Raw genomic sequence first — 106,212 nt, forward strand, 5'->3', positions numbered from 1 at the left:
AAATGGTAAGTCAAGGAAGAAATATCATTTAGATTTGCAGCCCATAAGCTTCAGATACTAAGACCAAGAATAGATAGCAAAGTAGTTAACCTGGTGGTGGAAATTTTGGTTGCTCCTTAATATAGTGATCTAGTGTTTTTAATGGTGAACTAACAGGAAAAAATATGAGTAAATCTATTACTTTTAATTGTTAAAAAAATCTGTTGGGATTTAGGCAAGAACCTATGTAGCATGCCGAATTATTTTTTGTTTTTGTTTCTTTAAAAGTGGTGAGCCAAAAAATGTACATTTTGGTGATACATGGAAATGTAAGATGTGACCAGCAGAGAGGGAGAAAGCAAGCATCCATTCTGGAATCCAAAAGTTTAATATTTATTTATTTCAAAAAGAGCTGCTTTTTGACCTAACAATATTAAGGGCTCCATCAGGGCAATGCCGTCTGCATTACAGCATGATGAAATGTCTATAATATATATCCTTATTCATAGTATTATTATGAACAGGGTCTGCGTGGAATATCTCATGTTAAAATGCAAATTGCAATATTCCAAACTGCATATTCAGTTACCTAACCAGCAAGGAACCTGAAGCTCCTTCCATGCTGAATCTGTGCTGCTTCTCTGCTTCAATATGCAGCTAAACCCAAGTAAGTTTGCACATATGTGCACTGCAAAATTCTAATTCCAGTTTCAAGTATTGTAATATGAAGCAAATCCATTTTTGTTTCTAGTATGGATTAAGTAGCCAGCTTTGTGTAGTGATTTGAGCACTGGAGACCAGGTTTTGAATCCCTGCTTTTCCATGGAAACAAACAAACAAACAAACTTGTGCAAGTCACACTCTCTCAGCCTCAGAGGAAGGTGAAGGCAAACCCCTCTGAACAAATCTTGTCAAAACAAACCCTGTGATAGGGTCTCTTTGTTCTGTGTTCATGGACTACATGTAGGGTTATAAATCTGTGTAGATTCAAACAGAATTACCTCTATTCAAAACCGGTTCTCATGGCACACACTGCCTATGCATGAAATGTTATCTCCTTGGATTTCAGTAAAGCCAGCTATTCCTATAAATATTCTTTCACACCAAAGGAACTGTAAATTCTAGATAGGGCAGTAAAGATTATTTGAATATCAAACTGGCAGGTGCTTACTTCTTAATTTGTTCAGTGGAAATGCATTTATATGACTGGGGCAAGGAATAATTCTGCTTTCTTTTCTTTTTAAAAATCGTTTAAACTAAATGTGCAATGACAAGGAGAAACATAAAAGATAAACCATTTCATAACTTCATTGTGGCTTGGTCAGCATATTTCCAAAGAGCATCTGGCATGATGGTGTGACTTGATTAAGAGGAAAGGCAGAGCTTTTTCGTATGTGTTATTTCACAAGTACTTCTTCCCCTGACACTAACAGAGCTTCGGTTACATGGCGGCACATTGCACAGTGTAATACAACATGCCAGAATTTGATCTGATCTCATCCTGGAGAGGAAATGCAGTCTCCCATTCTAAGGGGCAATGTAAGGCCTTTAAATCCTTTTAATCTCACTCAGGTTAAAGTCTTGAAACCTGTCCAGGCTTACAGTTCCATTCCTTGGAAGAAGGTATCCCTTGCGAGAAAAGACAAATTTGAGAACCTCCCCAGGAGTAAGACATTAAGTGTTTCATGTATATAAAATAAATTATTATACATTAAAAATCTTAATATCACAAAGAGACTGTCAAAGAGGGATGTATTTATTTATATTTTTTTAGAGACTTGATCTCCCTCTCATACAAGTGTTGATTTTGAGATGTGGATGTTCAGGAAACTTTAAATGTAAGCATGATCCTACAGATGTTATTCACAACAAAGGTGAGATTATATCACAAACTAGGAATGTATAATCTCATTGTAGCAAAATGATTGTCCCACTCCAAAAAATCAGGTGGAAGGATTTACAATTTTTGTTTACATTTTAAAAATAAACTAATCATTGTTATAGAACCCATTTCTTGCTACATTCTTAAAAAAATGCTTCCCTTGTTCAAGTTATCTTAATACTCCAAAAGTCAGCATGGTAGTAGTTTGAATGCTGCACTATGACTCTGGAGACTAAGATCTGAGTCCCTGCTGGGCCATGGAAACCCTCATGGCGACCCTGGGCAAATCACACTCTCTCAGCCTCAGAGGAAGATGAAGGAAAACTCACTGCGAACAAATATTGACAAGAAAACCCTGTGATAAAGTTGCCTTAGAATCACCATAGGTTGAGAAGGAGAAGCTATAACAACACCCCAGCATAATAGGTTATTTTGACTTGATTCCCTTCATGTGATAAGGGAAAAAAGTCAATTTGTGTTGAAAAATAGTAGGTATTTCAAAACAAGAATGTGGTTCTTGTGGCTCTCCAGATGTAGTTGGATTGCAACTACGATTTCCCTTACTATTCACAATGCTGCCTAAAGCTGATGGGAGTGCAGTCCAACATCTGGAAAGTCAAAAATTTTGCACTTCTACTTTAACAACTCACTATAGTCTTCTGATGGATTCTCAAGCATCTGGAAATCACTAAAGACTATAACTTAAGGAGAACCATTTAAAGAACCTTCTTAACCTCACTGAGAGAACATGGACACTTCTAGTTGCCAGATCAAATACAAAGAGTGTCTGAAGGTCAATGTCAAATGGCCTGTACGAAATTTATCACATGGGAGGAATTTCTCTTAATTTCGAATGAAGAGAAAGTGGGGCCAGAACTCATTCACATGAATTCATTAGTTCAGCGAATTTACGTGAATTCCAATTGTGTTCAAACTGACTTCCCATTGCCCGAAAATAGCTTGCCATTGCCCGAAATTGCGTGTGATCACCTCTCGCTCCATAACGTGAAACCCCATGATTGCATTCAGACTGACTTCTCATTGCCCATAATTGGGGGCGTAGTGTATCATGCAATAACATTAAACCCCATTATTGTGTTTGGATTGCCATTGGATTATATTTCCAATTTCCCTTGTCTGATAAACTCCTACAGCTACATGACAAATTTTCACTATATTTTACAAAGCTGAACTTGCCAAACTCACTTGATTTTCATCAATCAAAGACATACAAATGTATTGGGTTGTCTGAAATCAGCCTTTCTGATTGTTTCTCTCTAACATTTATTATGGTAGCTCTATATGAAATATAACTGTATTATTAGCCTACCCTAGAAATAACCATATTAGTCAATGAACACTGGAAACACGTTTTAAAAAATCAGTTTCGTGTTTTTGAAGATATGGTATTGTATGTACAGCCCTGTGTACATTTACAGCGCTTTATAAATAAAGGTTAATAATAATAATAATAATAATAATAATAATAGTCAGCCAAAAAACCATGACCAAGAAACTAGTATAATATTTCAACACTAGAGGGCTGTTTTGTACAAGCTAACAGAATTCTTTTTGCTATCAGTCATCAGTGAGTATGTGGCTTATATACTTTAATAAGAAAATGACACTCAGAGCTTCTTACAGGTTGAGAAAATATTAAATGTGTTGTATTTTAATATGAGGAGGTGAGATATACAAAATTGTAATTTGGGAGCTTTTTGTGCCATATCCTTTATGTTACACTTGTCCTTTCAAATCAATGGATGCCCTTCATAATCAGTATTTATCCCTAGAAGATATCTTTCTCCTACCAGTCCTTTCCTGGAACACTTGAAATAGCCCTTTATAAACAGATGCTAATGTGTGAATTTGTGATGCTTTTCCTTTCTCCTCCCCAAGGACTGAAATCCCTCCCAACTGATCTTAAACACAGATGGCTTGATATATGATTCATGACTCAAATTGATTCCCAAATTTGGGTATCCTGTATAGCAGGTTGTTACATTATGAAAGCTGTATCATTGGCTTGGTGCCTTATTCTGATTAAATGTCCAGCCCGTAAGACAATCTGGGTATTCCTTTTTCCTAGAAATGCTGTCTTCATTCTAATCAGACATCAAATTGTGTCTTATTTTGTGGCCCAAGGGTTTTTATAACCAGACATTACTTTTAAATTCCAGGTACCAACAGTATATAACAGCTAACAAATAAAAAATCCTGGTTATTTTATGACTCTGGGGTGTATTCTGAATATTCTGCCACTGATGACTCTAATTTCAGTTCTTTTCAGCACTCCTGAAGGAAGAATGATTAGAAATTGGCTCACACCCTAACTCTTTTTGTGCTGCCCATTTGGATGTACTTTAATTCTTTTTCAGTATTAACTACTAATTATCTTTCTGCATCAGGATAGATAAGGATACACCTTATATGTCATAACAACAGCTTCAGCTTTGTAAGATTTTGTCAAACTTGACCAGGACTTAATTGCCATGGCTCAATGCTATGGAATTCTAGGATTTGAAGCTTTGTTACATATTTAGACTTCTCAGTCAGGGAGCTCTGGTGCCACAGCAAACTATAAATCTAAAGACTGTATAGCACAGAGATCTATGGCAATTAAAGCAATGTCAAACTTCCTTATCTCTGCATCGCCGATGCAGCCCAAGTCTCACAACCAAGTTTCCAGAATTTAATTAGAAATCTGTCCAATCTTCCATAGATATCCTAAAGTGGTGTGGGAATCATCCTCCTCTCCAGTTGTTGGACTGCAAGACCCAGCAGTCCTAGCTACCAATGCCAAAGGTGAGGGACACTAATAACTGCAGTCCAATGACACCTAGAAGAATTCACAATTTTATCTCCCATCTCAAATAAAAACGCAGTTGATAAAATTTAAGATCTTGCAAATAACAGGAAACATTCCCTCTGAATCACTTAGCTCCATTTCATTGCTTCTACAGTCAGCCCTTCATATCCATGGATTTTTAATCCACAGATTCAACCATCCACGGCTTTAAAAGTACATAAATTCCAAATAGCAAACCTTGATCTTGCCATTTTATATAAGCTCTAGCATTTTACTGTGCCAATGTATTTAGAATCATAGGCCGGTTATAGACCGGCACTTGGGACGTCCGCAGGACGTCCCATTTTAAAAAAGGGGCGTCTCTTCTAGATGCCCCTGGCTCTAATATGGACTCTGTCCGTACAATATGGTGCCGGCTGTTCCACACGGCCGGCGCCATCTTTACGTATCGGACGCTGTGCATCTGAATGTGTCGCGGCATCTGTGACGTCGTGAATGCGCCCCTGGCACCTCGCGACATCACAGAGGCGCCGCAAGAAGAAGCTCCATTTTGGAGCTTCTTTTTCGGTCCGTGCGGGAGCCACGCAGTGTGGCTGCTGCGGCTCCCGCACCGAGCAAACGGCGGCGGTGGCAGACCGCCTCAAAGTGGCGGTCTATAACCTGCCCCCGAGTATTTAATGGGACTTGAGCATCCACAGGGTCCACTGTACTATTTCCAATTGGAAAAGATGTGTTTGTTTGTTAAAAAAAACTTTTCAAGACAAAACCCCTGTTACTTAAAAGTAAATAGGACAAGTAAACAGTTACCTGAAAAACCTCCTTTTACGGACAATAATTGTATTTTAATGTTAAACCTTTTGTATATTTTGATTATATTGAATCTATTTTAATTTGTAAGCCATTTTTACTCCCAATTTAGGAGGAGAAAGGAGGTCATCCTGAGACTCAAGATCAGCTTCAGAAGCCCGTGTATTTTGACAGATTCTGATGGAAACAGAGGATGCCATTCTAACTTTGATTCATCTTTTTACCTTTGAAGAGATGTTGTATGCAAGAAGGCAGGGTCTTCTTAGTGATGGTAGCATGGTTGCTCTCACCTAGAAAGTTGGCAGGCTCTACCACATCTGGCTTGCAGGCAATCTATGATCCCTTTTTGGTAACATTCAGCCAGATGTTTAATGTCTTTCCCTCCCAGTTTTTGTTTTTTACAGTTTTATGTTCCATGCTGCTTTTGGTGCTTGTTGATAGCTGATAATAATTTTAATATTTATTTTAACATTCCTTTACATACACTGGGAGCATTTTATACCTTTAAAAATATAAAAAAAGAATAGAAATAAAACATGTAAGTTGATGGGTGAGGTTTTCATACTGGCAAATCTTGCCTTACATAATTTATTTTGCAAAACAAAATTCTACTCCAGAAGAGGGTATCCAATCTGAACATTATTTTTCTGAAAACATATCACCTAAGTGAATAATTTTTTCAAACTATATTTCCTGTACATGTATATACTTTCATGTCAGCTGTAACTTTTTAACATCTCACATATTTTTGGCTGTTTGTATTTTCTGTATAATCTTCTTCTTTTTTAAACAACAGCCTCCCATCTTAAATATCTGAGGTCAGGAAGATAAGCAACAGCATTTGATTAGGATTCTTGTTACAAGTGATGGCTGAACACATTTATTTTTGCTACGTACAAATGTGATAGTTTAAAATAGTACTTTATTCAATCGGCTGAAATGACACACAGTCTATGTATAGTTAATGGTTCTGACCTAGCAAGCTACACTGATCTTACAAAAATGCTCCACAGTTTTATTTCTCTGACCAAGTGGCCATGAAAATCCAAACCTGTTTGACATTTCCACAGTACTCTTCAACTCCATTCCATCCCCTAAAGATATCTGAAGATGTGAAATTTTCTTCTTCTTCTGAATTACAGAGTTGCGTGTCATCAATGGATCTACTCAACAAGAGTCAGAGAGAAGGTAATGATTTGTTACCCTGGATTATCATTTGTCTTCTGTGTTGAAATGTGATTAGATCTCATTGAAACAGGTGGTCACTATCCAAAAGAGTTAGAAAAACTCAGTCCCTTTGACTTTTGTGAAACTTAAATGCAATTAATTCTGGCTGACATGCTTTAAAGCAAAACTCTTGCTTTATGAGTTTGACAGCTTTATTAAAAGAGAAAATGCAATTGAAAATTAGTTAAAAGTATATTTTTTCAGACACATTTTGAATAATAAGGCATACAGTTACCACCACTTTCCCACAAAACCATGTTTTAAGGAAAATAAGAATATTGACAGGGACTATATTATAACAAAATTTAGGCTAGGATAGAGGACATTTTAAAAGTTTCTGCATAAAATTAAAACAAGTAGTGGGCATATTATTTTTTCTGAATATAGCATGGATTGAAAACCTAACATTTTTAGAAAACTTATTATAAAAAGTGGCAGGTTCTTCAACAGGGTCAATGGCAAGACTTAATTCAACATAATGCTCTTGCCCTCACAAACATTATCAGGGAGCTGTAATGTTATTAAAAGTACCACTATTATTTATACTATACATTGTCTTACATTTTCTGTCTTACCTTCCCTACTATCTATTGCATATCACCATCCAAAATACTAATATTCTTTTAAAATGACTATATGATGAATAGGATTCTTCTCTCCCTCCACCCAACACACACTCCTTTAATAACTGTAAGAATTTCCATATGCTTTCTCTTCATTTCGGGATGTCTGGAGAAGCTGAGCTGCAGATGCTGCTTGTGCTGCTACTTCTGTTACCAATGGCATTCAGACTGACAGCTCTTCGTGCCAGACCAACAACTGTACTTCATAGCTGGGGAATAAGAGACTGGCAGAAGCAGCAGCAGCTTCCCCCCATCTCCGCAGAGACAACAGCAGGCAGCCGCTCTACTGCTACCCCAGGACCTTCGGGCGTCTCTCCAGGGTCTACCACTCAACTTCAGGGAGTGCAGTTGGAAACCACACCACTTGGAGACACGTGCGTGTCTCCCAGCTTTCTGCCTTTGGGTCCAAAACTTTTTGTTCCCTTCAGTCAGCTTGCAAAGTGATCGGCATGGAAGTCCTTACAAAATCGCCTGCTGAGCAGATCATTATTCAGAAAGGGAATGCTGGAGAAAGCAGCAGCCGAAGGATGAAGCATCTTTCTCAAGAGCCATCAACATCCTCATCCAAGGAATCAAAATATGTGGAGATTTATGATTTCCCAGGAGGGAGGGGTGAGAGTCCTCAGACTGTAAAACTGACTTTGGCAGGGAATGGAAGTAAAGTGGCCTTTATCAGACCTAAAAATGGATCTTGTGGGATCAGTGAGGTTAACAGACTGGCTAACAATATGCTGGCAGACAAATCTGAAAATCAAGAGTCCCAGGATTATAAATCTAAAATGGAAGGCTCTCCTTCTCCCATGGGGATGAAAGCTGATGAGGTGGGGGGAAGCATTACTGGCACCAGCTCAGAAGGGTCTGAGAACACTTTGTCCCCTAGTATCTCCAATATTCAGCTTTACACAAATGGCTGTCCAGAATCATCTTCATCCTCTAGTCCTTCACCAGTCCAAAATACAGGGTGCTTTCCAAAAATGGATGATGTGGGAACAGGGGGGAAAACCTCCTCTTCTTCATTTGGATATGACAGTGATGAAGACGATGATGCAGAGTGTAAAGAAATCTGTCTGAGTAACCAGAGGGGAGAATGCCGGCGTGCTTCACAACTGCTGCAGTCACAACACAGCTATAGCAGTGAAAACAACAGTAATAATGATGAAGCACATTATATTACAACCCATGAAATCCAGCTTAGTGAAGTGGACCATGACATGGATTTTGACTATGGATTAGCCTCCCGGTGGGACTTTGAGGACAACAATGTGATCTATTCCTTTGTGGATTATGCTTCTTTTGGGAGTGAAGAGACTCTTGCAGACACACAGACAGAAGAAGACAATAGTTGTTATCTCAGTACAACCACTAGCGATCCCAATAATCAGACAGACAGTATCGATAATACCAGCAGTACAGAGATAGTCAGCATTAATTCTGAAAACGATACCCCCATCACAGACAAATGCACCAGCTCGGAAGAAAGTCAGTCCAAGAACCTCAGCAACATGAGTGAGAATTCTGCAGGCCAGATACTCCTATCAATCAAACCAACTTCCAGGGCTATAAATGAGCCTAGCAACCAGCCCAAAAAGCAAAACATTATTTATGCTGCCAAGCATGAAGGCGACATGAGTGTCTGTGTCTCTACAGCTCATGAACAAAATTCAAGTTTAAAACAAGATGTGTTTCATGACTATGCAAAAAAATTTATTGCAGTACCTGCACGCTTGCAAACAAAGTGTGGAGCCATAAGAGGAAGAGAATTGGGAGGATATTCAAGTGGTGCTTCCAGCGTGGTAAGTGAGCTGGATGATGCAGATAAAGAAGTAAGAAGCCTAACAGCAAGGGCATTCCGGAGCTTAGCTTATCCCTATTTTGATACTCTGAACTTGAGCTCCAGTGAATCCTCCACATCTCTTTCAGACCATAATTTAGGAATCAACCGGTGGTCAACTTACTTGGATTTAAAGTGTGGCAGCCTTGGGCAGAAAGCAGAGCAGAATCTTTTCAAAAGCAACACTACATCTGCTGGATGGAATAGAAGTACTGGGACTAAAACCTCCACTGACCAGTTCTATATTCACTCTAATAAGTCACAGACTAAAGCATTGGAGTTTGTTGTCAGCAAACTTGATGGGGAAATAACACATGTTGAAACACCACCTTGCTTTGAAAAACGGATCCAGTCAGGATCCCGGGTTGTTACTTTGTTGGAGACTTTGAATTTCAGCAGCAACATTAATGCGGGAGTCCACAGACTTGCTAAACCTTCTGAAAATACTACTGTTGGATCAAGTTGCACAGATGAAGTTACAGACACACTGTCTAAGGAGCTGGGCAATGAAGCCTGCAAACAATCTGAGTCAGCTGCAGAAACCATGGACGGCACACAGAAGAAATCAAAATTTGCATCTAGTCTCCTCAAAAATGTCATCTCAAAGAAAATGCAATTGGAGCATGAATTCAAAATGGAAAGGGGAGAGATCACAGACACCACATATTCTGGTATGTCCAATTCCTTATCTTCTAAAGAGGTAGATGGTAACTCCAAAGAGAAATTAAGGGATACAGGTTTGCAAAGACAGAATTCTAGATATTCAGAAGGCAGCTCTGATTACACTATTGTAACAGGAGATGATCTGGGGGAGTTTTTTGATAGCAAGTCACCTACTTCCAAGGCGTCTACTCCCCGGGAGGGAAATATTAGCCTGGATCGATCCTTTTCTGAAACATTCTTAGAAGAGGCATGCAAAATAAAAGAGAGTGCTTCTGAAACACTCAAGGCAACCTTTCTCCGTAGTCAAAACAGTGCATTTAGAACGTGGAAAGAAAAAGAAGCAGAGAAAAAGGAGGAAAAAACACCTGTGGGAAAACTGAAAATTTCATCCAAAGGTGACTGGAAAGCTGATTTGGGAGAAATCTCAGCCAGCAAATCAACCAAAATGTCTCGTCTCTTTGTCCCAAATATTCAACAAACATCCAAAGAAAAGCAATCCAGCACACAGGTGACAAAATACTCCACAGCAACCAGTGCAGCAGCTCAGACAGCTATTGCCACCACAATGGTAAAGCACAAACCGCCTGAGATCAAGATCAGCTTGGGCAGCGTGCAGCAGAATAAAGATAATCCTTTCAATATTGCCAAGCTTCTCACACCCAAGATCACTGGAAGTGTACCAAACTTTTTAAAGACAGTTGATGATACCAGATGTCAGCAGCAAAAACAATTCAAAGGGGAAACTATGGATAAAGTGCCTCAGTTTCAAGTACGTGATGTCAGAGAAAATAAGGCTAAGGTCCAAGGGCCTATCCATCAGGTAAGAGATGTCAGGAAACTAATCAAAAGTAACTATGGCCATGAGTCAGGGGATAACAGTGATAGGGGCAGCGTCAACTCTGATCAGGGAACCTCTGAACAGAAACCAAAGCAGCTGGTGACAGCAGGCATTCCCAGGTCTCTTTCTCCTATGGTGATAACTTGTCAAGCAGTAAGCAATATCAAGGAGGACAAGAAGGTCAGCAAGACTTCTGACATGGAGGCCAAAGCAAGCAGTGGAGGCAAGATGCTGCCTTCAAACCAAGAGGGGACAATCCTGGTGCACAGAACCTCAGGGAGGCTACCTGTGGCAACTATTGCTCCTAACAAAAGTGACCCTCATCAGCCTGCTGTGCTGAAGATAGTCTCCAAAACCTCTGTGCCTTGGAGGCAGCAAGCACAGCCAGCACCACAGCCTCAACCATCAATACCAGAGAAGAGCAGCAAGGTAGGGCCATTGATGGCTACTGGAGAAGAAGAAACTTCACGAGATGAAGCAACCAAGGCATCTGTCACAGTAAACCACCAAGCACTGGAGAAACTTACGGCAGCAGTTCGGAGTATGGAGGAACTCTACAGCTTCCACAAAAATGAGTGGAAGCGCAAGAGTGATCCACTGCCCATAACTGACAGCCATGTTCTTTCTCTCATCGCAAGTGAGGAACGGAACATGGGAGCCATGCCTTGTGCCAGGGAAGAGTCAATGGCAGGTGCCAAGGCTGACGACCAGATGACAGGTCAGACAACATCCCCCAGCAGCATCACCAACAGCAGAAGTGCCCCAGAGCGCCAACCCAACAGCAGAGCCACCAACCCCACCAAGAACGCAGAGAAGGTCTCAGCCAAGATGGCTGCCTTTGAGAATATGGCACTGTCTCAGGAGCGACCACGTGGCCCCGGCTTCCGTAGGGAGACAATGACCACTGCCACCACAGCAGCTCAGGAGAGAGGCAGAGCCCCAGTGGTCCCCCGAAGCACTTTCACCTTCAATGCTCAGGGCCAGAAGGCCAAACAGCAGCAGCCAAAAGAGCCTTCTCCTTCCCCCCCACCAAGAGGCCTCAAAGGCCAGGGCAGGCCTCGTTCAATCAAACTGTTCGGGGACAGGCAGGGGGGCCTTGTGGAGGCTGAAAAGGGCTCCAAGCTGGCAGCTCCGGACTGTGGGAATTATTTGGCCATCCCTCTCAAGGCATCCTCTGTGGAACAAACAGGAACAGCTTCCTCAGGAGATGGGGGTAGTCACTCAGGCATAGTCTCTGCAACCTCAGCTGCAGCCGCACTATGCAGCCAACAGCCCTACAACTCAGGGAGAAACCAGGCCAGCAGCAACCAGGCTAAGGTGCAACAGCAGCCTGAAGAAAGCACTAGTGGCCTTGCGACAGGTAATCATCAGGCTCCTTCTTTGCAACAGCAGCAACAGCCACTGCCTCAGGCAACAGCTGCTGCACCTCAACTTGAAGTGCCTCCTGCACAATTTTTCCCCCAGGCGTTATCTCTTGCAGCTGCTGCAGCCGCCTTGACAGGGGCAGCCCAGCCAGCACCCCTGCTCTGCTTCTCACCTCCCATGCCCACAGCGTCTGCTGAAACCTCTACTTTTCCACCACCTCAGACGCAGCGCAAAGTACTCCTGGACCTGAGCACAGGCCAGTGTTATGTGGTGGACACACCAGTACAGCCTCCACCACCTCAGAAGCGACGCCTCTTTGACCCAGAAACAGGACAGTATGTGGAAGTGCCCTTGCCTGTCACCCAGCCACCTCCTGCACCAGCAGCCATGGCTCCCATGACCCTCCCCATGACACTCGGCCCAGCAGCAGCAGCAGGAACCTATGGCACTCCAGCGGCTGCCTATATGATCTACCCGGGCTTCCTACCAGCTGTTTTGCCTGCCAGCACCTTGCAGGGACAGCTGGTCCAGCAGTCCAGTGGTGACCTCAGTGCCATTGCCTCATCCAGCCCTGGAGCTGACAGCCCTTACTACATGCCTACGGGCAAAGGTACACAACAGCAGCAGCAGCAGCAGCATCAACAACAAACAGCTCAAGGAGAGGGGAAGGCACCACTCATCAGCATTACCTCGCAACCACTGGGCCCCAGGATCATTGCCCCACCATCTTTCGATGGCACCACTATGCGCTTTGTTGTGGAGCATCGGTGATGGAGAGACAGCTGAGGACTGCTTCTGCGAGTGCTGCTGCCATGGGTGAGTTGGTAGCATGCAGTTCAATAAGCCAATTGCATGTTCATTTTCACAGATATCCATGGGTATGCATGAATATTTTGTTCCAAGAGAGTAAAGAAGGAAGGTGTGCATGTGTGGACACTGTGAACATTGCCATTTGATAAGCTAGTGCAAGTGTCTATTTGGTGTGGTGTATTTATTTGAAGCATCATCAGTCAATGGCAGATGATGCTACACAAGTGACAATGCTAATTTGAGTGTTCTTCACTTATCTATGGAAGTGCATGACTGTTTCTGCCAAATATTTGCATGCCTTTTCATGGTAAATATATGTGGAAAGGCAGGAACCAGTGGTGGAAAACAGGCATGTGTACACTTTCACATGGCAGTGTACTGTATAAACAGCCCACATGTAAAAACAATTGTGCTGCTCCAAACCAAGGACCTCTGTAATCCAGCATTTCCCTCCCGCCACATTGGTCAACAGGCAGGACCTGAGTGCAAAATAAGACTCCCTTGCTCTTGTTCTCCATCAGCTGGAATACTGAGGAAGACACATACCATGTCACACAGAGAGGCAGGCATACAAAGCCATCATAATTAGTAGTCTTTGGGTGCTTTTTCTTGCACAGTTTGATTGTGTACTATGGGAAGAAACATGTATTTCTACACAAAAGTGATCTTCATAAAAATAATGGTCACATGCATGAAGTAGCTCCATGATTAAGAAGGGAGAATCAGTTCCAAGAAGACATTTGAAATAAAGAGTGTATGCAGTAGAAGGTATTATTGGTAGTTCAGATGCACCTGTTCTGTCATCCTTTTCTATAAGTGCAAAACAGAATGCATTCAAGCATATTGTTATGCTCAGGAAGTCGTGTGTGTGTATCAGTATGAGTACTCTGCCATATCACAGAAGTGGTAAGATTTCAAATCAGCACCTGGCTCACACTACACTTCAAAGAAATACCGACAACCACTGAGCTACAGTTTCATCACTCATGTGTGACATATGAGACTATTCATACTGTCACCAGAATTGCCAACTCTTTTCTAGTAGGGCTTCAACAGTTCCTGGACCAGCAAAAAATCCATAAATAGAGCTTTTCCCATGATCTGAAAACATTAAAACTATGGGAGTTGACACACACACACACACGCACCAAAAGTAATAACACCATTCACCAATATCTGGCAAGCTACTATGCTGAACTCATTTTAAAATATTATGTAATTGCAAAGAATAGGGCATATGACAGCTTGAACAGAGGCGGAGAGCCAGCAAGGAAAAAGTTAACTCCATCTTTCCCACAGTATAATCCAAGAGACAATTGTATCATTTTTTTCTAAAGTAAGAAGCATTGCTTGTCCCAAACAGTATTAAAAACAGCTTGGAAAAAAAAAATACTTAGAGGCCATGCTGACTGGGGAATTCTGGGAGCTGTAATAAAAAAAATTCTAAAAACTGACCAAAAAGGTAGTTAGAGTCTAGTTTGGTTCTCAGTCCACTCAAAGGACAAGAGGAAGATAAGCACAGTTGTGGTATTTTTGGCCAAGGTTCAAAAATAGCAAAGGATTTTCCAGGGCTTCGTTGTCCTTTTATTTTCTGTGCTGCTTATTGTATGCTTGAAACATTACAGAAACAACCAATCTTTCTTAAAGATAGAGATACGAGTGTAGGTAAATAGTTGAGAGTAATCCTTCATCATAAAGAAAAGAAAGGTCTATACTTGTGGTTCCACAATTAGCCTTTTTACATGTCTCTATATACTGCATCCTGCAGCTCTGTGAAACACCCAGAGATTTGCAATCAGATCTCCAGCTGTTTCTCTCAAGTTAAAAAAACAACAACACAGCTCTATGAGATCGCAGTGAGGGCTAAAGCAAATTCCAAATTTAAGCTGTCCCTATAAAACTGTTATATATACAGGGCTGGGGAAAGCAGTAGCTCTGAGGAACAAGAAGGAGAGTTCAGCCAGGGAAACTGTGTGGGAAGAAGGGTCAAAAAACCACTTTCCTAGCCCTCTGGCTCAGATCCAATTTAAGAGGTTCCATCAGCTGTACTTTAGAGAGAGAGAGAGATCTAGGATCTCATCCAGTTTGGCCATGGCTTTGTGAACTCAGTGTGAAGTCTGATCTCCAGTGTGCCTTCAACTTGCCTCTTGACTTATGTCAACCCCATGAATTACATAGGGTTTTCTTAGGCAAGGAAAACTCAGAGGTGGTTTTGCCAGATCCTTTCTCCAAAATATATCCCACAGCACGTGGTATTTGTTGGTGGTGTCACATCCAAGTACTATCCAGAGTTGACCTTGCTTAGGTCATCTCCAGTCCATTATGTTTAATACATTTTTTTTTGTTTTTAAAAGATGCCCTAATACGTTGTGACAAGCTCTCTTGTAGTTACACACATCTGAACCTTAATGTCTCCTTTTTCAAAATGGGAACACTGTACTCTGCTTTAAACTAATTTCTTTTATACTAACCTGCATCCCAACCACACCTCAGATGCACATATATAGACTACAGGGTTTCACAACTATTTTTGGAGCCTTAGAGTTTTGGATATAAGTAACTAATCACTTAGAATGTTCAAATGCTTAAATTTTACACAAGGATTTTTAAAAATGAATAGTAACAGATGGCACTTAACATAATGCTAACTGATTTGCTGAGCTATCAAGACAGAACTAGCATGAACTAGCATATGGGTGTTACATGCATCTGAATACAGTGCCAACTTTGGCTGCATGCCCAATTTTCAAGAATGCAGATTCAGTTTAAACTGAGTTTAAAATTCAGAAACATTCAAATAACTCTTTCATTGATCTCACACTATTGATAAGGTTTTTTTTACTACAAACCCGTACAAAACTCTTCCTCAGACAAGAAGAATCTGATTTTCAAATAGATTATCTTTTCTTTTCTGGATATGAACATGAGAACTTGTGAATTCAAATATAACCACAAATGACAGTAAGCACAAACTCTGATTTTGTAGTTCAAATATAGCCACAAACCACAGTAAGCACAAGCTCTATTCCTACTCTGTCAGCCAACACTACAGTGTTCCCTTGGTATCCTTTGAGGCTTGGTTCCAGGACCTCCCCCCCCCCCCCCCCATAGCTATCAAAATCCATAGATGCTCAAGTCCCATTAAATACAGTTTGCTTTTGCAATTTATATTATTTTAAAAATATTTTCAACCTGTGGGTGGTTGAATTCAAGGATAAAAATTCTGTAGATACAGAAAGCCGACTGTACAATTTATAGGCAGGTTCAAATCCAGACTTCAGCAATGCTAAACCATGGACTAGTACTACACAGTTGAACTTGTGCAGACCTGAGCAGTTTTAAAGTCACATGCTCCCCGCTCTTCCACAGGTGGGAAAAAGACTTAACTAGGTTCAGTTTTCATTATTCTTGACTTCAGTTTTCATTATTCTTGACTTCTTGCTATGTACAAACCAGGTGTTGTGGATTTAAACCACCCCAATTAGTCAACTTGGTGTAGTGGTTTGAGTTCTGGACTACAATTCTGGAGCCCAGGGTTCAATTCCTAGCTTGGCCATGAAACCCCCCAGGTAACATTGGGCAAGTCGCCTGCTCTCAGCCTCAGAGGAAGGCCATGGCAAACCTCCACTGAACAAATCTTGCCCAGAAAATTGCATATTAGGGTTGCCTTAGGGTCGCCATAAGTCAGAAATGACTTGAACACACACAACATCAACAACAATTAGTCAAATACATCTAAGGCAGCATTCTGTTAGTAACATGCACAGAGTGGGTACAGAGAGCTATTCTGTCTAGCCCTTTGAACTGCATCCAAAATAGCTGTCAAATCTTGGGAGGGACTGCTTCTATTGCTGTTTACTTATGAGGAGGGGAGGAAAAGGAAAAGGAAAAGGGAGGCAATTCAGATGACAAAGATGAGGCTGCTCCAGGCTTCCCAGGGAAGGCAATGGAGGATGCACTCTTACTTGTGATAACATGCTCATGTTCTGTGACATAGCCTACAAATGATTATTCACAGGACCTTTATGATGCTGTTTTTTGATGTTATGAAGATACATTGTAGCAATTCTTCTGTAATAAGTCAAGAATTTAATGTTTGTGTGTTTTATCTTACAGGCACAAAGAACAAGAATTTATCTCCATTAATCTGAAAACAACTCGTTAATGCTAAAGTGTCATTTAAAAAGCTGCTTCATATGTCATGTGTTTCTCATACATTGCTTTCTACAAAACAAGTGTTGTTCTTTTTTCATGTTTGCATAACATTTGAACTATGTATAAATTTAATTATGCATATTGGAAAGGTTGAATTATATTTTGTATAGAAACATTTTGAATGTAGAAGTCAAATAATCTTTACAGCCTTATAATGCATATGGCCAACCATAAATTACACGCAACAGCATGTAAAGAAGTTCAAAACACATTTTAAAAAAATAAAAAGGGATTTTGTGGGTTCAGAAAGAAATCAAGTGCATAACCATTTCGGTAACCTGTCATTACAGTTAATAATGGATGGTATTGAACAGTTGGTAAGGAAAGGAATTAAGTATCCCTTCCACAACTATTTTTTTTATTTTACAGCATGTTTGTAGGGGCTTTATTCTACGTGTTTAGCTATAACATAGTTTGCTTTAAAGATTATCATGACAGATTCTGTAAAAAAAAAAAACCAAACCTGCCATTATTTTAAATTTAGCTCTGTCTCTCCAAAAGCTTTTCAGAATTTTCAGGGAATTGCCAATGCCTACAGAGTAAATTTTTAAAAACATGTTTCTATTGAAGTCAGTTGTAATCTTGGAATATTCTTCATTAGGAAATTAATTAGGACCTGGTTTACATTATAAATATGCACTTTGAGGAGCTTTGTAAAGAGTATCTAGATCACAGTCTGATTTACACTAATAAGCACCAAATCCTGTTGAAAACACATTCAGTACTACTAACATGTTCTCTTGATTTTTCATGGAATGTGAAGTCTCAACCTATGAATATTTATTTGGATATACATTTTATGAAGTTCAATGGGACTTACTGCCAAATACTTGTGCAATGTATTGCAGCTTTAGTTTTGACTAGCTTTTGTGGGATTTGGGCAATTATCTTAGACAGTATTGTTTTTCTTTTTGTTTTTCAGACCTGAGTGTGGAAACAAATGAGCAATACCTTGGTTGCGTTTTTATCTGAAATATTCTCATTTGTATTCTCTTGTGATATTACAAGCCTAGATCTACTCTTTTTTTTCCTAATAGAAAGCTAGAATAAAAATATTTAGGGTTACTGCCTTTCCTCTGATGGGGCTTGATTTCTAAAAGTTGTGCAACAGACAGAAATTCAGCTGGTGAAACTTCCTCTATCACTTTGTCCCATATAAAAATTGTACACCAATCAATATATTTGTGTTGTACAGCTGTTTCCAAGGGTATTAACTATGTTTCAAGACATTTATTTCAAAGAGGAGGATTTTCCTTCTGTTTAAAAGTATAGTGTTTTGGTTTTGTTTGCAAATGTATGCATTTCATACAATTGTTTTTGGAAAGTATTTTGGGAAAGCTAATATAGGCCTGATTTAAACGGGCCTCTAAGTACGTCCTGGCGACATACTAGGGTTGCCTCGGGGCATCCTTTACAGACGCCCTGCAACCCTAGTACGTCGCCAGGACGTCAAAATTGCGGCGCCTTTTCTACATGGGCATTGCCATTTTGACGTAATGGCTGCACCATGTCCAAATAGCGCAGTGCGGCTGTTATGTCATGGCGCCGCTGTAGGGCGCTTGTGGCGCCCTTTCAGCGACGTTGAAAGGAGCTCCATTTTGGAGCTACTTTGGCCGCACGTATCACTTGTGCGGCCTTTAAACGGCCACACCAGCGATACAGAGAGAAAGGGGCCGAGCGACCCCTTTCTCCCTTTCCCCGCCGCTCTCGGGGTGTCCTTGAGGCATGAAGCCCCAAGGACACCCCTTTCCAGGCCACGGGGAAGCAGAGTTTTCCTGCTTGCCCGCAGCTTGGAAAAGTGGCGGATCGGGGCCTCTGGGGCTGCCGCTGTGGCAGCTGAGGCCCCGATCCGTTGGGGAAAGGGTCGGGTGCAGGCCACCCCAAAGGGGTGGTCTGTATCCCACAATAATTAGCTATTTCTATCAGTGTCCTAAGCCTGAGTAACGTGTATTTGCCATCGAGCTAACGCTTAAAGATTTACCTCAAAGCTCTCTCATGGGAGAAGAGTGAACACTTTATTGAGCTTTTGAAATTGGAGAGGTGTTGTAGGAGGTTTACTTGGTGCAGGAATTGCAACTTTAACTATGCTAAGGACACATCCATGGAGGAGAATCCTGAGCTTCTAGAGGGAACTTAAATGTAAAAGCAACAGGGCAAGAGAAAGAGACCATACTGTATGGGTGCTCCCATATCCTGGTGCTGATCTTAGGATTCTCATCAGATTGTCACATCAACTAGATGTAGGTGTCTTGTGCTTCACAAAATAAGTATATGCTCTGTCAAATAGGTTCATCATGATTCATCATAATCCATCTCCATCCTTCAAACAAACAGCATATCTTTAGCTTACTATAAATTGCACTGAAATCAGTACAGTTTAATACCAAGTCAGTTAGGGCTGAGGTGCTATTTTCCCTCGTGCGATGTGCCATTTGTTTGTCTTGATAAAAGCTAAACTATCATTGGAGTGAATTTTCCTCTCACAGTGAAATATCAAAGGAAGTTGTAGGGAAGCTAAAAGAGTTTCCATAAGGTCCTCAGGGTGATTTCACACATCTATAAGCTATAACTGAATTTTAAAAAAATACGAGGGAATTCTTTAAGGGAAGCCAAAAAAGAATTTCAATAATTTCATACAACATTTCTCAGGGGAGATTTCATGCATCCTTAGATTTTGGTGCAGGTGTTTGTGCATTAATAGCACATTATCCATTAATATGTGTTTCTTTTATTTGTTGTATTTGTTGTGAGGTACACATTGTGCTGCTCTAAGGAAGGTATAGTAGAAATTCAAACTACCAATGTTTAAACTAGCCTATGCAAGGGGAAACTGCTTAAAATATATATTGGACACTGTAAGCAAACTGTTACTGTTTAGCTTATTAGGATACAAGACCTTAAAAGAAGCAATTTTTTATTTAGTAAATCATAATGAAAAGTGGAGTTGCTGTATCAGTCTTAACAAGTGCATGGCCCACGCACTTCAGAACATAGGGCATGATTTATAACCATGCCATGCTCCACTGGTATAACAGCAGCAAGTTCAACTGAAAACACTGCCATGTTACAATACTTGCCTCAGAGGGAAGTCGCTGCGGATGCAGTTTCTGGTTGTAAGTGTAAATGCTTCTGCCAATTATAGCACTTTTTGAGGGTTTTGAATGGAACATGAGCTATGCATGAGCTTTGGGATCCTTGTCTGCAGTTTGCTGTAGTTGGTGGATCATCAACATAGAGCAGCAAGTTAGTAGATCCTGCTTTAAACCAAAACACTTATTCCCATATGTGTATCTGCCAAAGCAAACAAGTTGTGCCAGCTTAAGGATGAGACTCATCTGTTTCTCACACTTTACTGAATCCCTTTAAAATATGTTTTGACGAGCTCAAAGTTACATATTTCCATAGTCACAATCAAGCATGCTCCTGATGGTGGCCTTGTTTGTAAAGCCTGAATTTGAAATTTTGATAACTTTGGGCCACTTGATTTATTATGCTGTAAGAACATTTTCACACATGTTTCCCCCCAGAATATCACCATGTCTGATTTGTTTGTGTGCCCTTTGATGACAACTAAGTAGGTTTCATGCATATCCTTTTAAACTGTGGCAAGAGAGAACATTCCTTCCTATGCTTGCTGTAAAAAGTAATAGTGAATGAAAGACCTGTTCTTTAGTTTTCATGGATGGCATGAAAATATCTTCAAGACAGAAAATGTAATTCACCCTCATTTGGTCTATTCAATCTATTTCAAAACTGAATTCCAGCACAGTTACAGTTGCATTATAGCCATTTACTTGTGCTTACAAACAGCATGAGAGGCTCAGAGATACTTTCTGTGGCATGTGTGAAAAAGCTCTGAGGTCTTATATCCTTATTAAATGCCTTGCCAGTACATTACTTGTTAGGAAGAAATTTAAGATGTGCTGTTTTCATTATCCTTTATTGCTATGTGAAAAGAAGTCACGCTAACTTTTAAGGATTATTAGACATTTCTGTGATATAAAAGTTTTATTTTTCTAGCTTGGGTTTATTTTTCAGTTTAAATGCTTCTGAAAAGAAAATGACTGCATATTTGCTGCTCTTGTTTTTATAAGATATCCCCTGATTCTTCATGTATTCTGTATGATCAAATATATTTAATATATTCAGACTTATATAGGTCTCTAGGTAGCCCAGTCATATTATCAGACATGTAGCAGTAGTGATGTATTCCCCCCATCCAACATGGTGCTCACAGATATTTTCACTCTGTTGTTTACAAGATTCAGGTTTGCACATGCACACAAATATAACACGTTTCAGTAGAGAGTTAGGCACTGTTTCCTTTGTCTTGCATTGTGACCCCAAACTCTCAGTGGCTACTGTTTTGCCCAGTGTATTTTAAAATAAAAATATAGGTTATCAGGATGCAGACCTGCTTCCCAAAATGCTAGCTCTCTGCCACACCTTCCCACACTTCCTCCATAATTATTATTATTATTAACCTTTATTTATGAAGCGCTGTAAATTTACACAGCGCTGTACATGCAATCTTTTTAGTTAGATGGATCCCTGCCCTCGGGCTTACAATCTAAAAAGACATGACACAGAAGGAGAAGGGAGTGGTGGAGGGAAAGGGTAAGAGGTCCAGCAATTCCTCTCTACCATGTTAGTCTGGAAGATCAGTATGCAAAGGGATCTTGTAGCACCTTTGAGACAAACTGTGTAGAAGAAGTTGTAGCATAAGCTTCCATAGACTTACTTCTGCACCTGCATCTATGAAAGCTTATGCTACAGCTTCCTCCATCATATATCATCAGATATATGGGTGACAGTGATGAGGAAAGTGTATCAGAACATCAGATAAATCTTTCTGATAACATGTAGTTTCACCTTTTTAAAAAGATGGTGAAGAACAAGTGTCTTTACATGCCTGTAAATTTTCCCCCGGCCTCAGGGCACATCTCAGTAGGACAACCAAATGCAAAAGAGGACATTGTTCCTGTGTTTGAGTGTTGAGTATACTAGAATTTCAGCAGATGTAGCAAGTTGTAGTGCAAACTATACCAAAAAGTTACTTTATGTACATGTATTAAACATGGAGGAGCTCTGCCCCCTTTTTGCATCTTGTCTCTACTGTCCTCATTTGACGTGTTTCACTTTTGCATATCAGGCTATGCTTAATTTTTTAATATGAAATGCTATAAACACTTTCTGATTATGGAATGATTGTAATTTAATGAGATTGCTGCATGTCTCTTGAATTAATATTCTGAATCCAAGCCAGCAAAGTGGTTACATATATGATTTAACATGAAAGCTAAATGTAGATGTAAATATTCTACTGCAACGGGATCTGAAGTTTTATAGCTGACCTTGCAGGTTTATATCCCAAGTTTAGACAGACATTTTTCTGAAAATGATCAAACTCAAGAGATTAGGAAAATCCAAAAATACAGAGCTCTGCAACTGTCTCAGTACCTTGGGGAGCACTCAAAGTAGAGTAGCAGAGGCTGTGTTCTGTATATATCATGTTTCAGATTCAGTGCAGCTGAAATACTCAGGTGGCAGAGCTGCAAAATCTTGTCTGCTTAAGACCGAGAGAGACCTGCTGTCAGTGATCATAAATAGTACTATACTAAATGGATTGTTGGTCTGATGTAAGTAGCTCCTGATATCTAACAACAGAGGAGTAATCAATCTAGTTAAACACTAAAAAAAAGTCTGAAAATAGTTGCCCATCAGCATATGGAGATCCCATAAATTTCATAGAGTTTTTTTAGTCAAGGAATGCTCAGTGGTGTTTTTGCAATCCCTTCCTCTGAAATATAGCCTACAAATACCTGGTATTTATTGGTGGTCTCCCAAGTAATAACCAGAACTGACTCTTCTTAGCTTCTAAGATCAGATGGGACCTAGCACCATTAGGTTATTTAGACTCATTTAAAATATGTCTGTGTGTATTTGCCTTCACATTAGGGACCTTCAATTATAGTGTGATGCCCAAGTTTTCAGAAAAATCACTGTTGTCTAAAAATAAACCAGTTAGTTGTCCTCATGATTCCAATACTATATAGCCATAAGAGTAGTTTTACAGTTCTCTCTCTGTAGAGTCTTAAACCAAAGGTTTTTGATAATAGAAAAGTTGAAAGCCTTATCTGTTGAAAGCTCTGAAAATGTGTGGATTTTGGAGATGGGAAAGGTGAAGGCATCAAGAGTCAGATTTTCTGAGACCTTTCATGGTTTTCTCTACCAGTTTAATCTCACCTATTCTGCTCCTCCCTGGAATGTCCTCCCCCATTTATTTCTTTAATCACAGTGGTTCAATTCAGGACAGATCATAGCTGCCTTGTTTCAAATGAGTTGTTATGACAATTGTTGATGGCAAGCAGCATTTAAGAAAGTGCATGTCATGAAATAAATTAAGTGTATTAATTCTGCTTTGGATCCAAGGTTCAAGAAAAGAGGACTGTAATCAGGATCAGACTAGTGCTTTTGTGAGAACACCCAAGCATTTATTCTGTGCTATTATAAAAAAGATTCTATAGTTACATATAAATTTAACTTTTATCAAAATTTACTTGCACACCTGTAAGCCACATTGAATATAGTGTTTACTTCTGGATAGATGTGTATGGGATGAGGCTGCAAAATGATTACATCAGATCAGCTATACTTGGTGTATGTTACTGTTACCTGCTCAGAGTATGAAGCTGAATATAAATCTCGAGGTCATAGCAGTTTGTTTTTTTATTTAGAGTGTACTATGATCTCTCTGTATAAGCTACCAGTTTAAATTGCAGGTAGTGTTTTGTTTTCCAAATTCCAACTGTAGCATGTGGCAAATAAAAGAAAGCAAGAAAGCAACAAACTTTAGCATCACTTAAAAGGCTTACACCTGCACCAGAGTCCAGTATATTTAAAGCAGTAGTCCTCTCAGACTCACAGGTTTTGAGTGAGGCCAGTTTCATACCTAAGATGTTATACTTACCGTGCCTACGTGAGAGTGGTTTTTATATTTACTTCAGTTCAATACCGTGTTTGGTAGCTGCGTCAGATAATCATGTCTTCTATTTACAGTGAAACATGTCTTTGCAATATAGTTCATAGTCATGGGGTCATTCCGTTTCCTTTTTTTGTTACAACATGCATCACACTTTTGGTTACTTAATGGCAGCAATTCTAAAAATAACCCTTGTTTTTAAAAAAATCATTGGTAGTATTCATGGTGGTTGTAATGGTTTCCCACCCCCTGTTTCTGTACAGGAGAGCATCAGCCTCAGGGGATTTAAGAGTGGAAATGTAAAGAAGGTGCAATGCTCGTAATGGAGAATGTTGGCTGTGTGTTTGAGATGAATGCGGTTGAGGAAAATGGGAGAGACAGAATGCTTTGATGAAATGGGCTGCTGCTTATGGGAAATCTATAAAGACAATTATCTAGGAAATTTGTACTCTTTCTGCTGCTTTAAAAATATGCTATTTTGGCAAGTCCTTAGTTAATTCTGAAGTGATCCCATTACAGAATGCTGTGAGCTTGGAATTTAAGGACAGCAAATCTGGCAAAAGAAGTCTAAGAATTGTGCTTGAGTATGTTACACATAGTGAAGATTTCATTGTATGAGGATCACGAGAATATGTAATAAACTGTTTAAATCCTTTAAGCCTAAACCTTTGTAAGCATACAGGCAAGCATTTGTATATTTTTTGAATGTTATGACAAATGAAATGTATTTTTCAATAAACTATATTATAAATATGTTACTATACTGTCTGGCTTATTTAAAATGAGATTGAGGATAAATCTTTAAATCTAATAAACTACAGTAGGTCAGAAATTATTAAAACTTGTATTTACATTATTATAAAGGAAAAAATTCTCATTCAGCCAATTTGCATTCATATTCTCATACAGCCAGTTTTGCTTTCATATGGTCTGTGAAAGGCAACAATTTCATCAGAAAAAACTTTAACATCCTCATCTCTTAAATTTATATATTTAATAAGATTTTACATTTTTGCTCGTCCCGTGTTCTGATCTGCTGTTCCTTTAATAAAGATAGCCCTTTATTCTTTAATAAAGAATGCAGTCAGCATTCTAGATGTAATTATTATGTTAGAAAGCAACCTTCAGTCCTCGGATTGATTGACTGACTGATTGATTGACTGATCATAGAAGCAAAGAGCATTAGGAGCTAATTGGATTTTGTGGGAAATTTAGCAAAAGAAGGTACTAGATTTAACTGGGGAGATAGCTGTCGGTAGCGCCCGTAGCAGTCACCTTGCTTTTAAAACAATTTTATGGGCAGTGAGCCTTTTAGTTGGTACTTAGGGCCTATACAGACCAGCACTTTGTGCCCGCCTGTGGGTGGAGTCAGGGTGAAGCATCCTCACACTGGATGCCCTAACTCTGCCCCCAGGGTGCCATTTTGGCATGTGCTGGTCCACACGGTGCATGCCATCATGGTGCGACTTCAGTGCTGCATCCACATGATGCAGCACTGAAGGGGTATCATAAAGCCAAGCCGCGGCGGCTATGGACCCCCTTGTAGGTCACAAAAAGAGGACTGATCGGGGCTGCGGCATGAGGTTGCCACGGCCCTGATCCTGCCAGTAAAGGGACGGTTGCCGATCGCCCCTTTGGGGTGGTCTGTATAGCCCCTTAATTTAGTTAAGTATAATTAAGTATAACTTAACTAAGGCCCCAAACAGACGGCCCTAAAGGAGCGGCATAATGCAGGCCCTTTGAGCATTGGATACCATAGCCCCAATCCAGCTATTTGCCAGCTCAAAAAAGTGGTGGCAAAATGCCACTCCTTTTTAAGCAGCAAAAGGGCATCCTTTCAGCTGCTGCCACAGCTTTGCAACACTCCTGCGGTGTTCCTGCTGCATGCAGTGTATAAACGCTGCGCTGCTGGAGTGTCACAGTGCTGCCTGCCATCTGGTCGGGTGGGCAGCATGATGCTGGCCATACCCCCACACTGCCTCCAAGCCGGGGTTTACTGCCGGTCTGTTTGGGGCCTAAATTAACTAAATAGCTAAATTAACTTAATAGCTGATACAGAATACTGGCCCTTATCTTTAACATCTGACAAAGTAGGTTCACAATAGCTTATTCCACTATAAATTATAAATTTATTAGTCCATAAGAGTAAGGCTCTTTGTTGTTATTCCTGAAACAGATTAACAAGGCAACCCTTCTGGAAATAAATATAGCATGATATTTAAAAGGCTATACAGATCGAGTCTTCCTTATGTAGGATTTTGGAATTTAAAATATTTCAACATCCAGAACTTTTTTTCATGGGTAGCTGAGACAGTGACATCTTTGTTTTCTGTTGGTTCAATGTACCCAAACTTTGTTTCATGCTCAAAATTATTTTTAAAATATTGTATACAATTATATCCAGGCTATGGTATAAGGTATATATGAAATATTAATGAATTTTGTGTTTAGACTTGGGTCCCATTTCCAAGATATTTCATAATGTATGCATCTGTGAATAGTTATACCAAAATCCTCCAAAATCCAAAATCCAAAACATCTCTGGTCCCAAGCATTTCAGATAAGGGAAGCTCAACTTGTATTATTAAACATGGTACAGCACAATATTTGTAGTGCAATTAGGGATTTTAGGGGAGCATTTGAACAAGCAGCCACACCTGCAATCTCTGGGCAAGCTTGTGGCATACAATGTCTCCACAAGCATAATATTGATTCTGAATGCATGATGTCCTGAGCGTTCTACAATTTCATGTATCTTATGCAAGCTTAAAATCACATTTGGCTGTGATCACATTTTTGTTCATTGTAAGGTTTCTATAACAACACGGTCCTTCGTGTAAGTAAACTATTACTGTCTGACAGCCAGCTGTTCAGTGAAAAAGTCTGCCTGGAATCCCCATTATGTCCAGCTGTTGGGGTCAGATATCTTCAGAACCATGTGCCTGGCTAAGATATGAGTAAGAGTCCAGAAGGGCATTTATCACTTCCAAAGCAGCAAAGCTGGCTTTAGAAGCTTCCATTTGCTGACAGATCTGTTTTGATTTAACTGAAAGAAGTAGTGTCAAGAATAAGAGTTGCTGGAGCTGTGAGGCTGACTGAGCAAAGCAGCTGTTTGATTGCAAAGGGTTTGTTTACACTAAGATATACCTTCCTCCATCCTTTCTATCATCATTATCACTGACAAATAATCAGAATAGAATCTGCACTACACTATTGTAGGAGTTCAATTCCATTTTAACAGTCACAGTTCTGTCTTGCAGAGACCTGGGATTTGTAGTTTGGGGAAGTTCTTTTAGAATTTCTTCCGAGCTCTTGTGTGGAATTCAATATAATAGTGAGGATGTAGAAACTGAGGATAATTGTTCCAAAAAGAGCAGCATCCTTTAGTAGAACAAGGTTGGGAAATGTGTGGCCCTCTGGGTGTTGTTGGTATGTAATGGTGTAGGCATCATGACCAGTAGTCAGAGCTGTTCAGAGTTGTAATCCAATGTCTGGAAGGCCACCAGTTACCAATGCTGATACTAGACATTGTCAGAGAAAAAGGAATTAGTAGTATCCATAGAAGGCATGATAATTTGTTTTTAATAACAAGTTATTGGCTGTGGGCCTTTCATTTAGTACAGTAGGAATAACTAAACAAAACTTCCATGTTGAAGTAGAACTGATTATGAGATGATAGAGATTAACAACAGATGACTGTGAACTCCATTCCCTATTTCTGAGTATGCCAAAGGTATCTAGCTGGTGTGTTTGGAATAAGAATGGTGGACTAGATGGGCGTTTAGTGTTAATGTTTGCGTGAGCTACCACAACTAGAACTAGAGATGCTATGTCAGATGTCTGTCATTCAATATATTATTATTATTATTATTATTATTATTATTATTCAAAAACAAAAGGTGACAATCTTCTAATTTCATTTTCTTCATTTTGTTTGATAGATTCTATATGGAAGTTCAGGTTTGCTGTGGTTGACAACAATATACAATATATATAAATAAATATAATCATCCTGCTGAAAAGTTACTTGCTAGACCATCATGGTGAACATATGTGCCATAATTTAACACCTCCTTGAAGGCAAAGGAGTTTCAGCACTTGAATAGAGGCTTCTATTCTGAGTGGGTCTTCCCATTTAGATAGATGCATCTGGATATCTCTGCCTTCCCAATAATAATTAGATGACTTCTGGGAAGTTGTGTATGTGTTGTTACTGTGACTGCCAAATTTATTTGTTATATTTTCTTCCACTATTCCTCCAAAATGCCCAAGGGAACATGTATGGGTCACCTTTTATTTTCCCAAAACCTCTATGAGATATAGGTTATGACTGACCCAAGATGGATATGTTTAGTTTGCAAGAGAGAAAACTGACAGGTGACTTGATAGCCATCTTTAAAGATCTAACAGGATGTCATGTAGAAGATAGAACAAGTTTGTTTTCTGCTCTTCCATGAATCAATGGAGTCAAATTAGAATAAATTAGATTCCACCTAAAACATTAGTAATAACTTTTTTCTTATTGTAAGAGCTGTTTAACAGTGGAATAGACTACCCCAGAGCATAGTGGATCCTCCATCTTTGGAGATTTTAAAACAGAAGGTGGATGGGCATCTTTCAGGGATGCTTTAGTTGTGTCTTCTTATGTGGCAGGGGGTTTGACTGGATGGCCTTTGTGGTCATTTCCCACTCTATGGTTTTAGAACCTTTACATGAGAAAGTTGCATTCTCCAAATAATGGTATTGGACAGGGCTGACCCACCATTAGAAAGGGCAAGGTGAGGGTCTTAGGCAGCAGATGGTGTGGAGCAGGAAGAGCAGCCCCTTGTCCATTCTTGTTTCCCAGCAGACAAAGCTATCTGCAGTCAAAAATCCTCATACTTATACCCAGCTTTTTGACTCTGGATACATCAACTCATCCAAGATGGGAGCTTTATGGGTGTCTCCACAAAGATTGTGTCACTATTTCTTGTGGGAGAGAGGGAAGAGACACACGTATCAACAGTTTCTGAACTTCATAAACTACAGTGGACCTTCCACATTCACTTGGGTTAGGGGCACAGGATCCCTGTGAAAGTGGAAAAACTGCAAATAAAAAAACAATATATAGTGGTCCCTCCACATTTGCTAGATTTAGGGATGAAGGACCCCTGTGAATGTGAAAAAAACACAAATAAAAAACCACTATTCTGTTTTATCTAAGAGAATACCTCTCTAGGAATTTCCAGGTCCTCCAGTACAACTCTGTGGTCAACATCTGCCTGAAGTTGATCACAGAATTATGGTGGAGGACCTACAAATGTCCAGAGAAGTGTTTTCTTTAGGAACTTCTAGCTTCTCCAGCACAAGCTTGTTTTCTGCTGCTCCAGAGAATAGGGCCCAGAAAAAGGATGCAAGCTATAGGAAAAGAAATTCCACCTCAACATTAGGAGGAACTTCCTGGCAGTAAGGGCTGTTCGACAGTGGAACATCCTTCCTTGCAGAGTGGTGGAGTCTCCTTTTTAGGAGTTTTTCAACAGAAGCCGGATGGCCATCTGTCAGAGATGCTTTGATTGTGAGTTTCTGTATAGCAGAGGGTTGGACTGGATGGCTCTTGTGGTCTCTTCCAACGCTGGGGTTCTATGAACTCTATGGTCAACTTCTGGCAGAGTTGCACTGGAAGACTTAGAGATTCTTAGAGAGAACAAAACTACAAATTATAAAATCCGAAGAAGTCAAAGCCACAAATGTGGAGGGCCAACTGTAATTAAGTTGGCTCTTTTCACATATTTTTCAATTGCCTACAGATTTGACATTTTCTTTTTGATTTGATTTTTGGAGGGTGGAAGATAATAACCGGAAAAACAGGCTAAGAAAAATGGAACCCATGACTTTCTTAATATAATACAATGTCAAAATAAGGCAGCTTCATAAGACATTAGGAAAGTGTGGGGAGTATTTTGACCTTGCTGTTTTCGGATATTCTGTGGATCCCTGGTCAAGAGATTTGTGACATGCTAATGCATCCTGACTTTCAGTATATTGCAAGATAAGGCCTTTTAAAACCATAGACCAGAATACAGAATATGTGTTTTTATTGAAGTCACATGTTTCCTTCATCAAATACAATTCACACTTTAAAATAAAGTATAATTTATGAGTGCACCTAAGTTCTTCAGAATAGACAGATGGTTTCTAAATAAACAAACAGAGGGGGATGGGGTGGTGAACCAAAAAGAGCACCAAGGATTAGTCTAAGGCTGAAATCTTTAAAGCACTTACAAGTAGGGCATTGAATATAGTGGGTCTTCTGAGTAATCATGCATGGGGTTATTCTGTAAATTATAAACTACATCTTGCAGACTCACTAGGATAATACATAGAATGATTATTTATGAGCACACATAACATGAAACAATAAAAATAAAGTTTATATCCTAATGTATGTGTTCATGTATTTTCCTAACACTAAGATTTCCCCTTCTCTATTCCAATTAAACAAATCATGCAAAAGCACACATGGAAGAGGCAAACATCCATCAGGAAGATCTATTCACACTCCATTAAAATGAATGGGGTTGTTGAACATGAGTCATTTCTTCCATTCAGCTATATAGGCTTACTTTTGAAAAAAGGGTAAAGAGAAAAAATCTGAGATGCATACAAAGATGCTGTATGCATTGGGTACATGCACAGGCAAAATGGATACATATGAAAAATGTACATAGAATGCATACTAATTTCTGTGCAGAGGAAAAAAACATTCCTACAGAACCAGGACTGAACAGGTTTGACAGTGGAAAAAATGACTCTCAACAAGATCAAGCTTGCCAGATACACTGATTCCTTGCACAGAATACTGTTTTTAAGAACATCTTTTTTTAAAAAAAAACAACCCACTAAAATGATAATCCCTTAACAATGGGTCTGCTTGGAGTAAGGTGAGTGTGGATTGCACAATGATAAATACATCTATAAATAATTGTTATTTTACTGTGTAACTTTCAAAAAAGCAACATAGCTATTCTGGGACAAACTAGATGCAAAAGGATGATTCACATCTGAATCTCCTGCGCTCTATGGTTTTCTATGGTTAAAATAGCTGTTTGTGTGTGATGTTAAGCAAGGACGAATAAAACCTTTCCCTGTGTGCCACTTCTCTGACTTAAATTTCTGCAATTAAATCACTTAAGCTGTTATGACATGGAGAGGAGAAAGGACAGATACAGTACAAATGTCTCTGTTTGCCTTCTGAGACAAGTAGCACCAGAGATTATCACATGGGGGACAGCACATCATTGTCCTGTCCCTGTCCTGTCCTTACAGTGCAATCGCAGGACGGACTTTCATATGATGTCGTGCTTATCTGGACATTGTCCTGTCCAGAAAGTGTGGGTAACAGTGATCGTATGAAAGCCTTTCAAATGACATCATGCTGGTCCTGTCACTATTCTGTCATTGAAGTGCACTGCCCTAGTATTTTGCATTAATGAGAGTTCACCTTAATGCAATGCTGCTTCAATGATAGGATAATGACAGGATCAGCGCTACAATATGAAAGGTTTTCATATGATCCTCCTTGATGGACAGGATAAGGACGGTAGAGTGATCATGTCACTATCCTGTCTGAGTGTGATAACCTTAGAAGAATTTTTAAGTTTTGGGAATGATGGAGATAGAGATAGAAAATAAATGTCCAGCATTGTGGCCTCATTCCAAGGTGCATCTTCCTCTCACTCCAACTATTTTTGAAAAATATCAAAGAAAAACACTTTGTGAAAATTTAGGGTGTGGTACTATGTCACATTTTGCTGGACCATCAATAAGTCCCTTGACTCCTAGAATTGCATCAAGCTGGATTCTTGTTACTGCTTGTTACGCACCCCCAAACCCCTACTTTTTAAATACAAGTAAATATGTAAACAAGTGCACACAAATTTACACACACACACACACACACAAAAGACTTGATTCTGGGCCGTTTGAAGTTGACAGCAACGTTGTCCTAGACATGACCATCACAGATTCAGGCTGTCAACTAGCACAGCAATACATGGAAACCAACATTAGGCATGGTTTTGGTCAGAAGTCTATTAAAACCAACTTTCTGAGGAGTCAGACTGGTCGCTGAAAACTCTTCTGCACATGTGAGAGTTCTCTTGGTGAAGGGGGTATTCAGAACCCTCTAGCAGCTTCACTTTTCCTTTCCGGGAGACATAGTGTTTTCCAGATGGTAGGTTTTCGTATTTGGTTACATATTGCCTATCAAAAACAAACAAACAAACAAACAAAGGAAAATCATTATATGGTGGATCACTTGATAAACCACAGAAAGTATCTTATCCTTTGAGTAATCCTACTTTTAAAAGCACCCAAATACAGAAGTTAATGATAGACATCTTGCCTGTCCAGCATCTTCTGTAGCAAGTGTGGGCTAACTGTGACAAGACTGAGGAATTGCATTCCCAACTGACTGGAAGTAGTGTTTGTTCCTTGCAGCAGCTGGTGAGAATGGAGATGGTGATATCTTCTTCGGTAAATTCTTCCTTCTCGTTCCCACAGGCCAATGAGATTTTCACAGGCGTGCAGAATACATGGGAAGGCTGGCCAAACAGGTAGTGGCTGAAGTGGTGGGGTGAAACTGGCAAGAGACTTGTAGGAGGTTTCCCTCAGGTCTGCTTCTTACTTAGATATCACATGCTCACTTTGCCAATCTGCTGGGAAGATTCATCTCACCCACCTACCCATCTTGGTTTTAGATGTTGCTGTTATTTCTTGCATATTTAGTTGAATTTACTTTATCACAACTCTAAGAGGTTTAAGCATCAGCCTGGATATAGAATTAGTGTCAACAGGGCATGAAAGCCCAATGGAACAGGTCATGGGGGTTCTTTAAGGGGCCTTTGGGGAAAGGTGAATGAGCTCACATCCAACGGAGGCTCCACTCCATTCCCAGGTGACAGAGGTACCACATTGTGGCTTCCACCCAACTAGATACATATTTCTGTTATCCCAGTGCCACCCAGCACACAGGCTGGGATTTGACCTTCATTGATTGGCTGTTGGGTTGAGTAATGTTGGATCTGGACCCCTGCTTTGGCCAAGCTGCCTTAGTTGTAATCATTTCTTGCTCAAGTGAAAGCCTTCCTTACTGCTGAGTTGTTGGAATGTAATTCACATTAGGCCTAAACTGGAAAAATAGATAGTGAGGGATCATGGAAATTGTAGTGCAATAATATTTATAGGCCATACATTCTCCTCCCTGTCTCAGAGCCACCTGTGGTCCTTACCCAAAGTTCACATATCCCTCAAAATAATTTATGAGCCCTTCATAGGGAATTGGTTCAGATCTCTTTCAAGAACAAAAACAAGCGGAAGGTGCAGAAAGTACAACCTAGAGAGAATCAGACTTTTAAAAGGGCGTCTTATTTATTTATTTATTTATTTTTTGGTAAGCATTGGTTTTCAGATTAATCCTCCTCCTTCAAGGACACACTCATGAAAAGACATCTACCCAAAAAATGGTTGTAAGGTGATTTACCCTTTTCACAAGTGTATCTTTGACCAGAGAGATTATCTCTAACAGACATTGGTCTTATCAATAAAATAAAGACTTTAAAAAAGAAGATTGTTTCTCTGGTAAGATCAATATATTTCTTCACCAACCATGAAACAATTGAGGTAGACGTTGCATTGGGCCCTTTGGTTGGTCCTGCCACAATTAGCAATGCCCAGGTAACTGCAGAGGCATATTATATTATCCTCTTCATACCAAAAGGCCATAGGGTGCATCTGAAGGATACAAGCTTCCATTCAGTGGAGAAGCAATTACACTTGTCCCTCCACATTTGCTGGGGTTAGGGGCACAAGCTTGTGGAAAAACCACAAATAACAAAAAAATATGTTTTTACCTGAGAGAACACCTCTCTAGGAATCTTTAGGTCCTCCAGTGCAACTTTGTCATCAACATCTGCCAAACACTGACCACAGAAATGTGCTGGAGGAGCTACAAATGCCTAGTGAAGTGTTCTCTCTAGGAATCTCTAGGTCCTTCAGTGTGACTTTTGGTTAAAGTTGACCACAGAGTTGCACTGGAGGACCTAGATATTCCTAGAGAGAACATATTAATAAAATCCATGAATAATCAAATCTGCAAAAGTCAAAGCCACAAATGTGGAGGGATGAGTGTAATAACCCTGAGACCACTTTCTGCTAGATAGCTACTTGAGGAGATGATGGAAGCATTAAACCATACTTTTTCACTTCCTGCACTACCACATAATAGGTGTTCCCTTCCTACTTTCCTACCTGAATGGATTCTCAGTTCTGTCCATCTGTATGCAAACTAAAAAGGGATACTGTGAAAACTGTACAGTGGTGATCACATCCAGTGTCGCTTCAATTTCAGAACTGGTTTCCATGCCAGCCTTCACAAAAGAGGCATCTACAACAATGTTGCCAATGACTGCCAGAGTTCCCCTGCAAGGAGAGATGGAGAAACAAAGAGAATGTCAGAAATATTGAGCACCTGAAGACTATTCCCCCAACAATCACCCATATTTTTAGTAAAACTGCACTATGTCATGATGCCCAACAAAGCATGCCACTGGCCACACTTCTGTCACCAGATCACTTTCTCCTGGCAGCAGGAAAGCACAGTGTCAGGTTTGCAGGGAAGGATGCCTGTTTTATTATTGCCACTGGCAGTTATTTATCCTGAAATGTACTGTTGCTTTGTTTTTATATTATAAGATACCCTGAGAGGACTGGATCCAAGAAGAGTGCATTTAGGTAACCTAAACACATTTTAAATAAATATGATTTAATTACATTGCAAAACAGATATAGAGTGCACCTGTGCCATACACGGGCACATTATAGGCGGCTTGTACTTGTAAGTAAGCTTAAATAGGACAAGGGAAGAAGTCAACGTACAGCTACAGTTCCAATGCAAGTGCCATTTCTGAATTCTTCTCTATATCTTACTTTGTTAAAACCAAGTCAAACCCCACATATGAGGTGAGAGACTACTGTGGTCAATGTGATCTGAATGTCAAGAACGTGAAATGCTATAAAAAGGGGTTTTCAATAATGACCTCACAACCTCTTTTTGCATATGTATGGCGCGTTACAGAGCGCCCAAGAAGGGTGCTCTGCCGCTGCTGCTGGTTGCTACGTCCGGGAACCGCAGCGGCCAAACCACGCGGCTCCCGGGCACAGCCAGAAAGAAGCGCCGAAATGGTGCTTCTTTCTGGGTCCCGGAAGTGGCGCCACGAGGCGCTGGTCGCACTCATGGCATCACTTCCGCTGCATGACGTCCGGATGCTACGCGTCAGCGACGTCAAAATGTGTGAACGGGTGCCGCCATTTTGTACGGACTCGGTCCGTATTAGGGTTGAGGGGGCATCTGGAAGGGATGCCCCTTCTCAACCCTAACATGCTCCTTTCTAACCCTAGTATGCCCCTTCGGCGCATCTGTAACGCGCCTATGTCAGGAAAGCCTAACTGTGAGTGGATTTCAGAGATAGTATAAGAGACCTCAGTTAGTTAATGTGTATTAAATTTGTACATTAATCTGTATTAAATTTTTATTTCTGATGCAATACACTGCAATGTACACGTGCCTCATACATATGTCACTGAATTATTCAAAGGGGCTTATTTCTAAGTAAGTGTGTACTTGCATTGCTTTCATGGTTTTGGGGGTGGGCTTGGCAAAAAATAATCCTCCCAGATGATATATTCTCGATGCCCAATATTTTTTCATCTAATTATTTTTGTCAAAAAAGGATCTACATTTTGATGACTGTTCAAGATTTCTGTGGTTAAACTGTATTTAAAATTCCCCAATCTGACAAAATCATTCAGTGCATTTTCTTTAATTATATTTACCGGGTTTTAACACTGGTTTTGGATTCTCGATACCAAAGGCTGAATTCCATCCCTCCTGAGACATCAATGGCAATGCCTCCCTGGAATTCAGTGTTGCAAATCAGACCAGATTGTAGCTGAATTACCTATAAGCAGAAAGAAGTGCACAATTAATATCTCTTATTGTCTACATTGCATAGGATATTCCTGTTGTGGCCCTGTGTCTGTAAGTGGAAAGGCAAACATGAAACAACTCTCCTTTCATGTGTTGCTGTCAAGGAATGTACTACAGACATCACTTACTGGAAGAGTATTCCTTCATGGCAAAGTGTTAGACTAGTGGCATGAGGGTGAAAATGTGGCACTGTGGTGTACATATACACACAGCTGAAATGGTCATTGGTGTATGGTGGTGTATGATGCAGGAGCATAATTCTTAGACATGAATATGGGATTTTCAGGGTAGAAAGTCTGGAAGCCCTCTCAACTCCGTTTCCAATAAGCCATGAAGAACATATTCATCTCAGAATTCTTAAATGAAGCAGCACTATCTTACTCATCTTTATTCCAAAATAAATCTAAGTAAGTCTGCACAGAGGTGCACTGTAAAATTATAGTTCCAGTTTAAAGGACAATAAAATGAAGCACACCCATTCTTTGTTTCTAGTATGCATTAGGTAGAGAGCCCACTCTTTTCCTTGACCCATTGCACAGTGGCAGCTGGTGGCTCCCTTGTTCAGGAGAGGTTGTGCATCCACTCAAGTGGCCTCAAGTCCACCTTTGGTTCTCATTTTTAATTGTTTACAGAGAGGTCGAAGGCTTTCATGGCTGGCATCCATAGTTTTTTGTGGGTTTTTCGGGCTATGTGGCCATGTTCTGGCCACATAGCCCGAAAAACCTACAAAAACTATAGTAGAGAGAGGCCTTGCAATCTTTTCAATTGTTGCAATGGAGGTTTCCAGGAACAGCAGCTCACCCTGTTTCTTTTAACCAAAAAAAGGTTGGTCTGAGGATTTTGGAGATGTCGAGGGCCGCAAAGCCATCCTTTAGGGGCCTCATTTTAGGAGTTGCACTCTGCCCACCCCTGCATTAAAGGAACAATCCAGGATGCTACAGCAATTTGGGACACAGCATGCAACATGTTGAATAGCTCTTTCAAAGTTCAGATGGATTGCTCAATTGACATGGAAGCCAACAGTCACCAATTCAAAATCACCAAGAGAAATGCCTGAGATCCCATGCAACAGAAGGGGAATTCTATAGGAAGTTTAAACTGGTAGAATCTTAAGTAATTCAGTTCTTTTCAGAAATACACTAGTTTGCAACAGTGTTATGCATGTATATATGCTTTCATGTTGCCTGCAACTTATAGGAACCCCACAATTTCATAGGGCTTTCTTGGGCAAGAAATAGGCAGAAGTGGTTGTGCCAGTTCCTTCTTCTGTAATATAGCACTTAGTATTCATGGAGGTGTCTCCCATCCAAGGACTGACCTGTCCAAGATCAGGCAAGATCTGTGCCTCTGTGTGTGTATGTGTATGTCTACAAGTTGCCTGATGATTGACAGTGACCCATGAATTTGATAGGGTTTTTTTAGGCAAGGAATACTCAGAGCTAGGGTTGACAGTTCCTTCTTCTGAAATATAGCCTACAGCACCTGGTAGTCTTATAGCACAAGCAAATTTCAAGGGACCATGCTTAGGAGGTGTAGAGCAAGAACAATTTAACAGCAAGAACAATTTAAAAGGATAACTTGATGTCAAGAATGCATCATTTGAGAATGCAAAGGGATCTCACCGAGCCTTTGAGACTGACTGTGTGAAGAGACAGTCTTAAAGGTGCTACAAGATTGATTGCATACTAATATTCCAGACTAACTTGGGCGCAGTACAGACTGCCGAAAAATGGCGGCCTGCCAGCATTTCTTTTTCCTTTGGAGGAAAGCCGCAGCCACCAAGCTGTGTGGCTTACCTCTGGCGGAAAAAGAACCCGCAAAAAGCGGGTTCTTTTAGAGCCGCAGTGATGGCGTAACAAGTGCACCACTGGCGCACTCATTACGTAAGCGACGCACGGCAACATGCAGACACAACATGGCGCTTACGTAACAATGGTAGTGCCCATGTATACATTGTTATGTTGCCATTATGTTCTAGGCCGGTTAGGGACTGTGCAGTTGCCCTTATTGGCAGTATGTACTGGGCCATGGCTATGTTTCTGAATTTTGCCATCATTTGAGAATGTAGCTAACAGTGCAAAAAATATAAGGTATTTAAAACAAACAAACAGACAAAGAAACAACAAACAACAAGCATGCATTTACAGTCAGAGATGGCTCTTTGTTGATTTTCTGGTCCGGACAATGCGAAAAAGAGCCCACACCCATTTGAACATTACACGAAAGAAATGGAACACCATTTAGATTGGGGATCCCTAATTGCCCAGCTCTGTGTATGCACTCCATAGTACCAAAACATTTTTCAAAAGAGGAAAAAAAACTTTCCAATCTTATACCACCTATTGTGAGCATAGCATACTGTAAGAAGTGACAAATGATTTCCCACATAATTCGGCAAGAGACCCAACTTCATGGTCAAGCAGGAGGTGGCTGCTTTCACTAAACTTTATGCCAAGGCTGGAGCTCACAGCTGTCAGAATATTTTACAGCTGGACTGGAACTCCATCTCACAGAGTCAATTTTGGAAGTGATAATAGCCCAGGGTCAGAGCAAGTCATTTCATTTGAATGCTGATAGACAGCCAAGATTTTAAAGTTCACACAGCTTGGAAATCAGATTAATGATATATATAGCCACCCTACAGAATATAAAACAAGGCAAAATATGGCCCCAAAACTGATGCAAATTTATTTAGAAGTAAACCCTACTGAGATCTCTTAAGTCCATTGGGGCTTGTTACGTATATGCCTTCATGTTGTCTGTTGATTTATGGTGACCCCCATGAATTTCACAGCATTTTCTTAGACAAGAAATATTCAGAGGTAGTTTTGCCGGTTCATTCCTCTGAAATATACCCCACAACACCTGGCATTTGTTGGTGGTCTCCCATTCAAGTTTATCCCCCCTCCCCCCCAAAAACCCTTAGATTTTGCTGTTGTTGTTGGGCTTCTGTACATGGCATTATGTCCACCTTGGCTGATTGGGAGGTAGGTCCACAGACTGACATACATATGCATCCTAGAACTACCTATGAATCAGCACAGTAACCTTTCATAATGATCTCTTGCACATCAAACATTAGTCACGACACCACTGCCTGTAACAGCAGAACATGTTGTAGATGCTGTAAAGAATATTGGCTGAAACTGAATACAAAGTTAGGCACACTTAAGCCCACTGCATTTAACAGCTTTAAGCACCCCTATCTCTGCATTGGATTTAGGCCATTATGTACAGTTACTTATTTAGTGCTTACCTGTGAGTAATCTGTCAAGAGGATGAGTCCTTTTACAACATTTATGGGGTCTCCAGTTGCTGAGAACATTTTAGACATTAAGTCACCATACCCTTGGAAAAAGGTGACTGGACGAAGCTGAACATCACACACAATTGCTGACATGCCAGCAAAGGATTCCAAATCTTCTTCACCTTCATCTGCAGATGCAGCTATTATAGATTCCAGGCCCTGAGCTTCAATGACCACCTATAAGAAGATAGTGACACATTGCTTGTTTTATAAAGGCTGCCCAATTACATGCTAGGACAACCTTTCCCCCAAGGCATGGATTACAACCAAACTTGACTAACTTTGGTGTAATCGGCACCGTAGAAATAATGCAGTTTGGCACCACTTTAACTGCCATGGCTCCATCTTATGGAATCCTGGGATTTCTAGTTTGTTGTAGTACCAGAGCTTTCTGGCAGAGAAGGCTAAATATCTCACAAAACTACAATCCCAGAATTCCATAGCATTATGGAATTATGGAATAAAAAAGATCTAAATTCAATCTTCTCTTAAGCAATAGCATTATTGCATCATTCAGAAGGCCTCAGGTTCAGTCCTTTGTATGTCCATTTAAAAGGATCAGATGATGGGAAGGACTTTTGCCTGAGACCCTGGAGAATAGGTGTTAGCCAAAAACAAACCAAAAAAAAACCCAGTTCTGTGCTACATGGACAAACAGATGATCTGTTAGGAAGTTCCTTATGTTCTCAATTTGGGTGTCTTGCCCCTACCAACACCTATACCTCTGACTACCTTTGCCCACCACTCAGGCAGAAGCAGTGTTCTGGCTCTCAGTTTAGCATAACAGTCTTGCCAGATTGCAACTGGCCCAAGTTGAAGGATTAAGCCCTTTTTGAGGAGTTGTTACTCCAGCAGTGCATGAGACTTACCTGGTTGGCATGCAGCTTAGCAAAGTTATTGAAAAGGAAGATATTCATGTTACTTCTTCTTAAGATGCCAGAGCCAGAGTAAAGAATGTCAAGGCTATATGTAGATGTAACATCTTGGACACCTTGATTAAGCAGAGAAACAAATCATAATGACTCTTTTGGGGGGGAAAACCTGAGCATTGAGCATTAAATCTCCTATCTAGTGTGTTAGTCACATACGTGTTAAGTACCCAGAAAAGGCCGAGGAAGAACCCATCTTCGAGAATCGATCATAGTTATGAATTACCATGTCCTTCAGAGCTCTGCGGATCATTTTGCTGAAATACAGATAAGTGTCTTTAATCAGCAGCAAATTACATCAGGCATAACTTGTATTGTATTATTGTTTCAGCATTCATTTTGTAAATGCAACATTCTTGACCATACAAAGTTTTTTAATAAATAAATAAATACATGATCAGATAGATGTATTTTACTTTCAATAATTAAATCAGAATTGTTTTATTCAAATTGTGTTCTGAGTTCTAGTTTGTAGACTGAGTGGGTAACTTCAAGAATGTAGGAACTTTGGTTAGGTACAGAAATTATCTGGATACAGGAACAGTAAAGGAATAACAGATAATAAAGGAAGAGCAGATATTAAATATGGTTTTGAAAGATAATGATGGAAGGAAGAATATATTCCCATGTACATATGTCTACATTTCTTCATATACCACCTTGTCACAAATTACTTGCCCATATCCTTTAATTAGAATGTAGACAAATGTAACAGTAAACATGAATAATGGATTGTTTGTCAGAGGTACAAAACTGGTTTCTCTGTACAATATATACTATCAAATGGGAAACTGGGTCCCCATGATTTATCTCCCCATGATTTATGAGGGTCTCATGCTCCCTTTCAAAATATTTCCAGACCCTTATCTCTTATAAATTCATGTTTTAGCCTAAATCCTAATGTTAGTTCCAATTAGGCAGTACACATTGAAATTATGGAACTTGCATAATTGTTGCCTTGCCAAGTTCCCATAGATTCAATGAATCTGCTTTATTTAGGACTAATAATTGGCTTCAGGCCTTTGTTTTCTTTCTAAATGAAATATTTAATAACTAAAAATAGAAAAAAATGCATCAGACAGAATGAGGAAGAAAATGACATCACAATAGGATTGACAGGTGAAATAAGGAACAGGGCTCCTGTGCCTTTACCAGCTGTACAGACAAGGAATTTTTAACAGGTATTGCTTCTCATATAAGCAGTATCTGCTGGAATTTCTTCTTCTGCACAACCATTAATGGGGTAGGAGTCCTCTCTACAGTTGTCAATTTAGGATCATCCCAGACCCTGAGGTTTCCGGACCAAAACCTGAGATCTAAAGACAGCCTCTGGTGACGTCATTAAGCATTATGCATCAAAAATCTAATATAGCTGCTCACAGCCTGTCATTGAAACACACAGAGAAAGATCACATTTCCATGTTTTCAAATTAAGAGAGAAATTTTAGTTAAAGGGGCTATCCCAAGGCAAGATGAAATGAGGAGATGATGCCTTCTCATTTTCTTGGAAAGACAAGGTAAGAAACACTGGCTTCTACCCAGAAGGTGGATGCAGAGTAGAGTGCAGGTTGAGCTCTGGCCTACAACTGGGAAAGAAGGAAGACGGTAACTTGGCAAATACAGAGACCCTTTGGAGAGTTTTTGCAAATTACAAGAATAAATCCCTTAGGCCTTGACAATTATAGCAAGTTGCTGCTTTAATAGCTGAGCTGATTTCCACACAGCCCTTTGCTCTTGTCTTTTGCTGTGCTCACCAATACTGGAGAATTTGCATTCTTGTCTCCCACCTGGAAATAAACCGTGGAAACTGGAGACTCAGGGCCAGGCCCTGAGATCATGCAGCGCTAGCCCTCTCCCTTATATCACCTGGCAACCCTACATCACAATTGTAAACAAAATAGGGTAGCTCATAAATAGGTTTTAATTGCTAATTGGCAGAAATTCCCTTAACCCTTAGCAGTAAATTCTGGAGCAGAAAAATTATATTTAAGCTACAACCCAGTCTTACACATCTTGGTCTTGTGTGACATTATGTGGAGGCATGCATAGATACATAAATAACAAATGAAATTTGATATACCTGGCAGGCATTTCAAAATGCAGAATGTCCTGGACTAAGGAAAGCATGTACTTATTCATTTCCAGTGGCAGCTCTCCAATAGAGAGCAGGAGATTTTTAACTTCCATGAACGAAGGATTGTTGCTGAAGATAATGGCAGCTGCAGTGGTGCGTACAGTCTTCTCATGAATTTTGCGGTTCTGGTGATAAATCCTGTTCATTGTTTTCTTCACCTAATTGTGATACAATCCAAGTCACTTACATTAGTTGATACAGAATAAGCAGAAGGACAGAAGGACGGTTGCTTTTTTAAAAACTGCTATCACACAGGATCATAAGGTTAGAATGAACTATGTGAAAGATTCTCTAGCACCTGTGGGTTTTTATTTTTATTTTTACCTCATTGGTAATGAAAGAATAATCATATCTCTGCAGAGCAGTAGCAGCAACGTTGCTAACGGGCCCTTCTCCTGACTCCGCATATTTCAGAAGCACTGGAATGGCTTCAGGCAAAAGGGCATTCTTCAGTGCCAGAAGATAGATCTTCACATCATCAGCTTTTTGTGCTCTGTTCAAGCCCCCAAATATCAGTTTTTTGGCCTCCACAACAGCCTAGAAAGAATATATTGTTTTACTGAAAAGTATTTCATCCATGCATGAGTGTCTAGAGAAAAACTGGGGAAAGCTGGCAAAATAGGGGTTTTGAAGAAACCCAGTATTCCAGAAATCTATACCCATACAGAAATACATGCAAACATTCAAAGAGGGCCTCACTGGGTCAGATTAAATTAGTGATATACTCAGTTATGTTATTATGGTTGGATAACTGACTGGGGATTGTAGCCAGAGTCATAAGACGAATGCAAAGCATCAAGTAGTTTCACAATTTAGGGCATCTGTGAACTGTATTTAGATTGAAGAACAAATATTGTTGCTGCTGCTATATTTCAAGATTTATACATAGCACTAACACCATGCTATGGCACTGTTCTGAATATGAAGTGGCATCATCCTCATCCTTGAGGCTTAACAATCTTCAATGGATGGAAAATACTAGATGGTTGGGAAAAAGTAAGGAGTTTATCACACCTGGAAAAAATGAAAGTTTAAAATGGTAAGAACCCATTATTAACTCATAGTTGCACAAATGGTTTTCACATGCAAAGTGCAGAATCTGAGATCAATCTGCACTTGCATGCAAATGCGCGAATGGTTTTCACACGACAGGACCAAATCTGCCTCCATCCCAATAATAAAAGTGTGTGCATCCCGAAAAAGCAATCAAATGTGCATATGATTTTCACACATAAACCACAACAAAGTAAAAAAAGAAGACAGAAGCAGTTGGAGAAAAACATGAGAGGAATGCAATTGCAGGATGATATTTGGGTAGACACACATACATACTCATCTCAATAAAGTTGTGTGAATAAAGCAAGGTGATTGCCAGACAAAAAAATCTTGTATGGAAACATTATTTAAATTGTTCTCAACAACCAGGGTGCTGGTAATAAAAGAAAAAAAATACCTACAGGCAGTTTACAGCCTCCTCTGTCACACAGCTTTTTGACCAGTGCGCCAGTAATTATAACAACCATTTCTCGGATTTCACTGCTCCCAATCTGACTGTTATATATATTCTGTTATATAAATAAAAAGAAAGAAGAGATTGTTAATCTCTACCATTATAACAACCATTTCTCCCTAACTCTCCAAATCCCCTCAATCCTCTTGGCTGTCTTTATACTTGCTTCCATCAGCAATCCATGAGTGCGTGATCACAGAAATGGGAAAGAAGCATATTGTATTTGTATTGCTGTACAAAAATACCCAGTTTGCATCCCTCAAGACTGTGAACAGGACATAATACACCTTGACTCAGAATACGTACCTTGGTGAGGCGTGTGATACACTTCAAAGAATAAATGCACACAAAATTATGCATATGTCTCAAAAAATGTGCACCACTAAAAATACCTCTGTGCACAAACACTAATGCACCTTGGTAAATGCAAAAAGTGTATACATTACTGTGTGTGTTAGAAAAATGAATAAAGATATTTGTGGAAGTGTTTCTGGGTGTATCTGCACACTCAAGTCACCTGTCAATTTATGGCAACACCATTAATTTCATGGAGTTTTCTTAGGTAAGGAATACTCAAAGATATCTCATCAGTGCCTTCCTCTGAAATGCATTTATACTCATAGAAGCATAGAATCATAGAGTTGAAAGAGACCACAAGGGCCATCCAGTCCAACCCCCTGCCATGCAGGAAAATATGCATGCAAAAATATGCACCAGTTACCAAGGTGGGGTCAAAGGTGTGTGGAATTTTTACAATCCAGTTTGAAAATGGGAATGGGATTTTAAAAGTGCTGCAAAACTGAGGCGGGTTACAGACCGCTGAAATGCGACGGTCTCCCGCCGCTGCCGCTTGCAGCGTCCGGGAGCTGCAGCGGCCAAACCACGCAGGTCCCAGATGCTCTGAGGAAGGAGCGCAGAAATCGTGCTCCTTCCTGGCCCCCGGAAAAGACGTCATGAGGCGCTAGTCGCGCACTTGCGGCATCACTTCCGGGGTGTGACGTGCGGACGCACAGCGTCTGCTATGTCAATATGGCGGCGGCCGTGTGGAAAGGCCGCCACCATTTGTTACAGACTCTGTCCGTAATAGGAGTAGGGGCGTCTGGAAGAGATGCCCCTTTTTCAAACTGGGACGTCCTGAGGACGTCTGAAACGGCGGTTTGTAACGCGCCTCAGTAAGAACAATGTGAAATCCAAATGAAGTCTTTCTTCATTCTCTGAAGATGCCAGCCACAAATGCTGGCAAAACGTCAGGAATAAACTCTTCTAGAACATGGCCACATAGCTTGAAAAACCCACAAAAAACTATCAGTAAGAACAAGTTTGAGAGCTTTTTACAGCCCTATTTGTCCCAAAAAAAGGTGATGGAATTACTATTAGAAGAACTGCAACAGATCTGCTAGATCAGAATGGAATAGAAACAAATGGGGTGCCTTCCTATCGGCCACCTAGCCTACTGCTTAGCATGGTACATGAGAACTCTCAGGAGCAAACTACATATAATGTTAATATAATAATAATAATAATAATAATTATTATTATTATTATTATTATTATATTTGTATTTTCCCGCCTCTCCCTGCAGATCGAGGAGGGATTACATCAATAAAATAACACAGTACAGATATAAAATACAATCAATAAAACACTGACATTATTATTAGTTCAATAAAATAGCTATAACATCTAGAACATCTAAAACATCTAGAAAACATACATCATAACTAGAAGTGAAGCATTTTATCTTAAAGATCTCCTATAAGAGATCTGATGGATAAGCCCACCGGAAAAGATCTGTCTTAAGTGCCTTCTTAAAGGCATCTAAGGTGGTGATAAGACGGATCTCTTCTGGTAGGCTGTTCGATATTTTGGAGGATGCAGTGTAAACGATCTATGGGAAGTTGATGTTAACCTGGGCTTGTGGTATTCTAATAAATTCTTCTCAGATGTTCTGAGAATGCGGGGCGGATTGTGTAGGGAGAGATGTTCCCTCAAGTAACTCAGGCCCAAGCCATGAAGGGCTTTAAAGGTAATAACCAACACTTTGTATTGTGCCCGGAAGCTAATCAGCAGCCAGTGAAGAGTTTTTAACACAGGTGTTATATGGGCTGGCCTAGCTGTTCCAGGGACCAATCTGGCTGTTTTGAACCAATTGAAGCTTCCGAAAATGGTACAGGGGTAGCCCCATGTAGAGCACATTACAGAAATCTAGACGAGAGATTACTAGTGCAAGTACTACTGCTTCAAGGTCCTTTTTGTCCAGGTAGGGGTGCAGTTAGCGTATCAACTGAAGTTGGTACCAAGCACTCCTGGCCATCACATCTATTTGATATGACAGCTGTAGAGATGAATCCAGGAGTGCTCCCAAACTGCGAACTTTGTCTTTGGGGGAAGTATGACCCCGTCCAGGATTAACTGACAAAACTCCTTCCCTGGACTTGGAGTGCCTATTGCAAGTACCTCCATTTTCTCTGGATTCAGCTTGAATTTGTTTTCCCTCATCCAGCCCATTACTGACCCAAGGCAGACATCAAGAGGAGAGATGCCATCCTTAGTCACTGCAGCAGTTGGAGACATAGACAAATAAATTTGGGTGTCATCAGCCAAATAACACCGCACCCCATGTCTCCGGATGATCTCTCCCAGTGGCTTCATATAAATGTTAAACAGTATTGGGGACAGAATTGCACCTTGGGGGATGCCCGACTTGAGCTCCCTCTTGGACGAATAATGACCATTATAGTACCAGGTCTGGAGGGACAGGGGCAATAAAACCTTTTCTCTCCAGCCACCATCTCAGTAAAAATAGATAAAAATACAAGAGATTTCCCCCTAATGTTAAATACCCTAAAGGCACCAGATTCTATTTAATCTTGATAGCTAAGCAGAGTCAGCCCTGGCTAGTAGTTGGATGGGGGACTGCCAATGAATTCCAGGAACTGTAGCTTTATTTCAGAGGAAGGAACTGAGTATTCCTTGGCTAAGAAAACCCTATGAAATTCATGGTGTTGCCATAAACCAACAGCACACACACACAGTGCTAAATGCCATGCTGAGGGTGGGCAGGGGAGATAGACAGGGATTGTGGCTGGCAAAAGACAGCTTTGATCTCTCTCTCTCTATAGACTACAATGTTGACCATAGAGCCGATATCCCATCCTCCAACTAGGATATAATTTGTAAACTTTCCACTAAGGGATTGTCAGTCTTGTTGTTAATGTATTGCATAACTATTGTTTTCATTCACAAGTACAAACCCTTGTTATTGTCTTTACTGAAAACAAGGCCCATTGTTGACTTCCTAAAGACTCTTACAACCCAGCCTGAAGTATGCATATCCTATAGCAAGCCCTGCTCTGTTCAAAGGGACTCATTTCCAACAAGTAATTACATAATATTTAAGCTTTATACAGTATTGTCAGAACTACACTTCCATTTCGTTCATACAAAGCATTTTCTCAGCACAATCTTTTTAAATTAGGACTTTACTACATGAGGCTGGAAAGTGGAATTTTAACAGGACAAAAGCATCTTGGGCTGGTAGTTATTATTCACCATAATGTATTTCCCAATGCTGCATTGCATTTCATTTGTAATGCACCTTTTCATTGACAGTTAAAACCAATCAATAGGCTCCTAATCTCATTGCTATTCCATTGCTGCCTTCATGGTATAGGTTCCTTCCAGTGTAGTTCTGCTTCTCAGACAATCAAGTGGTGTGAGTAGGCATGATTTTGCTCCTCTCCTCCTTACAGGGTGACCAGACATCCTAACCACAAAGGAGGACAAGGCACCATAAAATGTAGGACACTGAAGAAAAATGGAGGAGGTGACCAAAGAAAAGCTAAAAACACTCATATAAATGTAAACACGTGCTCTTAGATATGCTCAAAAAGGACATTTTGGAATTCTTCCTGGAGAGAAAATTGAAACGTACGACATGTCACCCTGCTTTCATGCAGTAATCGCACTGCCAACTGCTTAGTGAAGCCAACTGTTGTGTCCACATTCATCCAGCAGCTGGCTTCGGTAGGCAGTTGACAGCTGGGATTGCTTGCCCCTTCCCTTCCTCCTGAAGCATGGGGCTGCTGTGTGAATGTGCACACAGCAGCCCCATGCATTGGGAGGTGGTTAGCAGCCACGATTGCTCACTCCCCCACGTCCTCCCATTAGTAGCGTTTGCAATGTGGAAAACAGATCACACAATCATGGATCACTAAAGCGTTATCATGGAGGAAAGTATGATAAGAAATGATACCAAATCAGTATGCTTCCATTCTTAAACTAGCATGAATATGGTGGGGCAGCAGGCTAGTTTGAAAAAGTCTTTAGAGCAGTGAAATAAAGTGTGTTTCCTTTACTATCATTGGCACTTACAATTAAAGATTTAAGTAGTAACTCATTTGGGTGAGAAGCAAACCCGCAAGCATAGAGGAACCGCTCCTGGAGGACAGATGCATTCTTGTTTTTGAAATCCAGAAAATCCAGCATGGCTTCTAGAGAAGCTGAGGTCTGTGCAGAGGCTATAGCATCAACTAACTGGGGACTGGAAAGCAGAACAAGGCAGCAAAATAAAATTTTAAAAATCATATTTTTAAAAATTGTTTAATCATGTTTTAATTTTTATATCTTGTGGGTTTTATTTATTTTTATAAACACTAAAAACACATAAAATAATGATTATCAGATAACAATTCAAACATTTATACAAGCCGTTGCCATTTTTTTATCATCATTCCTTTTCAGTCAGTGACTGCCTATCTTTTAACTATAATTACCTAAATTCTGTACTTCCTATGATTTATCTGATTTTGTAAGACATTGTTTTTGATTATGTAAGACATTGCAAGTTTAAGATGGATGCGCTAAACTAGGGGAGTTCAGTCATGGAAACCCACTGGGTGACCTTGGGCAAGTCACACTTTCTCAGCCTCAGAGAAGGTAAAGGCAACCCCCTCTGGACAAATCTTGCCAAGAAAACCCTGTAATAGATTTGCCTTAGGGTTGCCATGAGTTGAAAATGACTTAAAAGTAGACAACTACCACCACAACAATGCAGCCCAAGGGCCACACTTTGTCCACCCCTATACTAGTCATTGCAAAAGAAGTTGCCAGTAACTCACAGTACTCCCACATTTCTTTCACTTCGCAGTATCTGGAGGATTTCTTCTTTTGAAGCTTTTCTTAAATTCTGAATAAAAGACAAAAATCCTCTTACAGCATCAGCTTTGGAAAGATTTTCTGGTTCCAACTGTTTTCGGATAGCTTCCCAATGCTGAAAAACCTGTCAGAAAAGGACACAAGGACACAGTAAATCATTTGTACTGGTTTATGGATGCAGTTTGGGGTGTTGTTTTGTTGCCACTGGGCAAAAATATTAACTGCCCATAATTCAACATGAATGGAAAAGAAATATTCAGTTTTAGCATGAACAACTTTATAGCATATCAAGTAAAAACTGACCATCTGATCCCTCCATGGTCTCAGCTTGCAGCTTGTTTCATTTCTTCCTCAGAATTCAAAAGGTGCCAAAGAAAAAGTAAACACATAATACAACCAAGAAACCTGTTGAGGGGAATGTGCTTCTAAATGGGTGCTCAACAAGCAGAAGAAGACATGATTCTTTCTTAGACCTTTTAGTATTATAGTTCCCTGAATCCTGCAGACAGAATAACCCAGTGATGGCGAACCTATAGCACACGTGCCAGAGGTGGCACTCAGAGCCCTCTCTGTGGGCATACATGCTGTCTCTGTAGCACAGAGTTTGCCAGAGTTTCTTACTAGAAAGCCAGAGGGACGTGGCACTTTGCAATAAATAAGTGGGGTCTGGGTTGCAGTTTGGGCACTCGGTCTGTAAAAGGTTCACCATCACTGGCATAACCCATGCCAGCTAGGGCATTTTAGGAGTTATTATTATATTATTATAATCCAAATAAAGATATTTTCTAAGGTCTAATATGCACTTCTTTGAGAAGTCAGGTCTTCTATATTTCCTAAGGTTTTTAGTTTCTGAACTGCTACATATGCCCAGAATAGTACTCTTCATAATACTGCCATTTGTTTTCAATGCTGCGACTTTCGCTTGGTTTGTATGCAATGTTTAATACTTTGTTAAATATGTAATTTATCAAGACGAACAGGATACAAATACATAATAAGTAAAATGGAATGGAATGAAAAAGTCCATGTCCCCATTCCTCAAAATTGCAAGCACTAGAGAGGGACAGAAGCAAGTCTGTCCTAAATGTGTCTTAAAGTACATTTCCCCCTTTATTTTCTAGTATATTAGTGAAATGCATGGTTGCTTATTGGTCATATAGGAAAAAGTACACTAAAGGCACAATTATACGATAGCTAAGGACAACCTGCTCTTCACTGGGGTCTATGTATGCTTTAATTTTCTGTCCTAGCTCTGCTCACCATACACATCATCATAATGCCAGGCATTTGGCTTGCAATTTGCATCTCTCATATCCTGTATTCAACTTCTTTGTAATATCAATATGTGAAAACTGAATGCTATTTTGATAGTAAGTTTGGACAACAGCAAAAATGCATACAGACAATTAGGAATGAGAAGAAGAGGAGGAGGAGAGTTATTTAAGAAGTGTATCACTAAATTAGCAGCAATCAACAATTTTAAAAAAGCAGATGCCATAAACTGGCTAGAGACATGGGTGAACTATTAGATGACAAGAGTGTTAAACTTTTAACAATTTTATGCAAGCATACATCATATGTTCCTCATCTCAGTCGCCTGAGCATGTATTGCTGAGACCAACAACAGTGAGCACTAGCTATAGTCACAACAGATTGACCTACACAGCACTTGCTTTGCAATTTGAGGCCATTTTAATGTGCATCAGATCCTTGGGTATCCATCTGTTGTTAGTGCATCTGGCACTTGCTCTTCCTGGAAGTAGACCAAGTCTACGAAAGCTTACACTACCACTTCTTTCACACAGTTAGTCTCAAGGGTGTTATAAGATCCCTTTGCATACTAATATTCCAGTCTAACATGGCTGTGTCTGAATTCTATGCATATGCAACATAGCCCCAGACTTACTTCTGGATTGACAGATCACAGTAATTTGTACCAGCCTTCCCTCATCTCAAAACTGTTGTCATTACTTTAAAATCCTACACATTTACCAGAGAGTAAATGTTACACCCTTGAAGACAAGGGGTATATATGTCTTCCGAGAAGACATATATAGGATTGGACTGCCACTCTTCAACAATATTTTGACTCTTGCAGTGCAATCTTAGGCATCCTTATTCACAAGTAAACAAAAAAGCTTCCTCCCCGGTTACATTTTATAACATTTCAGCCTTAGGATCTTTAACTCTACTAATTTTCAGAACAATGGATATTCTGTAATGTGGCTTTTGGGTTCCCCAAGAGGAAAACATATGGTTGCCCTTTCAAACAACCTCCCTTAGATAAACTGAGTGAGTATTTCAGCCTGTGCTATCACATGCCTCCACTTCTGTTATCCAGTGTTATCTATAGCATTCATTGGAGAAAGCTCAGCTGTTCTTTCCAGTAATGTTTATTGCAGGCCTCCTAACTGGGAAACCACATCAACGCCAGCTCAGCCTTTGCTAAAATATCCTATCTGCTGCGTAGGGTCAGTGTTATTAACATGATGCTATCCACAAATAGCACCAGGACAGGACAGAGTTCATCTTACCTGAGTTGTAAGTAAATATAATTAGTTAATAATGAGTGAGATGGAGGCTATTTCCTGTGGATCAATGATGTGCAGAGGTGTGTTAATGACCCAGGACACAGATGGAGACACTTAACTTCATCTGGTCATTATTGCATAGTACTATTGACATTCTAACTATAGAGTAGGGGTGTGAATCATGTGGCACAGTCAGTCCTATTGGACTGTAACTCCAAGCAGCCCTAGCCACCATAGCCAACAATAAGGCATACTAAGAGCTGCTGTCCAACCACATCTGGAAGACTTTGCTTGCCAGCCCTCCTACAAAAATTCAGAACAGCTTTCTGTTTATTGTGGAAGGATAAATGGATTCACCGCTGAGCAACGCAACTTTTCATGGTGAGGGATTTTTTTTAAGACAACTGGGGTTGCATAATAGCTAAGTGAATGAGTTAAGTCCCTAGTTCAGATTATAACTTAATCCACAAACTCACTAGATGGGCATGAGCTACCTATCAGTCCCAGATCTTTCCTCCATCTGCAGTATGAGGATACATGGAAGTACAGAAGAAAGGAGATGCTGCCTGAATACACAAGCCCAAGCAAACATAATGGTTATTGAGAATAAAGACTATACTTAGGGATCAATTTGGAATGTGTAAAATATTCACATAGATTTCCTTGTGAAGCTATACAACAAGAATTGGCAAGGTCTATTGAGGGTGGTGTCTTTGCCTTCCTCTGCATGAGAGAGTGTGACTTGCCTAAGGTTGCCCAGTGAGTTTTCATGCCCAAGGGGGATTTGAACCTTGGTCTCCAGAGTCATAAATCCAGTGCTCAAATCTATATATCACACTGGTATATACTGGTTCTCTAGCTTTATGGAACCAGTTTTTTAAAGGGCACTTTTGCTGAGAACCTGAATGTATTTTAGCTGCTGGCTTAGTGTTAATATTTATTATTTTGGTATCTTTTGTTTGGTTAAACTGATTGTATTTCTTATTTTTGTTGTTTAATGTATTTTCAATGTTTTTATATTCTCTTAAAAATGTGTGCCTTATTTTGACATGCCATACATCCACTCATGGAGTGGAGCTAAACCAACCTTCCTAGCTTTCTAAGAACTTGACAGCAATGAAACAAGTGAGATAGAGATGACAACTCAGAGCAAATATGACCGAAAACTACCTACAGTGGGGCAACAAAGATAGCAAAAGAGGCTTTTTTTGGCTGCTGTCATTGCATCATCACATAACCATCACAAACCAGAGCTGTTTCAAATGGTCAAGGATCTGTTACAATCATGCCTAAAGATTGTTTACAAAGATTGTTTATCTGTTACAATCATGCCTCCAGGGGGCCCTCCAGCGCTGGTGGCCCCCCCAGCTTTTTTGCCGGTCTCTGACAGGGCCTAGGGCCCCGTCAGGGGCCAGCAAAGATAGGGAGGCCTCGCCCCCGGAGGGTGGAAGCTCCGCCCCTGGCATGCAGCCCCGCCCCTGGAGGGTGGAAGCTCCACCCCCCGGCACATGGACCCGCCCTGGAGGGTGGAAGCTCCACCCCCAGCAGGTGGCCCCGCCCCGGAGGGTTGAAGCTCCACCCCCGGCTTCGGTCCCCCAGTCGCCTGAGGGACAGCAACCCGGCCCCCGGCTCAAAAAGGTTGCCTATCCCTGTACTAGAGCATGCAGTAGCTTCTCCACTACAGGGGATCCTGGATGAAGTCGATTATCTAGATTCATTTTACTTTCATTTCAGATCAAGTTATGGAACAGAGACAGCTTTGGTCACCTGGGTGGACAAACTACACCAAGAACTGGACAGGGAGAGTGTGTCCCTGTTAGTTCTTCTGGACCTCTTCTGGCTTTTGATACCATTGGCTATAGTATCCTTCGGTGAGCCTTGGTGGGGTAGGGCTTGGAAGTATGGCTCCATTCTTACTTGAAGGGGCATTTTCAGAGGGTAATGTTGGGGGGTTTCTGCTCAACTTCTTGGCCATTGGCCTGCAAAGTCCCTCTGTTTCATTTCCTATGCTATTTAACATATACATGAAACTTCTGGGAGAGTTTGTCTGGAGTTTTGAGGTCTGGTATCACCAGTATGCTGATCATGTCCAGCTCTATTACTTCTTTCCACCTAATTCTAAGGAAGCAGTTTCTGTGCAAAATCAGTGCCTGGCAGCTGTGATGGACTGGATGAGGGCAAACAAACTGAAGCTTAATCCAGACAAAACAGAGGTGCTCCTCATCAGTTAAAAGTCATCATTTCCAAACATGGCATTCAGAAAAAGCAAGCTCAGAGCAACTGAGCCACGCCATGTGATCTTGACACGTTTTGGTCTGATGCCACTACTTTTCAAAAGTGTGTCCATTCAAACATACTTCTTTCTTGGTTGCAGTCAAATGCTTGGCTTGGTCTTTCCCATCACCACACACTCTCCAGGAATTACATCAGCTATCTTAATTCTAATTTCAAAAATCCTAAACAAGCATTTCAAACATCCTAAAGAAACATGAAGTTGAAGGCTTTCATGGCCAGCATCCATAGTTTTTTGTGGGTTTTTCGGGCTATGTGGCCATGTTCTAGAAAGTTTCTTCCTGACGTTTTGCCAGCATCTGTAGCTGGCATCTTTACAACGTTTCTCTGAAGATGCCAGCCACAGATGCTGGTGAAATGTCAGGAAGAAACTCTTCTAGAACATGGCCACATAGCCTGAAAAACCCACAAAAAACTATCCTAAAGAAACACTGAAACATTTTAGCACATGCAACATCACTGTGACTGAAAATTTCTGGTAAAGAATTACTAGGGACCTAGTGCAGGGCAGAAAAATTCAGACAACCTTTCTTATCTACAAATTTACGTGTGAAGGATAGACACACCTTCTTGGAGTGAGTCTACTATTTTCTTAGCATTTAGCCAACTCAGTGAAAACATCCAAACCAAACAGAAATATAAAGAAATTTTAGTTCAGTGTATGGACAATGCTATCTCAATATATTTAGAGAAGCTCTGTTCAGTGAAATGGGCAGACCTACTGTTCCCAAGGCCATCATCTGTCCAGTGAAACTTTGAACAGTCTAGAATTCTGAAATGTAGCTGCATTACTTATTTATATCTGATGTTATAGTTATGCTTCAGTTGTAGCAGAGCAAACTCGAGTTTGCATGGCTACAGTTACAGTAGCATCCAATTACTGGCAAGCAAGGCCGAAGTAGTTGGCATGGCCGCCTGCCGGAGACACACCCTTATGAACTTACTCCTAGAAAAGACAGGCAAGGGAGTTATACTAGTTTTCCTTTGCTTTCAATGGTACTTTAGTTGATGAGAATCACCGTTGGTTATCCCAAGCTGCCAAGGAACAAGAGCTTGCAACTGATGGTTTAAGGGTGACTGCCGTCAAAGAAAAATAATCAAGTGTACCCCATTTAAATGTTCACTTGCAGCTCAATACTTTGTTCTAGCAATCTTAGCTCTGAAGAAACAATTTATCTCTCTCATCTTCTTCTTGCTCCATTCACTTTCTCTTATGTGTTTTTCCTTTCTAATTTGCAAGGTTGCTCAGTTATGAGTTTTTTATAAGACTGAAATCAATAATTGTTTGATAAATAAATGAATAAGGAAAAGCACAAACACTGTTGTGTAGACACAAAAGGTTTTTTAAAAAATGTCTGTGTCCTTATGTAGTTGGTGGAGATGGATGAATCAGTACTTAAACACTAGAACCCCATGCATGTCCAATTTAGAAGCAAGCTCAATTTAATTCAGTTGGAATTAATTTCAAGTAAATGAAATTACTTGAAATTAAGGAAATTAATTGCTGCTAAAACAAAGTCAGAGAGAATGAAATTTCACTATAAACTATTTCGCCTTGAATTACTAGGTCAGTTCCATGAATTATTCATTGAAATCACTGTTTCCCAGCTCTAAATGAGTTCCAAACAAAGTAGGAAACAATGGCATAAAGGAAAGATAGGATTTTAGCAAACACAAAGCCACTGTGTATGCACACAAAGATACTTAAGTGCTATATACTATTATTATCTCTCCAGATACCATGCTCTGTTTATAGCTCTTTTCTTTTCATAGCACTTACAGTAAAATACAGTAACCAGTGAAAAAGCAAGAGTTTATTTACCGAATTCTGTTAGCTTTATCAAGAAAATCCTAGGCCTCCTTCCTTTCCACAGTAGGAAAGTTTAAACAAGGCAAAGCAGCTTTGCCTGGTGTTATCATGGTATCTCTGCAATTAAATTCTCCATTCACATGACTCGTGCAAATATTCAAAGACACCAGTAACCATGCCCATTGTCTCATGCCATTGCAAGCACCTTTTCCTTTGCAAGTTGGGGTGTCATTTGGGGTGTGTGGACTGCAGTGGGTGATACCTTGGGGGGTCACTCGGTGAAATTGTGGGAAAGGACTGCCTTCCAGTGTGTAATAATAATAATAATAATTTGTTTTATTTATATACCGCTATTCCAAAGATCATAGCGGTGAACAGCAAGTAAGCAAATTAGCAAGTAAGCTAATTTGCCCCCAACAGTCTGGGTACTCATTTTAGCGACCTCGGAAGGATGCAAGCCTGAGTCGAGCTTGGGCCCTTTTGCTGGTCTTGAACTCGCAACCTTGTGGTTTTGAGTGAATGGCTGCAGTACAGGCATTTAACCACTGCGCCACCAGGGCTCCAGCGCCACCAGGGCTCCACCAGGTGTACTGCTGCGCCTCTCCATGAGTGGACTGGGACTCCACCCAACCCACCCAAAGGAAGCTGGCTGGCATGTTGGGTGTCCTGGTTCACCTCCCTATCAGCGGCAAGGAAACCGGCCTCTCTTCCTCAGTGCCTTGTGCAACTAGTCATGACAGACTATTGGCCTAGCAGTTCCAAGCAGCAAAGGGGTCAAGTGTCTAAGCTTTTCCCATCAAGGGCTCCAGGAGTCCACCCAGGAATTCCATATTGCTTCCCTCCTGTTTCACGGCTGGACCTTCCACACACACTATTTGGTTACCTACCATCATTTCAGACCCTGACAGGGGGGCAAACGAGAAAGCTCACCTGTGCATATCTCCCCATGAGATGAGTCCCAGACAGCTTCCACTTCAGGGGCTTTCAGTGTACAAATGCTTGGAGGCCGTTCCCTTTGTAAAATGCCACCTTGACCTCCTCCCCTTGGGATGTTGTGGATACACTAGGTAGACCAGAACAGTCCGGGAGATAAATAGTCCCTCCGGGTGCCCCAGTCCACCAGCTTTTGGCAGCAAAGAGGGACAGTGGCCTAACCTACCCCTGAGAGACCATTGTCCTGGCTGGGAGATGTGCCAGACAGCCTGGAGGTGACAACGTGAGTTACTGCACTGGAGTGACGCCACTGTTTGCACAGTAAAAAAGACAATTTAAATTTGTTCCAGCTGGAATCACTTCTTTGTGGCATATGCTTTGTCATCCTGCAACCCCTCACTTCTTTTGCCTTCCTCCTATTTTGCTGAAGTTCTGGTCTCATTTGCAAAGTCCTGTCCAGCCTTATTCCCCTGCCTCATTTTAGCCACATTTTCTAGATAGCTTCTTGTTGGCTGTAGGGCTGATACATCAATAATGGCAAACCATCCGGGTCATCACACAAAATTACTCATACCCCTAAGACAAACAAGTCAAAGAGTATGTGAAAGACAGAGGCCATTATGTCACAGGGCTGAAGAAAACATTTCTGAGACGTAATGTGAATAGGTACATAAATTTAAATATGACAGGGCAGATTAACTTTTTCAAAATCCTGGAAGGTCTGAAACTATGCAAAGTATGTATGCGTGTGTAGATTCTTCCAGTGTTTGCATGCCCTGAATGGGATCTAAATTATTTTTTATTAGATAGAGCAATATAATAGGGAAACTAGGTGGGGCACACTTCATCCATTTTAATTTTTCACCTGCAGGACTTAAAGGCCATAATCAAATGTGAACACATTTGTAAAAAGTGTTGACCTTTTAATTACTTACTGAGGGACAATTTCTGCATTCATCTGGGACAGGCTCTGCCATGAGTGAAATGGCAACATAATTTGAATCCAGAGCTTTGACAATGTTGGCAGCTTGCTTCCCAGGCATCACCCTTGGCCCAGCTTCTGTTGATTTCAGGTCCATTTTCTGCCTGTATGCACACATATTGAAACAAAGACTTAAATCTTGGTCTTAACCAAAGAAATATGTTCCAAATGATAGCAATATCCTTATAATTACAGTTGGCCCTTCACATTTGCAGCTTTGACCTTTGCAGCTTTGATTATTTGCAGTTTGGTTAATATGCTCTCTCTGGGAATCTCTAGATCCTATGGAACAACTCTGCCAGAAGCTGACCATAGAGTTGGGCTGGAGAATAGAAGTTCATAGAAAAAGCACTTCTCTAGGCATTTCTACATCCTCCAGCATGACTGTATGATCAACTTCTGGCAGCTGTTGACCACACAATTGAACTGGAGGACCTGGAGATTCCTAGAGAGGTGTTCTCATAGGTAAAAAGAATAGCATTTTTTTTTAATTTGCAGTTTTTCCACAATCATCCCTAACCCTAGCCAATGTGGAGGGACCACTCTACTGAATACAATACTTCATGCCAGAAGCTTGGATCATATTCTTCATCCCTACTAGAGTTTATTCAATTAAGCGATGGGATTTACCTATGTGTTGACTCAGTAGTCAAGAATTAATTTAATGGATCTACTCTTGTTTGGACTAACTGATAAGCTTCAAACTAATGTTCATAGGTAAGGGCAGTAAGGCCACCACATTTGAAGCTATCTATAATGGAATAGTGGTCATAAGCACAGAGCATCCTGAGAAATTCAAGGCATCAAGAAGAACTCTTTAGCTCTACAGATCACTAACATCTTCAAACCACAACATAGATTCTGGAGCTTATTACACAGCTTTGAAAAGCGACTTACTGCTCCTGAATTGAATTCTAATTTGGGCTTCATCCGAATACTATCTCATGAATTTTAGCCGCCACTGCTGCCAGCCGGGAGCAGCCTGGGTAACTTCCGGCTAGAATCCGGGTTCAGCTGGACAGTTTGCAAAGCTGGAGCTTCCCAGCTTTGCAAATCAGCTGGCTGAACTCAGATTCTAGCTGGAAGTTGGCCGGGCTGCACCCGCCTGGCGGTGGCAGCAAAAATCCATGCGATAGTATCCTGATGCAGCCCGTATTAGAATTCAATTTAAGAGCAGTAAGTTGCTTTTTAAAGCTGTGCAATAAGCTCATCTGATATATAGACTGATCAAAATTAGGAAATACATATAATACCTGATGATGAAAAGCAATAACAAAATCCTATTAAATGGCTCTGTCATTCATACAATACAAAACAGTTTTTGAAGTATTTTCTTTTTGTGCTTTAAATTGTTGCATCTGTATCATCAATAACAGGCAACTGGTTAGCTATAAAAGGGTTATCAACTGGATATAGGAACCAAAGTTCTGCAAGTTAACCAAACAGGTCACCTTACTTTGAAACTACTTTTGCATCAACTGTTCGGTCAATGTGTGCATTTAAAACGTGATTTTCCTCTGCCCGCACAGATTTAATGAAGGTGTCTTCCAGCACATATATTGTAGCTGAAGTGGATTTTTTGCTGACATCTAAGAGCTGAAAAATAATTCACATATTTTTATTATTTATGTAAATACATAAATAAAATGAGATCATAAAAACACACAAAACACACAACAACTTTAATATATGCCTGATATATACTAATATGTAGTTATAATACATGGAATAGATGGTACTTTCAATTGCTTTATCTGTTGCTATAGTTCTCAGGGTTTTTTATTTTTATTTTTTACTAACAGATGACATTTTCTTTGTCATGTCACAAAGCATTCAGTGGCAATTCCAAGCCATGAGCAGCAACATTTATTCCTACTCAGAGGCTGAGAATTTAAAAATTCCAGGATACCTTGCAGAAAAAAAGACAACATGAAAAGGACTGCATGATTATGTAGTTCTGATTTAAAGGCATTCCTCCTCCTTACTGGATGGTAAGATTTTTACTGGTAACAGTAAGATTTTTGGAAAAGTGGCTTGAAGTTGTCTTTTCTGAAGCCACATTGAAACTCCATCAACCACACCGCCGGCTCCCAAGGCAGCTGGAGTGCTCATGTCATGGCCACATGATATGGCTTCAAGCCTGGAAGAAGTGGAAAAACTGCTTCTTTTTGAAACAGCTTTTCTCTGCCTAAGGCGCCTGGAGGTCACTTTCCTGCTGGCTTCAAGGCATGTGTCATCTAAACACCACATATTCAAGTCAACCTGAAAGCACCTCTTTTTGCCTGTCTGTTTAGCCCCTTGTATCTTTTTTTTTTAAAAGAAGCTCTCCAGAGCCAATAGTGAACAAAGGTACAGAAGAGATGTCTGGCAAATTTTGTCTATAGTGTTATGAAATTAGAATGTTTATTGGCCATACTGCACACCCAGCTTCTCTCATCCTTCCTCTCCCATCTCCTGACTGGCAAAGCTATGTAAGGATTCAAAAGCAGCATCAAAAAGTCCCAGCCAGTAATAAACAAGACTTTCTGTTGCAAGAACTCTTTGCCGTAGTCTGTCTTCTCCATTTAACAAGAGGTGAAAGACCTCGGCACTATATGTGGCAATTGCATCAGGTCACTTGATGGACACAGATGTTTAAAGGGGAAGAGACAACAGATGCATTCAAAAAGTCTCACTTTAAGTCTCTGGCATTTCCAGACAAGACTTGGGAAGTTGTAAGCCTGAAATCGTGGAGAACTATTGCCACTCTGTGCAGACAATATTGAGGAAAATGGAACAGTGATATATTTATATGCCATTCACACTTTGTGGTTTCACACTGTAGCACTTGTGTGCACATTCAGCCCACTAGCAGAGTCCATATTTAAAATAAACATATTTCACAATCCCTTGAAGTAAATTTACAACAGCAGCCATAACAAATGAACAATCATTTGCTGCTTTTGTAAGACACTCAAATGCACTTGCTCTTCCCTAACTAATTACTCTGCAACAGGACATCAAATAGCCAGAGAAAACTTCCATATATTAATATGGAGGATATATTAATGGCTATTGGCTCTGATAGCCAAAAAGAGTGCAGCCTCTTTATTCAGTGTTCCTGTTTCATTGTTTGCCAGCTGCTGGAAATGAATGTACACTGCAAACATTCTTTCAGTTTGTGAGGTTCCCAGCTACAGTTAGGTGGCCACTGCAGAAAACAAAGTGATGTCCTATAAGGATCTTTGGTGGGATCCAACAAAACAAGCCTTATGTCAGAATCCTATCATTTGGAAAGATGCATTGTTCTTCTGCATAAGGCATTATTCATTACTTTATTCCAAGTCCTGCATAAGGCATTATTCATTACTCTATTCCAAGTCCCGCTGTAGAGGACTTCCTTGTATGCAATAATTTGACATTATGTTTGTATTATTTGTAGAAGGTGTTAAATATACTATACCCGGTTATGACTGGTAAAACCTGTCCGTTCTAACTTGCAAGACTTTATTTTAGTGACTTGGTTTTGTCGCGTCTGGTAAGTAACATTGCATTTCCCACAGATATCCACCTAGAGAACAGATGACAAAACAATATCATTTTGGAGCATCTAAGACTTTCTGGGCCACAATGTCAAGGCCAGATTAGATGTTATATTTGTTTGGGTAGAAGAGGAAATCTCTCATTAGTACTATAAAGAAACTCCTCTGCATGCAAACTGCACCTTCAGAAGAGTGATTTTCTTTAGGAAAGAAGCAAGGAGGAAAAATAAAGAATTTCACAGCAGCTGCAAGCCTGATCATTATCACATGCCCCAATCTGTTGCTATTTAGATTTGATAAAATTACTTTAAAAATGTTTTTAATGCATTTAACATCACATTTAATTTGACTCTTAGTAAATATAAGAGACTGGGAACCAGTGTGGTGAAGTGCTTTGAACATTGGGCTATGTCTCTAGAGACAAGGGTTCAAATCAAACATGAAAAACCCCTGGATGATCTTGGTGACACGCTCTTCGCCTCAGAGAAAGGCCAATGAAACCACCTGTCTGAACAAATCTTGCTTTGAAATCCCCATGATAGGGTCACCACTCACCTTAGGGTAGCCATAAGTTGGAAATGACTTGAAGGCACACAACAACATCAACAAAATATAGCAGAAAATATAGGAGGCTATGTCAGAAATTTTCAGTCTAAAGCTAAACACTAGGTTTAACTTGTAATGTTATTGTACTGTATGTGCCTGGCCATCTTCTCTCAGTGCTTTTCCTTTCCTCTCCCACTTTCCCCTCCTTCTCCTTCTTACTGATTCAGTCTTGACACTCAGAGCCAGATTAGATGTCATTCCATTCATGTAATTAGCAATCGTGTGAATGGTTTTAGAAAATGTACTGCAGCTGCAGAGGTCCTTTGTCTTCAACATTGCTGTCTTGATCTGGATTTGACCTCCACAACTGCTTTTTGTTGGGGAAGAAAATGCTCTCCCATTTGTTATGTTCCATTTTTAATGTTATGGATAGGAGCTTCCGCTCCAATGCATATAGCAGGTATATACCCTGCAGATCTGAACAGACTCCAAGAATTTATGGCGACCCCAAGAATTTCATAGGGTTTTGTAGGTCAAGGAATATTCAGGGGCGGTTTTGCTAGTTCCTTCCTCTGAAATATAGCCTACATCATCTGGTATTCATTGGTAGTCTCTCATACAAGTATTAACTAGAGCTGACCCTTAGCTTACTTGGTTTCCAAGATCAAATGGGATCTGGTTGCTTTAGGGTATTTAACCTGTAAGATGTGCTATAATCACTGAGTCCCAAAACTCTGGAGTTTATCAGACAAGGGAAATTGGAAGTATAATGCAATGGCAATCTGAACACAATCATGGGATTTAACGTTATTGCGTGATAACCCACTACACGCAAATTTGGGCAATGGTAAATCTGAATGCAATCATGTGGTTTCATGTTATTGCGTGATAGACTGCCACACACAAATTCAGGCAATGGCACGCTATTTTTGGGCAATGGGAAGCCAGTTCGAGCGCAATGCGCATTCACGTAATTGCACTAAACTAGCGACTTTCTTTTCATTCGAATTTAAGAGAAATTCCTCCTGTTTGATAAACTCCATAGAAACTGCCAGAAAATTTCTCTTCCTCTGGAGAAAGTAATTGAAATGGTCCCTCCAATTTCGCTGCCAACAAGAGAATTTCAAGAGGTTGTTTGTATACATAACCCACCAACCTTTGTTCATAAAACACCAAAATTGTTCTTCTACATGCCATGTATTTTTCAACAATGAATGACATTATGGTGAAAGAATATTATGTGGAAAAGCAATGGGAATTTCCACTGTTCAGGTGCATCATATACCCATTTATCCCGTATTTCCAACAGTACTACGAACTGGCTCTTCAACAGAGATTAAATATCTTCATTTTTACTACTGGTGCTTTAGTTATGTATACATTTGAATTTATATATTAATAATCAATGTTTGCTAATTTCATAAACAGCTGGGTCTTTTGTCCTTTTTTGATGATACATTTTCTCTTTTTATGGTGAGCCAAAGTGGCTACCCTTGTGAATTCAAGGGTACTCAGAATATATTTCATGCTAACAATTAACATTCAATATTGCTTAATTTGTATAATTTAGTACAGTACCTCACTGGCAGTCCCAGAATGCATCTGTATCTGAAACAAGCTAGCCAAACCTCTTTTGAGATTTTGAATAACTGCAGGTTCTTTTTCATAGGAGTAGAAGGTTTTAATCTGAGGAACATAGAAAGGGGGGGGGGGGGATAGAGAAAGTGAAGTGTAATATGCATAAGATTTCACTTGAAAATCACATTTCAGAATTCAGACATGTTACAGAAACTAATTATGTAAATATTATTCAGCCAATGTGTACTGTTGATAGTGTGCTGTTGTTATTTTGCATTCCACCATGGCATATACTCCATGTAGCTGAAAGCACAGGAAAAGCAAAACAAGAACATATTAGTCAGTATGACAACAAACTGACTGATACCAATCCATTTCAAAGCAATCCAAATAAGCAACGCTTCAAGACATTTAACATAGTGATATTTAAAAATCACCACAACATAGACAAGACCAACACATTAAATGGTGTTATTTATACATAGTTAAAATACACAAGCCAGAGCCAGAGCCAGATATGATATCATTTTCCTATGTGATCAGACATGAGTAAAGTGTCGCATGCAGGAAAAAGCATTTTAAAAGTTCTGGATGCACAAGGATCTGGGGGATGAAGTCTTTCTTGCAATGGGTATGTAGGCATACATACTTTATGTATATTTATTTATTTCATTTGTACATCATCTGTCTTGCAGAGTGGGATGCAAGGTGGCTCACAGAGAGAATCAATTAAGAAATGTTAACAATAAAAAACTTTTAAAAACAATTTAAAATCACCTTATTCAATAGTATAAAATAATTTACATGCAAAAGTTTTTTTAAAAAAAAAACACCCCACATACTTTCAGAAGAGCATAGGCTCACTCTCCAGTTCAAAAATAAATTCAATAATAGAATTACTTCTCCATGGTCTTATGAGGGAATGTCATTCCATTATTTTATTCACCTTTGAATTAACAGCTGCCAATCAGAGCAGATGGAGAAACAGCCTAACTTTAACCTTGGATAAGACAGCTTCCACTCTCTATGCCTCCAAACCACATTTGGAGACACATCCTTTTTTAATGTAAGGAAATGACACAGAATATACCTGATACTCTCACATTTCATCATAATTCCTGTCTGCACAGCCCAGCAGAAATTTCAAGATAACATATATCTTACACTTTGACCAGGCTATAATTCGGCAAACGCTAGGCTCAAGTAAGACAGCAGCATAGAAACGTGTCAGACACACAGTGGACTTTGAACTTCCAGGTAATAGTTGTACTTAACACAAGACATCTGTACTTAACACAAGACTTTTCACCATTAACTACACACTCAAGGAGCTGCAGCCTGCAAGATTTCCCTCCCCAGAGCCCTTACACATTACAAAATGAGATTGCAAGGAATACGTTCTCTGTTTCAGGCTGTCTGTTGCCACATGTTTGCATCATGGTAATATGTGTCATCAGTGTCCTTGTGGTGATGTAATGAAGCTGTAATCTGTGTGATGCAATTGAGCAAAATCTGTTTTGTTATGCAAAGGAAAAAGCAAAGAAGATTTGTAACTCCTGACAGATGTGATGTGGAAAAGAAGCAAAGTCTCAGGACTCTGAAATAAAGAGAGATGATTTCATTCTTGAATATATCACAAAGTGCTTGGGCCTGGAAATATTTTTATGGCTTTCCTCAGGGGATTACATCTTTAAAATCCTTCCCACAAGTCTTACATTACAAAGTGAGACTGCAAGAAGACTGCAGGGGATTACAAATTTAAAATCAGTATGCAGGGGTTCTAAGAAGAGCATCTCAAAAGCATCTGCCCTTCAATTGATAGCCATTCAAAGATATCAAGGGGTAGGCAGATGGATAAAAGGGGTGGCTGTTTTCTTTTCTGTTTGTTTGTTTGTTTGTTTGGGCGGTTTTTTTTTTTTGGTACATAAGAAAGGTATTACAGGCCATGTCCCATCTAAAAAAAAAAATCAAGCCTTAAAGCCAAACTCACCTGAAATATATTCTTTTTACATTTGCTGAAAGAATAAATAGAAACTTCAAAATAAAGACTTCCCTCTTGGCTTCCTTACCTTTCCTCGAATCCAGTGCAGAACCACAGGCCTTTTCAAAGCAGTCAGATGCTCTTTTTCTATTAGTTCATCTGTCTTTTTCCCTTTAAAAATATTTTTCCCAGCAGGACGCTCATTCACATTTTCAACGGTTACATCTTTAAACTGGAAAAGTAGAAAGGACAATAGGATAAATATGCCTGTTTTGCATTTGCAGAGATTTCTCACTAATATTTTTACTTCTCCCTCAGTTATGCTTTCAATGTACACCTTGTGTTATTGCTGTACAATATCTATAAATTCTGAAGCCACTTTTCAAAACCATCCTATAAATTGTAAAATCTTCAAGCTACTGGATTCAGATCCTATCTGAAAAGACAAAGAGTAGGATGGTGCCTACACATGCCAAACACAGGCAATTGAACCTTACTTCTGTACTAGTGACTGGACTGTATTATCTCTGTGTGTATGTACATATATCCATGAAATCAGGAATTCTGGTAAATTGTATGGACAATTGTGGTCAGGGCAGGGGGCACTTTTCACCCATAATGAAGTGCTCCATCCCATTTTCAGCTGAAAAGTTGTTTTAAAAAGTCTTCCAGAAATGATTGAAAAACTTGATTCCACTTCTAGGTTTTCAATTGATTTTGGGTGGAGCTACAATTTAGGGGCATTTTTCAGACTACATTCAAAAAACCTTTGAGAGCTCAGGATTAGGGAAGGCTTTAAATGAGGGAGATCTGAATGAGACCTATGGGGCACACTTTCCATATCCCTGCACTATGTCCATATCCAATGTGCCCTGTGTACCTTGCCCTTTATGCCAAAACAGCATAAGATGTCATACTCTCCTGATACTGAGATCTGCTCCATGCCCAAGCTTGTCAAAGCAAGGGCTGGGAACAAACCATATCTGAACTGTCATAACAAAAACTGTGTCACACACAGTGCAGTATCAAAGAAGCTGCAGTGAGGAGCTAGATAAAGGAAGCAAGGAGGCAGTTCTTAGGGTTCTTTCTTCCTACCAGTTCTTTAAAAAGTTACTTTTTTGGACCACATTTCCAGAAATCTCCAGCCAGAAGTCCTTATGCAGTTACTGAAAATAATATTGCATGCAATGCAATAGACTATATTTCCAAGTCAGTAAATTTAATACTGAGAACCAGCATAATGTAATGGTTTGAGTGCTAGACTTCAGCTCTACGAGACCAGGGTTCGAATCCCTGGGAGAAGCTGAGAAAATCATACACTCTTAGCCTTAGACGACGGCAGTGCCACTTCTGAACAAATCTTGCCATATGTTGGAATAAACATGAAGGCACATAACAAACCAAAAACTTTAACACTTCAGTCTTGAATATTGAGCCCACCCCTTAGGTTTAAATATATTCACTATTTTTGCATTTAGTGTGTCATTTCATCTAGAAGCAGCAAATTAATTTCATTTCAACTCCTTATCCCATACTTCATAGACATTTCTTACATAAGCCAAAAAAAACCCCAAAAACAATTTGTGTAATATGTTGTTTCACTTTAACTGCTTACCATAATTTTGATCAACTGATCATCATCATTATTGGGGTTTCTCCATACTAAGTTGACATCCACATCAGATGAAATTCGGTAACCCACACTCTCCTGTGGCGAACCTTTCACCCTGTTGATAATTACTTCCGTGGTATAGGTAAATTTATATAACTTGTCATTGTTTATCTGTGGACCAGTATTGTGGCCTGTATAGGGGAAGGAAAAACAGAAATGTAGAAGCATCTTGTCAGTGTGAGGATCATGCATCTGATCATATTCTCTCTCTCTCTCCCTCACACATTGCTTAAAATGAGAAGTTACACAGCTCAAGCCTTTCTGGGAATTATATTCTCCATTAGCCTGAAGATACATTTGCATGAAGCCAGGGTGATGGACACATTTGCTTAGTAATTAAATAATAACACTCTTTACTTGCTCAGAAGCATTTCCTTCTCTATAGTACCCAGTAAGTAGTATTTAACATGTTCCTTTAGGTACATTGTGGTATTGAACCATTGTTTATTGTTGTAATGGACTGGATGAAAGCAAATTGAAATTTAATCCAGACAAGACAGAGGTGCTCCTGATCAGTCAGAAGGCAGGTCAGGCAATAAGGACTTTGCCTGTCCTGGAAGGGGTTACACTTCCCATGAAATCTCAGATTCTTTTGTTTTGTTTTGTTTTTTAAAAAAAAGAGGAAACCCAGGAAGAAAAGTGTGTGTGTGGGGGGGGGGGGTTGTCTTAGAGACTATTTTCCATTGTATGTAAAGTCTGTCTATGTTTTAGTATTTGGTGTCTCCTAATAAAAATTATCAATATTTTTTTTAAAAAATCTCAGATTCAAGCTTAGGTGTTCTCTTAGAGTCTACCCTGAGCCCAGTTTTTAGCAGCAGCTAGGGGTGCATTTGCTAAAACTGGTGTGCCAGATGCACCTGTTCCTTGAGATGTCAGATCTGGCTATTGTGACACATGCCTTGTTTACATCATGTTCAGATTTCTATAACATATTCTATGTGGATCATCTCTTTTTTTCTAGCCAAGTTAATTTTTTTTCATTTCCTGGAGTATCCACATGGCCAAAAGGAGGGGCCTGCCTGCATGAATATCTCTCCAATACCACTTGAACTGAGAACAGCCACATCTTGACAAAATGCAGGCTTGTGACTAACATCGTCATTATTTCCCCTTCTGTATGATTTTTTAAATATCTTTGCCTGATGAAGAAGCCCATGGAAGTTTTGGAAGCTTGCAACATTTATTCTGTGCATTTTGGTTGGCCCCAAAAGTTATAACTGTTTTATGGATTTTTGACATTAGTGTACAGTCTATGTGGGGCTACCTTTGGAAACTGTTTGAAAACTTGAGAGGGTCCAAAATGCGGCAGCCAGAATGTTGACCAGGGCCAGTTACAGGGAGCATATAACTCTCTTGTTAAAAGAGCTTCATTGTTATCAGTTTGGTTTTAGACACAATTCAAAGTCCTGCTCATGACCTATGAAGCCCTATGTGGCTTAGCTTCAGACTATTTGAAAGGCCATATCTCGCCATAAAAACCTGCCAGATTTTTTTTTAAACAAAAACCTACAAAGGAAGCCTTTATCTCTGTCCTGCCACTGTCACAGGTTCACATGGTAAGGACACAAGAGAGAACCTTCTCAGTGGCGACTCTGGAACTCCCTTCCACAGGAGGCTAGGCTGGACTTCTCCCTGTTTTCTTTTTGCCGGCAAGCAAAAACCTCTTTGTTTAAGCAGGGTCTTCATGTGTAAGCAGGGAAGCTTATTATTGTGTGTTGTTGTTTTTAAAACTTTTGTATGTCTTTTAAATGATGTGAGGGTTTAAAATTTTATTGTTCAAGTTTTTAATTTACTTTCTTTTGGAAGCTGCTGTGGGTTCTGGGAGAAATAAGGAAATAAATAAATAAATAAATAAGCAAGCAAGCAAGCTGGCATACTGTAGGAGAGGAACAGAAAAGTGAAGGAGCATGAAAAGGAACAGAAGGCTTCATGACAGTGTACATGGATGACTGGAATCCTGAAACAGGACAGTATGCACTGCAACAGTTTGTTGCAGGCTCCACTGATATCAACTAGCAATACTTCAAGACTGAAATCTGAAATTGCACATAGCTTTTGAGGGATGGCTCCAATATCACAGTAGTTCTGAATCTGTTTCAGGTTTGTCTTAACTAAAGGAGTTATCCAACGTGCTGAACCTATTCTAGGGATAGTGATAGGGATTAAAACCTACAGCAAATTCACTGCTTCATTGACATTGGAAACACTGATACTGGTTTTAAACTGTATCTTGATTGCTTGTTTGTTTAGTTATATTCTACCCTATATGCAAGGATTTTAAGGTAGTGTGTAATAAAATCAATTTGGACAGATTAAAACAATTTAAAAATTAGTCTGAACTTATACTTACCCATTTATAATACTTAAAACAGTACGTTTTAAAAACAGTTAAAAAAATTAAACTGCCCATATGTGCAAATTTGAATGAAATAAATGATATTCTAAAAGCTTTAATAACCAGCCATGTTTTTATTTGGCACTGGCATGACAGCAGCATTGGCACCAATCAGACGTTTAAAGGTAAATATTCTAAGGCATCTGGGGTGCCACAGTAGACAAGGCCCTTTTGAAACTAAGGAGTCTTGCTGGATATTTTTAAATAGATGATGGCTGGCATTATGTATTGCAGTTACAGATTTGTTACCCAGAGTCAGTGACTCATTCAAGTCTTTTACTCCAAGTCTCAAGTATCTGCTTTCAAGTCTTAGGTTGAGTTTCAAGTAATTGCAAGATACTTCAAGTCTCAAGTCTGGGAGTCAACTTTAACAGGAAAAAAGGAGATGGGGCACGTTTCTTGGAGAGAAACAGCTAATGCGTTGGGCAGTGCGCTTGAGGCGTGGGGTGAGGCCTGCTTGACAGCATTTCCCTACTATACATCAGAAGAGACTTTTAAAGCTTTTGAAAAGCTTTAGAAGGATCCTCCTCCCTCAAGCCCATTGCCAAGCACATTTGCTGTTCCTCTCTGAGAAATGTGCCCTGTGCTCTGGGGTCGGGTCTTGCCTGCTAATTGAAATGGATGATGCCAATAAGTTTGTCACTAAAAATATACACATCACGAGTTGAGTCAGTGCATCATTTATTGCCAAGTTGAGTCTGACTTGAGTCTGACTCAATCAACTCAAGACTACATTACTGCCTAGAGTTACAGATTCATAACTGTTCCCTTTTTGCTAACACTATTGTCATGATGACACTATTGCCATGATTATAAATGTCCCCAAGCCCATCTTAACATCCAGCAGCTGCATTGAGTGAAGGATGTCTGTTCAACTGCTGATTAGGGCACAAAGAAGATGGTTTTCCAATCCCCTCTGACTAGCAAACAAGGATGTGATGAGGAATTGCAGCAGGGGACCTGCTTCTGATTGTCACAGCCTTATTCACTGTTGCAAGGGAACTGAAAACATAATCTTCCATGGACCCTGATCAGCTGCTGAGCAGACTTCCTTTTATTTATGTTGCTGAAGGCTTTTAGGGTGGGTTGAGAGAGTTGGGCCAGAAACATCACTTTTAGTTATACAATCATAACTCATTACATATTTGTAACTACTGTATATACTCAACTATAAATCGACCTGATGTATAAGCTGAGGGCAAGTTTTGGGGCCAAAATGGATTTTGATATGACCCATGGATAAGTCAAGGGTAAGATTTAGGGGCATGTATCAAAGGATCTAAAGCAGTGATTCCCAATTTTTGATTCTCCAGGTGTTTTGGACGTCAGTTCCCACTTCAGTGACTGTTGGCCAAGCTCGCTGGGGCTTCTGGGAGTTGAAGTCCAAAACACCTGGAGGACCAAAATTTGGGAATCACTGATCTAAAGGATGAAGCAAAGAAAAACAGTGTCAAAGAACCTACAAAATTCCAGCAGACACAACTATTTGCACACACACTAAAGGCTGAATTCCAGGACAGATTATGCTCTTGCTTTACATAAGAGTTAAAGTACAGTGCTTACATTGACACATTATCCCATGGATAAGTTGATTCCGGTCTTGTGGTTCAATTTTTTAACTAAAATTTCAGAACTTATACATGAATATACTGTATACAGTAAGTAGCTGATGTAGAATATCAGCAATCAACTTTAACACAATGTTTACACTAGCTGCCATCCAGGACTGGTCGCTTATAGTTAGTTGATGATGGAGAGCAGCAAATCTCTCCCCTCCACATTCCAGAAATGACAACAGAGATACTCTTGAGCATACATAAAACCCTATTCTGCACCAAAGATTTCCGCTCAGCCCACTTCAACCTCAGTAAATCTGGTTGAAAACATCTTCTCCACCTGCTACATTGCATTCATTTACTCTTCTGCAATAACCACTCCTACACTGTCTTTGGACTGAAGTGCACGGTGTAAAGAAACTACACATAAGAGCTTCCTTCTACTGAAACTTAAGAATGTTTAATAGAATGTTTAACATCTTCTGATGGTACTTAAAATAGCTGTAACTCAAATACGTTTTGCAATACTTAACTCACTTTCTCAATAAATAGTGAGGAAGGAGATGGTAATGGGGAAGCAGAACACTGCTATGTACACTCAGTACCCATCTCCACTACAGGATATGACTGAAAACAAGAAACACGTGTGTTATCTGTCACAATATCAAAACTGTAGAAAGGTGTCCTCCAAATCTCCCACAAAAGTGCTTCGAGTGAAGAATGTATGTACGTTTTGGACCGTGTGGTGTAGTGGTTTGAGCACTGAGATTTGCTCATTCTTTGCAAGGTGCAAGAGAGGTCCAGATCGGGTATGGGATGCCTGGATTGGGTACAGGATACCTCATGCCTGGACATGGAGGTATGTGATAAAATCTGTGTATTAAATTTACATCCCGCTCCTAGTGTGGGAGGAAAGAAAAGGAAAGGGCAGTGTGATAATCTCCAAACAAATGGGTCCTAGAACAGATCAAGCCTGAACACTCCCTGGAAGTCACAATGATTAAATTGAGGCTATCGTACTTTGGCCATATCATGAAACGGCATGACTGATTAGAAAAGACAATGAAGCTTGGGAAGATAGAAGGAAGCAGAAAGAGAGGAAGGCCGCACACCAGATGGGAAGACTCAGTCAGAGAGGCCACAGGCCTGAATTTACAGGACCCAAAACAGAGCAGTGGAGGATAGTGGGGCCGTGTGGAGATGTCTCATTCACAGGGCTGCCATGAGCTGAGGTTGACTCAAGGGCAGCTAACAACAATAACTGCAGGTCCCATTACTGTGTGGAAGAAAATTAAAAATGAACTATAAGTCATACCTAAGGATCTTTATAGAAGGTTTTCTCTTTGTATTTTTCTTTGTATCTGTTGCTCAGATCATGTGGGACTTTACTGGAGCCAATCTGAAGCAGTGTTTGTACAATTGCAAGCAAGGTCTAAAAGACACTGCAGAAATAACCCAGTCAGATTACTTTAACTGAGTTAAGTAAGTCCTAAAGAATCCTGAGAATTGTAGTTTATGGTGGCAACAGAGCTCTGTCAGGGAAGGCCAAATGTCTCACAAAACTACAGTTCCCAGAATTCCTTAGCACTGAACCAGGGCAGTTAAAGCTGTCTCAAGATGGATTATTTCTGCAGTGTGTTATGGACCCAACTTTATGAACTACTGGGCTCCTGGCCCAGACCAAGCTTAAAGTCCTTCTCTGGAACAGAAAGAGTATGACTGTGTGTAGTTAAAACAGGACTGTAGGAAGCTGAGAGTTGTTCATTCCCCCCCCCCCCCCCACCATCTATTTGACATAGTTTATTATATCAAGAACTTCAAGTTCCAGGTTTGTTCTATATAGACAGGAAACAGCCACAGTTGATTGGAAGGGTAAAACAAAGCACCATAAAACACAGGGAGCAAGAACTGCGTATTCTTCTGGTATGATAGATTAGCCCCCTAGAAATTAGCTTGACATGGATTTAGCTGCCATGGCTCAATGTTAGGGAATCCTGGGATTTGTAGTTTTGTGAAACATTTAGCCTTCTCTGTCAGGGAGCTCTAGTGCCACAACAAACTGCAAATCCCATTATTCCACTGCATTGAGCTATGGCCATTAAGGTTGTGTCAAACTGCATTAATTCTGCAGTGTGGCAGCATCCTGCCTAATTCAGTCATAGTTGCATTGGAAATTTAGACAGTGACCTCTGAGCATTAGAGCACAGATTAAAAGCAAAAACCACACTTTTTCAAATGATGTTCTGTTTGATACCCTGTAACATTTTACAGATGAAACTCATGATGCATGTGTGGCCAAGCAACATCAGAATGTGGTCAAGATGGCAAAAGTTATTATTAAGTTATTATTGTATCATTATTCTCACAAATACATTAGGAGAGACTGTGGCAGTTTGCTTTTGCCCAAGCCTCCTAGGAATGGCAAGATTGTGCCCCTTTCTCTTCTCTCTCTGCTGCTGAGTCAACTGAATGCAAACGACCATTGAACTCAGTTTGCAGCAATTGATGTAAGCCAGGGACAACAGGAGAAAATGTAAGAAAGTGAGAGAAAATGAGACATTGTAAAAGTAGATGAACAAAAGGATTGTTCAGGCCGCTCCTTCTCAAATCAGGACAATTGAAGGATATGTTGTTTTACTTCCAGGAGAGGACTTTTTAAAAAACAAGAAATGAAATAGAAAGCTGATTTCCTGGTTTAAAAAACAACCGGTTGGAGGCCTGGAGGTATGGTGGATGAGTATGGCCCTAAAATGTCCCATGAGGGCTAACGTAACCCTCCAGCCCCTGGCCATTGCTCATCCTTGGACTATTTAGATTAAACAAATGAAAGCATTAACAGAGCAATTTCTTTATTATCCAAGAAAAAGGTTACAAAATAGTTAGCAAAATGGCCAGATTCTCAGTTTGGGTGTTAACATTAAACAAAAGTAGCAAAGGTGGGTGGTTTTCAGGGATGTAGTAACAGTAATTTCAGATAAGGGAATATATGGCAGTAAGGGAACGGGTTACATGTTACAAGTTTGTACTATACTCTGAAAGATAGGAAGCAATTTTCCTCCTTCTGTCTCACAGTACTAGAACCCGCATCATCCAATGAAGCTGAATTGTGACTTCTCTCCTAATTTTATGTAAATAGGGCAGAGACAGAAACATGGCCCATCATGCCTACTTTGGTGCAGCCCATTCCTTCTGGTTGTATCTGAAGGAAAAATAAGCCATCAGTGTCCCATGTATTGGCAGAGCTGCTAAAGTATGATTTAACTCCTTTCATCCTGCAGATAACTGTTATACAGGCTCACTATTTTTATTGAAACCCAGTTGTGTAACAATAAGAAAGATCCATGCCTTCTCATTTTTCTCTTTTCTCCCCATACCTTTTCCCTTTCCTATCACATCTCATAGATTTTAGGACATTATTTTAAAATGCATGTTACTATAGTTGATTTGGTGGCAGCATGACATATTATATTATATACATATTATAAAAGCCAGGATAAACATTCTTTATATACTTTAACAATAGGACTAAAAGAGCAACAGAGACTGTATTAGCAAATTTGGAAAGGGGAAGGATAATCTGCTAGTAACTTTTTAAATTTACTTATTTTGTTTTATCTGGTTTCGCTTCTAAGCTTTGTCAGTGACTCTCCCTTATTGCTCTACTCTACTGTTAATGTTGCAGACTGCTGTGTATATCTTTTAGAATAGGAATATGAGAGGAATAGTACCAAAAAAATTAAGACTGGATGGCCCTTGTGGTCTCTTCCAACTCCATGATTCTATGATTCAAAATATATTTCTAGCCACCACTTCTGATATCCACAAGAATTTCTTTAACATACATTGCTGTCCCCCTCAATTGTATCACTCTTTTCTGATAGTGTTGCAAAACTCTTAGTTCTTCTACTTCCTTAAATAGTACTAGAACTAGTTAATACCTTATTTTAATATATTGACTTAGGGTCAAGAGTGCTTCTGTGATCTAAGTACTGTACAAGGAGGAGTGGGTACATACAGCCTGACTTGCAATCCTAGCGTCTGTCATTGAGGCAGTCTATAATTAAATCATGATACTGTATAATACAGAAAGTTATGCTGCCTGAGCTGAGGCAGCTGTCAGGGTTTGTACCTTTTATTAGTACTCTCGGCATGTACAACATGTGCAGCTCTAACCACTAACTTGCTCCAAGAGTTTACATTTACACTTACTGTTTCTTGCAGTATTAGAAAAAGTGTGTGTGGTTTTTTGGGGGATTTAGGAAAAAAATATAATTGAAATATACTGTTAGTTAATAGTACATATAATTATGTAATCTCATTCCATCAACACAATAATGTTAGAAAAGATTCCTAATTTATACATTTAAATAATGAAATACAGTTTGTTGTCTGACTGAATCAAGTGAGATACATTTTAGCCCAACTATCAGATAACTTGCAGTAGCCATAGATCAGTTATGAATATAGTAATAGACATATTCCATAGACACCATGGACTGCCAAAAAGACAAATAAATGAGTCTGACAGCAAATTAAACCTGAACTTTCACTTGAAGCTAAAATAACTAAAATGATGCTATTGTACTTAGGAAATATCATGATATGTCTCATTGTAAAAGGTGATGCCAGCCTGTTACAGACTGCCAAAATAAAGCTGCTTCGGGTCTCTTTGGAGGTATGCTATTTAAATGATGCATGGGTCCTAAGAGTCCGGAGGTCGCGCCAAAACCACACTCCATTCCTAAGCACTGGAGTGCAGCTTTGGTGCAGCTTCCGGATTCTTAGGATGCATGCATCATTTAAACAGCATACCTCCAAAGAGACCCGAAGCAGCTTTATTTTGGCAGTCTGTAACAGGAATGCTTGCTCTAATGGTAGGCAGTAAGATGGATTTAACAAAGGAAGCTATAGCCCTAAGTCTGCAACACTTAGGACAGTTGATACTAGGGCTTCTGAAGGATTTCCATTCATAGTCACAAGTAGAAGCCCACTTGAAGACACATACCAGCAACAAATAGGCACATTATTTATATTATAAAAATATGTTTATACTAAAAATAGCTACTTCAGCTCACCACATGCTCTTTGCAAACTGGTTAGGATCGAGCTACTCTTTAATTATAAAATGTTACATATCCATCATAACCAGACTTTGTTCAGACAGACTTTAAGAACTGATCCATCCAGACTTTCCAAAAGGACTGCAACAAAAACATTATGCTTACATCATTGACCAAAGAGGATAAAGCTTTCCACAGAGTCACAGCTGACCACATCCATGTAAGCTGGTAAAGTGTGCTCTGAGTTTTACAGATCCTTATCATAACAAATGCTGTCTATTTCTATAGTCTCACTTTAGACAAAAAGACAGAACTGAAGATCTAGTGTCATCCATATGCTGATAACACCAAAGTTAACTCCATGGGTGACCTCATTCAATTTTTTTAATTAAACCTATTAAACAGCATGGAGAATAATAAAGGACCTTGCAAGAGTCCAAAGCACAAATGTTGTAGAGTCAAGGAAAAAATCCCTCAGCACCATCTTCTGAGATGGCTGTCCAGGTGTCAGTGGGACCACTGAAGAACAGTGTTCTGCACAGCAATAGCACACAGTTTCTTCAGAAGGATATTGTAGTAAATGGTACTGAGACCTCATAGAGGACAAGGAACACTAAAAGAGTTATATTTCTTCATCTCTCTTCTGTTAAAGGCCCAAAAGATGATCAAGGCAGTGTCAGTGTGAAAAACCATCCCTACACTGTAACTTAACTGTACATGGCCATTTACATGGACATCATGCCCAGGAAGGGGGTGTTAGCAACTAGTTATTAAGATCTAGGTCCAAAGAATATTTTTCAGGAGCGATCTACCCTCTCCCCAAAATGGTTACCACCTTGGGACCCAGCTAAATATTAAACATAATAATAAGCAGGCAGAATGGTCGAGCACACAAGAGGTTTGACTTGTCTGAATACATCGTCTGCATCCTCAGGCTCTAAAACCTTAATACCATCCAGGATCAGGTGGTGCTCTGGACACTTCAACTGACTAGCCTAAATTAATCATATTCAAATCATGACAAACAGGAGCAGCTTTGCCTTCAAAATGCATCATAGATCAATGTGTTACAGTACTGTTTCACAACCTTTTCTATGCCCCATACTGCTAGGAAATGTTTGATAAATGTTTGCATCTTCTTAAAAAATAGCATCATGTTTGAAGATGAAGAAGTCTAATTTTTAATTTTTGAACTACAAATTGAACCACATACAGTGCTGTGAGTGAGCAAACTGAACTTAAAAAAATAAGCTTTTAACTCAGTGCATAAAACGCAAACTAAATTGAGCAATTAGATTCTAATTTATTCAGAAAAAAATGAGTGATGACTTGTGACAATTTTTTCTGAACAGATTAGACTGTAGTTGCTCAATTTAGTTAGCATTTTATACACTGAGTTAAAAGCTTATTTTTCAAGGACACAAGCCACTCTTGGTCGCACCCCCTGAAATTCCATCTCACACCCCAGGTTGGGAACCCCTGTGTTACAGTATATGATCAAGGATTTCACTACAGACAGTTTGCAAAAGCCCACAAATCACGTAAGAAGCCCCATCCAATGATGTTGTGAGGTTATAACAGCAGTGGAGAAAAATTCCTTCTCTTCTTTTCTATAACAGAATCAGCTCACTAATGAGCTCTTGTGTCCAGGTGAACTTGTTAAAAGAACTTCTGCTTGTATTATAGATGTCTCCTAGCCTATTTCATCAATTAGATGTATACCACAGAGCTATAAAAGCTCTGTTCAGTGGGAGAGGTCACTTGGGAACAAACGTGCCAACCATGCAGGTTGCCAGCCATGCCGACTATTCTCCTACCTCAGCATTCTACAACTCACTTCCTGCCTGGCATCTCTGAGCACTCTGTCTTAGACATGGATGAAAAACAAACCTGGAAAGTAGTCCCGTGAATTGATGATGATGATGATTTTATCTCTTTATATCCCACCTTCCTCCTGGTATAGAGACTCAAGGCAGCTAACAAAATTTAAAACAGTCCCATTTAAAATTCTACAAATATTAAAAGTAAAAAGTTTTTAAAAAACAATTTTAAAAAGTTAAAAACATTATATATTAAAAATTTAAAATTTAAAAACTCTTTATAAAACTCTTATAATTTTCTAAGTATATTTAGAAAGCCAGTGTGGCGGATTGGTTTGAGTTATGGACTATGACTCTGGAGACCAGGGTTTAATTCCAAGCTCAGCCATGAAACCCACTGGATGACTTTGGGCAGCCCACATGCTCTCAGTCTTGGCGGAAGGCTATGGGAAACCTCCTCTGAACAAATCTTGCCAAGAAAACCCCATGATGGCCTTCAGGTAGTCATAAGTCAGAAATGACCTGAAGGCACACAACAGCATCGAGAAGAAGATATATTTCAAGTCATCATTGAAGACTGTCTAGAACTCTTGTAGCTTACTCCCAAAATCTAGGGGATATGATATAGTGTGTATGATAAGCCCTAGAAGTTTGTATCTTGGTCTCTCGCATTTTGTGGCTATTCACACCATACTGTATTTGCATAGCCCTGGCTTCTTTCGGAAACTGCCCTAGTTTCTCATAGGACTATAATCTGCTGCCTTTCCATTTCACTTACAGACTCAATAAATAACCAGATGTTGAAAAAGTAAAGTCTTTTGAATATGTTGAAAACATGATGAGGGGAAGAAGACTAACCCTATTCCCTCCTTGCCTCTTTCCATCATCATAATCTATGACGTTCTTAAGAGAAAAGGTTCATCATAACCAGCCTTTGTTCAGACAAATGTTAAGAACTCTTCCATTTAGCCTTTCGAAAAGGATTACAGCAAAAACATATTTTCACATCACTGACCACAGAGGATATACCGGTCCACAGGGTCACAACAGACCATACTCATGAAAGCTGGTAAAGTGTGCGCTTAAGTTTAGTTTATAGGTCCTTATCATATCAGATGCTGAATATTTCTATTGGCTCACCTTAGACAAAAATAGAGAACTGGAGCTGGTGTCATCCATATGGTGATGCCACCAGACTTAACCTCATGGACTACCTCATTCAGATGTGTGTGTGTTTTTAATTAAGCGTATTAAACAGTACGGAGAATAATAAATCTCTTGGTATGATTTTGCATCCTGGGAAATCAAGAGTCCACTTTCAACTCAGCAGAGAACCTCAGTGGATAAAAAAGGCCCTCCTCTTCAGAAAGTTACTATTCACATATAGAAGGTGGTAGAAATATGACAAGAGCATGGTCTTCCTTCTCATGTGTTTAACATACTTGGAATAAGAATGGCTGATGAAGGCAATCTTCATCCACATTCCTGGGAAGGATTTTATAACTTAGTTGTCACCCTGAGTGAGCTCCCATCAGCTGTATACATGTTGCTGTAGTGCAAGGACATTTCAGTATATTCAGAAACATGGAAGAAATGTAAAAGACAAATTGGATTTACTTAATTGCTAGGGTGGCCACATGTCCTGCTTCACAGAGGATATCAATGGAAATCCCTCTGTTTGGGGGCACCCTATAGTTGAAGGGCTGTCCAGTCCAATCTGGTTGAAAAAATAAAGGATCTTAATAAGAGAGCAGAAGTCTTGAATTTGCTCATCAGCAACATGCAGACAGCAATAGGAATAGGCAATAAGATCACAGTCTTCCTCAATCCCTCAGTTTTTACAAGAAAAAGATGGCTAAATAATGCTTGACTCTGCCTGTATTCCTATTTAAATCAAAACATCTTTTCAAATTTGTCTCTGCCTATGCCCTTTCCCACATCTTTTTTTTTTTTTTTTTTGGCAAAACACCCAATATAGTGCATAACTAGATGGAGAATTTTAATTACTCCATCTTTAAAACTGCTTTGTTCAAATCCCAAAGAATTGGTGCCTCTTCTTCTTCTTTAAATTTAGTCCCATCACAGACAAATAAAACAAACCCACTGAGCACTCCCAAGTTTAATTACCACAAATAATTGAAATCAACATTTTCCAAATCATGAAAAGTGATATCTGAGCTAATGTTAGATGCCAGTTCCCATACATGTGAAGCTTTGCAAAAACAGTAGTTTATCAAGTTTGCTATTAACTTTAACTGCCTTACAGAGGCAGATATGTCAGCTATATATAAACTTTACAGAGCCTTTGGAGGAGAAGGATGAACTGATTTGGTCAAGGCTGTACAGGAAGTCAGTGGCTGACACTGCAATCTTATACAGCATATTTACAAGTAAACTAGGTTCTCTCTGTGGTTTATGTAGCTTACTCTTGGATCATTAGGTATTGCAGCAATAGGAAAAATGCAGCCCTCAGATATTGCTGGACTGCAGCTCCCTGAACATCACAACCAAGGATGAGGGGGAGTGCTGGGAGCTACAGTCCAGCAACATCTGGAAGGCTATATTTTGCTTGTTTCTCTCGTTGAGATGTCAGGCTACATTAGGAAAACAACTTTCCTAAAACTACTTTAATGCAGAATCTGTTAATGATGCCAATTTTGAAACCCAGATCAAAATTCCATCAGTCCCATAATTATCTTTTCAGCTTACTTTTTCAAATTGCAAAAAAACTATACTTAACCTGCCCCAAATTACACGGCGCTCAGAAGCCACAGTTAGTCAACAATATAATGTGAAAACATTAGCAAGTTCAAAATGTTTTAAATTTGATTTAGCCCACGCAATAAAGGTTTTCATTGTACCTCTTTGTCAAAAGAAACATTTGTTTCCATACAGTTTACCAAAGAAAAGGAGGAAAAATTACCCCGATACATAACTTACCTTTCACAGATGCTGAGTAGGTTGAAATGATGCATAGGAAAAACACCGTAAGAAGAATCATGACTCTTTTAAGCTGTAAACTCTAATACTATGAAATACTGTTAGGCGATTCAGAAGTGAACTGCTCAGACTGGAGTCAAGCCTGAAAAAGGGCTTCTCAATCTGACACAATAATGTTTATCTAGATGTAGTATGGGTCAGATTCCAAACTCCACACTTGGGTACTAAGTTCACCGAAGGTCTTTCCGGTTAATTATTAAGGACTGTGTGGCATTCAGAAATTTTATTGTTCTCCTTAGCTTTTAATTAATATATACGAACATTCATGCTAATGCATGCTGGCCTTTACCAACTCCCTGGGTATATAGTAAATATCCTAGGCCACATGTAATGGTGGATAAATACTATTCTGCTAACACTGACTATTCTCTTTTTGCTTCTGTACTGCATAGTGTTATTTATCTAACAAGAAAAAAAGAAGTGAACCAATTGTATCCCTTCAGAATTAATTTCGTCTGTATTTTCTTCCATTCCACACATATCTTTCTGCTGACACTGTGACTAGTGGTAAAAAAAACTTTTACCCATCTTATCTCACTCCTTATAGTCAATAAAAAGAGTCATTTTTAAATATCAGCAGTACTCTTTAAAAGGTGTTTTTAAGGTCAGGTGAAGCTGTGTCCTGCATGTCATACTAATGACATTTAGGCTGGAATCCAGAGCTACTTCAAGCATGCTGGATGGGAATTTATCTTTAAAAAAAATATAAACAAGATAATGTCTCCTGTCGTATGCCATTCACAATGTGATTTAATAAAATAAAAAAGCACAGTGCATGAGCAAGTACAGTATATGTCATAAGGCGCTGCTACTCAAGAAACACAAACTTGCACATCAGAGAGTGTTGCAACAATCCTTTAAGACAGGGCAACATTATTATCCCAGATGTCAATCATGATAATACACAAAACATGTGAAGAAAATAGCATGTTAAACACCGGGGACTTAAATATCTGAGATGTCACGGGTAAGGTTTCTAACCCTATAATTGTATAAGGGATAAAATACAGGAAATTTCTCCAAACTCTTTCTTTTTAAATAGCTTCTGATTTGTTTCCTGTTGCCCACTTATTTCCAATCAACATTTTAAACTAGCAAGTCAAGATATCTGGGTATCAGCTGAAACATAATATGTATCGAAGGCCCCATTCCCACTGGGCTATAAAGCGAATCAAGAATCGGATTATAGGGACATTGTTCCCATTTGAACTCGCGTTCGATCCTTGTTTAAGGAGAATTGTTCCCATTTGAATCCGTGTTCGATCCTACTTTGATCGGTGGATAGCCCGGGTTATCCTGAGACCACATTTCCAGCGGTTCTTTTGCAGCGGTTCTTTATCCCATGTCCAATCCGGGATAAATTAATGGGAACATCAGGTGTCCGATTTGGGTATTTTGGGATGGGAGGGCCAACGTTAAAAGGGCTGGTCTGGGGGTGTCACCCGCTTTGTTCTCTTTCCTGGCATTCCTGGTGCCATTTTCCCATTTGCGTAGCCTTTCCTCGATGGTGCGGGAAGCAATCACGTGTGTAGCAGGCCCATAGCTAGGCTGGGGCAAGGGGCCCCCAAAGAAAGGGAGACAGAGAGACTTAGGCTGTATCTACACTGGAGAAAACACCCAGTTTGGCACCACTTTCACTCTTTTCCTAGATCTAGGCTATGGAATTCTGGGAGTTGGGCCCACAACAAACTCCAACTCCCAGAATGCCATAGCCTTGAGCCAGGATGCTTAAAAGCAGTACCAAATCGGGTGATTTCTCCAGTGTAGATGCAGCCTCAGTCTCTCAGACTCTCTGGCATGCACACGTCTACCTGCTCCCCTGCCTGCCCCTCCTGGGAGTTGGAGTTTGTTGTGAGACTGTTGTGGGACACACACACACACGAGAAGACCTTTGGATCTGAATTGGATCCCCTTTTATTCTTCTTCTTCCTCCTTCCTCCCCTCTTCTTCCTCCTCTTCCACTCTGGGCCCGACTACATACTTCAACTCCCAGAATTCCATAGCCAAGAGCCAGAAAGAATGAAAGAGGTGCCAAGAATGTGGATGCAGCCTCTCTCTCTCTGGTGTGTGTATGCTCCCCTGCCCCGAGTCCTGGCAGTTGGGGTTTGTTGCTGGCCGGCTGGGCCCTTCTTATTTCTTTTACTCCTGCTCCTTCTCCTCTTCTTCCCCCCTTTTTCTTCCTCCCCTTTCTTCTTCCTCCTCCTGCTCTTCTTCCTCCCCTCTTCTATTTCCTCCTCCTCTTCCTCCTCCTTATTTTCTTCCTCCTGTCTTCCTCCTCCTCCCTCCCCTCTTCCTCTTCCTCTTCTTCCTCTCTTCTTCTTCTTCTCTTCTTCTGAACTAGCGAATTCACGTGAATGCATTCTGGCCCCACTTTCTTTTCATTCGAAATTAAGAGAAATTCCTCCCATGTGATAACGTCCATAGTTTCTTCAGGGTGGGGGGGTTGCCTTTACTTTCTCCTGAGAGGCTGAGAGAGTGTATCTTGCCCAAGGTCTCCCAGTGGGTTTGCATGGCCAGTCTGTCTCTCCAATTCTCTAGCTACCAAACCAGCCCCCTCTTCTTCCTCACTTCTTCTTCTTCTTCTATCTCCTCCTCTTCTTCTTCTTCCTCCTCCTCTTCCTTCTCCTCTTCATCCCCTCTTCCAATCACAATGATGCCTAGCCGCCCAAGTGCTCAGCGATCCACTGACAGCTAAAAAAACAAACAGAAAAACAGTTTTGAAAGACGCAAATGGTTATCTCCGCTTTTATTCATATGTGTGATTGAATCTCTAATTGGAAATCTAAGAAACGAGAAAGAAATTAATGGAATCAAAATTAAAAAGAAAGAATTTAAGATCAGGGCATTTGCCGATGACTTAGCTTTAACTCTAGTAGATTTGTTAGAAAATCTGGAAACATTAAATAAGTATTTGTTGGAATTTGAAAATATTTCAGGTCTAAGGATAAATAAAGATAAAATGACAATAATAACTAAAAATATGACAAAAATAGAAGAAAGGAAAATGGCAGAGAGGACGGGCTTCTCTGTTAGTAAAAAAATAAAATATCTGGGGATTACATTAACAGGGAAAAATTTGGACTTATTCAAAAATAATTACGAGAAAATTTGGGGGAAAATCAAAAGGGACCTAATGAAATGGAAGGATTTAAAATTGTCATTAAATGGGAAAATTGCATCTATAACAATGAATGTACTCCCGAAATTTCTATATTTATTTCAAACGATCCCCATAATCTATAGTGAGAAAGTTTTCAATGATTGGCAAAAAGAAATCTCGAGATATATCTGGGCAGGAAGAAAACCAAGAATTAAAATAAAAATATTACAGGATATGAAAGAAAGGGGAGGATTTGGATTACCAAATTTAAAATTATATTATAGAGCAGCATGCTTAGTTTGGATTCAAGACTGGATGAATTTGGAAAATACAAATTTATTAAATTTGGAAGGGGAAGGTTAAGATTCGGATGGCACGCTTATTTATGGTTTGAAAAAGAAAAAGTAAATAGAGATTTTAACAATCATTTTATTAGGAAACCCTTATTAAAGATGTATAAGGAAAGATGTTCACGAAAAACACCAATCTGGATCTCTCCACATGAGGCTATGTATAGTAAAGAAAATTTTATGGAGAATAGAGGGATAAAATTTGGTGATTTAATTAAATATCAGAATGATCAAATTCAAATTCTAACACAAGAAGAATTGGAAGAAAAGGGATTTAAGGGCCATTGGTTATTATTTAGACAATTAAGGGAAACATTAAAAATATAATTTAAAAATGGGATAGAAAGAAATCTAACAGAATTAGAAAAAATCTTAGTTAACAAAAAATATCAAACCCTTTCAAAAATATACAAAATATTATTAAAATGGGAAACAGAGGAAGAATTCATCAAAGAGACCATGATTCAATGGGCAAAAAATATTGGCCATAATAAAGATATAGACAAATGGGAAAAGGTCTGGAAAATCACAAGTAAAACTTCATTGGCGCAAAATATAATAGAAAATATTTTAAAATTATCAAAAATGTATTTAAAAATGAGCTCAAATTGTTGGAAATGCCAGAATGAAATTGGATCCTTTTATCATCAATGGTGGACCTGTAAAAAAGCTAAAAATTTCTGGAAAATAGTACATGCAGAGATTGAAAAAAAATTGAATGTGAAAATAAAAATGACCCCAGAATTATATTTACTAACTATGATAGAGAATGATATAAATACAACAAATCAAAAGAAAGATTGTTATTTTACATAATAATAGCTGTAGGTTAGAATACACTAGAATGTGGAAAAATCCCTCTATTCCAACACTGCAAGACTGGCTAATTAAATTATTGGAATTCCAGACGCGCGCAAAGTACGTACTAGGTACGTACTAGGGTTAGGAAAGGGCATCCTTTCCGGACGCCCTAACCCTAGTACGTACCTAGTACATACAAAATGGCGGCACCCATTCTACATGGGCACTGCCATTGGGACGTCACGATTGCACCACCTCCAAACGGAGTGGCCTGGGGCACCCTTTCCGCGGCGCTGGAAGGAGCTCCGAAATAGAGCTCCTTCCAGCTTTGCGTCGCCAGCAACACAAAGCAGAAAGGGGCCAAGTGGCCCCTTTCTTTCTGTCCCCGCCGCCCCAAGGACACCCCTTTCCAGGCAGCGGGGAAGCAGCCTTTTGCCGCTTCTTCGCAGCCTGGAAAGTGGCAGATCGGGGCCTCAGAGGCTCCCGCTGTGGCAGCTGAGTCCTCGATCCGGCGGAGAAAGGGGCGGGAACAGGCTGCCCCAAAGGGGCAGTCTGTAAACTGCCTATATTAATTGGCAATCAATATTTGATTCAAATAAACGGGATCCCCCAGAGGGATCTCATGGCTGGGAAGGAGACCAGAGAGAGGGAAAGGTCATCCTCAGGGGTCATCCATGGGATCACCCTCACAGGATGGATGCCCCTCCTTCCGGCCCTTACCTTTCCTGCATGCTTCCTTGTCTCCTCAGTGGAGGAGGACGTGCAGAGGGGATGCTGGGAAGAACGGGAGGATTAGGAACTGGGCCAGGGCTGGCAGTTCACTGAAGGCCATCAGGACAGCCCACCAAGAGCCATTGCCCAGGACCTCTCTGCAGGAAACAGAGAAACAGGGGGAAATAGGAATACCCAGAATCTTCTGTGGTTGGATTGCAAATCCCATCATCCCCTGGATATATAACCCAAAGTGTCAGGGAGGCAAAGGTGCCACTGGAGATTGGCTTCCTCTGTGCCCAGAATCGTCTATGACCTTCTTTTCCCACTGTTTGGATATTGAGAGCTGGACGGTTAAGAAAGAAGATAGAAGGAGAGTCAATTCATTTGAGATGTGGTGCTGGAGGAGAGTGCTGAGGATCCCATGGACAGCCAAAAAGACAAACAAATGAGTCCTAGAGCAGATCAAGCCAGAAATCTCCCTGGAAGTCAAGATGACAAAACTGAGGTTTTCATACTTCGGACCCATCATGAGAAAGCATGTCTCACTGGAAAAAACAATCATGCTAAGACAGGTGGAGGGAAGTAGAGGGAGAGGAAGGCCGCATGCTAGATGGACAGGCTCTGTTAAGAAGGCTAGGGGTATGAATTCACAGAAAGTAAGCAAAACAGTGGAGGACAAGGGTCTTGGAGATGTTTCAATCACAGAGTCGCCATGGGTCAAGATCGGTTTGAGTTGATCTCAAGCTCAGTTAACAAAAAACAAATTGTTGTTTAAAAGCTGCATATAGTAATCTCTTTATATTTAAAAAGCTACTCATAACCTGCTGGAACAGACAATCTAGTATAGCACCCTGTCTCCCATAATCACCAGGCAATTGCATATGTCTGGTGCCTTTAGGGTATTTACGCCCTCCTCATTTATACTTCAGATAAAATAATAGGAGTGCTCATCTCAAAATCCCTTGTGGCAGGGCATAGGATTAACAGGCCTATTCTGTTATTCCCCCCCCCCCCACTTCCAAAAGGGTATACAGAAGAAAGCTATCCTCTAAATTTGAGACCACTTTAACTGCCCTGGCTCAGTGCTAGGGAATCCTGGCTTGTGGTTTTATTTTGTCACCAGGGCTCTCTGAAAGAGAAGGCTAAATGTTTCACAAAACTACAGTTCCCAGAATGCCTTGACTTAGCACTGAGCCAGGGCAGTTAAAGAGGTCTCCAACTGGATTATTTCTGCAGTGTGTTTTGAACCCTTGATTCTAAATGGGGCTGCTCTTCGATGTCACATCTTGTTTAGTCTCAAATATTGGGCAACTTCACATAATTCTAATGCATATTGTAATATATAATGCTATATATCTGGAGTGATGCATGCAATGGCTCCAAAAGGGGTTTCCAAAGAAGATTCAGATTCATATTTCAAGGATGAACCTGCTAACGAATTAAGTAAGTGCAATTATTATCTTTGATTGGAAGGAGGGCTCTCTTCCTGTACACTTCAATTAAGCCTTGTTGGCCAGTGTTCTAAGGTTAAAGTACTACTACTGTCATAAATTTCCAGAGTCCAAGCCATAAAAGTCCTACCATTATCACTTAATGAAACTGATTGTGCTTCCTTTGACCAAACTTGAGTCCAATAAAACATCTTTATTCTCTTTCCAGAGTACATCTTTAGTAGGTTAAATGTCACTCCACAAATCTGTCATTTCTTTAAACACTGTTATTCCAAAAATGTTAGTCCAAACAGTTTGTCGGAGTGATGATGCATTGTTTTACAACCAGGCAAAAACAAAGCCTTATTCAGGAGGGGAATTTCCATTTAGGTGTGTATCCCTTGCAGAGTTCTCCATTTGTGGCCACATAAAGGATTTTGAGATGAGCAGTCCTATTATTTTATCTAAAGTACAGTCAGCCCTCCATATTTGCTGCTTTGACTTTTGTGGATTTGATTAACACATTCTCTCTAGGAATCCCTAGGTCCTCCAGAGAAATTCTGCTGGAAATTGACCATAGAGTTGCACTGGAGAGTCTAAATATTACTAGAGAAAACACTTCTCTAGGCATTTGTAGCTCCTCCAGCATGAAAGACCTCTAGTTTCAACATATCAGTTAATTAAAGAAAAAACCATTATTACCTGAAGGCTATTTTCAAAACACTGATTAATTAAAAACCACACACACACACAACATAAATTGTATTTAATCTAAAAGCAGGGCCAGAATGACTTTGAAAAGTACAGCACTCATTTACTTCTTCTACACACATTAATGTTTGGACATCTGGTGCCAGTGCCAAAATAAACTAGTTCCCAGAATTCCATAGCATTGAGTCATGGCAGTTAAAGTGGTGTCAAACTGGGTTATTTGTGCAGTGTGGATGCAGCCTTTGGTACAAAACATGCTGTAGAAATAATCCAGTTTGAGACTGCTTTAACTGCCCTGGCTCAGTGCTAGGGAATCCTGGGAACTGTAGTTTATTTTGTCACCAGAGCTCTCTGACAGAGAAGGCTGAATTCTGGGAACTGTAGTTTTTGTGAGACATTTAGCCTTCTTTGCCAGAAAGCTTTGGTGACAAACAATAAAGAGGTCTCAAACTGGATTATTTCCGCAGTGTGTTTTGGACCAAAGGCTGCATCCACGCTGCAGAAATAACCCACTTTGACACCACTTTAACTGGCACGGCTCAGTGCTAGGGAATTGTGGGATTTGTAATTTGTTGCGGCACCAGAGTTCTCTTGACAGAGGAGGCTAAAATGTCTCACAAAAACTACAGTTCCCAGAATTCTCTCGCATTGAGGCAGCAGGGCAGTTAAAGCTGTCTCAAACTGGATTATTTCCGCAGTGTTGCTTTTGGACCAAAAGGCTGCATCCATGCTGCTGTTTGACCACCACTTTGTTAGGACTCAATGCTTTGTAATTCAAGGGGACTACAATTCCCAGAATGCCAAAGCACTGTGAGCCAGGGCAGTGGTGTCAAAACTGGATTATTTCTCCAGTGTGTGCTTTGGACTTTAGTGCCAGGTTGATGTAGCAGTGCTTTGAGTGTTGGACTCTGTACGACTCTGGAGACCAGGGTTTGACTCCTTCTTGGCTCAAGCATAAACGCCTCCTCTAAGAAACTCTGGCCAAGAAGAGGGCGGGGCGCCAGAAGAAGCCGCAACAGGGAAAGCCCTGCAGACTAGGCGGGGAGGGGGAGGAGCTCTTTTTGCGTCACCATGGCTACGAAGGGCGGTGACGTCATTAGAACGCGCCGCGCTGTGGACGCCATTGGCGCGTGAGGGGAGAGAACTCTGGCGAGGTAGGTCGGGGAGGGAACACGAACAACCCAGTTTGAGGCCGCTTTGACTGCCCTGGCTCGGTGCTAGGGAATTCTGGGAACTGTAGTTTTTGAGAGACACTTAGCCTTCTCTGTCAGAGAACTACAATTCCCAGACTCCCCAGCCTTGAGCCAGGGCACTTAAAGCAGTCTTTAAAGGCTGCATCCACACTGCAGAAATAACCCAGTGTGCCACCGCTCTAACTGACACGGCTCAGTGCTAGGGAATCCTGGGATTTGTAGTTTGTTGTGGCCCCAGAGCGCTCTGACGGAGGAGGCTAAATACCTATCTTTGGGACCAAGGCTTCTGCCTCAGTAGCAAATGAAAGTACAGTATTGATTCCGGTGAACATATTGGACACATGAATACATTTCAAGATGCACCCTTTTTTCCATAGACCCACAGCTGAGAAGATGAGATTATTTTGTGGTATCTTTTTCAGTTTTCATGAAAGGGAGAAGTTACTAATTCTCAAATTACATTCCTTATAATAAGCGTGTATGTATTGTAACAAGGGACAAGGTTTTTAGTCCTCAAATAAGAGGCATACTATATGTGTGTGTGTGTGTATATACACACAGGATATATATACATACACCCACACACTTTGTGTGCCTTCAAGTCTTTTCCAATTTATGGCGACCCTATGAGCTTGTGACTTGCCCAAGTTCCAATGTCTGAGCAGGGAATCGAACCCTGATCTTCACAGTTACAGTCCAACGCTCAAACCACTATGCCACACTGGATCAACCTGTGTGTGTACATATATATACTTCTAACTTGGCATGTTGTAGTTTTTGTGGGTTTTTCCAGCTACGTGCCCATGTTCTAGAAGAGTTTATTCCTGACATATCCCTTACGTCAGGAATAGACTGTTCTAGAACATGGCCACATAGCCTGAAAACCCCACAAAAAACTGGATGCTGGCCATGGAAGCCTTCAACTTCACATTGGCATGTTGTCATTAGTATCTAGACCCAAAGGTGACCCTATTATGGGGTTTTCTGGTGCTGAGAGTGTGCAACTTGTCACTCAGTGGGTTTCACAGCTGTGTAGGGAATCGAATCCTTGTTTCCAGGGTCATAGTCCAATGCTTAAACCACTACATGATGCTGGCTCACCATATATATATATATGTGTGTGTGTGTGTGTGTGTGTAAGGTGGTGTGTTGTTACTAGCATCTGTATTAGCAGGTTTTAGTGTGTGTGTATATATGTATTTATATTAAAAAGGAGCATCTGACAACCCTAATTTTAGAAGAACAAGTTTCTTCTAAAAGTTCTGAGCTAAAATCAAAAAGGTTGGTTGTGTGAGTGAGTTTCAGTGCAAAGCCACAGAACATCTTACAGCATCTTAAGTTGGCCCTGTGAAAGAAAAGGCTGGGTTTCTTTGTAGCAAAGACTGCCTCAGTAGCCATAGGAGTGGTATCCTCTCTTATATGGTCACCCAACCAGAGAGGCCTTATTATAGGACAATTTCATTTGTATACCAGAGTTCACTTCTGTGAAGGAAAAATAAATTGGTTGTCTTTGGTGGGATGTATTAAACCTAATGGACCTTATTGCATTACACTCTTAAAACCTGGCCAGGACTGCCTCCTGTTGCATTCTGGAACTTGTAGTTTAGGCAGGGGCATTTAGGATATTCGGCCAGATTGCTCTCAAGCCCCACTGAACTACAAAGAAGAGAGTCATCAGTCTAAGAAGATTCCATTAAACTCATAATCTGAAAACTAAGAACATTACACTTTTTAAAAATGTTTCTTTAGGTTCTTTTTTCATTTCAATTCTAAATACTTGGAGTCAGATCTAAAGAAAGTATGTTGTGCATCTGTTCCCTTGACACTGACATAACAAATTAGTTTTCGCTAATTTATGTCCCATTAAGTTCAATTAGAATTTATTTTGATTAATTATCTTTGGATTTGGATCACTGAAAAGAGAAAACCGTTTTGCGTTTCAATAGCGTTTCAAGGCTGCATCTAAGGATTTTCAAAGGGAAGTAGGTCCAAAACACACTGCATAAATAATCCAGTTTGAGACCACTTTAACTGCCCTGGCTCAGTGCTAGGGAATCCTAGGAATTGTAGTTTATTGTGGTCCCAGAACTCTCTGACAGAGAAGGCTAAATGTCTCAAAAACTACAGTTCCCACCCTGAGGCCTGCCATTAGCAACAGAACAAGACACATGCAAATCCCTCCTGCCTTCCCAGGTCACACAGTATATATAGCCAAGTCCTTTCCAGGCAAGCATTCTCTGAAGATGCCAGGCACAGATGCTGGCGAAACGTCAGGAAGAAACTCTTCTAGAACATGGCCACATAGCCCAAAAAACCCACAAAAAACTATGGATGCCGGCCATGAAAGCCTTCAACTTCATACAGTTCACAGAATTCCCTAGTATTGTGCCAGGGCAGTTAAAGCAGTCTTAAACTGTATTATTTCAACAGTGTGTTTTGGACTGTAGTCATCAGTGAGGAAGATACTAAGATGTGTGAAGGCATGTGAGAGGACTTGTAATTTGATCTGTTGTAGTGTCTCAGAATTTCTTCCATTATTGTGGGCCCTCAAGTGGTTTCAGACTTATGGCAACTCTAAGGTGAATCTATCACAGGCCTTCTTCTAAACAATATTAAATGTTCTATTTTTTACACAGCTTTGAGAAATTGTGCAGTAATCAAGCCCAGAGTCTGTAAAACCTTCAGGCGAGAAGATAATTAGAAGGCCCATGTCATCAGGAATGCCGCTAGAAACCCTTAGGGAAACCAAGATTACTGATGTGGAAGACAATATTAAATGCAACATGGATAAGACGGAAACCAAGGAGTCAGCACTAGAAAAGATGGAGAATATTGAAGCTATGTCAAAGAGGCAAAGAAAGAAACTAATGAAACAGAAGCAATGGGAAGAACAGAGAGACTTGCGCAAGTATGAGTTCTTACTTGGAGGGTGGGTCCTGTGGGTTGTTAATTTTGGGCAGGTTCAGGTTGTACCCCACACACATTTTTACTAAAGAAGGGGTTCAGAAGTGGACTTCACAGTTGCATGCACTCACTCCTGCTTTCCTGTACCCATCATTAAAGAGAACTCATGTTTATGGAAACATAGAGTTTTTCTGAGCTGAAAAATAGGCTAATGATGAAAAACTGTTCAAAGATACTTCCAAAGATGTATGTCTTTTTGCCATTGTATTGTGCTAAATTAGCAATTTGAACAAATGAAACAATAGATAAATACCTTCTTGGATTACTAGTGAGGTGAGGCCCAGGTTTGAGGAGTGTCTGTTATATCTTATTCATTGTTGTTCATTGTGTTAAATCCTGCTTATCATGCCTCTCTCAGGTGCAGAACGAAAACATGCCTTGACGCTACTTAACCCTGGTGGTTCAATCTCACAATATGATTAACACAGTAGCAATAGACTTCATGAATTTTAAATCACCCTCTCTTTGAATCCTTTGCCTGTCTCCCCTGTATGGCATTACAACCCTTTTGGTGCAAATAAACCTGTGAATGTGCGGCAAGGCTTGTAAGTCCCTATTAAAAATGGCATAGGGCAGCTGCAAAGGTGGTGGCAAGCCCTGTTATCCGCTTCTACCTTGTGAAGGAATTGTGCTGCCTCAGAGTCATCCACGATGGGTTGGATCTGTGGAATGCATTTTTTTTCTATACAGTAGTTTGGGATGGCCTAGAGTTATCTGTAGTTTTTCCACTTGTGTGGAAGTCCTGCACTCCTAACCCCAGCAAATGTGGAGGGCTGACTACAACTTAAACCACACATTTTCATTTCTTTAAAATCATATTTACTAATTACTTCATTGGATCTAATGTCTGACTGTATCTACTTTATCAATAAATAATGCAGTGATATTTGGCTGTTTAAAAATTAAAATCTTTCAGGCAGAAACGTAAAGAAAAACGCTTGAAGAGAAAACTGGAGCGTCAGTCTCAGCTGGATTCAAGCAATGAAGGAAGTGTCAGGAAACGCATGCGTAGGAATGTGGTTCCCAGTACGCTTCGTCTTATTATAGACTGCAGTTTTGACAATTTAATGGAATTAAAGGTAAATGAAAATAATATTAAAATCAATATATTCAGGATACTCTAATTAAGATGTTTTAGTGATAAGTAGATGTAAATTCAGATTAACATTGCTTCATATCCTAATTTGTGTTAAAAGTGTTCATGAAGCAGGGTTTTAGTATCCACTGTTGGTAAGTCTGTTCTGATAATGTATAATATGACTGCAAAATAAAATTAAAAGTGAGATAGAATAATCCCATTTTTGTAAATGTGGGTAACATTTAATACTGATGCTTAGTGAGCACCAGTAATGTCTGATAGGTTTGGGGGTGTTTGTCTCATGTTTTGGTTAACAAATATAGGATTATTCATATAGCTTTTTCTAGGGCTAAACATTTATGTTGTTCTTTCTGTTGTTATTTAATGAGAAATGGGAGTTAAAACATGTGGAAAAGAAATTTATGCCAATGGTAGAAAGAATTGTCACAGTGAACCCGCAGCAGTTTTTGCTGTCCTGCACATAATTGTTCAGAAAATAGTCCCATTCCGATTGAACCTTACCTTCATCATAGACAGGATTACAGCCTAGATATTTTCCCCTAGCTGATTTGTAGATTAGTTTGACGATGTTTGGGTTATGATTTTCAACTTGGTGAACCAGTATTGGATAGGTAACATCTTGCAGTGATGGTGGGGCTGATACTTATGTAATTGTAATCTTTACATAGTTTCTTTATAGTGACTTAATATATCTTTCCCCAAAAGAAATGTTCTATTTTTTTAAACCCTTCATTGGTTAAAAGTTTCCTTTCTCTTTCTTTAGAGTCTCTCTGAATCTCTTGGTTAAAGCATTTTATGGTGCATTCTCTGAAGAACAATATAAAAACAAATTGTGTTATATACAGGATGTCAAGAAACTTCACAAGCAGATTCAGAGATGTTATGCAGAAAATCGCAAAGCACTCCATCCTGTACAGGTATGTCAGTCCAAACTGTTCTTTTACTCTGGCTCTTTTAGTAATACAGGCTGAGTATCCTTTATCCAAAGTTCTGAAATGCTCCAAAATTTGTACATTTTTGAGCACTAACATGACAGGTAGTAGTGGAGGTAGCAAATCTTGGTTGTAAGGCATGCATTGTTCAGGCACTCCCACTTCTGCGGAGTGGAGCGGGAGGGAGATGGTGCAACCAGGTTCACAGCAAGACTTTGCATGAACAATGGCTGTGGTGGCAACAGCTGCTTCTCCACTGCTGCCCCCTCTACTCAAAGTGAAGTCTAGAGTGGGATGGAACAGTAGTGGCTGCCAATGACTGTCTGCAGCCTTGGCCTGGAGGACAGCCCCACGCCAAAAAATCAGCCCACCCCCTGTCCTCTCCCTCCTGCTTCCACCACCAGAGCCCAGTTAGTACCTTTCCTACTCAAGTCTTTTGTTGAAGTGAACGCAGTAATTGCAGCCATCTCTGGTGGAGCGTCCTGCTTCCACCTGTTTGTTTCTAGTATGGATTTTTTGTTTCTAGTATGGATTAGATCGAGAGGCAGCATGGTTTGACTATCTCATTCTCTCAGCCTCCAAGGAGGGCAAAGGCAAACCCCTCTGAACAAATCTTGCCAAGAAAATCCCGTGATAGATAGGGTTGCTATAAGTAGGAAATGGCTTGAAGGCACACTACAAGAAGAACAAATTAGTTATGGAGAATGTGCATTTCCTTTTCTTTTTTGTTTTCCAAAGTTTTATTTGACCAGCCATGGAGGTCAGCTGAAAGACAACATGAACGAAACTGACAAAGGATGGGTGAACTGGAAGGTATGAGTTACTTAAATGTATGCTTTGACTTATTAATGCCATAGAAACATTTTCTTTATTAAGGGTTTGTAATTCTTTTTAAATAAAAGGGAAAATCTGAGCCTTCTTTTTTTTTGGGGGGGGGGGGGAAGACATGTGAGTCATGGAGACTCTTCCATATTGCCAGCTACCTTACTAGATTGCATCCATCCTTTACTTCCTGCTTCTATATCTAAACTGCTAACTGTGTGGTTGAGTAAGAAGATAACTTTTTGTTTGATTGGATTTCTAAATTATAAGTAAAGGTTAACTTCCTTGAAAAAGAGAACTGTATTGTGATGCCAAAGTGGGTACAGTTATTTATAAAATGACCTTGTTGCAGCTTTTGAGATAGAGATTCCCAGATTCACCATCACTGGTTTAGGTCATCTTAGCTAAGAATCAGGATGGGGATGAAATATGCCCTTAAATCAACTGAAAGTTCTTGGCTTTTTTACTTCTTCTGATATTTTTATATGTATTTATGTCTTATAGGATATCCACATTAAATCAGAGCAGTATAGTGAACTGATAAAGAAAGAAGACCTTGTCTATCTTACATCAGACTCGCCTGATGTCCTGAATGAATTAGATGAGTCCAAAGCCTATGTCATTGGAGGGTTAGTGGATCATAATCATCATAAGGTGGGTCACTAATGGTGGCAATTCTGTACATATGTACTAGGGGGGAAATCTCATTGAATTAGATGATGCTGACATAATTTGTTTGCTATTTTGAATTATTATTCCCTCATATAAAGCAGGTTGAAATAGTAGGTCTGTTATTTCTGTGTCACTTTTCTATTGAATGTTTTGAAACTGAGCAGCAGATATTCTGTCAACATACTATTTGATTCTACTTTTTAGGAATAGAGTTCTACTCCTCTTTTAGTAGCCATCCACTTCAGACTACATTAAGAATGCAAATTGCTTGTTGCTAATTATATTCTGCAAAGCAGATAATTCAGAGTAAATTTTAAGCAGATAAGCTTGAGGAAACAGACTCACTCAGTCCTCTAAGTGATGAGGTAAATGAAAGCTTACTTCAGTTGCCAGAGAAATCCCTTTTGAATGTGAGAAAAGAAAGAGAAAATGAGAAATACTGGGAAAGTAGACTAGTATATGGTGAAATAATAACAACAACACGATCAGACCTCGGTAATCAAGCATCCACAGATGGCAAACTACGTTTTCCCCAATGGTGGCTTGTGCATGCAGCTGTACTGCCATTGGGGACAATTGAACCCCTCTCCCTCTCTCTTCCTTCCTTCCTTCTTTCCTTCCCTCCCTCCCTCCTTCCTTCCTTCCTCTCTCCCCCTCCCCTTCCAAGTCTTCTGCCTCAGCTTGGCTTCAGAGGCGGAGGCTGGAGCCTCGTTAGTCAGAGGGAGCCGAGGCTGGGGCCTAAGTCCTGGAGCCCTTCTCACCCAGGCCCAGCACACGTGACAGAACCTCTAGGCTCTGAGTCCCAAGCCCCAGTGCTAGCTATGGCTCCCTCTGGCTGACGGGACACTAGCCTCCACCTCCGCACTGCCCCTGAAGCCACGCTGGAGTCCTGTCGGCCAGAGGGAGCCAAAGCCAGCACTAGGAGTCTCAGAGCCTAGAGTGCTGGGCCTGGTGTGGGCGGACTCCATAAGTCAAGCTCTGGCCTCCTCCAGCTGACAGGGCTCCAGCCTCCACCCCAGGCCAGGGCAAGAGCCTTGGAGGGGGAGGGAGCGGGGAGAAAGGAAGGAGGGAGGGAGGACTTCAGTCCCTTAGTCCCCAATGACAGTGCGGCTGCCTGGCCGTGCTGCTATTAAGGACCATGGGTCTTGAGCATCTGTGGATTTTGGTATCGGGGGGTGGACTCCAGAATGATCCCCCATGGATACCGAGGGGTCCATGTGGAGGAGGAGGTGGTGGTGGTGGTGGTGGTGATGATGGTGTATTTATACTTTATTAAAAATGCTCTCAGAGTGGCTTGTTAATTAGACAGTTCCCTGCCCTCAGGATTACAATCTAAAAAGACATTACATTATACAAAAAGAGAAGGGAATGGTAGTGGGGAAGGGAATCAAGTCCAGTGGTTCTTCTCTCCCTTCAAGGCCAGGGACTTGGCAGATGAATAGAGGGAGGGCTCTTCTTCTGTCTCTGGGCTAGACCTGGTGGACCTGTGCCTGCCTCTTCTCTCCCTTTGAGGCTACAACCATGCCAAACGAATGGATTGCATGTAATAATTACAATTGATACATGATTGTATGTATTACTGTATATACCCATGTATAAGTCTATAAATTTTAGTCGAAAAATCAACCCAAAAAATCTGGATCAACTGTTTCACAAGTCATTGTAATTATTGTACCTTAACCCTTATCAAAATAGGAACCATCCACTTCTCTGAGTAGAGCGGCAAAAGGCAAGAGCTAATATGTCCTAGGAGCACCCTAAAGAAGCACCGACCTCCTCTACCCTCTCTGCTGTGGTGCCACTTCTAGCCTTTCTGAATTCCTTGGTGGAAAAATAGCATTTTGCTTTGCTCTGTCCATTACATCTTTGTTTCATGCCCCTCAACTTATACATGGGTTATATCAAAATCTCTAATTTTGGCCCCAAAATATGCCCTCGATTTATGCATGAGGTTGACTTACAGTTGAGTAGATACGGTAATTATAATATGCTGAATTTCCTCACACATGAAAAATGTATGATGGTAGTATACCATTTTCCATGATGGCTTTACTTCTTCCCCTCAATCACCATTCTGTGTATGAACTTGATAATTCTGTATTCATTCCTCACACTGCAGTATGATCCCTAAAACAGCTACAGCAGTGTCAGCAATGCGTCTCTGGCTGCCAGAGCTATAAACAGATCATCCTCTGTGATTCTGTTATTTTTAATCATATTTACTGTAGTATTTCTAGTAACTAACCAAGGATAAACTCCCAAGTAATGTAGTTTGTTATCAAAAGTGTTTATAACATAAGTAGATAAACTGGACACAAGCTTAAGGGAAAACACTTAGAATGTGCAAATTGGGTAAGCTGCTGATGGATTTAGAGAGACTGATAAAAGACATGAGTCTAATGGAGGCAGAAATGAGAAGGCAGAATGAAATTGCACTGGGTCAAATTACTTGTTATGTAGTATGCTCATATACATTTTAAGAAGGAAATAAGAATTGGGTCCAAAATACACTGCAGAAATAATCCAGTTTGAGACGGCTTTAACTGCCCTCATTCTGCTAGGGAATCCTGGGAATTGTAGTTTATTGTGACACCAGAGCTCTTTGGCAAAAAGCTAAATGTCAAAACTACAGTTCCCAGAATTTTCTAGCACTGAGCAAGGGCAGTTAATGTGGTCTCAAAGTGGATTATTTCTGCAGTGTGTTTTGGACCTTGGTCAATATTCTGAACTATTTCTGCTTAGCTATTTCCCTGACGTGATTTGTTGATGCCAACTCTACTGGCAAGTTCATCTTGTTTGAAGGGTTGTTGTTGTTGTTGTTGTTGTTGTTGTTGTTGTTGTTGTCGTTAACTGCCCTCAAGTCAACCTTAATTCATAGCAGTCCTGCGGATGAGATGCCTCCAAAAAACCCAGTCCTCCACTGCTCTTCTGAAGTCTTGTAGATTCATGCCCGTGACCTCCCTAGTTGAGTCTAACCATTTCTCTTTCTACTACCCTCAGTCTTTCCTAGAATTATTTTTTTCCCAATGAATTGTGCTTTCTCGTGATGTGGCCAAAGTACGATACCTTTGATCATCTTGGCTTCTAGGGGGTGTTTCAGACTTGATCTATTCAAGGACGCATACATTTGTCTTCTTGGCTGTCTATGGTATCCTCAGCACACCCAGCACCTATCTCAAAATAATAGATTTTCTTTTTATCCACTTTTTTCATTGTTCAGCTCTCGCAAAAGTGCAGCCGTTTCCCAATCTTTTAGTTACTACTACTACTGTGAAACTTAAGTAATGTACAAATCTCATTGCCAGTTACTTTCTTCTTTGTTTTGTTATTAGGGAATCACATACAAAAGAGCACAAGAGCAAGGTATACGTCACGCACAACTTCCACTGGGTATCTTTGTTAAAATGAACAGCAGGAAAGTTCTGGCAGTCAATCATGGTAAGGATGAAGTTGAGAAATGTAAATGCCTCAGAACAAGCATATTAAACATATGTTCTCAAAGAGCACCATATGTAATGATTACTTTTATCCCCCTAGCTGTTTTTAATTCTGACACATTTGTGTTTATTTTGTGAATATATATTTTATCTAGGAAAATGGTAATCTGTTCTCTCAATGGGCTTGAATGTATTTTTCTATTTACACACACATAAATTCTTGATTAACCTTGCCCACAGTAGTTGAATCACTTCATGACAGGAGTAGTATATGGTTGTTTTGTCTTAGCACAGTTGGTGCACTTAGCCCACAGGGTAACATAGGCAATCTATGTGGCCTTGATAAATGTGTAGCAGTCTTTAACTGACTTAATTGCAGGTGATCTCTGAGTGTTTCGTTCAAGGTTTTGCCAGTTAATTTCCAAGGTTCATAAATGTGAGAGGTAAATCTGTTGTTGTGTGCCTTCAAATCATTCCTGACTTATGTCACTAACGCGAACATATCATGGGGTTCTTGGACTGAGAACGTGTAACTTATCCAAAGTCACCTTGTTAGTTTCTATATCTAAGCAGGGACTTGAACCCTGATCTCCTGAGTTGTAGTCCAACACTTTAACCACTACAGCATGTTGGCTCTCTAGAGATACATACCATCACTAATTTGATGTATGCTCACAATTCTGATATCCTATTAAACTGTATGCCTTTTAGATTTTAGCAATAATCCAAAACTTGTGTATATTAATTTAACCTCACCTGTATTGAGCACAGTCCATGTAATGCTGTATAGCACACTTTTTCACACCAATTATATTTGTTACAATGTCTGATCAAATAGTTACCAATTAACATATTCAAGAACCTAGTTGTGATTTTTGTAAACATAATATTAGACAAAGGATTAAATAAATTGGATATATGTTAGTAAAAAAACCTGAACCTGTTTGTTTAGTATTGATGGTATGTGTTTAGAACTGTTAGTCCTTATTTTTTCATCTCTTCAAGATGATATATGATTTTAAATATCAGTAAATTACAGTATCTAAAGGTACATTTATGGAATTGTAGCTTGATATGGTCTATGAAATTTTACAGTTCAGCACAGCTGTAGTGCTTTGTGCATCCCAGGGAAACTTAATGGGTGATCTTGTGCAAGTCACACTTTCTCAGCCTCAGTGAAAGGCAAAGGCAAACCTCCTCTGAACAAATCTTGCCCAAAACACCTTGTGATAGGGTTGCCCTAAGTTGAAAACAACTTGAAGGCACACAACAATAAACTTGCAACAACAACCTCAAGCTGACCTCTTCTGTTAATAGTGACTGAAGATCTACAGAGGTCAGGTATTGGTATGAATGTGTGTAATTTCAGTGGTTAAATCTTGCTATATATTGTTAACTAAAATGCATCTGTAGTTTTGCAACTTGAATAAATCCCTGCTTCTGTTCATCTTTTCCATGCTTTTCTTAAGAAGATATGATTTTCTTGTTTTGGTTGCAGTGTTTGAAATTATTCTTGCGTACTTGGAAAAGAGAGACTGGGAAGAGGCATTTTTCACTGTCTTGCCACAACGGAAAGGAGCCAAATCGCTAAATGAGAAAATGGATAAATCTGTACATGTACTTCAAGATTCAGAAACAGTTCAAGATGAAGTCTCAGATAGTGACTAGGTGCAAGTAAAAGTTCATGTATGTAAAAGAGCCACAGATGTGAAGAGGCAGAAGTCGGACAAATGCGTAGGAATTCTACACCATTGTTGTGGTGTGGTGTTATTTATGGCAGGGAAGGGCAACACACAAGGCTTGGGGTGACCCACCACAAAATCCTGGGTGTGTGAACACACTCCATTGCCAAACCCACTCAAAATTGGGGTGAGGTAATTTTTGGCCCCCAGATGACTAATAGTGCCTACAGCCTGGGCATGTGTGTTTGCATGTAAACTACTGCCCATAATTTCAGGCATTTTTAGCCTTCCTCTTACAAATCAAGTGAGCAAAAATCCTGTTTGTGACATTTAATGTTTTGGGGAAAACACATATATAAGCCACAAACTGCCCTTTAAAAGGTGAGAAGGACCCCAGAATGCCCTAAAAGGATGTGACATGGCCAGTAATATATGCAGAAGCCTGGTAGTGGTATTGGCAACTTAGGAAGAAATTTTGAAGGGGTGGGAGAGTTGGGGGCATGGGGACTTGGGGCCACCAAAACTATTTAAATAGCCACATACATCCCGCAGATTGCACTTTAACCCTGCCTGAAGTTATGACCTGATGTATTGCTTATGTGCTGATTTGAAGCACTGAATTTACATTGCCATGTCTGAAGTACACACTTTAAAATACGTGCTTTTTAGTATCTTTTTATTAAGCAAAATTGCAGATGAAAAAAAGGCCTTTATGTTTCCCAAGGAAGCTGATATTTATTTGCTATATTTAGTATTTTAATTTTGTGTTTATCAAGATAATTTTCCTGTTTTGACCATGGTAAGATACCTTTAGTTAGAGTGAATCTTGACTGGAATTTTTATAGGGCTTAGTATTAATTTGTTCCTGTCCTTCTTTCCACTTTCATTATTGGCCCTGCTCTGTCTTTTGACTTAATTTTTTGTATTATTTTAGGCATCTGTTTGATGAATGCTTGACAAATTCCAATTAGAACTGTATTGTTGATTGGAGGGGGGCTATGTTGGAGGAGCCATTACAGTTTGAGTACCCTATCTGCATCTTGAATGTAAAAATAAAATTTTCTCCTAGACTTGTAGGCTCAACATTGAAATTTATTCTTCATTTTTGCTGAATGAGATCCCCTTATAGCTAGTATGGTAGCTTTTCTAAGGGCTGTTCTTCATGGCAATTTAACTCCTTCCTTCTGAGAGTATTTTCATTGTGTATTTTCACAATCCCAGTCCATTCTGCAACTCTATTACACCAGTTTTACATGTTTATTAGGACATGCCTCTCTGTTTCTCCAAAATTACTAGGATTATTTCTCAGGTCATTTTCCGTGTAGAAAGAAGCTATGCTACAGTGTTCTTCTATTGAAATCTTCATGCAAGAATGGACCCTAAGTGCTATTGCATAATGATTAAACATTATTTAATCAAAGCAAGTTGTTGTCATAGTGGTTTTTAGAAAATAAGCTGGTTGTCTTATTCTTTGGGCAGTGTGTTTTAACTATTAAATATTCCTAAGTACATATTTTTGGTTTATAGTGACATAGATCCAGATGCAAACAAAACTGCATCTTGGGAGGGCTTTCATGCTCAGGAATTCAGATTTACTGCAAAACTGGGTACATTACAATACTTTGAGATATTACTACTACTACTAATAATAATAATAATTTATATTCTACCTTTTCCCAGAGGAATCAAGGCGGATAACAGAAACAATAATAAAACATCACCAAACCAGACTTAAGTATCTTGCAAAATCACCTAGATAAGGAAGCGTTAAACATTTACTGGTATTTTAAATGCTTCATTTTTTTAATTGGTGTTGTTGTTATTGTTGTTGCTGGACAGTAGGATTTTCTTTGTTTTAGATATTTCAAATGTGTCTTAATTTTAAAATAACAAAGAAATATACATAGCTCCTTTTTGCCAATAAATAAACCAATATCTTGAGCCATAACTCTGCAGTGGTTTACACATACAGTATTTAACCTTTGGATGTTTTGCAGATGTTTTATTATTATATATATGATCTGTACATGATTGCATGTGCATTTCTTTAAAAAACATAGGAAATGACACACAGTATTTCGATATTTGGATTTCTTTAGCACAAAAGAAGTTGTCAATGGACAAATACTAGTATGTGTACGAATAATAAATCAACTAAAATGCAGTAGTTTTCAGCAGAGAGCCATAAGAATGAAATAAAATGGAACCAGCCCTTCTCTAACAGGTGGCTGTCCAGCTCATGGTTGAAGATCTAGGAGGGAGAGTCCCCACTTTTCCTAGGAACTGGCATATTGTCAAACTACTTTCAAGTGAAATCTACCTTTCTGTATTTTAAGGCTATTAAATGTTGTCCTTCACCTTGGATCAGCAGAAAACACCTCTGCATCTTCTATGTGACAACTCTTCAGGTACAGTCGGCCCTCCGTATCCACAGATTCATTATCCATGCATTTGAACATCCATGGCTTGAAAATATTTTTTAAAAATACAAATTCCAAAAAGCACGCCTTGATTTTGCCATTTTATATAAGGAACACCATGTCATTGTGTCATGGTATGTAATGCTACTTGAGTATCTGGATTTTGGTATGCATGGTGGGGTGTGTGTGTGTGTCCTAGAACAAAACCCCAGTGGGTACCAAGGGCTCACTTTACTTGGAGAGTCATATCCTCTTCAGACTAAACATAGCAAGTTCTTTCAGGGCCTGTCTTTGTACTTAAAACCCATATCCAGTTTGATAAATAATAACCGATGAACACTTTTTGAGTACGGTTTTCTAAGCAATTGCGGGTCCAGTTGTCACCAGTGTGCCAAAAATGTCATGAGGAATTTAGTCAAATAGGCAATGACAAATGCCAGATTGATTTAATTTGGGTAGCAATTCAGAATGTGATTTCCCAATTAGATTCCTGCACTTCACTCGTAGCATTGCTATTCCACTTTTACTACTCTGGCTACCTCCTGTTGCATTCTGGGATTTGAAGTTTAGGGAGAAGCATTTAGAATTCTCAGTTAGAGAGCTCTTAGGCCTCACTGAACTACAAACCCCAGAATGCAACAGGAGGCAGACAGAACCATAAAAGTGAAATAGCACTATAAGAGTGTAGTGCGATAATGTGGCTGGTCTTCTGAGTAAAGGACAGCTTTTTATTTTTGAATATTTAAGTAAAATATGCAAATAATATGTCTTGCATTTTTAATAATCCAGTAATAATTCTATAGTAGTATGATTAATGGAAGTTAACTATCACATTTGTCTTTTCATTATTTCCATTAATCTGTCTCTTCTTTCAGTACAATGCAGCTAGCACTGCTGCTGTGGGAAGTTACAAAAACTGGCCCTGACTCCCACTTGGGCTCCTTTAGCCAATGGGAGAAGAGAAAAGGAAAAGAAGCCAGGTTTCTGGGGGTGAGGAAAAGAATCCAGAGTAAAGATTGTAAGAAACCAAGGACCATCTAGTTAAATGGGTTAGGTTTCTAGTTGGTTTAAAAAGGGATTGGAAAAGAGGTTTGGCAACAGGTATTGTTGGACAGCATTGTGGGGTTTTTTTAGTATATAAACCTGTTAAACTTGTGTGTGTTTGAGTTGTTTCCTTTTTGGCAACCAGGGGAAAGGTACTTGGAAAGCTTGTGCTTTAAACCCAGTTGAGCTTTATTGTTATAACCAGAGTCACCTTTTACCACATAATTTAATTAAAGAGTTCACTTTTTAAATACCTGATTTATTCCTCAAGGAAGAGTGAACAGGATGGAGATATCTGGTCACACGTCTCCATGCCCAGGACAAACAGGAACGCTATAATTATTATTCTGTGTTCCCAATAGGGATAAGAGAAAGAGGGAGAGTGTTGATCCCTGGAACCCGAGAGGGATTAAATCTTCAAAGAAGGGCTTGGTGGCAGCATTACTGTGTCGCTGTGCTGGGAAGAGGTGGCAAGTCTGGGTAGATTTCCATATCCCACATCCCTTTTTGCCACATGCTACGAATAACAAATACTTTAATAAAACCAGTCTTTCTCAGGACATTTGAAAACCAAAGCAAATTGTAACTTGTGAAATCCATTTTTGTTAGCGTTCTTTATTTAGTATACATGGGGTTCAACACATACTTAATGATGTTTATGGTAGACCCTGACTGAAGTCAATTGAATTTAAATTTAATAATGACTAATGTGACCAACTGTCATAGTAAACACAGTCTGAAAAGAGATGGGCAATTTACATCCCTTCAGATATTGGACTGTCATTCTAGTTAGTCCTAGCTTGTATGGCTGTGGCAGAGGGTGATAAGTGTTGTAGTCCACTTGACATTTGGAGGGCCACAATTGCTCACCTTTAATCTGCAGTCACGTCTTCAGTTCTGTTACATATTTGAGCCCAAGTGCTCTCATTCTGTGTTTCATTGGTCTCTCAACCAAAGCTTGTACAAATCTTCCTTATAGTATTAATTCAAGTTGCCCAACTTCATTCAGTTTGCACTTATTTGCAGTAAAAGAATACCCTTGGCATTGCAAATAGGCACACCTTTCCTTCCAAGTGGCTTGTAGACACATCGTAAATGACAGAAATGGCTCTACTTCTTGCTGTTTTAGCATTGGGTGAGTACTAAACCATGGTCTCTAGTTTGTTTGTTTTTTTAAATAATACAGCTATATTTGTAGAAATGGCTTTCATTCTCTATGCTATCATGTTGCCTGCCTTTTTAAGGAATAGTTGGTCATGTACAACTCCCATAACATTGTGGTTATTCTATATTGCACAGAGGGCTTTTCATATTAATGACTAGCCAAATCTCTAAAGACAAGTTTAATAGTTCCCTAGAGTAAGTTGTATAAATATGTGCCCAGGAAGATTAGGTTGCAGTCTGGGCACTTTATGAAGTGTTTGACATGGATGTATAACTGTTTAAATTAGTGTATGTGAATCTTTACAGTACTCCCAGACAGAGAGGATCCTGAAGACTGCAGACTCAGCTGTTAGTGTCTAGGGAAAGAGTCTGAAGATGGGCCATATTGCTTTATTATAGTACAATGAAATGTGACCACCTCACCAGAATAGTCATGGGTATCTCTTGTTTCTGTGCTTTGGTTCGGTTTCTTTTGGTGGAGGACTCAAATCAGCAAAAGAGCAGGTGCACATTGGTATTGGGTGGAAGGGGAACTAGAGGGCATAGGCATTATTTTTCCTTGTCTAACATTATGCTATGATAAACAAACAGAGTGCTATGTATTAGTTTGAAGCATTAACGGGCAGGGCCAGTATTTAAAGGGCCATGTATGCTATTCCATACATGCACTGAGACTCCCATTCTACTGTAGGACTTAAGTACTCATAGCTGCTTCTGAAAGTTGGCAGACAATCCAGTGTGGTTATTTGTGTAACACGAGGAGCTGAAACTAGAATGAGGAATGGATAATTGTGCTTATCACAGGCATGTAAATATTTCTCCATTAGTGCATGGTTGTCTTTGGATGCAAAAACAGATTTGTTGAAACGAAAATATAAATAAATTACTTTGGAAATGCACTATTAAT

General features: G+C 39.9%; 3 protein-coding genes across 4 annotated transcripts; 2 read left to right on the forward strand and 1 right to left on the reverse strand.

Annotated features, from left to right (window-relative positions):
* Positions 1 to 7,776: 7,776 nt before the first annotated feature.
* On the forward strand, positions 7,777 to 17,012 carry CUNH4orf54 (chromosome unknown C4orf54 homolog). The gene is made up of 2 exons (XM_089527089.1): positions 7,777 to 12,840; positions 16,951 to 17,012. Exon 1 carries the CDS (start codon positions 7,777 to 7,779, stop codon positions 12,793 to 12,795), a length of 5,019 nt encoding a protein of 1,672 aa, XP_089383215.1. The 3' UTR covers positions 12,796 to 12,840; positions 16,951 to 17,012.
* Positions 17,013 to 30,088: 13,076 nt separating this feature from the next.
* Positions 30,089 to 66,900, reverse strand: MTTP (microsomal triglyceride transfer protein). Its single transcript, XM_089527090.1, has 17 exons — positions 66,876 to 66,900; positions 65,356 to 65,492; positions 63,287 to 63,394; positions 61,084 to 61,191; positions 59,098 to 59,237; positions 57,595 to 57,745; positions 49,057 to 49,217; positions 48,311 to 48,479; positions 43,884 to 43,991; positions 42,751 to 42,963; positions 42,373 to 42,584; positions 40,452 to 40,549; positions 40,233 to 40,354; positions 39,313 to 39,540; positions 35,903 to 36,027; positions 34,319 to 34,489; positions 30,089 to 32,272 (listed from the first exon to the last, which is right to left on the reverse strand). Exons 1-17 carry the CDS (start codon positions 66,883 to 66,885, stop codon positions 32,104 to 32,106), a joined length of 2,430 nt encoding a protein of 809 aa, XP_089383216.1. The 5' UTR covers positions 66,886 to 66,900; the 3' UTR covers positions 30,089 to 32,103.
* Positions 66,901 to 87,147: 20,247 nt separating this feature from the next.
* Positions 87,148 to 102,097, forward strand: TRMT10A (tRNA methyltransferase 10A). 2 transcript variants are annotated; one of them, XM_089527092.1, is made up of 8 exons: positions 87,148 to 87,178; positions 91,706 to 91,977; positions 92,950 to 93,112; positions 93,978 to 94,049; positions 94,803 to 94,877; positions 95,391 to 95,540; positions 98,891 to 98,996; positions 100,494 to 102,097. In XM_089527092.1, the coding sequence occupies exons 2-8, from the start codon at positions 91,778 to 91,780 to the stop codon at positions 100,661 to 100,663; spliced, it is 936 nt and encodes a 311-aa protein (XP_089383218.1). In that variant the 5' UTR covers positions 87,148 to 87,178; positions 91,706 to 91,777; the 3' UTR covers positions 100,664 to 102,097. The 2 variants fall into 2 exon arrangements, with proteins under 2 accessions (XP_089383218.1, XP_089383217.1); XM_089527091.1 differs by lacking the exon at positions 87,148 to 87,178 and adding an exon at positions 88,989 to 89,030.
* Positions 102,098 to 106,212: the final 4,115 nt, after the last annotated feature.

Source organism: Sceloporus occidentalis, unplaced genomic scaffold, assembly GCF_023333645.1.
Source record: "Sceloporus occidentalis isolate IW3139 unplaced genomic scaffold, rSceOcc1.0.p SCAF_5, whole genome shotgun sequence".
Lineage (NCBI taxonomy): Eukaryota > Metazoa > Chordata > Lepidosauria > Squamata > Phrynosomatidae > Sceloporus > Sceloporus occidentalis.

Bases quoted from the DNA above. Each gene is read 5' to 3' on its own strand.
- TRMT10A (XM_089527092.1), top strand. From the start codon at position 91,778: ATGTCATCAGGAATGCCGCTAGAAACCCTTAGGGAAACCAAGATTACT. The intron at 91,978-92,949 runs GTATGAGTTCTT...AAAATCTTTCAG, and splicing joins GAACAGAGAGACTTGCGCAA to GCAGAAACGTAAAGAAAAAC. The intron at 93,113-93,977 runs GTAAATGAAAAT...TGTTATATACAG, and splicing joins ACAATTTAATGGAATTAAAG to GATGTCAAGAAACTTCACAA.
- MTTP (XM_089527090.1), bottom strand. The intron at 63,395-65,355 runs GTAAGGAAGCCA...TATGTTCCTCAG, and splicing joins TGCACTGGATTCGAGGAAAG to ATTAAAACCTTCTACTCCTA. The intron at 32,273-34,318 runs GTAGGAAAGTAG...TGTTTTTGATAG, and splicing joins AGAACTGAGAATCCATTCAG to GCAATATGTAACCAAATACG.
- CUNH4orf54 (XM_089527089.1), top strand. From the start codon at position 7,777: ATGGAAGTCCTTACAAAATCGCCTGCTGAGCAGATCATTATTCAGAAA.